At 42.7% G+C, this 119,754-nt stretch overlaps 1 long non-coding RNA gene across 1 annotated transcript; it reads left to right on the forward strand.

Annotated features, from left to right (window-relative positions):
- Positions 1-29,832: 29,832 nt before the first annotated feature.
- On the forward strand, positions 29,833-88,301 carry LOC126272818 (uncharacterized). Its single transcript, XR_007549269.1, has 3 exons — positions 29,833-29,875; positions 48,403-48,579; positions 88,111-88,301. It is a non-coding gene; the product is annotated as an uncharacterized LOC126272818 (long non-coding RNA).
- Positions 88,302-119,754: the final 31,453 nt, after the last annotated feature.

Raw genomic sequence — 119,754 nt, forward strand, 5'->3', positions numbered from 1 at the left:
CCCACGGCATTCTCCTTATGCAACTTGCTTGTTCTCAACAAGCAATAAGAATACAGTGCACCGAGATGTACGTTTCAGGATATCATTTTCAAATGGTACATGCAATCATCTAACCCAAAGAAATTGTAAACCACACTCAAACGTGGCCTTGGAAAAATTATGAATTACTGTGCTGGTGCTCCTTGATATAAAGATAGCTGAGTAAAACTGAACGTACTCAGACAGTTCTCTCTTTACTTAGTCTGACCATCACTAAAATGACACACAATTTTTTTTTTTTTAGCGCAAAGCAGTCTGGCTTTCAATAATCCCTACAAAAGAATGGCCCTGACTAGCAATAACCCCTACCTTTCATGAATCACTTACTTCACAAAAATATTCGTTACTCGAACTACTGCAATAAAGCGAGCGCCAATACTGCCAGCTAAATAAAAGATTCTACCTACCGACGGCACTAACTACTGATAGGCATAATTATCAAATGAAATATTTTGATAGAGAACAAACAATGTATTTACTTTAATACCTTTCAAAAGTCATGATATATGACATCCATCTTTACAAATTTCCTTTTTTCTGACGGACACACATCCAGATCGAAACTCTGGCATCTCGGTCTCCACATCCACCACATCTGGCCGCTCACCTCCAACTGCCCAACGCTACGCACTGTTCACATCCAACTGCCCAACACTACACAAGCGAATATTCCAACAATGAGTCCAAACAGCCACATACTGCACACACCACGGTCAGTGAATTTTCATACAAAGCGCTACGTGGAGTTACCATCATAAAAACCTAAACAGCCTACTTACAACAGTATCAACACATAGATTCTTTCAGATGGATAGAAGAAGAATTATTGCCCAATTACCATGAAAAACACTGCGAATGTCTTCACCCTGATGGACTGCTGCTGTATGAGCTTCCAGAAATTGTTTCATTTCAACCTGTGAGTATCAACGTGCAGAATCCAACACAGACTTTTCTTCCCCTTTCGCTTTAGTGACCTACATACACTGAAGCGCCAAAGAAACTGGTACAGGCATGCGTATTCAAATACAGAGATATGTAAACTGGCACAATACGGTGCTGCGGTCGGCAACGCCTGTCTAAGACAACGAGTATCTGGTGCAGTTGTTAGATCCGTTACTGCTGCTACAATGGCAGGTTAGCAGGGTTTAAGCGAGTCTGAACATGGTGTTATAGTCGGCTCACGAGCAATGGGACGTAGCATCGCCGAAGTAGCGATGAAGTGGAGATTTTCCCGTACCACCATCTCACCAGTGTACCGTGAATATCACGGACCAGATAAAATATCAAATCTCCATCGCTGCGCCCAGAAAAAAATCCTGTAAGAACGTGACGAACGACTGAAGAGAATCGTTCAACGTGGCAGAAGTGCAATCGTTCCCCAAACTGCTGCGGACTTCAATGTTGGGCCATCAGCATGAGTCAGCGTGCGAACCATACAACGAAACATCGTCGAGATGGGCTTTAGGAGCCGAAGGCCCAATCGAGTACCCAGCATGACTGCATGACACAAAGCTTTAAACCTAGCCTGGGCCCGTCAACACCGACATTGAATGGCTGGTTACATGTTTCTTTGTCAGAGGAGTCTCCTTTCAAATTGTATCGAGCGGATGGACGTGTACGGGTATGGAGACAACCTCATCAATCCATGGACCCTGTAATGGCTCTGTAATAGTATCGGGCATGTGCAGTTCAAGTGATGTGCGACCCTTGATAGACTAGAAACAACTCTGACAGGTGACACTTCCCTAAACATCGTGTCTGCTCAAATGCTTCCATTCATATCCACTGTGCATTCCGACGTATCTGGGCAATTCCAGTAGAACGATGCGACACCGCAAACTTCCAGAATTGCTACAGAGTGGCTCCAGGAACACTCTTCCGAGTTTAAACACTTCAGCTTGCCACCAAACTTCCCAGACCTGGACATTATTAAGCATATCTGGGTTGCCTTGCAACGTGCTGCCCAAAAGAGCTCTCCATCTCCTCGTACTCTTACGGATTTATGGACAGCCCTGCCGCATTCATAGTGTCAGTTTCCTCCAGCTCTACTTCAGGCACTAGTCGAATCCATGCCACCTCGCGTTGCGGCACTTCTGGGTGGTCGGAGGGACCCTACACGATATTAAGCAGGTATACCAGTTAGGTGCCGCAGCGATACAGATAGCCGTACCGTTGGTGCAACCACAACGGGAGGGTAACTGTCGAGAGGTTAGACAAACAAATGGTTCGTGAAGAGGGGGAGTAGCTTTTTCAGCAGTTAAAGGGGCAACAGTCTGGATGATTGACTGATCTGGCCTTGTAACATTAACACGAACGGCCTTGCTGTGCTGGCACTGCGAACGGCTGAAAGCAATGGGAGACTACATCCATAATTTTTACCGAGGGCATGCACCTTTACTGTAAGTTAAAATGATGATGGCGTCCTCTTGGGCAAAATATTCCGGAGGTAAAATGGTCCCTCTTTCAAACCTCCGGGCGGGGACTACTCAGGTGGACGTCGTTATCAGGAGAAAGAAAACTGCCGTTCTACGGATCGGAGCGTAGAATGTCAGATCCCTTAAGCGGACAGTTAGGTTAGAAAATGTAAATAGCGAAATGGATAGGTTAAAGTTAGACATAGCGGGAATTAGTGAAGTTCGGTGGCAGGTGGAACAAGACTTTTGGTCAGGTGAATACAGGTTTATAAATACAAAATCAAATAGAGGTAATGCAGGAGTAGGTTTAATAATTAATTAAAAAAATAGGAGTGCAGATAAGCTACTACAAACAGCATACTAAACGCATTATTATACCCAAGATAGACACGAAACCCACGCCTACCACTGTAGTACAACTTTATATGCCAACTAGCTCCGCAGATGATGATGAGATTGAAGGAATGTATGATGCGATAAAAGAAATTACTCAGATAGTTAAGGGAGACGAAAAATTAATAGTCACGGGGGACTGGAATGCGACTGTAGGAAAAGGATGAGAAGGAAACGTAGTAGGTGAATATGGATTGGGGCTAAGAAATGAAAGAGGAAGCCGCCTGGTAGAATTTTACATAGAGCATAACTTAATCATAGCTAACACTTGGTTCAAGAATCATGAAAGAAGGTTGTATACATGGAAGAACCCTGGAGATACTAGAAGGTTTCAGATAGATTGTATAATGGTAAGACAGAGATTTAGGAACCAGGTTTTAAATTGTAAGATATTTTCAGGGGAAGATGTGGACTCTGATTACAATTTATTGGTTGTGAACTGTAGATTAAAACTGAAGAAGCTGCGAAAAGGTAGGAAATTAAGGAGATAGGACCTGGATAAACTGAAAGAGAACAGCTTGCATGAATATCAAGAGATCAGATGGAAGACCAGTTCTAATAAAGAAGGGAAAGCAGAAAGGTGGAAGGATATATAGAGGGTCTATACAAGGGTGATGTTCTTGAGGGCATTATTATGAAAATAGAAGAGAACGTAGATGAAGATGAAAATAGGATATGATACTGCGTGAGGAATTTGACAGAGCACTGAAAGACCTAAGTAAAAAAGAGGAGTAGACGAAATTCCAATAAAACTATTGATAGCCTCGGGAAAACCAGCCATGACAAAACTCTACCATCTGGTGAGCAAGATGTATGAGACAGGCGAAATACCCTCAGACTTCAAGAAAAATATAATTATCCCAATTCCAAAGAAAGCAGGTATCGACAGGTGTGAAAATTATCGAACTATCAGTTTAGTAAGTCATGGCTGCATAATACTACCACGAATTCCTTACAGACGAATGGAAAAACAGGTACAAGCTGACCTCGGGGAAGATCAGTTTGGATTCTGTAGAAATGTTGGAACACGAGAGGCAATACGGACCCTACGACTTACCTTAGAAGACAGATTAACGAAAGCCAAACCCACGTTTCTAGCTTTTGTAGACTTAGAGAAACATTTTGACAATGTTGACTGGAATACTCTCTTTCAAATTCTGAAGATGGCAGGGGTAAAATATAGGGTTCGAAAGACTATTTACAATTTGTAGAGAAACGAGAATGCAGTTGTAAGAGTCGAGGGGCATGAAAGGGAAGCAGTGGTTGAGAAGGGAGTAAGACAGGGTTGCAGCTTATTCTCAATGTTATTCAGTCAGCATATTGAACAAGCAGTAAAGGAAACAAAAGAAAAATTCGGAGTAGGAATTAAAATCCATGGAGAAGAAATAAAAACTTCGACGTTTGCCGATGACACTGAATTCTGTGAGAGGTAGCACAGGACCTAGAAGAGCAGTTGAATGGGATGAACAGCGTCTTGAAAGAGAATAATGGAATGTAGTCCTATTAAATCTGGTGATACTGAGGGAATTAGATTAGGGGATGAGACACTTAAAGTATTAGATGAGTTTTGCTGTTTGGGATGCTAAATAACTGATGATGGTCCAAGTAGAGAGGATATAAAATGTAGGCTTGCAATGGCAAGGAAAGCGTTTCTGAAGAAGAGAGGTTAGTTAACATTGAGTATATACACTCCTGGAAATTGAAATAAGAACACCGTGAATTCATTGTCCCAGGAAGGGGAAACTTTATTGACACATTCCTGTGGTCAGATACATCACATGATCACACTGACAGAACCACAGGCACATAGACACAGGCAACAGAGCATGCACAATGTCGGCACTAGTACAGTGTATATCCACCTTTCGCAGCAATGCAGGCTGCTATTCTCCCATGGAGACGATCGTAGAGATGCTGGATGTAGTCCTGTGGAACGGCTTGCCATGCCATTTCCACCTGGCGCCTCAGTTGGACCAGCGTTAGTGCTGGACGTGTGGACCGCGTGAGATGACGCTTCATCCAGTCCCAAACATGCTCAATGGGGGATAGATCCGGAGATCTTGCTGACCAGGGTAGTTGACTTACACCTTCTAGAGCACGTTGGGTGGCACGGGATACATGCGGACGTGCATTGTCCTTTTGGAACAGCAAGTTCCCTGGCCGGTCTAGGAATGGTAGAACGATGGGTTCGATGACGGTTTGGATGTACTGTGCACTATTCAGTGTCCCCTCGACGATCACCAGAGGTGTACGGCCACTGTAGGAGATCGCTCCCCACACCATGATGCCGGGTGTTGGCCCTGTGTGCCTCGGTCGTATGCAGTCCTGATTGTGGCGCTCATCTGCACGGCGCCAAACACGCATACGACCATCATTGGCACCAAGGCAGAAGCGACTCTCATCGCTGAAGACGACACGTCTCCATTCGTCCCTCCATTCACGCCTGTCGCGACACCACTGGAGGCGGGCTGCACGATGTTGGGGCGTGAGCGGAAGACGGCCTAACGGTGTGCGGGACCGTAGCCCAGCTTCATGGAGACGGTTGCGAATGGTCCTCGCCGACACCCCAGGAGCAACAGTGTCCCTAATTTGCTGTGAAGTGGCGGTGCGGTCCCCTACGGCACTGCGTAGGATCCTACGGTCTTGGCGTGCATCCGTGCGTCGCTGCGGTCCGGTTGACGTTCCATGTTAACGCCAAATTTCGACTCACATCCTGCATTGATTTCTGCAGCCATTTCACGCAGTGTTGCTTTTCCGTTAGCCCTAACTACGGAAACGCCGCTGCTCTCGGTAATTGAGTCAACGCTGTCGGCCACTGTCTTGTCCGTTATGAGATATGATGCCTGAGGTTTGATGTTCTTGGCACACTCTTTACACTGTGGATCAGGGGATATTGAATCGATTTACGAATTGGCATATCCCATATGTGTCTAGCTCCAACAACCATTCGTCGTTCAAAGTTCGTTAATACCCACCTTGCGGCCATAATCACATCGTACAGTTTTTCACATGAATCGTCAGAGTACAAATGACAGTGCCACCAATACACTGCCCTTTTATCCCTTGTGTACACGATACTACCGCCATCTGTATGTATGCAGATCGCTATCCCAAGACTTGGCACCTCAGTGCATATTTCAGACAGGTACATAGAAAAACTACTGCTCTAATTTGTAAGAAAAACATTATGAAACATTATTTCACCCTTATGACCCAAGATGCGTGTTTCCAGGAGCCAATACATAACCTTTTTTCTTGGCAGTAATCGGTTCCATGTGAACCAGGAAGCAAGCACAAGATACAGATGCAAACACAGATCTGTCTTCCCTGTCCACCAACCACAGTCCGAACATATACCCAAGTAGCAATTGCTTATTTCACTTTTAGAGTGCTAGCATCAAGCATGAAACACACATTCAGTGTGGTGACAGCAGCAGAAGCATCAGCACTTGTAGACACCGTTGTTTGCCTACTGCACTGATGGTATGCACCTTAGTCATTATCGGTGCATTCTTTTTTCCCGAACAAGGACATAAACTATTGAATTTTATATTGCAGATGAAAGCTTACCATTGCCACTCTGTAATGGTGATACCATGGAGAAGTTTATGGAGTTTATTGCCAACGATTATGAGTAAACGCACATATCGTTATGTATTGACGCACTCTCTCTTTCCAAGCATTAATCCCCACTTGCGGGGTCTGCTGTTATGGTTAAACGAATGTGGCATGTTAATTTTAAGGGGCAGCGGGATGCCCGTCCTGTCGCCAACCTGTACCGCCCAGGATGGAATCAGTGCACCCCAGCAGTCTGCATCGAGTAGAAGCCACGGGATAGTGCAAACGTGTTGCAAATGTCTGCGAGTCGTGTAACTAAGGTGGAACATGGGGACCAGCCTAGTATTCACCTAGCAGGATGTGGAAAACGCCTAAAAACCACAACCAGGCTGGCTGTGACACTGGCCCTCGTCAGTAGCCTGCCAGGCGGATTCGATCTGGGGTCGGCGCGCCTGCCTGAGTCCAGGAAGCAGCGCGTTAGCGCTCTCGGCTACTCTGACGAGCCTTTATGTACATACACTGACTGAAAGAAAATCGCAACACCAAGGAGGAGTTATGCGACAGAAACGAAAGTTGTTTGGCGTGTGTGTACATCTTAAAGATGATGTCTATTCAAATTTCCCACCAGTCGCAATAGAGAGGCACTAGTAACGCCACTATGAGAATAAAAAGGAGACGAGGTACTGGCAGACGTAAAGCTGTGGGTACCGGGCGTGAGTCGTGCTTCGGTAGCTCAGTTGGTAGAGCACTTGCCCGCGAAAGGCAAAGGTCCCGAGTTCGAGTCTCGGTCGGGCACACAGTTTTAATCTGCCAGGAAGTTTCAATAAAAATAAAGTTTGCTTTAAATATACGCTGTAACGGTCGTGACCATTTGGACTTGGTGAGTTGATGTCAGTCAAGAATGTCTTTAAGGGCGACAGAAATGCCAGTACTAACACATCACTGAGTTTGAACGAGGTCATCTGATAGTGTTACAAGAATCTGGATGTTCCTTTTGCGATATAGCAGAAAGACTTGGCAGGAATGTAGCCACTATATATTATTGCTGGTGGCGGTGGTCACGGGAATGTCCAAGTTCTGGACAGGCACGTGGCACTACCAAGGGGGTAGACCATTGGGTTTAGCATATGGCTCTGATGCATCGTACTGCACCTGCAGTTGCAATTTCAGCGGCAGTTGGCACCACTGTGACACAATGAACTGTTACAAATCGGTTACTTCAAGGACAGGTCCGAGCCAGGTGCCAAGAAGTGTGCATTCCACTGACCCTGAACCACCAACATCTGCGACTTCAGTGGTGTCGAGCGAGAGCTCATTGTAGAGCAGGGTGGAGGTCAGTTGTGTTCCCTGATGAAAACTGGTTCTACCTCAGTGTCAGTGACGGCTGTGTGTTGGTTAGAGTCGGCCGCGGTGGTCTCGCGGTTCTAGGCGCGCAGTCCGAAACCGTGCGACTGCTACGGTCGCAGGTTCGAATCCTGCCTCGGGCATGGTTAGTTAGGTTTAAGTAGTTCTAAGTTCTAGGGGACTGAAGACCACAGCTGTTAAGTCCCATAATGCTCAGAGCCATTTGAACCATTTTTGTTGGTTAGAAGAAGCCCATTTGAGGTCCTGCAACCAACCTGTCTGCATGCCACACACACTGGACCTTCACCTAGAGTTATGATCTGGGATATGATGTCGTATGAGAACAGGAGCAGTCCCATGGTTATCCTATGCATCCTCACTGCAAATTTGTACTTCAGTGTGTCGGTCTGACCTTTTGTGCAGCCTTTAATGAACACCAATTCAAGGGATATTCTCCAACGGGATAACTGTCACACACAAACTGCCGTTGCAACTCAACATTGCTCTACAGAATGTCGACATATTGCCTTGGCCCGCTGGATTACCGGATATATCTGTAATTGAGTATATACACTCCTGGAAATGGAAAAAAGAACACATTGACACAGGTGTGTCAGATCCACCATACTTGCTCCGGACACTGCGAGAGGGCTGTACAAGCAATGATCACACGCACGGCACAACGGACACACCAGGAACCGCTGTGTTGGCCGTCGAATGGCGCTAGCTGCGCAGCATTTGTGCACCGCCGCCGTCAGTGTCAGCCAGTTTGCCGTGGCATACGGAGCTCCATCGCAGTCTTTAACCCTAGCATTACCAACGGAGGGGGCCTCGTAGGCCCACTGACTCAGTTTTTCTATGTTGTATCCACACCCTTTGATATATGAACTTGAAAGCAAAGGTAATTGTTCGTTATTGAATGTACTATTGAGTCATTACAGAATTTCGGAATAAAAATGTAATTAAAATTCATTTACTTGATTTAATTCTCTGTGGGCCTTAGAAGCCCTCCCGTTGGTAATAGCAAGGAAAGATTTACGAGGTTGAGTCTTTCGTTTCAAATTCTTACCATGAAACGAATTTTGGCATTGTTGCCTTCAGACATATTATTATGAAGCGGACCATTGTTATTTTCAGTGTTTCTGCTGCTGTTGAACCAGCAACATGAGTAGACAACGTTTACATGATAGTTCCATTGAAAGAGTGCTAGAAGAAGTTTTGAACGAATCAGATTTAGAGGAAAGTGAAGTGGATGATGATGTGGATGAAATTAGAACTGATTCATCGTCTGAGAATGAAGATGAGGTTGAAGCCAATCCACCAGATGATAATGATACGGAATGTGATAAATTCATTGCAAAAAGTGGACGAGAGTATATTACGAAGCCATCTCGACAATAGCGGCGTTCTGTACAAAATATAGTGCGAGAAAGAATGGGGCTAGGACAACAAGGAAGAATTGCGTCTCCGAAAGAGGCTAAAGAGCTCTTTTTTACACCTCAAATTATGAATCTAATAAAACTACACTCAAATGAAGAGGCTTCTCGACTAGGTATTCAGCACACAGATGAAGATGAGTTATTTTGTTATATGGGACTCTTGCTAATCATGGGTTCAAATCATGACAATAAGATACCTGTCCAAGATTTATGGTCTTTGCTTCAGGGCCGACAAGTGTACTATGGATCAATGAGTCGGACCCGATTTTTCGAATTGACTAAAATATTGAGGTTTGATGATAAGAACACAAGAGAAATTCGTCGCCAGACTGACAAGTTTGCTCCAATGAGGGAAATTTTTGAAAGCTTCAATTCTTCACTTCCATTGTATTTCATTCCTGGTCTACATACAACAGTGGATGAGATGTTGTCTTTGTTCCATGGTCGCTGTCCATTCAAAGTGTTCCTAAAAGAAAAACCTGGAAAATACGGCAATCTAATTCAAATGCTGTCGGATTCTGAGACTAGATATGTGATCAGCATGGACATCTATACAGGCAAGTCAGGAAATACACAGCATTCAAATTGACCGATGGAAATTGTAAAGAGACTAATAAAACCTATTGAAAAATCAGGCCGTAATGTTACCACAGATCGGTACTATACTTCAGTGGAGCTTGCTGAGACTCTATGGAATGATTTTCACCTCACACTTGTTGGCACCTTACAGTCTAACAGACGACACATACCTGAAGAGCTGAAGACTACAACTGGCCTCAGTTTACACTCTTCCATCTTTGCTTATACTGACCCTCAGACACAGAGGCCACCAGTTACTCTTGCATCAACGCTAGTCCGCGAGAAGCCAAAGCGACTGCTGTTGATGCTTTCAACTTATCACTTAGAAGGGGTGTTGAATGAAGACTCAAAAAAGACTAACATAAATCTTTTTTATAATTCTACAAAGGGAGGCGTGGACACCATAGACCAGATGGCAAGACACTACAGCACAAAGAGAGGAACAAGAAGATGGCCTTTGTCCCTCTTCTACACACTCATTGACATAGCAGCAATAAATGCATATTCACTCTTCCTCCTCAACTTTCCGAATTGGAAAAAGAATTTGCTAAACCGCAGAAGGGTTTTTATCACTAACTTAGGTCTCGAACTAATAAGATCTCAAGTAGATAAACGGGCACAAAATTTGTATGGACTTCAGAAGCCATAATAATGGCAATGGAAAGCATCACACAACGGAAGCTCAGCTGCTCTGTAGAACCATCATCCTCAACAGCAGAACCAGGAACACGCGGACGGTGCCACCTATGCTGCCTAGAAGCTGCATCTAAAAAGATCAAGTACAACAAGCTGGGAAAGTCAACTGTTACCTGCTCTCAGTGCCACAAACACGTCTGTGGGAAACACTGCAGGAAGACAGTGTTGTGTGAAAAATGCGTTGCAGAATGAGACAGTAAATTTTGTTTGCTTCATGTAGTTTATCGAATTAAAAAAGTCGTTTTTATAAGAAAACACTATTTTGAAACATTACTCCAAAAAATATATAAACTGAATCTCGTGATTTGTTCATTTTATTCCTATTATAATAACATCTTTTATTATCCAGTATACAAAAACAATGTCTAAGCATTTTGAATTGTTATTAGAGGTATCAGAAATAAATAAACTTGATTTATGATAAAATAAATTGTGGTGTTCTTTATGGGCCTTTGAGCCCCCCCCCCCGTTGGTATTACATGTAACAAAAAATACGTTGGTAATGCTAGGATTAACACTGGTAGCATGCCGCGACAGCGTGGACGTGAACCGTATGTGCAGTTGACGGACTTTGAGCGAGGGCGTATAGTGGGCATGCGGGAGGCCGGGTGGACGTACCGCCGAATTGCTCAACACGTGGGGCGTGAGGTCTCCACAGTACATCGATGTTGTCGCCAGTGGTCGGTGGAAGGTGCACGTGCCCGTCGACCTGGGACCGGACTGCAGCGACGTACGGATGCACGCCAAGACCGTAGGATCCTACGCAGTGCCGTAGGGGACCGCACCGCCACTTCCCAGCAAATTAGGGACACTGTTGCTCCTGGGGTATCGGCGAGGACCATTCGCAACCGTCTCCATGAAGCTGGGCTACGGTCCCTCACACCGTTAGGCCGTCTTCCGCTCACGCCCCAACATCGTGCAGCCCGTCTCCAGTGGTGTCGCGACAGGCGTGAATGGAGGGACGAATGGAGACGTGTCGTCTTCAGCGATGAGAGTCGCTTCTGCCTTGGTGCCAATGATGGTCGTATGCGTGTTTGGCGCCGTGCAGATGAGCGCCACAATCAGGACTGCATACGACCGAGGCACACAGGGCCAACACCCGGCATCATGGTGTGGGGAGCGATCTCCTACACTGGCCGTACACCTCTGGTGATCGTCGAGAGGACACTGAATACTGCACGGTACATCCAAACCGTCATCGAACCCATCGTTCTACCATTCCTAGACCGGCAAGGGAAGTTGCTGTTCCAACAGGACAATGCACGTCTGCATGTATCCCGTGCCACCCAACGTGCTCTAGAAGGTGTAAGTCAACTACCCTGGCCAGCAAGATCTCCGGATCTGTACCCCATTGAGCATGTTTGGGACTGGATGAAGCGTCGTCTCACGCGGTCTGCACGTCCAGCACGAACGCTGGTCCAACTGAGGCGCCAGGTGGAAATGGCATGGCAAGCCGTTCCACAGGACTACATCCAGCATCTCTACGATCGTCTCCATGGGAGAACAGCAGCTTGCATTGCTGCGAAAGGTGGATATACACTGTACTAGTGCCGACATTGTGCATGCTCTGGTGCCTGTGTCTATGTGCCTGTGGTTCTGTCAGTGTGATCATGTGATGTATCTGACCCCAGGAATGTGTCAATAAAGTTTCCCCTTCCTGGGACAATGAATTCACGGTGTTCTTATTTCAATTTCCAGGAGTGTATGACACTCTACTGGATGACTACTCCATCATCATCCACAAACAGATTAAATGTCCATGTACTGACATACCAAGTGTAACAGGCGTGGAACTCCGTCCTATAAATTATCATCCTGCACCTGTGTAACACAGCGCACACACGTTTTCATACTTGCTTTCAACATTCGGGTAGTTACACAGGTTATTAATGTATCAGCATTTCACATTTGCAATGTCTTATTTCACACTGACATTAACTATTCATCTTGCAATGTTAATCACGTAAATACGTCACCTAAACAAATGTATTCGCGATATTTAATAACCTTAAATTAAATGTTTTTTGTTGTTGCCATTTTTCCTATTATTATATTTGTATTTAGAGTTTAAATTGGTTATATGACGTTTTATTGCTTTTCATTTTGGCATTATCAAATGAAAACATTATCATTGCATTGTCCAGTGCAGATGAGCCAACTATAGAAGGTCAAATTGATATGTAAGATGTATCTGCGTATGCGTGTGTATTTTTTACTTGTATGTTCTTTTCTTGTGTAGGACATTTCAACTGATTAGGCTGCATGGAAGTGCGTGGGCTGGTTATACTTGAAAGCAGCACAGAGTGTTTATCAAATGAGGTCGCAACTGTCGATAACGAGGACGAGTGAATACATATGTGTGTCAGTTCATGTTAAAAGTGTCCTTACAATTTATGTATGCAAACATCGTTGATGATCTATTAGTTTTTTGTTGTTTCTAGGAGACTTACACAAAGTAATTGAGCCGTTCAAGTAAGTCCACGCTGCAGCTGCTGCTTGCAATGAGACAGCTAGCACTGTGTAGTATTAGCTGTCGACTACGAGGACAAACAGATACACATGTGTTTCATGTCACATGGAAAGTGTTTCTACAATGTACATGTGCCTATAACACTTAACTTAGATGACATAGACGAAATAATTGAGTAGTGTAAGCACCTGTATTTCAAGGTCACCTGTAATGACATGATGTCATTCTCCATCCAGAGTTCTTAGGGAATGGATCCGATTGTCAGTGAGCAGATAAGTAAGTGTTTGATTCACATAGGAGGAGGTACTAATAAAAATAATTCACACTTGAATTCTTGTTAAATGTTCATGTTTCTAGTGAGTTTGGATGATGAGGTACAGAGATCGGAATGGTTTGGGGATATGGTTAACGACTTACACCGTTATAATGTTGTTCCAATGCAATCCTCCACTCAATTTCCTTGTGAATGACATTTACCGAGTAAATAGAAGTTAATTCATATTAAAAGAGTTAATAATTCACACCTGCATACAGTGTTTATTGTTTATAACATGTTTTTTGTTATAGGAAGCTTAGCTGCTGGTGATAATGTTGATGATGATGTACTACAATTTTAGCCACTTGACAATGATATGAAATCCATATGGGACACTACAGATGCAATGAATTGCTAGGCAAATGCATGAAATCATTATTTACTCTTGCATATTTCTATCAAGTTTCTCTCCAAATCTTCACGTGATACTTACCAACGTCATCACTATCTTTTCACTCCAGACACGGTGGGGTGATCTGGAGGTGGGCTTTCATCAACACCACGCCAGCATCCAGCACCATCACACTCACTGTGAACTCCACAACGTCGGCCAAAGCCTCAACAGCTTCCAGGACTGTCTCCACACTTACTTCAGCCCTCAATCTGCTCCGCCGCTAGTTCTACAAATAACTAACTGTCTACCAGCACCAACTCTCCAGCCTGTCCTACTAATAAATCAGTGATATCTCAAGGTGTCTCAGTCACTGAGTAGTTTGAAACTTTTAGTTCGAGTGTCATCCTGGCGCATTTTTCTGACATGTTGGAAAAGGGGTTTCGTAAGGCCCTCAGCTGTAAACTCCATTTGTACATTCACTTGTTTGTCCGCGATCCAATATAAGGCACGACCTCCTACATCATTCTTCCAAAGAATATATTTGCTATACAGGGTTGTACCAATGTTCAAAATCGCAAAGATTAATTATGTTTCGTTCGTCACTAACAGTTCGTGAGAGAACTTGCACGAAAGGTGCACAATGTCCAACTACATACAGTGTAGGTAATAATATTTATGGATATTATAACTTAGTGGCATCGATTTCCCTGTTAAACTGTAGAATGTGTCGAAAATTGAGAAGCAGATCCGGATTTTTCAGTTCACTTTTATGGCCTGAAGGAGGAAGAAGAAGGAGAAAGCAAGGCAGCACATGAGCACGACGTTCCGAATTAGAACGAGGTAAAGCATAAAATCGAAGCATAAAGTCGTCGGACCCCTCCACTTTTCTCAAGTAGCCCATCAGCTTCCCAAAGATGTTGTTGTTGTTGTTGTTGTTGTCTTCAGTCCCGAGACTGGTTTGATGCAGCTCTCCACGCTCATCTATCCTGTGCAAGCTCCTTCATCTCCCAGTACCTACTGCAACCTACATCCTTCTGAATCTGCTCAGTGTATACATCTCTTGGTCTCCCTCTACGATTTTTACCCTCCAATGCTAAATTTGTGATCCCTTGATGCCTCAGGACATGTCCTATCAACCGATCCCTTCTTCTAGTCAAGTTGTGCCACAAACTTCTCTTATCCCCAATCCTATTCAATACTTCCTCATTAGTTACGTGATCTACCCACCTAATCTTCAACATTCTTCTGTAGCACCACATTTCGAAAGCTTCTATTCTCTTCTTGTCCAAACTATTTATTGTCCATGTTTCACTTCCATACATGGCTACACTCCATACAAATACTTTCAGAAACGGCTTCCTGACACCTAAATCTATACCCGATGTTAACAAATGTCTCTTCTTCAGAAACGCTTTCCTTGCCATTGCCAGTCTACATTTTATATCCTCTCTACTTTGACCATCATCAGAATTTCTCTCTATGAGAATCCATACCTCATTTACTTCACTCCTAGTCGAGTAAAATTTATTATGATGAGCATTGTTTGTCCTTGATGCCTCAACTTGTTTTCTATGAACGGGTATTTATCAAAGCATTTGGCAGATTGTACCACACAGGAAAAGTTAAATGCGGATTGCAAGGTAGAGAACTTCTTGAAGTTTAAAAACGCACACCATCAGGAATATTGTCCTTTTGTCATATATTTACTGATTTCGAGCAACTCCTCACTCCTACGATGCACTGTGAGGGTGACGCACTGCCTCCCATAGTACCTTCATATAGTGGCACACCAGGTTCTATGCACATATAACTCAAATCTTGATCATATTGGTTCATATATCGCGGATAATCCTATAAGATGTTTCCTCTCTGAGATCTAACAACTTGCAGGTTGTATTGATGAGATTTATCACACCAACATTCACATGACGAAATCATGGGAGAATGATACATTCTACAGGAAAGCAGTTCGCTATCGTATCAGTGGGCAGCCGTTAGATAGAAAAGTGGAAACTCACGTACCGGCCACTGTCACCTAACAAGGAAATTCCATTATGTAGCGCACAATACTCGCGGCCTGAAATACCAGACCCAATGACACATACCTGCTTTCTTCCACAATTTGATCTACTATGGTACTCGCTTCCGTACTGAGAACTTGAGTGATTTCAGTTTGGAAAATAGCAAGGTCCTACCTGAGAATGACGAAAGGCACATCTCATTCTCGAATCACCAAAAACAATATGCTCCACTTCTTAGACTCTCTCCGATAACGCATGCATAACTTCAGAAACTTGCTGAAACAATGCATCATGAAGATATGCACCTCACTCGAGCTGCAAAACCCAAATTTTCAGCTTGTGATGAAGAAGAGGGTCTTCCAATGCAATATGTGGATTCGAAGGAGGGACTCAATGAAACCACATTGCCGACATAACATCGTTCACCAGTAAAGTCATAATCAACGCCATAACGGATATGGAGGAAATGCAGAAAATGTTTAAGAAACTAACATCTCTGATTTATGGGAGTATGCAGAGCTAAATAAAGACGCTGATGTACCTTACTTGCGGATATTTTCGACAAATATCCAGAGTGGATGCACAACTACTTAGATGCTGGATTCTGTCATCTGCAATATCACTCCAGGGCTTTCGTGGGTCGCCATGTTAAAAAGACACGTGTCAACAATTGACCGATCTCGACATTCTACTCCTTTTCAAACACAATTTGCATGGGCATGCTGATGCAAATAACCCGTGAATGTGTGAGATGGTCGATACATCCGACGATTTGAGTTGGATCCTATAATTGGACATAAATAACTTATACAGGCATGCTATGCATCACCGTTGATTGAAGGGTTCCAATGGCTATCCTGTGAAGAAATCGACAGATTAGATGAATTTTCTTATGTGGCTGCTGATTCTGGTGAAAGTTATGTCTTGGAGACAGAACTGCATATTCTGATAACTTCCACGACACACACCAAAATCTACCAGTATTATTCGATTGTACAACGCTTGTGATTACAATTCAAATTATATAACGTTGGTTCAGACATACATTGCATCCATACCACACATGTTGTTAATTTAGGCTGTAAGCCAATTTCCTTTATATTTTAGAGATAATTATAGTATAAATAGTAGTTCTTCGCAGACTGGTTGTTCTCTGGTCATGCTAATAATGTTTGTTAGTTAGTGAGTGAGCTTTGTTGACACAAGAACTTCAAATGGTTCAAATGGCTCTGAGCACTATGGGACTTAACATCTATGGTCATCAGTCCCCTAGAACTTAGAACTACGTAAACCTAACTAACCTAAGGACGTCACACAACACCCACAGAAGAACTTCAGTGCTTAGACAAAACACTAAAGTTTACTATAATACTGGCAAATTAGAAACTAAGTGGAGAGCCAACATTATCAAAAAATTAATTTTGATCTGAGGAATATGCATCTCGAAACATATTTTCTCTAAGCAGTAAGTACTGATATCGATATTATTTGTAAAACTGCATCTGCAACTGAGAGGCTTAAAATGCGACATGTACTGAAATCGTTTTGTGCAGGAATTGAGGCGTCTGAGTCAACGTATTTTGTCCTGCATCGATTGGGGTAGCTCAATTACATCAAAAACTTCGTTTGTGAGGGTGAGAAGGACGATTAATGTTTAATGCCCCGTCGACAATGTGGTTAGTAAAGAGGGAGTGCAAATGTTACAGTGCTTTCGTATCACATTTGGTGGTGTTAGGTATCTCATAGCAGTAGTCTCCTACGAAACACACTATACCACTCTGAATAAAAGGGCGTTCTGTTTATCAATAAACGTTAGTGAAGATAGTCAAGATCTCAAAAACAATACCCGAAAGTGAAACTTCGAGCTATATGTTCGAATCTGAGTAAATACACACATCAAAAAAACTCCTGAACATAGACGTTGACTGTGGATATTGTATCACAAACACAGTTCCTTTGACTGTACAGAGATGTCACTAAACGCACCCAAAGATGTAAACAACCATGCATGCGCAGCGCCAATTGGACGGCGGGGGTCCGACAGCCGATCAGTTCCAGTCATTCCTCCAGGAAGGAGGAACACGGCTCGTGTTGTCTGTAGTTCAACCATGCCTAGACGGTCAATAACGAGGTTCGATCGCGCCCGATTTGTTACTTTGTGCCAGGAAGGGCTCTCAACAAGGGAAGTGTCCAGGCGTCTCGGAGTGAACCAAAGCGATGTTTGGACGTGGAGGAGATACAGAGAGAGAGGAACTGTCGATGACATGCCTCGCTCAGGCCGCCCAAGGGCTACTACTGCAGTGGATGACCGCTATCTACGGATTATGGCTCGGAGGAACCCTGTCAGCAACACCACCATGTTGAATAATGCTTTTCGTGCAGCCACAGGACGTCGTGTTACGACTCAAACAGTGTGCATGATGCGGAACTTCACTCCCAAGCTCCATGGCGAGGTCCATCTTCGCAATCATGACACCATGCAGTGCAGTACAGATGGAGCCAACAACATGCCACATGGACCGCTCAGGATTAGCATCACGTTCTCTCCTCCAATGAGTGTCGCATATGCCTTCAGATGGTTCAAATGGTTCTGAGCACTATGGGACTTAACTTCTGAGGTCATCAGTCCCTTAGAACTTAGAACTACTTAAACCTAACTAACCTAAGGGCATCACACATATCCATGCCGGAGGCAGGATTCGAACCTGCGGCCGTAGCGGTCGAGCCGTTCCAGACTGTAGCGGCTAGAACCGCTTGGCCACCTAGGCCGGCCATATGCCTTCAACCAGACAATCGTTGGAGGCGTGTCTGAAGGCAACCCGGTCAAACGCCTTAGACACACTCTCCAGCGAGTGCAGCTAGGTGGGGGTTACCTGCTGTTTTGGGGTGGCATTATGTGGGGCCGACGTACGCCGCCGGTGGTCATGGAAGATGCCATAACGGCTGTACGATGCGTAAATCCCATCCTCCGACCGATAGTACCGATAGTACTAGGCTGTCAATTCAACTTTTCCGAAATTCCTTCACCAGGGAAGACGAATGGAATATTCCAGAATTTGAAACGCGAACAGCTGCTAGCATGGGTTTCTTAGAAGTAGATACCTTAGGGGTTGCGAAGCAACTCAAATCACATGATACGGGCAAGTCTTCAGGTCCAGATTGTATACCGATTAGCTTCCTTTCAGATTACGCTGATACAATAGCTCCCTACTTATCAATCATATACAACCGCTCTCTCACCGATAGTTCTTTTCCTACAGATTGGAAAATTGCGCAGGTCGCACCAGTGTTCAAGAAGGGTAGTAGGAGTAATCCATTTAACTACAGACTTATATCACTGACGTCGGTTTGCAGTAGCGTTTTGGAGCATATACTGTATTCAAACATTCTGAATCACATCGAAGGAAACGATCTATTGATACGTAATCAGCATGGTTTCAGAAAACATCGCTCTTGTGCAACACAGCTAGCTCTTTATTCGCACGAAGTAATGGCCGCTAAGGACAGGGGATCTCAAGTTGATTCCGTATTTCTAGGTTTCCGGAAAGCTTTTGACACCGTTCCTCACAAGCGACTTCTAATCAAGCTGCGGGCCTATGGGGTATCGTCTAAGATGTGCGACTGGATTCGTGATTTCCTGTCGGAAAGGTCGCAGTTCGTAGTAATAGATGGCAAATCATCGAGTAAAACTGAAATGACATCAGGTGTTCCCCAGGGAAGCGTCCTGGGACCTCTGCTGTTCCTGATCTATATAAATGACCTGGGTGACAATCTGAGCAGTTCTCTTAGGTTGTTCGCAGATGATGCTATAATTTACCATCTAGTAAAGTCATCCGAAGACCAGTATCAGTTGCAAAGCGATTTGGAAAAGATTACTGTATGGTGTGGCAGGTGGCAGTTGACGCTAAATAACGAAAAGTGTGAGGTGATCCACATTAGTTCCAAAAGAAATCCGTTGGAATTTGATTACTCGATAAATAGTACAATTCTTAAGGCTGTCAATTCAACTAAGTATCTGGGTGTTAAAATTACGAACAACTTCAGTTTGGAAGGAGCACACAGATAATATTGTCAGGAAGGCGAGCCAAAGGTTGCGTTTCATTGGCAGGACACTTAGAAGATGCAACAAGTCCACTAAAGAGACAGCTTACACTACACTCGTTCGTCCTCTGTTAGAATATTGCTACGCGGTGTGGGATCCTTACGAGGTGGGATTGACGGAGGACATCGAAACGGTGCAAAAAATGGCAGCTCGTTTTGTATTATCACCTTATAGGGGAGAGAATGTGGCAGATATGATACACGAGTTGGGATGGAAGTCATTACAGCATAGACGTTTTTCGTCGCGGCGAGACCTTTTTACGAAATTTCAGTCACCAACTTTCTCTTCCGAATGCGAAAATATTTTGTTGAGCCCAACCTACATAGGTAGTAATGATCATCGAAATAAAATACGAGAAATCAGGGCTCGAACAGAAAGGCGTAGGTGTTCGTTTTTCCCGCGCGCTGTTAGGGAGTGGAATGGTAGAGAGATAGTATGATTGTGGTTCGATGAACCCTCTCCCAAGCACTTAAATGTGAATTGCAGAGTAGTCATGTAGGTGTAGATGTAGATGTAGTGCAATCATATCGGCAACATATTGGTGAGGCATTCGTCTTCATGGACGACAATTCGTGCCCCCATCGAGCACATCTTGTGAATGACTTCCTTCACGATAACGACATCGCTCGGCTAGAGTGGCCAGCATGTTCTCCACACATGAACCCTATCGAACATGCCTGGAATAGATTATGGGCGACGTGACCCACCAGCCACTCTGAGAGATCTAAGCCGAATCGCCGTTGAGGAATGGGACAATCTCTACCAACAGTGCGTTGATGAACTTGTAGATAGTATGCCACGATGAATACAGGGATGCATCAGTGCAAACGACGTGCTACTGGGTATTTGAGGTACCGGTGTGTTCAGCAATCTGGTCCACCAAATCTGAAGGTCTCGCTATGTGGTGTTACAACATGCAATGTGTGGTTTTCATGAGCAATAAAAAGGGTGGAAATAATGTTGATCTCTATTTCAATTTTGTGTGCATGTCCCTGAACTCTCGGAACCGAGTTGATGCAAAACTTTTTTGGATGTATATATATATGTAGAAGAAATAATAAATTTCTTGTAATTGCATATAGACTGGAGAAGTGAACCCATCCAACATATTCGACTGGAATCCAGCTCTTTTATCCAATGACACACCGCCTTTCAGCGATGTTTTGTTCTGACACATTACGAATTTTGGGTACAAAGTTCCGAGCTTTTTAGCTCTAATGTTTCAGTTATGTGATTGCAAGGTGGTAACCGTGACCCCCCACAATGAGTGCAACACATCACTCGCCCACCTTACATTTTTAATGCACTTAGCAAATGGTTTTGCGGAATAATTCTCAATATTTCTACATCTTCACACAGAAGTAACCAAGCGGGGTAAGAGGTGATGAAATGTCGCATTTCACACAAATAGTAACTTTTGCAACAGATGAAAATGATTCAGTTAGCTTCAGTTTCTGTGAGCGAGCCGCAACGTGCTCTGCGCGATGAAACGGGGGAACCGCCGAGTCGGACCGGTTTATAGTGGACTCCACGGACGGCCCGAGAGAAAGCCAGCGGACACGCCGCCTTCGGCGGGCGGCAGCCTTTGTACAGGACGGGGGTGGGGGTGGCGCCCTCGTCCCCCACACAAGCTGTGCTTTCTCCACTACGTGGAAAGCTGGCCCAGACTCAGGTTTTTGCGACCAATGCGCCGATTAACACAAAAGACGGTCTGGCACCGCTATGGGCCATGTTGGCGAGATGCTCTCCTTGTTAGCCCCTCACACACCTGCTCTTGACTTGGGACTCTGCAGAGACATTCCGATAGTTCCGTTAGCGACGCACAATCCTCGAAAAGGTTTCAACGTAAAACGCATCCCAAAAGCCACCTATTGGCTGAACTTGTGTGACGTGGGGCGTTGATTCCCGCTCACACAATGTTTGGAGGGAAGACTGGGGATCGTCGGAAATTTTGTTGCAGGAAGATGATTCGGCAGACGCTGGTGCACAGTGGGAGACACTGAGGCTACCCTCGATCTCAGAGAAAAGGATTCGTGTTCTGACAGCTATAGCGAGCAATCGTACTACTGTGTTTTATCCGCTGCGGAGGTAGCAGTTTTACCTAGGAGCACGTTATTTACCGCGATCGTGCATCGTCACAGTTGCAGCTCCGTAGGTCATCTACATAGCAGTCCATCGAGCGGCAGTCGACGGCAACACCAGGTACAGCTGCAGTTTTTGCTGGTAAATATACACAACACCGGGAAACTTTGATCAGCATTGCTCCATCTTGCTAGAACGATAGAACTCGCGACATTTGATTACCAGTTCGTATCATTCGTGATCGCTACTTTACGTCATTTGTTTTTATAGACTTGTGACGGAATACACATAGAATTTCGTGCAGAACATCTGGACAGAGAGAATGCCAGCCGTCACATAAGCTATTTAAAGGTTACTGTGTAGGTTTTAACTGTTCTCTTCTTACCACTTAGGGAAAACTTCTAATTACAATCTAATTGTTTTGTCTCTACTGAACTGAAAAAATTCAATAAGTGTTCTAGTCCTCACAGCACTTATCTGTTCAGATAATCATCAATTTTGGGAAGTTATAAAAAAAGGTAATGATTTACATAATCTTATATGAGGAAACGGGTCACACTCAAATTAGTTGCATAGCAGGGTGAACATAACAATGTCAGATAGCGTGTTGTGCAATTAAATATGCTCCTCTCTTGGGTTAATTCTTTGAATTTCAAGTCTAAATTGCAATCATTTTCATAGTAAATTGTAACTTTCTTGTGACAACTTGGTGGCCAGTTTCAATGAGTACAAATATTTTAATATCCTCATGCAAAAGTTTTTAATAGATTTATAATAGTTTTTAAAGACCTTAAAATAATTTTAGAAAATTATCACATCAGTGGATGTCACAGTGTTGTTACTCCTTCTTGATTTATTGTTATACATATGTTCACCTGAAAACGTGGCTTTTGTGCTATTAAACAGTTAGTGATATAAAAATAAAGGATTAAATACAGCTGAAGCGGTTTATTATTGTCCAAGATGAATATCCGAGACGTATGTAGAATATCTGAATTACAAACAATCTTGGTTTCAACTCATTCTTATATTAACAATTCTTTTCACATTCGCGGGGCATAGTTAAATTATGTACAAGGATAACAAAAGAAGCAAAAATTAGGATATGCTTCACGCTTGCACGATTCTAAACGCGAGTAAGGAATACTTACCGACTTTAAAATTTTTCTTTCACAACGTATTAAAAACCATAAAAAGTCTCTGTGTTAGACTGAAGCACGCGTCGAATCAGACGAACGCGCAGAGATCTAGTCAGAAACAATTAATGTAACATCGTGTTACCACCGGATAGAATGCTAAATAAATACTCAAACTGAACGAGACACACCTTAATAAAGTCGTATTAGCAAGCCTAACTGGTGGAGTGGTGGGACCACATCTTCTTTTTCTTCTTCTTCTTTTCAGGAACCACAGGTCCTGTAGACCTCGCACTGCGTAAACGATCTGCTTCCATCTTCTTCTGTCTCTCGCTGTCTCTCTCCATCATGCGAGGATTCCCAACGCTTCGACGTCCTTCTCTATATCATCTCCACTGTGTGCGAGTTCGGCCCATGGTCTTGTTGCTTGGAGAGTGCCCTTAAATGCCTTCTTAACAATTCTGTTGTTTTCCATTCTAGCCGCATGTCCAGCCCATTGCAGTCTCCTACTTTTTAATTTCTGGATGACAGCAGGTTGCTTCATTAACTGATAAATTTCAGCACTCTTTCGAAATCTCGAGATGACATTCTCCATCATAGGTCCCCAGATTTTTCTCATCACTTTTCTTTCGAAAACTTTGTTTTCCTCCTTCTTACTTGATAAGTGTCCAGCTTTCCCAACCACACAGTGGTTCTGAGCAGATGATGCTGTTATCTATCTTTATCTTTGTGGTGACTGACAAAGCTTTACTTTTGAGTGGGCTGCTTAGAGCGAACAGACATCTTGATCCTGGAGCTATTCTGTCATTTATATCCAGTGTTATGGAGCGCGATCCGAGGTATTTAAACTGATTAACATTTCTGAATCTAGTATGGTAGTCAATTTCAAAGTGTGGATTTGGGTTTATGATTCGACTTATTACCATATCCTAATTCCTCCTGGTTTATCAAAAGTCCTGTTTTGCTGGCACTGTGCCCGAGAGTTGTCCTTCAGCTCTTCTTCTGTTTCACTGAGTAAGACGATGCCAGGAGTTTTACTTCACTTTGGTCGAATCGAAGGTTATTGTACATAAGTAAATTACTCTCTCGGACCACTTTCCAAATCAAGGTTGAAGAGAACAGATGAAAGAGCATCTCCTTGTCGTAAACCTGATTTGATTGGAATGTTGGGAGATGTGGATTCTGTGAACTCCGCTCCTGCCTGTGAGCAATCTACGCACAGTTGTATCATCCTAATGGTTTCATTGGGTACACTAAATTCTCGTAGTTTGTTCTGGAGGTTACTTCTGTGGATGCTGTCATAGGATCCCAGGAAATCAATGAACAGACATTGAATGTTTTTGTTAAATTTCCAGTATTTCTCAGAGATCTGCCGTAATGTAAACATATTGTTACTTGTGGAACGGTTTGGTCGAAATCCAGCTTGGTACTCTTGAATAATGTTTTCCTCTAAGGCTTAGTTTTGTCAAGAGTAATCATTGACAATACTTTGTATGTTATGATCAGTAGGCTGATTCCTCTGTAATTTCCACATTCCATTTTGTTTCCTTTCTTGTTTACGCGACAAAATATTGCAGTTTTCCAGTCTTCATGTAGTGTTTAAGTTTTCCAGAACATTGTGATAAGGTTATAAATGTCTTTGTGTAATTTGTTTCCATCCTCTTTTAACATCTCTGCTGATATCTGTCCTTCGCCGGCAGCCTTGTTGTTTTTCAGCTTTTGAACAGCGTGTGCCGCTTCCTGTGCTGTAATGCTGTATTCGTCAGTATTACTGCTGTTACTCTCGATCACTATTTAGTTGAAGGTTATGTGAGAGTCAGTGCAATTTAACATTTCTGAGAAATGCTCTGTCCATCTTCCTAGAATATCTTCCAATTGCAGTAGCACTTTTTAATTTTCAGTTTTTATGAATATGTTTTCGCTTTGATAGCCTCTCTTACAGTTCTTTGCATACTCCTCTATTCCTGTTTTCCACGTCTATAGATTCCAAGAGGCCAGTTAGATATTTCCATTTCTCTGTTTCTAGAACCTTAGCTGTCTCAATGTGCTGAAAGTTTCTCTCCCGTCCTCACTTTCCACATCATGCTGCTTCAGCATCCTGGCTTCTTTCCTCTTTTCTGCTGCTCTCCGACATAGTTCGTTGAAACATTTCCGTTCCTTCAGTGTTTTTGCTTGGCCAATGTTTTCTTTGCTCCATTTTTTTCTTTGTTATTATTTTAATACCTTACAAAATATAGGCTGGCAGCGGCCTATCTGCACCGCTGTTTGGCCACAGAATAACAGATAGAACAGCATGGAGACAGAAAACCAGACATACATGAATGGTAAAAACAGGAGACATACGTAAGAAATGACATGAGGTCGTTTGCGGAAGGCATTGGCTGTACAAGTAAGTTCATCGGTGCAAATGGTTCAAATGGCTCTGAGCACTATGGGACTTAACATCTATGGTCATCAGTCCCCTAGAACTTAGAACTACTTAAACCTAACTTACCTAAGGAATCACACAACACCCAGTCATCACGAGGCAGAGAAAATCCCTGACCCCGCCGGGAATAGAACCCATCAGTGCAAACAAACGTAGACAAATAGTTTCACATACGAACAGAGGAGCACACTGAAGAAGAAACACTGACACACATAGGTGAAGAGAACACTGTCGCACATTGGTCGTGATCTTCGGCACATTGAACACACTGATGAGATGGGGGGGGGGGGTGCTGCCATTGGGTGCAGGCGACAGGCAAGGGGGAAGGACGGAGGGAAGTAGCCAATGAGAGAGAGGAATGGAGAAGGGAGGGGAGTGGGTATGGTTATGTAGGGAAGCCCAGGGAGAGGAGAGAGGGAATGGGAAACTGTGAGTGAGGAGTGGGAGGGAGAAAGGTGGGGGAGGAGGGAGAGAGGGAGCCCTCGAGGAAAAGGGGAAGGAAAAGAAGGGGAGGATTAGATCTGATAGAAGGGGTATATGGAAGGAACGAGGACATCATCAGGGAGTCGGCGGAAGCCATCTCTGGCAAGGGCGTGCAGAGTGTGACGATGGAGAACAGGTGGGACGCAAGACTACAGGAGCGGCAGTGGGTTGGGGCGGGAGAGGATGGGAGAGACAAGCAGGTGGGGAGGATCAATCTTGCGGAAGGTGTAGAGGATCCGTTTCCGTTCGAGGAAAAGGAGGAGCTGTTGGAAAGGAATGACATCATACTTTGCTGCATCTGTTACTACTGTCTTTACCCTTTCCCAAGCCTTCTCAACACTACTTTCCTCGTCAACTTCTTGCAATGCTGTAAACCGGTTATTAATTTGTTTCACGTAAGTTTCTTTAACAGACAATTCCTTCATAATGGTTGGACCAGAAATAAGTGTACACATTTAAACACAACACACAGTGCTGCCGCCATAACTTCACGACAAGAGCATATTTAACATTCACGAAAGAGATCTGAAAATGATTGATTCTATATTATGAAACTGAGTGATTACAATTAATCAGACCGTCGCTGGCCATAAAGGAGCCTTTAAATTACTCAGAGCAGATAAATAAATAACATCAGTTGCAACTACTAAATAAAACCGTAAGATATCACGGATGGGAGTCTTTAGAATAACTGAGGATAAAACAAATTCCTAAAACAGCAAGCCCTGATCGCCTTTAAAAGTATAATGTCTAGAAACGAATCATTTAAAGGAGGATTTTACTAAAACCTAAATTGAACTCATTAGAAGAGAATAATGAAATTTATGTAGAAATTTTAAAACTGGCGTCATTGAATCATAACAACCTTGGTCCTTACTACTGAACTGATAGTTCAGCTGTTGTCCGAGGACCAAACACGCACGCTTAAAGATTTTGAACTCTTCCAATAAACCAAGCTTTTTGCCTTTCCGAATACAATTGAAGATACAGAGATAATTAGGTGTGGGTGGCTGGTGCCCTGCAGTCTTCCTGTCTTCAGCAAAAGTAGCGTGCTGATTTATTTGACCTTTTTTGGTTATCAAATGCTCGCTAAATCTCGTTCTAAACGTTCTTGCATTTTGATCAATATAGAATTTACGGCAGAGATTGCAATCCAATTTGGAAAGCCCATAAGGAGGCGTATCAACCTTTAGTAAGCCGTTCATTATGCCCATAAAAGTTGTGAACTTCATAATGCGGTGAAAAAGTTACACGAACGTCGAGATGTTTGAAGAGCTGAGCTAACTGATACGATAATTTATCCACAAACTGAAGCTTAATACATCTGGAGTAATTTAAAGATACCTTTATGAGCGACTGTGTTCTGGCTGTCTCCGCTTAGTTTAATTATAGAGGATCAACCATTCTTAAATGTTTTTTGGAAACTTTACGTATGCTGACTTGGCACATAACTCGTTCGAGCGCCGCCTACGCGCATCCTCTTGCGACATTGTAGGCAAGCCTCATTCGATTGCTCGCCTTTGTACCGGCTGCACGCTCCCGCCGTGAAGTTACGGCGGCAGGTCTGTGTATTACGTTTAAATGTGTACACTTATTTGTGAATATGGTACTACCACTGCACCGTTCTGGTCTGTTGGTGCGAGTTTACTAAGGTATGTCTCGTCCAAGTCGATTATTTATTTAGCGTTCTACTCCACGGTTGTGAACATTATAATAGTAGTTCTTAACTAGGTCTCTGTGGGTTCATCTTATTCGATGCATGCTTCAGTCTAGCACAGATCAGATTTATGGTTCTTTAATACGTTGTAAAAGCAAAATTCTAAGGTTAGTAACAATTTTTTATTCACATTTTCAATCGTTCAACATAGGTCCATACCCAATGTTTTGTTTTGTCATCCATTTTGGTAACCTGGAGAGGTCCCACGAAGTCGAAACATGCTGTTAATAAAATAATGAGTTGCAACCAAGTCTGTTCATAATTCAGAAGTGCGAGGGAGAGTTGGAAAATAAGTTTCCCTTGTCGACTGTGGGCGGAGTTGGGTGATATGGGCGAAAGACGACATGGCGCACGTGCAAGACACCGATCGATACACCATTGGGTAGAGGTCGACCGCGGTCAAGCAGATGGCGCTGTCGCAGTGCCTGCGCAAAGCGGAGGCCAGACGCTCAGTCTATTCCCGGAGCTATGGAGAGAAGGTGCGTGTTGGAGTCGTGGTCAAAGGCGGAAGTGAGAGCTGTTATCCGACATGAATCGGCACGTGGAGTATCAGGCACAGAAATTCATAATCGCCTTGTTGAGGTGTATGGGTCAGGTGTGATGTCGAGGCAAATGGTGCGGAGATGGTGCCAGCAATTCATTGACGGACGTCAGCAAGAGCAGGACATACCGAGACCTGGACGGACGCGCACGGCCATTACAGATGCAAATACGAGGAAGGTGGATGACATGATTAAAGCGAACCGGCGTATCACCATCGATGGAGTAGCGGCAGAACTTGGAATCGGACATGAGCGAGCTCACAAGATCAACCACGACATTCTTCGATACAGGACGGTGTCAGCACGATCGGTGCCCCGCCAGCTGACCCCGACACACAACGCATGGCGTTCAGCATGGAACAGCTCGCGCGTTATCATGAATCTTGAAATGACCTGTTTCGGATTGTGACGAGGGATGAAACGTGGGTCCGCCATCACACGCCCGAATCGAAGGCCACATCCATGGAGTGGAAACATCCGTCATCACCTGTCCGAAAGAAGTTCAAAAGCAGGTAAAGTGCTACTCACTGTTTTCTGGGATGCCAAAGGAGTTTGGCTGCTGAACTTTCTAGAGGGTTCAACCATCAATGCTGCACGATACTGTGCCACTCTGTCGAAATTGAAAGAGGTGATTCGGAAAAAGCGCACTGGCCTTCCCAGATCTGGCGTTCTGCTGTTGGGTGAGAATGTGAGACCACACACGGCGACGGCAGCGCAGAACCATATTTCATCTCTTGGTTGGGAGCGCCTACACCATCCGCCTTACAGTCCGGATCTCGCACCAAGTGACATCTATGTGTTTCCTGCTGTGAAGAAGACTCTTGGCGGAAGGCGGTTTGGCAGTAATGCTGACGTCAAACAAGCCGTTCAACGCTTCTTCCGTATGCAACGCCCAGATATATTCCTGGAAGGCTTTTTGAAGCTTATATAGCGGTATGACGAATGTCTCAATGTACTTGGAAATTATGTAGAAAAATAAAGATATGTCTTATCTTTAATGTCTCATTCTCTTTTTTTCCCTTCTCACACCACTCCTACCGTGTTACTCTTATGCACCTTTGGTGTACTGATGAGAATCGTATTATGCTTTTAGATGCACGATGGAAACAGCTAATTTTCTGCAGTTGTCCAAGGTAGGAGCAACATGTCAGAACAAGGAACTTCTTCTTTAGTAGCCAGGAGTAGAGGGAGACAACAAGAGGTCAAAACACCACGGTACTGAACAGAACAGTATCGTACGACGACTAAGCAGAATAACGTCGTAGCCGGCCTGTGTGGCCGAGCGGTTCTAGGCGCTTCAGTCGGGAACCGCGCCTCCGCTACGATCGCATGGATGTGTGTGATGTCCTTAGCTTAATTAGGTTTAAGTAGTTCTAAGTTCTAGGGGACTGATGATCTCAGATGTTAAGTCCCATAGTGCTCAGAGCCATTTCAACCAACAACGTTGTAGGGGCGAGCCCGATCAAATTCTGAGTTTATTTTGACAAGCATAGCCATGTACTGCGATCTTTTTTACGCCTTTGCTCACATCAGTGCCCTTAGCGGGTTCAAGGCAGCCTAGAGCAACACCATAAACATTACTCAGCAATCAGCAGTTTAAATACGTGACCCTGGCTGCAACAAGCGACTGTGTACCAAGCTGTTGCACAAACAGCAAAGTGGAACGTGAGCGTCCTCTCGACGAAGAGGCGCTATCAGCCGAGCGTCTGATATATAAGGTGTCCTCTTCCAGCCTTGTATTCCTGCTGCAGCTACAGGTGATAGCCTCGTCATATACTTTGGGTGAGTCTAGAAGATCCTATTTACTCTAGTGTTCAAATGCGTTACTGAGACGTTCAACATATAGCTTACTCTTACATTGGTACCGAACTAATTTGTACAGGGATTAGAAAAAATATCACTAACACTATGGTGTGAGTATGTCTTTTCTGGATTTCTTCTTTGACTTATCTGTAACATACTGAGTTGTCCTTTGCTTTCCCTTTTGTACTACATTTTGCCCAAACATGTTTAGGGGCGCCATAACGACTGCACTCTTTGTGGTATTGTGCTGATCTGCCAACATGTCAGACGTTAGGGACTTTCAGAGAAGGCAAATGGTACGTTTTTGTTTAGATGTGTTACTTAACAACTGTGGGAATGCATTAAGAGCACCCTTAGCTCCCGTAACTAGTATCACAGTAGCACATCGAGTTCCTGGAAACACAACGTCTAATAATCCCGGCAGTGGAAGAAGAGCCAAAACTGCTGATTAATACAGGAGCAGAAATACAGCCCCTTTGGATGCTGAGTTTACTATGAGTCTAGAGAAAACACGATAATTAATTTCTCTAACGGTCAGTAAGTATTAGCTTTTTACTCTCGTGTTGATGTTGTTGTGGTCTTCAGTCCAGAGACTGGTTTGACGCAGCTCCCCATGCTACTCTATCCTGTGCAAGCTGCTTCATCTACCAGTACCTACTGCAACCTACATCCTTCTGAATCTGTTTAGTGTATTCATCTATTGGTCTTCCTCTACCATTTTTACCTCTACGCTGCCCTCCAATACTAAACTGGTGATCCCTTGATGCCTCAGAATATGTCCTACCAAGCGATCCCTTCTTCTAGTCACGCTGTGCCACAAATTTCTCTTCTTCCCAATTCTATTCAATACCTCCTCATTAGTTATGTGATCTACCCATCCAGTCTTCAGCATTCTTCTGTAGCACCACATTTCGAAAGCTTATATTCTCTTTTTGTCTAAACTATTTATCGTCCACGTTTCACTTCCATACATGGGTACACTTCATACAAATACTTACAGAAACGACTTCCTGACACTTAAATCTATACTCGATGTTAACAAATTTCTCTTCTTCAGAAACGCTTTGCTTGCCATTGCCAGTCTACATTTTATATCCTCTCTACTTCGACCAACATCAGTTATTTTGCTCCCCAAAGAGCAAAACTCCATTACTACGTTAAGTGTCTTATTTCCTAATCCAATTCCCTCAGCATCATCTGACGTAATTCAACCACATTCAATTATCCTCGTTTTGCTTTTGTTGATGTTCATCTTATATCCTCCTTTCAAGACCCTCTCCATTCCGTTCAACTGCTCTTCCAAGTCCTTTGCTGTCTGACAGATTACCATGTCATCGGCGAACCTCAAAGTTTTTATTTCTTCTCCATGGATTTTAATACCTACACCGAATTTTTTTTTTGTTGCCTTTACTGCTTGCTCAATATACAGATTGAATAATATCGGAGATAGGCTACAACCCTGTCTCACTCCCTTTCCAACCACTGCTTCCCTTTCATATCCCTCGACTCTTATAACTGCCATCTGGTTTCTGTACAAATTGTAAACAGCCTTTCGCTCCCTGTTTTTTACCCCTGCCACCTTCAGTATTTGAAAGACATTATTCCGGTCAACATTGTCAAAAGCTTTCTCTAAGGCTACAAATGCTAGAAACGTAGGTTTGTGTTTTCTTAAACTATTTTCTACGATAAGTCGTAGGGTCAGTATCGCCTCACGTGTTCCAACATTTCTACGGAATCCAAACTGTCCTTTTTTGGAGCCGTGGCTTATTAAACTGATAGTTCGGTAATTCTCACCTCTGTCAACACCTGCTTTCTTTGGGAACGTGATTATTATATTCTTCTTGAAGTCTGAGGGTATTTCGCCTGACTCATACATCTGACTCACCAGATGGTAGAGTTTTGTCAGAGCTGGCTCTCCCAAGGCTATCAGTAGTTCTTATGGAATGTTGTCTACTCCCGGGTCCTTGTTTCGACTTAGGTCTTTCAGGGCTCTGTGAAACTCTTCATTCAGTATCACATCTCCCATTTCATCCTCTTCCATTTCAATAACATTGTCCTCAACAACATCGCCCTCGTATGGACACTCTGTATACTCCTTCCACCTTTCTGTTTTCCCTTCTTTGCTTAGAACTGGGTCTGCATCTGAGCTCTTGATTTTCGTGCAAGTGGTTTTCTTTTCTTCAAAGGTCCCTTTCGTTTTCTGTAGGTAGTATCTATCTTACCTCTTGGCACCTATATAATTGATAAACTGACTGAGGTAAAAGGGAGAACACGAAGATTCAAAAAATTAACAATTGTATTACATTGTCAGCTGAACGCAGATTAAGTTTTTCTCATACTTTTATAAATATAAATTGACTGATATACTACGAAAATTACAAAAATACGAGCTTTTACTCACATACGGCACCATCATGATAAATTTATTGAATGTTAATCTGGCAATGGAGCCAAGTCCGGAGATAGAAACTGTAGAGGAAGACAGTATGCGAGTTCAGCTGGAAATAGGTTGTCCACAAAAGAAGAGACTTGTACAGGATAGACTAGCTTGGAGAGCTGTATCAGACCAGTCTCCTGGCTGAAGACCACAACAAAAACAACAATAGCAGCAGCAACCAAGGCCAGTTTACCTCGAGGCTTTACATTATCAGCTGAATTATGTTTGCCACATCAACACGACTGGTCAATTTCAGCCTTGTAGGTCATTTCAGAGCTTTGATTTTGTACTTTCGAACGATCGTGACATCCGGTGTGCTTGTTAATTAGTTATTACTATATGTGGCGATTTTGCTCAGTTTGGATGCAAAGTGACACTCATGACGTTCCTTCATATTACCGTATTACCGTATTACTGTCAACACTTGAAAATAGCCTACTCGGCCGAGACTAGCCAGCCGCTTTCAAGTAACAAAGAGTAACCTGCAGAAAACAGCAACAGACTTGCAGGAAGCAGTGACTGCTTTTATAGATCCCAGCGCTGTGTTATAGCCGCAGAAAAAACTTGGATGCTTCAAAGAATTTGAAAAAAGTGGTTCTTAACAGAAGGAACTGATAGGAACAAGATTGAATAACTCTATGTTCGAGCAATGAGATAGTTGCAAAAATGTTGTTGACAGCTGCTGTGACAATGGTGTAGTAGCGGTAGAGAGCTGGATAGATTGCAGAGAAGACCTGCCAGGAACGTTCCGATAGTGAATCTCTCTGCCAGAGTAGGGAACACACCTGTGCACAATGTAATAGGGCGAAAAATGGTGAGCAGTTTTAAATTTAAACGGACGATCACTAACAGATTTTTGCAGTTTCAATGACTGAAGGAACATCAAAATACACTCAGAGATGTGCATCAATACTTGTAATAGAATCTTGTAGTCATAGAACTCTCAATGACCGCACAGTAACAAAAATGAAAGTAGTCAAATTACCACGTGATGCAAAAGTGTGCATTGAAAATGATGTTTACACAATCCATTTTTCATTAGTTATAAAAATAGCAATGAATAAGAAATTGCTGAAAATTAATGAAAGCAACGAAGCAGTGAAACCTACATCAAAAGAAAGTTATGAAGTAGGATAGTGCGGGAAACCAGATCAACTTTTCCTTAACGGTGAAGTACGAGAAACCAGATCAACGTTAGCTTGACAGTGAATTAGAAAATTTCTAATCGCGTGCCAACATTCAAATGGCATGGCGGAACATTACAAACAGCGTAACAGTAGTAGCTCTAGTGTAAGTAGCAGTGGAATTTTGCGAGACGTCGGGTGCAGAGGTGTAAAGTTCACCTAATTTCAAAAGAAACTTTATGAGACTACCGATACACATTTCTTCCCCTTGAGCTGCCAAAAAGTGGCTCTGAGTACTATGGGACTTAACTGCTGCGGTCATCCGTCCCCTAGAACTTAGAACTACTTAAACCTAACTAACCTAAGAACATCACACACATCCATGCTCGAGGCAGGATTCGAACCTGCGACCGTAGCAGTCGCGGACTGAGCGCCTAGAACCGCTCGGCAACCGTGGCCGGCTTGAGCTGCCACTTTTCTTATCATGCAATAGATAAAAATTAATGCAGGAAAACTATTTAGCCCTGTTAGTGGACTGACAGCGTTTGCCCCCTTACACCTGGTCAGTGATAACAGAATCGAGGCGCACGGCCTGCAGTCTTTCTCCAACGATTCTACAGAAACGATTCGCCAAAAAAGTTTCATTTTTATCTTACTTATAGCTTCAAATAATGTGCCTATCTTTTCGTTAAATCATGCTTGTTATGATATCTGAATGTTAGACACTGCGCGAAATTCGAAAAAGTTTGCAATGAAAAATAGGGGTCACTATGATTTTCAACTTGGTGCATATTACATAATATGTTGCTGCATGTGAAATTTAGCTAATATACTGAATTTTTCTTTAGATTGGATGGAAGTCTCTGTTTGTCACCAATCTCGAGAAAGTTAATCTGATATAGCACACTCATTTGCGATCGCGCCGAACCACCGATAAACCCAAAGTCAAATATCCACAAGATCCCTCATATTTCATAAACGGTTTAAGACTTGGTAACGAGATTTTGGTAAATGATAGCACACACAGAGGAGAGTATTTTGCCATATGTTTATTATGCAAAACTTCAGATTTTTTCGATGAAAGAATGTAAGCGAAATCAAGAGCTGGTGAAACGAGAAATGCCATCAGGTTTGGAACAAGATAAGTAAAGACATTACACGTTTATTTTTGTACTGAGGATGTCCCTTTTTCATAAGCTACTGACATTAATTTCCTGAGTTCTTCACTTAATAAACCACCGTTTCCGAATTCTCTTGCAACGGCATCTGCACAAAATGTTAGAAAAGTGACTCTGTTTAAGCTTCGCTGTTGTTTAGCATAAGAAGCAAATTTCAGCATGGGAGCAAGAGAATGTGTAGGTTTTACTCAAAATTCACAACTCATGACACTTCTGTGAAAGTTGCAAATGGTTAAAAACCTGGGCGAAAATATATCGCTGCTTTTGTTGCCTTTTCAGCAGAGTCGTTTTTAGATACTAACCGAAACAGAGGTGACAGTAGATATTTTTGAATGATCACCATGCAAGCAAGTGTGGGAGTGGAAGGGCTCCACTTAATACTTCCCCTAGAGCACCTGCCTGCAACCACCACCACCACTACCGCTAAACTCAAGCGTGCTCTACCAACTGCGCATTTACTGGCCATCTTATTCTGCGCAGACTCTACAAAAGCGTGCTCGTGGGAGGGTCGTGAGGGAAGGCCTTTGTCGGCGACTCGCTATTCGCAGTGTCGGGTCCTTCCACGCACTCACTACCTGACATGCCGTACCATCGTCAGTGCTCTGCTGCCCACAGAGCCACCACAGGCACCCACGGCCAAAAATATAGAAAAGAAACCAGTGCCACCACCCAAGTAATTTATCAGAACAAAGCAAATTACAGCTCTCATCATCCGATCACATGTTATCGCTTGACCTTACACAAACCACTTCCACGAAAAACATTTCGAGTGGATGTCAAATTGAAAAAAAAAGAAAAAAAAGTCATGCCCGTGACGGTTTGGCGGCTATCAGAGCAATATAAAAAAGATTACTTACACTATGGAGTAATGATATTGCAAATATTATCAAAGGAAAAAATAAGTTTTTTAAAAACACTCACAAAATGCAAAATATGTACTCTTCTATAAAAGACAAGCATCGATAGCCAGGAGATAAGGTCAGCAAACAAAAATACAATGATTAATAGAAATTACATAAAACAAAATTATCATTTCATACAGGAGAACGACGGTCATATACTGAGAGACTTGAATGAGTTGAAAATGTTTATTCCAATGCTGGAAAAGGAGTGTTTACAGTTTTTCACAAATATGTGTCCGCAAGAATCTATATTTGTAAACGGCTAAAACGGCCACCTAAACACATTTGCAATTTGCCTGTCTAATGGCTGTCAGGGCCCAACAAATATTTCATTTTCAGTATTTCGTCTTCTTACTGACCACATTTAAATGTTTCAAATGCTGTCTTAAGCCACTCATTAACAAGTATAATCTAGCGTTAGTGGTCGGGTATTTACGTAAGGTACTGTTTGTATCACTTGTGCCACTGCAGCTCACAGTACACACATTGCCCAGACATATTCATTCTGTGTATGAGGCTGAGAGTACTTAACGACTTCCAATAAACTTTACACGTAATTCCGGACCTTATTGAAATTGTTTCTCGCTGCCACCTCCACAAAGTAAAGAAATAAAGAAAGTACCACTTACTACATTTCACTGCTCATGCACTAAAACTTAAGTATCAGGCATGACGTTTTAATTTATTGCTTACTTATTGCGAAATCTATTCGCTATAGAATTTTCAGACAATTTCGGCATAGACCACTGAATGTATCTGCAAAACTACATATATCATTGTGACACACACGAGTAATGTACATTATTTTATTAACAGTATTCAATCTTCAGTCACAGTTATTTAATTTTTTTAATTGGTGTTCAACCCATTTTGGAGCTGTTACAACCTTTTAAAGGGCTATATAGGTATAACAGGTGTTAAACAGCTTATAGTAACAGAACGACATCGTTGTTAGTATTAATGAGAATGTGGAATGACATGGGAATGATAGTCTATTTATGTTTGAGTAAGTGATAAGAGAAATTTTGTTCATTCTTTCTAGTGAAGCCATTTGATTAACTGTCAATCATTACTGAAAGCAGAAAGTAATCTGTTGTAGTGCTGTTTGTCTTTTTACTTAGCGTCACAGTGGGTTCGAAAATTTATTGTCTATGTATTTCTAGTATATCTAATATATGCAGTTTTCTACCTGAATGTTATCTATGGCACGTTTTGAATCCTCTGTTGATGTCTGGAGGGCTGTGTGTCTTGTGACAAAGATGAGTTGCCATTGCAGATTTATGACATACATTTAGTGGTAAAGTTGATATTTTTTCATTTTTATATTGTGTGGCACACTTTCTGTCTATCACACTTGGATAAAAAACTGGAACAGTCTAGGCATGTGAAATTTAATCACCTGATTGCTTATATTTGCCACGTTTATTGTGACTGTGAGGTAGGATGATTTATTTTATTATTGTCTCAATAACCCATTTTAATGCCATGCCTTTTAAATACATTGGCAGTTTTATAAAAAAGCTAATGAATGGAATATCTGTTGGCAATGAGTTTCACTCCACTTCTATTTTCTATCTTTTTTCTATTATTAAACAGGGCATCAGTAGTCGATGATGAATATCCATTACTAGTGGCCATTTGTTTGATTAATACAGTTTAATGACCAAGATCAAGTTGCGCCAATGGGACGTTCACTGCCCTATTAATCATACTTTCTATGCACCTAGTTTTGTGTAGTGGAATGGAAGGAGCTTATGTGCATAGTGTTATCTGTAGGTGTTTTCTTTCTTTTTGTGGTGAAGCTGTGTTTAAGAAATTTAATGTCTTGCCTATCTCATGCTCAGTGGTGAATTTGGTGTTGAGATGGAAATGGCTGAAAGGTTATACAATTGTTCTACTTCAGTTTTACTGCAAAGAAAAAGTATAACCATGTCAGCTCTGCGGCTGTAAAGCTTAATTATTTTCGTAACTAATATATAATTTGAACAAAGAAACTACTTTTATAAATGATCAGTATAAATGTCAGATAACAAGCGAGAGAAAGTTGATGCCATGTTCAGCCCCTCTGGCTGTTCATAAAATATTTATATTTCAACATAAGGTCATGGAGGCCCATAAGCTCTTATTTAATTTTGTTAATGATGTCTAATATTGGTTTTACTTGGACACTGGCACACACCTTTACAATATTAAAAGATCGCAGTGTACCTACACTGTGTATCTTAGTGAATTCTCTGTTGTTCATTATGGATCTGTTGTTTACAAAGGTGTACGTGTTTTTTAGGATGTCGATCAGTTTCTTGTTTGACTGGTATGCTGGGCTTTTTCTAGACTTTACTGCAGTTCTAATTGGGACACCTTCTTAATGTACTTTAGGTTAGGCTCTTAAAAGCACTTGAAGACCAAACCAACAGAATGTCATATTTAATAAAAGAAAAATAGCTAGTAACATCGGTCAAAAATTGAAAGAAAATAAGGCCATAACTCTTAGAGCTGATAATGGCGATGTTATAATGAAGGTGGATGAATTTGTACAAAAAACAGAAGACTTTTGTGGCAAAAGCGACATTTGTGAAATTAAGAACCATCTCGAACAATGTTTCCAAGGATAGATCAAAGAACAATGGACAACAGCAATTTCTTCTTCACAGTTCAAGACCATAAAACATTATATGTGGGTAGAGGTCGTTCTTAGCAACCGGAATAAAATAATAATTGGATCCTTTTACCGACCTGCAAACTCAGATGATACAGCTGTTGAAAGGTTCAAAAAAAACTTGCACCTAATTTCAAACACGTACCCGATTATACAATTATAGTTGGTGGTGACTTCAGTTTACCCTCTAGATGTTGGCGAAAATACGTGTTTAAATCTGGAGATTCGCATCTGAAATTGTGCTAAATGCGTTCTCAGAAAATTATTTCGAGCGGTTAGCTCATGAGCCCTCTCGAATAGTAAACGGTTCTGAAAAGACACTTTACCTCTTAGCAACAAATAATCTCGAGCTAATAACTGATACGAGGATTAGTGAACACAGGGTTATCGTAGTGAGACTGAATATTGCATCTGGAAAATCCTCCAAAAACAAACGAAAAATATACCTGTTAAAAAAAAAAACAGATAAAAATTCACATAACGCCTTCCCGAGAAACAATCTCAACTCCTTTCAAATTAACAGTGTGCCGGAAAGTGTAGATCAGATGTTCCTTGAATTGAAATAAATAGTATCGACATAAGTTGATAGATTTATGCCAAATAAATTAACAAACAACGGAGCTGATTCCCTTGATACACAAAACGGGTCTGAATGCAGCTGCAGAAACAACGAAAAAAACATGCCAAGTTAAACTAACGCAAAATCTCCAAGACTGGTGATCTTTTACAGAAGCTCGAAATCTAGCGCGGCCTTCAATGCGAGATGACTATAATAAATTCGACAAAGAAGCTTTCTTTCGAAACCTGGCAGAAAACCTAAAGAGATTCTGATCGTACGTAAAGTATTCTAGTGGCGAGACACAATCAGTGCCTTGACTGCGCGACAGCAACGGTTATAGTATCGATGACAGTGCTACTTAAGGATTTTTACCAAACACAGCCTTCCGAAATTGCTTCACCAAAGAAGACAAAGTAGATGTTCCAGATTTCACATGAGTCAATTAGAATTATATATCCTAGGAGTAGTAAAGCAGCTTATGTCACTTAGTAAAAGAAAGTCTCCCGGTCGAGACTGTATACCAATTAGGTTCCTTTCAAGGTATGCTGATGCAATATCTCCGTACGTAGCAATCATATTCAACCGCTCACTCGACGCAAGATCTGTATCCAGGGACTGGAAAGCTCCACAGGTCACACCAGTATTCGAGAAAGGCGTTAGGAGTAATCCACAAAATTACAGGCCCATATATTGTGTCTGAGCAGTACGAATTACCTCGAAGAGAGCGGTCTATTGACACACAGTCAACATGGATTTAGAAAACATCATTGGAGAAACACAAGTACCTCTTTAATCATGCGAAGTGACTGTAATGAAATGGCGTGCTTATGGAATATCGTCTCCGTCATGTGATTGGATTCGTGATTTCCTGTCACAGAGGTCACAATTCGTCTTAACTGACGGAAAGTAAACCAGAAACGGTTTCTGATGTTAACCGAGGTAGTTCTAACGGATTTGGAGCGGCCGTCATTAAAAGAAAAGTGTTTCTATTTGGGCGGAATCTTCTCACGATATTTGTCACCAACTTTATCCTCCGAATACGAAAATATTTTGTTGATGCAAACCTACATAGTGAGAAAGGTTCACCATAATAAAATAACGGAAATCAGAGCTCGCACAGAAAGATGTAGGCGTTCGTCTTCCCTGCGCGCTGTTCGAGATTGGAATAATAGAGAATTATTGTGAAGGTGGTTCGAAGAACCCTCTGCCAGACACTTAAGTGTGATTTGCAGAGTATTGTAGATGTAGAGGTAGACTTGTGTAGCTCTAGCGATAGAAGTCTGAACAACGAAACTAACGTGGCGCGCAAGTTAGAGTTGTCAACTTGTGTAGAGCAGCCTAGTGTTGTTCGATATTTGTGGACCTTAGGGCATTAACAGAGTGTACTTCACAGGTACATGGGTGCTGTGTGTGGAGACGACTGTATGGGCCGTAGCAATGTCATCAGGTAGTGTGAATTCTTATAAGAGGGCCGTATGAACTTAGTGATACGCCACGCTCTGGGCGGTCGGTAGCAGCTGCACCCCCGCAGGATGTCGTAGCCATTAAGGCAGCAACTTTGAACGACTGGCATATGCAACTGCGAACCTTATGGTAGCAGTTCAACATTTCCTTTGATGCGGTGTCCGATATTGTTGATGATACGTTGAAATTTCGTAAAGTTAGTGCTCGCTGGGTGACTAAGAAGCTGTCAGACAATCACAAGGGCCAGCGAATGATGACAAGCTTGGATCACTTGACGCTTTACGCTGCACAAGGGCAGGAATCGTCACTGGTGATGAGTTGTGGGGGTACCAATTTACCTCCGAAACCAAGAAGACTACTATGGAACTGTAGGCGCCCCGGTGGTCCCTGTCGCCTACGGTGGACTGGATGGCTGAGCGGTGACCACTCCAGCTATCAGGATGCTAGGAAATGGCTGTAGAAGCGTCAGAAACGCCAAAGAAACATTATTAACTCATAACATCTTTATTCCTGCCGAGTACAATGTGGCTGGGTGATATCAACGACCTTCCCCGAGTCTTCGCTGACTCGTAGTGATGACACCAGCTCCGGGCCGCACCAGTCATGCTAGCGCAGAGCCGCGTGCTGTGACGTAGCGGACGAATGCCCTTCGGCCTCGCGTGGCTGGCGGCGCCCAGCTGGGCGGCGGCTCTGCTGCAGCCAGCAAGCTGCTGCGCGTGGATAGCTCCGGGTTGGAGTCCCGGCGCTGTCGGCACGAGAAGCGTAGTGCGGAGTGTACTCTATCCCACCCCGTCTTCTTCCCTGCTCCTCCTGGTGGCTCGTCCGCGGTGGACGAGCGGAACGGGCTGCAGTCCCCCAGCGTCGTCAGCTCACCCGTTTGTGACGGCGGATGCACAGGGCCTACGCCCCGCACGATCTCGACGACAGCTCACGGATGTGGTCCGCATTGGCGGCGAGCGAGTCTGCGCGATGTCTGCTAATCCTGGGTTGATGATTGACAGCGGCAGCAGAGAGGACCAGAGCTGGTACTGCCCCTCATATCTGCTGCTAGATGGGCCGCCCTTACTGCAACATCTCCTTAATAAAGATTAACATGTCGATCAGCGAGCTGAGCGCTACGCAGCGACCCAGTACACATCTAACTGCAAGTCTAACTGCGAGTGCCTTGCTGCTATCAAAGCTGGCGTATTTAAAGGAAGCACGAGCGACGTCCTGACGTCATGCTCGTTCGTAATGACTGCATTCGTTCCACTTACACGGCTGACTCATCTGTCGTAATCATCCCTTAGGTGTTCTTGCGACAGAGTTACGTGTTGTTGCGCCAGACATACGCGAAGTTGTGAACTGCAGTACAGCTGACGCTATACCTCTGTCTTGCACTCTACGAAAGTCTCCGTCTAACACAAACCCGCGTGCTAAGCAATCCTCTCTCGCCTGATGCGTGACGACAAATTCCATATATGTGCAATCCCCTTAGCTCTTGCCTAACCTACTGTCTCTGGCTCTCGGCATAGGCAACGAAACTTCGACAATATTCGACGTTTCCAACTCTTTACTATTCCGCGACACTACAGAATGCAAACATGCCGGTCCCCAGTACGAAAAAAAAACAAAAAAATTAAAAGTGGCTCACTCTGCTAGGAAATTACTCGAAGACAGCATTCTGGGATATGTATGCTGTCTTACTGGTGGACTTTGCTGAACACAGGACTACTGTGAATGCAGCAGCCTACACTAAACTTAGGTTATGTGCGTCATGCCTTTCGTTACAAATGCCACATTAGTGGTGACGCTGACAAACGTCTTGATGACAAAGCTGGGTGTCATGTTGCTGCTCCTGTTTGTTAGACAATCGCCAAATTTGGGTGGGAGATGCTTCAGCAAACACCGTACAGTCCGGATCTTGAACCGTCTGGCTTTCATTTGTTTGGTTTTCCATGAAGAAATTCTTCGTCAGCCAACGCTTTGCGATAGATGCGGAAGTTAAATCAACAGTCCTCAGGTGGATACACACTAACCAAATGGACTCCTACGAACGGGTCATATTGAAACTGGTACCACGTTGGGAGAAATGCGTTGAGAACTTTGGTGACTATGTAGAGAAGCAGGTAAGAGATTTTTTAGTTCATTTGTGATTTTGTTTGTTTTTTTACCTAATCAACTTTTTGGTACTAAAATTATTGTGCGTTACTTTCCTAGGTTACCTCCTACTAGAGGCATTAGAAATACACAGACAACATATTTTCAAATCCACTGAGATGCTAAATGAAAAGACAGATATTTTCTGCTGTAGAAATGACTGTCTCTTAATATAATAGCCTCAGAAGAAAGAATGGATACAGTTTCTTTAATGCTATACTTAATCATAAATAAACCATAAATTTCCATGACATTCCACCAGCTCTGGTCTATTTCTGTCTGTTTCTTTTCTCTCTCTCTCTCTCTCTCTCTCTCTCTCTCTCTCTCTCTCTCTCTCTCTCTCTCTCTCTCTCCCTCTCTTTCTCACTCTCTCTCTTCCCCCTCTGTCTATCCCTCTCTCTCTCTCTCTCTCTCTCTCTCTCTCTCTGGTGATTCTCCCCCCATTTGCATGCACAAATGAAATAACATGAAGTTATAACTGCGTTACAAAATCAAGAAGTATAAATGACACACTTAGCTATAGAATCAGTTAATTTTAACGAGTGTTTTGAGAGTATTTTGAAGCACTCTTTATGTTAATAGCCATATTCAATCTCGTATTGACTATGTTATATTGTAAAATTGTTAACAAAATCCAAGCCATTTTTTATTCTTTTATTTTATTTCGTCAACCTATGTAAATGGCAATAACACGAAATTCAATACTCCAGCACATTACCGTAACACAGGTTAAGTATACGTCATTTGTGTCATGTAGTACTGTCATATACATGCTATACCGTTCAAAACGTGGAAGCTCTTCACCGACGCAGAAACTGAATGTTACGTGTCCCAATGCAGGTTACTGTGTTGCAATCCCTTAATTCTCTCGTATCTCTGCTTTTCTCTCATTAATCCCACGTGACACTGTTCTCTCGTTATAACTATCAATTACATCGTTCTGTTATTGTTAGGTGAAAAGCTGGAGCAGATGTAACGCCCATTACGTCTATATAGTCCTTGAAAATGGATTTGTACTTCGAACCGCATTGAACAGCAATCAGCAAATAAAAACATTGTGACTGAAGAGGGAATATTATTAATAAAGACATCCCCAACATAAACGTTACAGCTACGGACAATCCGCGATTAATAGTCATTAACAACATAAGATAAAAGGTTCAGGATATGTAGGTGAGTAATGCGGGACTGACAGAACCCAAATAGTTTGGGTTTTGCGCCTTCAGCCATAAAGATTTTACATGTTTATCGTCAAACGTGTAACACACTAAGTCATTTGCAAAGGAATAAGATATTTTAAATTGTTTTATGCATGGAGTTGCGGTTTTATAAACAATCGAGGGTTGGAGGAGGGGAGGGGTGGTGGGGGGAGGGGGTAACTGGTGAAGATCTAACAGGAGTAGGGGAACTAACAAACATAGAGAATTATGTAGATCGAATAACAGTTGAGTAACAGATAAAGACCAGGCTGTAATGACTTAAATTTTGAGCTGCTTAAGTATGCTTTAACCCTTCTGGCTTCATGAATAATGTACTCAAGAGATTGACTGTAAAAAGGGTGTACTCAGCATTTAAGAATGATGTAAAGCGAAAAATGCAAATGCAGCAGAACAGGTTTGTTACGTGTGAACTAAAGAGCCAAAGAAACTGGTAAACCTGCCTAATATTGTGTAGTGAGCCTGCGAGCACGCAGAAGTGCCTCAACATGATGTGGCAAGGATTCGACTAGTGTCTGAAGTAGTGCTGGAGGGAAATGACACTATGAAGCCTGAAGGGCTGTCCATAAATTTAAAGAGTACGAGGTGCCGGAGATCAATTATGTTCAAGTCTGGGAAGTTTGGTAGCCAACGGAAGTGTTTAAACTCAGAAGAGTGTTCCCGGAGCAACTCTGTACCAATACTGGACGTGTGGGTGTCTGTCGCTTTGTCCAGCTGGAATAACCCAAGTCCGTCGGAATGCACAATGGGCATGGATGGATAACCAGACAGGTTGCTTACGCACACGTGAACTGTCAGAGTCGTATCTAGACGTATCAAGCGTCCCACATCACTCCAACTGCACACGCCCCGCAGCATTACAGAGCCTCCACCAGCCTGAACGATCCCATGCTGACACGCAGGGTCCATGGACTCATGAGTTTGTCCCTGTACCTGTACACGTCCACTCGCTCGACTCAATTTGAAACGAGACTCTCCGACTACACAACATGTTTCAAGTCATCAACAGTCCAACATCGGTGTTGATGGGCCCAGGCGAGGCATAAAACTTGGGTCGTGCAGTCATCAAGAGTACACGAGCGGGCCTTCGGATCCGAAAGCCCATATCGATGATGTTTCGTTGAATGATTCGCACCCTGACACTTGTTGATGGATCATCACTGAAATCTGCAGCAATTTGAGGAAGGGTTGCAGCAGGGCCTTTTCCTGGACGCAGCGATGTCGGAGATTTGATGTTTTACCGTGTTCTTGATATTCACGGTACACTAGTGAAGTGGTCGTACGGCAAAATTTCCACTTCATCGTTACCTCGGATATTGCTGTGTCCAATCGCTCGTGCGCCGACTTTAACACCACGTTCAAACTCACTTAAATGTTGATAATCTGCCATTGTAGCAGCAGTAACCGATCTATTAACTGCTCCAAACACTTGTTGTCTTACATGTATCTGTATTTGAATACGCATTCCTACACTAGTTTCTTTGGCGCTTCAGTGTATATGCCAAGACAGGTATAATAGGGGAAGCTTTCTTAAATTATGCTAAAAAAGGCTTCCGCGTACATAGATCGTGGTCGGATTGCCAAAAGTGGGCAGAGAATTCAATCTGCGCTTTTACATACCCACAAGATACGAGAAAAAAAAGTAGAAAAAGCTGTTATTAGTTCCTCAAACGCTGTCTGACAAGTGGAAGAGCATGGAGATAAGTTCACTTGAAATTCAGGGTGGTTAAATTAGAAATGGATATTTATTTTGAAAATGTTTTCGACAGAGTAACGACGGTAGAGCTAGTCGGCGTCTTGTTGGGAAAAAGAAATTCCCGCAACAGTTAATACAAAAGAGGTTGCTCACTGGCAAGCCGCACGACTCGCATTCGGAAGAAACAGTGATTCAAGTATCTGTCCTGTCATCCCGTTTTAGATTTTGCGTAGTTTCCCTAAACGACATAAGGGAAATATGGGGAAGATTCACTTGAGATGGGCTTGGTTGATATCCTTCCGCAATCAGAACTTGTACTGCATTCCTAAAATTTCTCCTTTCCAACGTTCTGTAAGAGCAAAATCTGAACATCTCTACAACAAATTCCATGGTGATGACACTAGGAGGAAGTGATCCAATCTGGCCCAAGATAGTTACTAACAACAACAAGAAATAGATCAAGTTCTAGTGTCTGTATTGCAACATTTCCTACAAATCACATGTCATTATAAAGCTACAAAAATTTCACACCCTGTGTGGCACAATCAAGATGAACTTTTGAAACACCAGACACTCCTAAAAAGCCACACAGTAACGTCAGTGCCATCAATGCTTTTTGGAGGTAAATTTTTGACACGAAATGTAGCGACCAGGAGACTAGAAAGCACAGATGGAATTTCATAGAGGCGTGATGGCTTAAGCTTCGAAGGAATGTACTATGGCATGATCTCTTGTCATTAGTGTATTCATGCATGCTACGACAGTCAGCCTCAAATATCTGCAGACACTGACGTGCTGCGTCTGTGGGTGTAAACTGCATGGTATATCTTCACAAGGCGAGCGAGCTTTGAGAGGCACTACGCCAATAAGAATGCTGGACTGTATATTTCGGTTTGGAACCGTAGTGGCCATTCCAGCTGGTGTGCCGACTGGACGCGCCAATTTGGCTCTTAGAGACATTTTGTCTTGTGACAATGAAATGGGGCCGGCCGATGTCGCCGAGCGGTTATGGCGCTTCAGTCCGGAACGGCGCTGCTGCTACGGTCGCAGGTTCGAATCCTGCCTCGGGAATGGATGTGTGTGATGTCCTTAGGTTAGTTAGGTTTAAGTAGTTCTAAGTTCTAAGGGACTGATGACCTCAGAAGTTAAGTCCCATAGTGCTTAGAGTCATTTGAACCAATGAAATGGGCACATTGAACCGACTTCGTTCTGCATTATGGTAAGACTGTGCTGGATTTGCACATTTGCATTGGATGTACGTGACTGTCAATTACGTGATCTTCCAGATCATGGAGAGTCAGGTTTCGTTCCACAATACATCTGCTGTACTATCTGACGTGGAAAATGTAAGATCTTTATTCGCGCTCTCGCCTCCTTCAGAAAACATGAGGATCAAAATCCGTTTCTCATTTAATCATCTTATATTTCAATTGTCTCCATACTCTACGACTTTTAAGGTGCCGTTTCTCGAACTAACAACAGTACTTTCTAATTTTATTTTGACTATATATCTGGTGGGTATTGAAAGCGCATGTCTGTTGAATTGTCTTCACCCATCAAGTATGTTACCCTGCCCTTGAATATTGATCCTAGTATTACGTATGAATACAATTGGTATTTTCCGAATTTATTATCATCTTACCTCACCTCTGTTCAATGAATACATACCTGCACATGTGACCGAGCGAGGTGGCGCAGTGGTTATTACACTGGACTCGCATTCAGGAGGACGACGGTTCAATCTCGCGTCCGGCCATCCTGATTTAGGTTTTCCGTGATTTCCCTAAATCGCTCCAGGCAAATGCCGGGATGGTTCCTTTGAAAGGGCACGGCCGACTTCCGTCCCTAATCCGATGAGACCGATGTCCTCGTTGTTTGGTCTGTTCCCCCAAACAATCCAATCCAATCCTGCACATGTGTTCATGCAAGAATTACATTCTGGAAACGTACATTATTCCTTTCTAATTGAATTTAAATCTTGAGTGTAGTGGTCTATTTTAAGCGGTCATCATAACTATATTATGTAATAACTTCAGCTACATAGGTAAGTCTATATTGCTGTGGTAGCTGAAAGCACTTAGCTGCGGAGACTGTGTCGCTGGGGTAATTTCTGCTATCACACAGGCTCAGAGTTTTGCAGATTATTAGGTAGTGTACGGCGCAAATGGCAAATACATTTTGTCTACAGATTGTGTCTTTGAGATACAGTTTCCTTAGATATACATTAACTAGATGTCTGAGTCCTATGTCTTCAACAATGTGGATTGTGATATCCGTTCTGTCTTTGTTAACTCTGTTTCCGTTGTGCTTTACGAAAGTCCTTGTCACTGTGGAACTTTAGTTACAACAATCAGGTTGTGTTTAGTTCCATACGAGTCACATTTAACGTAAAGGGGTAACATTTAAAGACATAAAACCGGAGATGTAATCTCATATAAACCCCCAGGTTAAAATAACTAAAGGAAGGCAGATTTAACCTCACTAGATTGAAAAGGGAAGACAAGAGATCAGTAGAGAACTAAAGATATTCAAGCTTAACTAAGAGAACTTTTCCTACCGTATTTTGCAGCTGTGTGTTACGGTCCGTTGTTTATTTCCGTGAAGCCAGTTCGATGGTTTCCTGATTCGAATGCAATAATCTCGTGTTAAAAACACCGCGCGCGCGCCTGTGTGTGTGTGTGTGTGTGTGTGTGTGTGTGTTGTGTGTGTGTGCGTGAGTGAGCATGTATATGTGTGTAGCTGGGATACATGAGAGCTGTGTGTGTGTGTGTGTGTTGTGTGTGTGTGCGTGAGTGAGCATGTATATGTGTGTAGCTGGGATACATGAGAGCTTAGTCTCTTTTCTACAAAGGGGGCGGGGGGTTGCGAGGGAAGGGTTGGAAAATACTTAGTGTAAGTTTCAACCACAACATATGATTTACTTGAAGGACATTTCTTACGTATGTACTTCTAGCTAAGCGACACGTTATCACGAATATATTTAACTACATAAAATTAATACCATGTGAATCGTCTTTGTCTTCAGTTATCTTGCTAAGACGATTTCTCATTTTTATTTTCTGTGAATATTCTTCGTATTAGATGCTAAATTAAATATTCGACACAAAGAAAGTAAAGGATGTCATCTTTTGCAGTTCCGACCTCCTTCTGACATGGCCATCTTCACGAAATGCTTTCTTCTACTGCTGGTAGTTTCCATTGTCGCTGCAAATGATTCGTGTGACTCGTCATCATCATCATCATCGTCGTCGTCGTCGTCGTCGTCGTCGTCATCAGAGGAGAAAAAAGATTGGAAAGTAACGAAGAAACAGGTAATGAAAATTGAGGTAGAACTTTATTTGATACGTACTCTACTTTTACATGCTAATGTTTGTGAAAATGCCAACCTCGACCAAGATTCGTGATTTTATAATACAGATGAGATACGTACCAATCAAAAAAGTACCTAGAATCACCCAACGGTACGTATTGTCTGAGTTAAAGAACTTCATACGGTATGAAGTCTCAACATGGAAACGCAATGGCACGGGATCAAAGAGAACTTGCACTACTGCACATTTATTCTCCTAAGTAACGTTGCGTATTCCTCGTATCAAGAGACTGGAAATTGTCCTGATAAGAGGACCACACCCTGCCTATCTACCCCATTTTAATTGAGGCAAGTATTTGGCCCATTTCTGAAAAAAAACTATTTGATGCAGGACCTTAATATTTTTACTGTATGTTGCATGATGCTAATAGAGTCAACTGTACTAAAATCTACTTTATCCATTTTATATTTTTAAGGAATACTTTTTTAAATTTCTGAACAAAAAATATTAAGTTTTTTCTGCAGAAAATATTTTTTTGTGATCTTCTTAAAGGGAGAATATTAATGAATGTAGTATCAAAGGTGGCTTTTTATGTTATGTGGAGTCTCTGAAAATTTCATTCATTTATTTATGATAGTTTTGATATAATGCAGCACACGTACTGAAAATTTTAGTTTCCGGGAAATTGACTTTAAAGAAAAAAACTTTTGAAATTTGTTACTTATAGTTAATTAAAACTGTCCTGCTGCATATGATAACCCTTCTTTGGCCTCTAGCCGGTCTTCCAGCTACTTTTTCACCTTCCTGGATGTTTGTCTTGCTTTCTTTGCCATATCAGATGCAGACCTGTCTGCATCGGCTATCCTCATTTTATCACAATGTTGCAGCCCATTGATCATATTTTCACCAGGATTAATTCCCAGCATTTTCAGTACCCAACACTTTCCAGTATTACCACAGCTGAATGTAATAACAGCATCATGAACTCCTAGTTTCATTGTATGCATACCGACAAATACAGTTATTGCTGTTGAAACATTCATTTGGGTTCTGTGTCTGCCCATGCAGACATTTACTTAGAAGGTCTGGATGAGCCAAGTGAAAATAGTTGTAATTGTTGTGATAACAGCAGCAGGAAGAGAATGCTGGTGAGAATAAGGTTCTCCAGTTGCCTCAGCCCTGTTGTATTTGCACCATGAATTTTCTCCTGAAGGACACAATCCATGACATGGCTTATCATCAGCAGAGGACTTATGGAAGAATATGGCCCAAACATCTCTTTTCATTGCCTCAAGATTTTATTTATTTCTCCTAATTGCCTGCCCATAGTATACCTGCATAGTATTTCACTTTTAGTTAATCGACCCTGTCTGGTCAACAGTTTTCCATCTTCTAATTTTTTTCCTGTCATATCAACAGTTAGTTTTCTCAGCCTTGTTCCCAAACGTTTTTGAAAATGGACTACACATTGTTTGGCCAATAATGGCATCTCCATATGGCTTAGAGTTCACCACATTGTTGTATGCCTTACTGTCACCATCGCCCAAATATTTGGTGTACCGTACGCCTCTTGTTTCTACGGAGTGATGAAATATTTGTTCTACTCCATGAACTTCCATACCACCACTTGTTCCTCTAAAATTAGGCAGACAGTTGTGTTCTTTATGTTCATTGACCTTACAACATTTGCAATATTTAGACATTATCTCCACATCTAACACTTTACCCGTGTCTACACTCATGGCAGTCACTACTACATTCAGAGAAGTACGTCCTCTTTTCTGCCAAATTCCATCAAGTCCAACTGCAATATCCAAACATCCATCATTTTCTTCCACTGCTAATGTACAATGTAAGGGATATAAAGATCTAAAATATGTGCAGAAAAGTGGGTGACAAACAAGTGGGGGTGGCACATAAACACACGTGGTAGGAAAATGCTCAAACTTTTTTCACCAAAATCCTTTTCAGAGTACTTAAATAAAACCTTAATCTATCGAAATATGATCAAAACCGAAAATCAATTTATTTCGACCTAAACCATGGTGTGGTCTCCTCAAGATGTAGCAAGCACAGCAGGCTGGAGTGACTGTAAAACCACTCTCGTTTGATGATGGATGGTCAGATCTCCCCTCGATTTTTACTCGGTGGGACTGCATGTGAATTGCTCAAAGGATGTTTCGCACCACGTTCATGTCTAAGAAGGTGTGTGTACTTGGATGCAAAGTGAGCAGGTAATAAAAGGGTAAGCCTTACGCTGAAGTGACAGAAGTCACGCGATGCCTTCTAACATCCCGTCGGTCCTCCTATTGCCTGGAGTAATGCAACAACTCGACGTGGCATGGACTCAACAAGCCGTTAGAATTCATCTGTAGAAATACTGAGCCACGCTGCCTCTATAGCCATCTATAAATGCGAAACTGTTGCCGTTCCAGGATTCTGTACACGAAATGGCCTCTTGATTATGTGCCATAAATGTTCGATGAGATTCATGTCAGGCTACCTGGGTTGCTGAATCATTCGCTTGAACTATCCAACCCCGAACAATTGTGGCTCGGTGATATGACACATTGTCATCCATAAAAATTCCTTTCTTTGTATGGGAACGTGAAGCCGAAACATACCCAGTTCCAGTCAATGGTCGGTTCTGTTGGACCAGAGCACCCAGTCTAATCGATGTTAACAAGGACCACACCATTATGGAGCAACCACCAGCTTGCACAGCGCCTTGTTGACAACCTGGGTCCATGACTTCATGATGTCTGTGCCACACTCGAACCTCAGTCCTTACCAAATGAATCGAGATTCACCTAACCAGGTCTCGGTTTTCGAGTCGTCTAGGGTACAACCGATATGGTGTAGAGCCCAGGAGAGGCCTTGCAGGCGATGTCGTGCTGTTAGCAAAAGCACTCCCGTCGGTCTTCTAGTGCCATAGACCATTAACGCCAAACTTCGACGCACTGTCCTAAGGCCGTGACCTACGTGAGCGACAGAAGCAAGCGACAGTGAGCGACTTCTGAATACACGACACTCCAGCCACAAGCAGCAGCATCGGGAGAAAAGCTTGAGTGTCCTGCATGCTTGCGACCATGTCGCGCTGCAAGATGGCTGCTTAGAGCCAACCCGCTGTTTCTATAAAACGGCGTCCCTAACCTGTAGAATACTGTAGCTGGAGAGTAAGGTTACAGAATTATGTTTACTTAAGAAAATAAAGCGAAAAGGAATGCCGTGTATGAAATTTACAAAGGGAGGACTCTCCATGGAGAATTTCATAAATATCATCAAGTACGAAGGGCACCAGACAAATTCTTCCACTACATTTGAATGAACAGTGGAGCATTCGACTATCTCATCAATAAATTAAATACTAATGCTTTTTTATATGATCAAGAACTTTTAACAGCTAATAAATGCAGCGGAATGACTATTACATGACTAACTACGCCAAATGCAAACATAAGTACACAGATTGATACCAATGGCCAATAGCTAGTTGGGATGTAGTGGTAGTGTATACGGTTCGACATTACGTGTTAGGTAAGGGTCGTGGGATTGAATCCAGACCGTTCTTATATTTTTACTGACTCGATTAAAATTTTATATACTATGTTTAATGTATGCTGTTTACAGTGCATAACTAAGTATATTTTTAAGGTCTTGCCAAAGAACTTGGTCTTCTCACCTATCCCAGTATGTGACACACATTTAATTCATAATAAATTACAATGAACCATGAAATTTTACAGATATTTGATGTTGCGAACGTAATTCATTAGCAGTCAATGTTAAGGCCAAGCGTTTCAATTACTCTAAATCGTCTGTAAAATTGAAGCTTACAAAACCTTTGAAAAGAAAGTCAAACGTTTTGTATAATGATTTGTCTAAATATATGAAATAAAAAATATTAGAGAAACGTTTGGAGCACCTCATTTTCTGTTCATGGTTTCGAGCATCATTCAAAGTCACGTAGAACGTTTCTCTGATCTACTTATTTCTTTTACGCAAATTATTTCATAAAACATATGACTGATTTCTTTCATTTTTTAATTTCAAGTTTTATTCGGAAAGCGCGATCTTACTGACTCATCGTTTGCCTTTCTAACGTACTTGATTCGAAGAAAGCCTTTTTGACACTTAAATGCCGCACCAATGTATCTTTTTATGTGCAAAATAGCTAGATCTTGAACAGATGACATTTTTGACACTTCATTTACATAGCTTCGCAGCAGCTTTTCCTGAAACATTTCAAATTTTACTCAGCTTATTAATTAAGTTTTCGTTAATTACCCTGATTAATTTCAAGCAGTTAAATATTTTCATTCCAATCTAGACCTCACGCTGGTCACTTTGATACCCCGTTTACCTATTTCTCTCCCTTTATTTGGCTATGAAAATTCAGACAAAACCTCATGGTGTAATTTATAGGAAGTCTTGTTTTCGCTATGCTCACGCGTTTACAAAAATGTATCGAGTGTTAATCATGAGATAAAATATCGTATCTGCATGCTGTCACTTCCAAAATTCGTCGTTTCGATATCTTGAACATTTTATGAGATACGACCACTTGATCCCCGTTCGCGGATATAACAACCAATATCTCAAGAATGAAAAGAGATATCATACCGGTCTCAACTTTAATTACAATTTAGATATATTGGTTACATTTCATACGCAATAATGTATGGCCTTAAATGAACTATACGGAAAGTCTACACAATGTGACTTTACCTCTGCAAATTCTTAAAATTTTCGTGCAGCCATGTACTCAATTTTTTGCAGCACAGTCACTATAACGAACAACGAAAATAAATTCAGATCTTTACCGTCTAAAGATATCAAGCTACAGGTTGCGGAAGAATAAAAATTTTTCACTGAATAGTTTTCTTAAAATTACGTAATTAATTAATTAATTAATTAAATTAAGTAAAATTAAGTAATTCATAGCTGCCGTCGTGTCCGCTCCACTGATTTGCCGAGAAGACACGTGGCTGTCGCTATCTGTCGCTCGTGCTGCAGCGACAAGATTCAGACACGTTTGAATTCAAACGTCGCCAGCTGCAGCGGGAAACAGGCAGCGACACAGATTTCGCACACGTATGACACTTCCGTAACTACACCTGCGGTTGCGTTTTGTCACCTGAAGCTGTCACACACTGTCGCTCGCTTCTGTCGCTCACATAGAACACAGTTAACGGATACGTTCGTCGTACGTTCCACATTGATTTCTGCATTTATTTCATGCATTGTTCCTTGTCTGTTAGCGCTGACAACTCTACGCAGACGCCGTTGTACTCGATCGTTAAGTGAAGGCCGTCGGCCACTGCGCTCTGTCCATGGTAAGAGGTTATGTCTGAAATTTTGAACTCTCGGCGCGCTCTTGACTCTGTGGATTTCCGAATATCGAATTCCCTAATGATTTCAGAAATGGAATGTCCCATGTGCCTAGCTCCAAATACCATTCCGCGTTCAAAGCATGTTAATTCTCGTCGAGTGGCCATAATCATGTAGGGAACCTTTGGCAAGACTCATCTGAGTACAAACGACAGATCCACCACTGCACTGTCCTTTTACACCTTGTGTATGCAATACTACCACCATCTCTATATGTGTACTTCGCTATCCCATGTCCTTGGTCACCTCACTGTATGCATATAAATAAAATAAATGTGGAAAAAAACAAAACAATTACACAAATAAGGGCAGTCTGTTCAAACGTGCAGATCTATAAAATCAATTTTAGCTGTTGAGTAACAGTCAATACAATGCAACAGCGCCAAAAAGTATTGTATATCTGTTTTGTCTACATCTACCTCTACATATGTCCTCCGCTAGCCACCAGGCGGTGTGTAGCGGAGGGCACTATTCGAGCCAAAGTAATATTCGCTCCCCTCCCCCTCCTCCCGCCCTGTCTGTTCCACTCACGGATCGCGCGAGGGAAAAACGACTTAACGCCTCTGTACGAGTTCTAATTTCCCTTATATCTGCATGGTGATGACTGCGCCATTTTAAAGTTGGTGGTAATAGTATATGCTCTACATCCTCGGCGAGTACCAGTCACGAATCTTGCCGCTCTTCTTTGGACCTTCTCAGTCTCTTGAATCAGACCCAACCGGTAAGTGTCCCATACAGACGAACAATACTCTAACACTGGACGAACTAAAGTATTGTAAGCAATTTCCTTTATTCAAGGACTGCATAGCTTCAGGATTCTACCAATAAACCGCAATCTAGAGTTCGCCTTACTCGTTACTTGTGAAATCTGATCATTCCATTCGAGATCATTTCGATTAGGCACCCCAGATATTCCACGGGTGTTACCGCTTCCAAAAACCGGGCATTTATTTTGTACTCGTACATTAATGGGGATTTTCGCTTTGTTATACGCAGTAGGTTACACTTACTCTTATTGAGAGATAATTGCCAGTCATTACACCACCCATTTTTTCTGCAAATCCTCATTGATTTGTTCACAACTTTCGTGTGATACTATTTTCCTGTATACTATAGCATCATCGGCAAACAGGCTATTGCCGCTGTTAATACCATCAACCAGATCGTTTATATAAATCGTAAAAAGCAGCGGACCTATTACGCTGCCTTCGGGCACGCCTGAAGTTACACTTGTTTCTGTTGAAGTCTCCCCATTCAGAACGATATACTGCTATCTGTCTGTCAGAAAACATCCTATCCAACCGCATATGTCATCGGGTAGACCGTAAGCGCGCACTTTTTGGAGCAAGCGACACTGCGGAACTCAGTCGAACGCCTTTCGAAAGTCGAGGAATATGGCATCAACCTGGGAGCCGGTATCTAGAACCTGTTGTATATCATGCACAAAGAGGGCCAGCTGTGTCACGCATGATCGCTGTTGAAACGTCCCCTTGGAAAAATTATACAAGACTGTGATTAAACTGTCACACAATATTTTTAGCGCAACGCAATCTGACTTTCAAAAGTCCCTACAAAAGAATGGCCCTGTCTAACATTAACCTATACCTTTCACAAATCACTTACCTCACAAAAATCTTCGTTACTCAAGCTACTGCAATACAGCGAGCGCCACTACTGCCAGCTAAATAAAAGATTCGAACTACTGAAGGCACTAACTACTGATAGGCATAGTTAGCAAATGAAAGATTTTTTTAGAGAACAAACAGTGTATTTACCTTACTAGTGTTCAAAAGTCATAGTGTATATAGCAGTTCATGACATCCAGTCTTACAAATTTCAAAACTCCGCCATCTCTCTCCCCACATCCACCACTGCTGGCGGCTCACCTCCAACTGCGCAACGCTACGCGGTGTTAACAGCCAACTGCCCAACACTACAATGGCAGACAACAATGCAAACTAGCCACAGACTGTACACAGCAGAGCCAGTGATTTTCATACAGAGCGCTACATGGTGTTACCGTTAAAAAAACCTAAACAGCCTACTTACATAGCCCCCATGCTCCCCACAAAAAATTTTACAAATTGTTTTTGGCAGTGGCCAATACAGATTTGAAATTTTTTTTCATAATTACAATAAGAAAGAAATGAAATGCACACACTTGTCGATACAATGTTGCTCAAAAGCTAAAATTTTCTCACAGTCCGTAAAGACAGTCCTGATCGTTCATCACAGTAAAATTGCAGTGTTTTTCTCAAAGTCTGCGGAGTAAAAGAGAATGCACACGGAAGTCGTGGATTTCCATGCAGTCTTAAAGAAATAGTGTTGTCCTTCCAATAGAAAGAGTGCTGACTCTTGACAGGCTGACAGGTAATGGGCGACAACAGAGCAAACCCACAGCAGAGTCAGTCGAAGTTTTGAAGAATATTCGTAGGTAGGTCATCACAGAGCAGACCACTGTAGTCTTGTTAGAGATTACGGTATTGGTGGGCCACCAGATGTGCAGACCCACTGCAGTCCTTGTAGAAATAATGGTACTGGTGGGCCATCAAAGATGTAGTTCTTGTAGAGATGGCTAACAGCCATCTGTTGTGACTGTGCAGGTGCACAATCACCATCAAAGAGTCTTGCAGAGAATATCTCAAGTCCTTGAACCACCTCTTGTGCGCTCACAAAGTTTTTTTCTAATTGTCCTTAGAACCAGCAATGCTGTTAACCAGTCCCTAGCTGAATTAGTAACACACGTGTAAATACAATCAGTCCCTACTCCTCACATATTGTCCATATACTATGACCAACAGAAATGTGTGCAGTGAAATGTAACTTAATTTGAAGAACTGGTGTCTATACAATTATAAATTTACAACATAAGAATACAATTACAAAGATACAAAATACATCATTAAAGAACATAATAGTACAGATAATATTTGTAGTAATACAGGCTTTACAAAAGAATCAAAATAACATATACATCAGTGTTACAAGAATTATGACATAAGTACATACATAAAAGATCAGAATAACTTTTGAAACATCAACTTCACACATAAGCATTAAAACAAAACAGAAAAAATAATGTCTAAACATCTTTACGAAATAAATAACATATTACCAGAAAAATTCTACAACGCAACTCTCATCAGAAAACACATAAAGACAGGAAGAACACAAAATTCACATAGTGTAATAACGCAAAAATACAGGACAAGGTTTGTTTTCAGTATGACATTTGGTACTGCAGTCCAACCCAAAACTTCATTCCATAGATCTTTCGTCTTATTTCAACATTTGTTTCCACCAAAAAAATCCTATCCAAGCAGGCTTTCTGTATTTATATGTTCACATTTTTCTTACCTCATTATTTATTTTCCATTATCTTGCCTCATCATTTATTTCCAAGAAAATCCTACCTAAACCTGCTTTCTGTACTTTTTTTGTATAACTTCTCAATGCATTTCTTCCAATGCATCGCAACTCATTCTCTTACATAGTCTACTCCCTCTTAAGCTAACTTAAATCTACTGAGTTCAGATGCTAAACTAAGGGATGAGGTAATGCAGCAGCGCAAAACAATTAACACAAACAGCAATGACAAAAAAAATGGCAATTGGCAAAGCAAGCTACAGTAAATCTAAATTACCAACAATGCAACATTACAACTAATATGAACCAATGTGCAGCAACAACAAAAATAAATTAGTAGTAAAACTAGCTTAACAGAGTAATACAAAGTGGAATTTAGTAGCATTATGCCTGGCAAACAGCAGCAGCAAATGCAACAACTAATATCTAAACATGGCAAAGCTCAAGCAGAAAAAACAGTACAGTAAAAATGGCCATATTTAATACCTATGTCACATCTTAACACTAAGGTGATGCATCACGAGGACTTACTCTAGCAGATAAGTTACCAAATCGTAAAAAAATTATTTATGCAATTCCTGTGAAGGGAAATGTCTATTTATGTTCCCTCGTTTTCTTGGAAGTAGATCATGAAATTATTTTTTTTTACTGGATCAGAAGGCATAAAAGAACTATATTAGTACATCTATTAATTTTATTTTAACCAATGCTGCAGTGCAGCTAGAAACTAGATATTTAACAAAATAGAGCAAAGCAAGGCGTCAAACGTCATTCGCTAACAATAAGGCATTTCATAATGCAGTAAACAATCTTCCAACTAGAAAGACAATAGACATGAAATGTTTCTCATCATTTCATTTCAGTAAATATCATAAATTAAGAACTCTACAGTGTAATCATGTTTTCAAGTTTGAGGATGTCGTATTTACAATGCTTTCTACAAAGGAATGTAAATAGCGAGGATAATGGCCCTTTTTTTTTCTTCTCCGCCTGTGCTCTGAAAGGCACACACTAATGGCTCTTTTCCAGGCGTCTGTCGCGCAGCTGGGTGCCCACGACGCATTACGTGAAGGTGGTCACTTAACTTTCTTACCGAAATATTTACGACAGCAGTTTCTGCTACAGTGACAGTCTCATATAAAAATATTTCACAGGTCAAGAATTTGCGTTACAAATCTGTAGAAACAAAATCCTATTGATATAACAGTTTCCAAAAAAATTTTCGTCGGCATTGTAATACATTCAGTCATTTACATACATTTCATAACTCTTAAAGTACGATTCTTGGTTTCCAACAACCTTTTTCACAAACCAGAGTCCGTAACCACTACTCATTATTCCTTGCTTTATTACACATATACATATTCATAGACACTTCTTCAATATTTCATCATAATAAATACGTAGCATAATCAAATTCCTCATATAGCATCAGCTTATTGATCATAAACATACCGCAACAGCATAATACACATAGTCATCGTAATAATATCATAACACCTCAGTCAACTCTCAAAATCGTTGTAGCTTCCTCCAATAATTTCAAAACCTAAAAAAAATTCTCTGTTCATGTCATAAGTGTCATCTGCCTCAAACGTACTTTAAAAATCATGAACCCATACCAAATACATCATTCAAAGCTCTCATAGTATCACAATGGTTGTGAAAAATATGAACATTTCAAAAAGTACAGACAAAATACAATTTCATAAGTCTGAAGTTATCCAGCTGTGTAATTGAGTAAACTTCTATCACAGACGTAGTAAAAAAAAAAGGTTGTATCTCTCAGTTAAATGATCACATAGCTGTGTAATTTTGTGTTAGAGAAATATGGTACCGATGTTTAAAGTTGTATAAGCAAATACCATATTAGCTAGGGCTCCTTGTGCTTGCCAAACGCATGGTACACAAAGTAAACGTGTACCCCCCTGTGGATTAATGTAATTATATCCTCAGGTGTTACAGATTACAGCAATGGAATGAAATGTATCAGGGAAAACCTTTATATCATTGTAATTCAAAAATCTTTAAAAATAAATGTCTTAAGTATAAAATTAATCACTGAAATACGTGTACTGTAGCGCTAAACTGTGCGTCTTATTGTAATCTCTGTGGAAGTGTCGTAGTCAGCGTCCTCTGAAAGCTAAGTTCTGCAGAAGTCAATGTACTTACCTCATGGTAAATATCTTAGTTATTACGCTTATTGAAGTAGGCTGTTTAGGTTTTTTTTAATGGTAACACCATGTAGCGCTCTGTATGAAAATCACTGGCTGTTCTGAGTGCAGTCTGTGGCTAGTTTGCATTGTTGCCTGCATTGTAGTATTGGGCAGTTGGCTGTTAACAGCGCGTAGAGTTGCGCAGTTGGAGGTGAGCCCCCAGCAGTGGTGGATGTGGGGAGAGAGATGGCGGAGTTTTGAAATTCCTATCCAACCGCATATGTCATCGGGTAGACCGTAAGCGCGCACTTTTTGGAGCAAGCGACAGTGCGGAACTCAGTCGAACGCTTTTTGAAAGTCGAGGAATATGGCATCAACCTGGGAGCCGGTATCTAGATCCTGTTGTATATCATGCACAAAGAGGGCCAGCTGTGTCACGCATGATCGATGTTTCCTAAAACCGTGCTGATTTCTGCAGGTGAGCTTCTGAGAGTCTAGAAAGGTGATTATGTCTGAACACAAAGTATGTTCCATGATTTCACAACAAATCGACGTCAGTGAAATTGGCCGGTAATTATGTGCATCCGATTTTCTACCCTTTTTATAGATTGCTATGACCTGGGCCTTCTTCCAGTTCCGTGCAACTTTTCGCTGTTCCAATGATCTCTGATAGATGATGGATAAGAGTGGTACTATATTTGTAGCATAGTCAACATCAAATCTTACGGGGATACCGTCTGGGCCAGATGACTTCCTGGCGTTGAGGATCTTAATTGTTTTACAATGCCAGCGACACTAAACACTATGTCAGCCATCCTTGCGTTTGTTCGAAAATTGGAAGGAGGAATGGTGCTGCAGTCCTCTACCGTAAATGAGTTATTGAAAGCTAGGTTTATAATTTCGGCCTTCTGTTTATCATCATTCATTACATTACACGTACTGTCAGCAAGAGAAGGTATTGAATTATTTGTAGCGTTCATAGATTTTACGTACGACCAACATTTTTTGGAGTTATTTTTAGAATCTGCAGATAAAATATTACTTTCAAATTCGTTAAAAGAATCTCTCATTGACCTTTTGACAGCTGCTTTCATTTCGCATAATTTCTGTTTGTCAGCGGGGCAGTGACTACATTTAAAACGACTGTGCAAAATTCTCTGCTTTTTCAGCAACTTCCTAATATGTTTGTTGAACCAAGGTGGATCTTTTCCCTTCCCCATATTTTTGCTAGGCAAATATTTCTCTAGCACGTGGTGGACAATACCCTTAAAGTGCGACCAAAGATGCTCAATATATCTGTGTCCCGCGGTGAGCTGACTATGAAGATATTCATTAATGACACTTTTATTTGCTTCTCCAAATTCTACGCTGTTTCTTTGGGCTTTTTGCAACTTCCACTGACGTAGAAGCTATAACGAGATTATGATCGCTAATACCTTCTTCTAGAGTAACTTCCTCAGGTCTGTGTGTCACCAAGATATCTAATATTTACCCATCTCGAGTTGGTTGCTCAAGGTTGTATGATGATGAGAGCGCTTCTGCAATAACTTCACTCGAGTCTTTGCTTCTGCCCCCCGTGATAAACGTCTATTTCCTCAATCAGTGGACACCAGATTAAAATCTCCACCTATAACTAATGGATAATTTGGGTATTTATTCCCTATGTATTCAAGACTTTATCTGAAACTTTCTGCGACGTTTGTTGCAGATGCTGGTGGTCTATAAAAACGTCTTAATACAATGTTCACTTCTTGTCTGATTGACAGCTTTATCCAGACTATTTCGCAGTCCGACGCAGTATCTAAACTCAATTGCGCTTAAACAACTTTTAACTGCAATGGACACACCACCTACAATAGCATCCGTCCTATCCTTCCTAAACCTTGTCCAATCCGAATTCAAAATTTCACTGCTGTTTATGTCTGGTTTCAACCAGCTTTCGGTACCCAATACGATATTGGCATTACTACTGTTTATTTCGGAGAGTAACTCGAGGATCTTGCTACAGATACTTCAACAGTTTACTAACATGAGATTTAGCATATTTAAATCCTTTGGAATGAGGTGTTTAAGCCAACTAACAATTTTTACAGTTGGCACACTCACATCATTGTCATGAACTGGTAATTTTGCAGGCCAACGGTTTATTTTCCGTGGGGAGGAAACTAATAAAAAAAAAGACCATGTGCACGCCACAAGTACTGTGCTACCCATGTAGCTGCTTCCTGTGTGTAGTGCACCCCCTGATCTATCGTGGGGCGTCCTACTACCTTCCACCCCATAGCGTAGGTCGAGGAATCTACAACCATTTTCGTCACAGAGTCACAAAGTAATGCTGTTCACGTGACGGTTAAAATGTTGGTAGTCAAGACCACCCCAGTCTTCGACGGTGGCGCTCCTGATGCCTTGCAGTGTGTCTGGAGTGATCCTGTGACGATTGGCCTCAGGCGAGCCCTGCTGTGCTCACGTCAGCAGATACCGAAGGCCACTGAGTCTGGCTGATCGCTCACCTCATGGAGGAACATGTTCAAATGATGGGAACGGTGTGCTCGCACAGTATCGTCTTGAAAGACGAGAACATGGTCGACTTATAAACTGTACGACTGGGCATTCGCTTGGAGACTCTTGTCTTACTACCGCACAGCAGTCAAATTACTCTCGGCAGCGATGAGAGCCGTTTGTCAGCTATACCTGATACCTACCCGAAGTCCAAAAGTAACATAGACAAAATTTACGTTAAATCATTGGCTATAAACACGATACTGCACTGCCTCAAAGTGTAATAAATGTGTCCGATTTGGCAAGAGAAAAGTGTTCTTCATTTGTGAGCTACACTCCCTAATAAACTCAAATACCGGGTGGTTATAAATAAACTGACGGTGTTCCAAGTGCTGCAGTGCGGGATGTATACACCATGTTGTTGTCTTCAGTCCTGAGACTGGTTTGATGTAGCTCTCCATTCTACTCTATCCTGTGCAAGCTTCTTCGTCCCCCAGTACCTACTGCAACCTACATCCTTAGTGTATCCATCTCTTGGTCTCCCTCTACGATTTTTACCCTCCACGCTGCCCTCCAATACTAAATTGGTGATCGCTTGATGCCTCAGAACATGTCCTACCAACCGAACCCTTCTTCTGGTCAAGTTGTGCCACAAACTTCTCTTCTCCCCAATCTTATTCAATATTTCCTCATTAGTTATGTGATCTACACATCTAATCTTCAGCATTCTTCTGTAGCACCACATTTCGAAAGCTTCTATTCTCTTCTTGTCCAAACTATTTATCGTCCATGTTTCACTTCCATACATGGCTACACTCCATACCAATACTTTCAGAAATGACTTCCTGACCCTTAAATCTATACTCAACAAATTTCTCTTTTTCAGAAACGCTTTCCTTGCCATTGCCAGTCTACATTTTATATCCTCTCTACTTCGACCATCATCAGTTATTTTGCTCCCCAAATAGCAAAACTCCTTTACTACTTTAAGAGTCTCATTTCCTAATCTAATTCCCTCAGCATCACCAGACTTAATTCGACTACATTCCATTATTCTCGTTTTGCTTTTGTTAATGTTCATCTTATATTCTCCTTTCAAGACACTGTCCATTCCGTTCAACTGCTCTTCCAAGTCCTTTGCTGTCTCTGACAGAATTACAATGTCATCGGCGAACCTCAGTTTCTATTTCTTCTCCATGGATTTTAATACCTACTCCGAATTTTTCTTTTGTTTCCTTTACTGCTTGCTGAATATACAGATTGAATAACATCGGGGAGAGGCTGCAACCCTGTCTTACTCCCTTCCCAACCACTGCTTCCCTTTCATGTCCCTCGACTCTTACAACTGCCATCTGGTTTCTGTACAAATTGTAAATAGCCTTTCGCTCCCTGTATTTTACCCCTGCCACCTTTAGAATTTGAAAGAGAGAATTCCCGTCAACATTGTCAAAAGCTTTCTCTAAGTCTACAAATGCTAGAAACGTAGGTTTGTCTTTCCTTAATCTTTCTTCTAAGATAAGTCGTAAGGTCAGTATTGCCTCACGTGTTCCAGTATTTCTACGGAATCCAAACTGATCTTCCCCGAGGTCGGCTTCCACTAGTTTTTCCATTCGTCTGTAAAGAATTCGAGTTAGTATTTTGCAGCTGTGGCTTATTAAACTGATTGTTCGGTAATTTACACATCTGTCAACACCTGCTTTCTTTGGGATTGGAATTATTATATTCTTCTTGAAGTCTGAGGGTATTTCGCCTGTTTCATACATTTTGCTCACCAGATGGTACAGTTTTGTCAGGACTGGCTCTCCGAAGGCAGTCAGTAGTTCCAATGGAATGTTGTCTACTCCGGGGGCCTTGTTTCCACTCAGGTCTTTCAGTGCTCTGTCAAGCTCTTCACGCAGTATCGTATCTCCGATTTCATCTTCATCTACATCCTCTTCCATTTCCATAATATTGTCCTGAAGTACATCGCCCTTGTATAGACCCTCTATATACTCCTTCCACCTTTCTGCTTTCCCTTGTTTGCTTAGAACTGGGTTTCCATCTGAACTCTTGATATTCATACAGGTGGTTCTCTTTTCTCCAAAGGTCTACTTAATTTTCCTGTAGGCTGTATCTATCTGACCCCTAGTGAGATAAGCCTCTATATCCTTACATTTGTCCTCTAGCCAACCCTGCTTAGCCATTTTGCACTTCCTGTCGATGTCATTTTTGAGACGTCTGTATTCCTTTTTGCCTGCTTTATTTACTGCATTTTTATATTTTCTCCTTTCATCAATTAAATTCAATATTTCTTCTGTTACCCAAGGATTTCTACTAGCCCTCGTCTTTTTACCTACTTGATCCTATGCTGCCTTCACTACTTCATCCCTCAAAGCTACCCATTCTTCTTCTACTGTATCTCTTTCCCTTATTCCTGTCAATAGTTCCCTTATGCTCTCCCTGAAACTCTGTACAACTTCTGGTTCTTTCAGTTTATCCAGGTCCCATCTCCTTAAATTCCCACGTTTTTGCAGTTTCTTCACTTTTAATCTACAGTTCATAACCAATAGATTGTGGTCAGAGTCCACATCTGCCCCTGAAAATGTCTTACAATTTAAAACCTGGTTCCTAAATCTCTGTCTTACCATTATATAATCTATCTGATACCTTTTAGTATCTCCAGGGTTCTTCCATGTATACAACCTCCTTTCATGATTCTGAAACCAAGTGTTAGCTGTGATTAAGTTTTGCTCTGTGCAAAATTCTACCAGGCGGTTTCCTCTTTCATTTCTTAGTGCCAATCCATATTCACCTACTACGTTTCCATCTCTCCCTTTTCCTACACTTGAATTCCAATCACCCATGACTATTAAATTTTCGTCCCCCTTCACTATCTGAATAATTTCTTTTATTTCATCATACATTTCTTCTATTTCTTTGTCATCTGGAGAGCTAGTTGGTATATAAATTTGTACTACTGTAGTAGGTATGGGCTTCGTATCTATCTTGGCCACAATAATGCGTTCACTATGCTGTTTGTAGTAGCTTATCCGCATTCCTATTTTCCTATTCATTATTAAACCTACTTCTGCATTACCCCTATTTGATTTTGTGTTTATAACCCTGTAGTCACCAGATCAGAAGTCTTGTTCCTCCTGCCACCGAACTTCACTGATTCCCACTATATCTAACTTAAACCTATCCATTTCCCTTTTTAAATTTTCTAACCTACCTGCCCGATTAAGGGATCTGACATTCCACGCTCCGATCCGTAGAATGGCAGCTTTCTTTCTCCTGATAACGGCATCCTGTTGAGTAGTCCCCGCCCGGAGATCCGAATGGGGGACTATTTTACCTCCGGAATATTTTACCCAAGAGGACGCCATCATCATTTAATCATACAGTATTGCTGCATGCCCTCGGGAAAAATTACAGCCGTAGTTTCCCCTTGCTTTCAGCCGTTCGCAGTACCAGCACAGCAAGGTCGTTATGGTTATTGTTACAAGGCTAGATCAGTCAATCATCCAGACTGTTGCCCTTGCAACTACTGAAAAGGCTGCCGTCCCTCATCAGGAACCACATGTTTGTCTGGCCTCTCAACAGATACCCCTCCGTTGTGGTTGTACCTACGCTACGGCTATCTGTCACAGACGTAGTAAAAGAAAATGTTTGTATCTCTCAGTTAAATGATCACATAGCTGTGTAATTTTGTGTTAGAGAAATATGGTGCCCTTGCAACTACTGAAAAGGCTGCTGTCCCTCATCAGGAACCACAGGTTTGTCTGGCCTCTCAACAGATACCCCTCCGTTGTGGTTGTACCTGCGCTACGGCTATCTGTATCGCTGAGGCACGCAAGCCTCCCCACCAACGACAAGGTCCATGGCACTGTAAACAGTCATAACGTGGTTTGGGTGCAAGAAAAGGGAACGAACGATCAAATACATGATAATGGCAATTCTGGCACGTTTATTAAAAAATTCTTAAAAGTTAAACACGTCTTCAATATGGTCTCCAGACTCACCTATTCCCTACGATAAATGGTCGGTAGCTCCTCACAGCACATCCGATATAATCGGATAGATATGTCGTCGTAGGCTATCCTTCAGCTCAGGAAGAGTCGGGATGTGTCACTGATAGACACGGTCCTCAGACACACCCATACCCAGAAGTAAAATGGATTTAGATCAGAGGATCTGGAAGATCACGTATCTTGAAATTGTCTAGAGATGTTGAGATCGTTACCGAAGGTTTCTCGAAGCAAATCTTCTATCCGGCAAGCGGTATGTGGTGCCGCCCTGTCTTCCATGAAAACAGTGGTGTGGACTCAGTTGCGTTCTTGCAAAGCTGGAATCACGAGATGCACAAGGGGTCCTCACAACGTGTAGATGTCATTGCACAGACCCACGAGGTGTCATCTGCTCGAAGAAAAGCGGACGGAGAATGAAGTTTGTGAAAACACACCACATAGTCACATAAGCTGAGCGCTGTGAATGTTTGTGCACTACTTGTGGCAGAGTATAACCCCATATGCGACATTTCTATGGATCCACGGCACCATGCAGAGTAAAATGTGTCTCGTTCTTCCAAATAATATTCCACGTCCACATATAATCCATTTTCATGTTTGACCAAAAATGAAGGACAAACTCATGGCGTTATAGCCTATCTTGGGGCTTCATTTGGTGCGCATTATCAGCTTTGTGAGGATACCAGCGTACAATGCGCCAAAAACTCTTTTGAACTTTTGACCAGAGAGAGACAATTCCTGTCACACAGCACTGGCTGCAATATTTAAGGTATGTACTACATGGTCGGCTATAGCTACAGCAGCTTCAACAGCACCTGCCATGGGAATTGACTGCCTTCCTCTCTCTGCTGCATCACATAATTCAATTGTTTCTTCAGATTTCTTCATCACATCCCTTAACCCATTTATTAACAGTGGACCTCTTTGCAGCCGTTTCTGTAGGCGATATTCCAATGCAGCCCTGCTGTTGCTGCTGTTCCGATAAAATATCTTTACTGGCAGTGTACAGTCTTAGACAACCACTGTGTTTCGTACAGAAAACGTCAACCTTCTTAACCCTCTGCACCAATAATGACTTCACAAATGAAAGCAACATGCATCGCAAAGTGACAAATAGCATAGTGACGTCAAAAACATTTCTCATTCTGACTGCTTACAGCTCCACATTTTCACCTGGTGGCAGAAAGTTGAACTATTATTTTGCAGCATACTCCGTGAAAGCTCTGATTAGTGAACATGCCTATAATGTTTTAGCGTAGTGCGATGTTTGCAGCCCGCACTGCAGCACTCGGGACACCGTCAGTTTAATGATAACCACTCAGTATTTTGAACTCGTATGACAGAAGAAATAACTTTTTAATGAAAGCGACTCTGTCTCCACATGTCTCAACGTACTTATTTACGTCGTAGTACAAGAAACGATGTAAAGTTCTTACAGAAGATGATTGTAAGAGCTCGTGTGACGGAAGAAATAACTTTTTGATTACACCGACTTTGCCTCCACATGTCTCAACGTACGAATTTACATCGTTCTACAAGAAACGATGCAACGTTCTTATAGAATATGATGGTAGGAGCTGCTTCTTTATATAACACAACCCTTGAACCGACAACAATATAAGTGAAAGGAGTTTGTTTTATGAAGCAAATCTTAACATTCATCATCTTCGAGTTGAAGCTCTTTTTTCCTCAAAGAATTACTAGACAAGAGCTCTCACCCACCAGCCCCCCACCACAAATCCCGGCCCCCATTGAAAGATTCAGGAAAACCGCCAGGAACACCTTCAACTGTTCCACTGTCAGCGATCTTGTTTTTACACCTTCAACTATTCCACTGCCCGCCATGTTTGTTTTTGCAACTGGTAAACAGTCAAACAGTGACAGTGACAGTGACACTGGCAACCTAATATATCGTGTTTGACAGTGATGAAGATGAAAAATAAAAAGTAACTCAAAAACTTCAAATGGCTCTGAGCACTATGGGAGTTAACATCTGTGGTCATCAGTCCCCTAGAACTTAGAACTACTTAAACCTAACTAACCCAAGGATATCACATACATCCATGCCCGAGGCAGGATTCGAACCTGCGACCGTAGCAGTCGCGCGGTTCTGGACTCAGCGCCTAGAACCGCTCGGCCACCACGGCCGGCAAAAATCCTAACTGAAACATCATGTAACTAGACACACACACACACACACACACACACACACACACACACACACACACACACACACACAGAATTAATTAATTTCAGGCATAGAAATAACAATTTCAAATCGTAATTTTGGCTTAAACAATTTGTCTACTTTAAGGTGTGAGTGGTTGCAGATGACAAACTGTGGAGCAAAGCAGTCACTGTAAAAACACAACACACCAGAAAAACCACACCATGTCGTAAAAAGGTACGAATTCATTATGTATGTGTTTTTTCAAATATCTGAAATTACGATTTAAAAACTAATAGTTTCATGTATACAAACAGTAAAGAACATTCTTTATCGTTAACAGATGAGAAATAAAAGCCCACTGAAGATGCTGCAAGTGCAGTGAAACATGTTTGGGTTAAAAAACAAGGGTGGGTGTCGGTAACATAGGATAGCAAGATAATACATTTGCATAGACCAAATGTATGATAAATACAATATCATTTTGAGAAAGCAATACACATAAGATCACAAGTCATGGACGAATACGTGTGTTGGATTACACCTTCTAACATTCACTCTGTACATCATAGAATAAGAACGTTAAAAGTAAAGTTACTCACTGATGAGACTTGATCTTATGTGCCAGAGTAATTATGTGAAAGTTAATTTAATTTACAAATCGGTAAGTAAGAAACGTATGCTGATCACCATCTGTTCCGAGGAGATCAGAAGGGAAACAAAGGCATAACATTTTCCACAGTAAGTTCGGATGAAAATTTAGCCCAAAAAAGATGCACTTATATACAACCCCAAAGCACGCAAAGTTTCCAGTTACATGAATAAAAGGCAAATACGTATGTCTTGCTGGAATCCCACTATAGTGCTGAATGTTTCTGGTCGAATGTAATCATCTGAAATGCACAAGCCAAATGTCTAGATCACACCTGCTCTATGCACTTACAGGAATCACAGTCCAACCGAAAAATACGCACTGGCTAAAGCTTTAGCGTCTCCCCAGGAAACAGCATACAGAGTCCGCTAGATTCGGATAATTTCTGAGTTGATGAGTGACTCAAGTGTGATACGAAAGTGCGTGGTTATGAAAAGTGCTCGCCCTTCAGAAGCCCTCTTTCATCTGATTAATCCGCCTACACGCTGAGATAATGGCCTTGCATGCCTGAGCCATGCACCTCTGCCATCAGCAGGTGATCGCAGGCGACCGCTATGAGGTAGATCTCCAGCGTTTTGTTTCTCATGATAAGGGCTGAATGTCCAAACGGCATCGCTTTGGCTTGCGCTAATCCGATGGGCAACTTCCCGTGTTGACTACGTCTGTTGCCGTAATGTGACGTTGCGTGCATCGGCTCAGTTGAAAATGACCCTCTGAGGCACGGTAATATGCTGAACAGAGTGGACTAGCTGGATTCACCTACTCACGATTGGAGACACAACGTATTCTAATGAACACTGAAAACACAGGTTTACTTCCATTACACAGGTGGCTTTGTTGTTGTCGAGATAGTATTTAGAAAGAGATTTCCGACACACACACACACACACACACACACACACACACACACACTAAATCTGTACAAGTCATGAGGATGGTAAAAACTATTTTTCATAAGTTTTACTTCCACTCATTCGGTTGTGAAGATATTTGTAGTGTTTTCCAGTGATTATTTTATCCTTTTTATGGTAACACATAAGATGTATCTGGCCATAATGTTTCTCGCAAACGAAGCCAGCTCCACCTTACTTGTTGCAGACTAAAAAGCTTCCGTCGCATTGCTCTGAATGCTGTATTATTTCTGGTATCGAATGGCTTATCCTCGTCTCATCCAGAGCAATAACGTGGTGCAAACAAATCTTTCGGATTATTTATAAAATCGTTCGAATGTTACTTAGAAGTACGTTTAGACGTATGCTTTTGGTCAAAAGTCAAGAAACTTCGCAATTATCTTGTGCAAAGTTTCATCCATCATTCTTTCACTCGCTGAACCCCTTTTCAGAGCACAGGTAGCGTGAAATTATTTTTGTTTAATCCATGTGTGATAGCAGGTGTCAACTGAAAAAAGAAAGAATGTCATCACTTATTGGCTCAGCGTGCCCAACCACAAAGGTACTTTACCAATGAGAGGACTCAGACTTTGAGTGTAAGAACTACTGAAGCATCCATTCTGTTAACTGACTTCCATGTATTCCCACAGCTTCCAGAGCCCCACTTAATGAGTGGAAGTCTATTCAATGTAAAAAAAAATTGTAAAAATATATTGACCTAAAAACAATTACACCGTAAAAGCAAGTGCGATTATTGCCAGCAATACTTTAAAGTAACCGTTTGTTAATAAATTATTGGTAAGATTGTTCTGCCCAAACATCATGTCCCACCATTATCGGTGTATTACATTAATTATCTAAATTTATGTCGGGTCTGGCTTTCTAGTGAAAAAGCACGTTATCGGAAACTGGAAGGGTGCTGGATCGATTCCAAGCTGAATCACAGGAATTTACGACCGGCCTTCAATCTTATCTTCTCAACGATGTAGTGTTCAGTGACGACACGTGGTTCTGATTCCATCTTAAACTGTTTAAGTGGCGCGTGGGATTAGCCGAGCGGTCTAGGGCGCTGTAGTCATGGACTGTGTGGCTGGTCCCGGCGGAGGTTCGAGTTCTCCCTCGGGCATGGTTGTGTGTGTTTGTCCTTAGGATAATTTAGGTTAAGTAGTGTGTAAGCTTAGGGACTGATGACCTTAGCAGTTAAGTCCCATAAGATTTCACACACATTTGAACATTTTTGAACTGTAAGTCCCCTTTTCTGGTGCGATAACTGGAGTACGACTACGGACACGGAAAAGTCGCCGAAGTGCTGTCCAATTGAAAGACTTTCGCCCTGCCATTGAGCAATACGAAATTATTATTTAGTATTATTATGTAACGCAATTATTATTTTCTGTATAGAGAACGTTCATCCATTTAGTTCTTGCAGCGTTTTCTATGTCACTCATACCGAAATTCGTGACGTGCAACTCAGAGAGCAACATACAGTATTTGACAATAGAACACGATGTTATTAGACATAAACGTCACGAAACACAACGTTTATGATGGAGAGTCCTAGCATAAATACAGTAATATTTTCATGTCACTACAAGAGTACGACAAGGAGAAGACGGTCTTTCTTCCCCATTGCTCAATCTATTATTAGAAAATGTCATCCTGCCCCGAAAGAAAGAAGTAAGACGAATAACTGTTGGAAGACTAGATCAAACTGAAATTCAACTCTGTTGGCATCTTGAGGCGTCAGGTATTCTGCCGAATTTCAGCATCGTTCATGCTCGATATTTCGACAACGTGACTCGTTATCTTCATCAGATGCAACCTAAGACTACTTGTCGAGTAGTTTTCTTTTTTCTTCTTTTTTACTCATCTCATTTCTCCCTCTTATGGAGGAAGGCAGGCCTTTCTAGTGCATGCATACTCGCACGTCATCGGCCAATGTTTTAAGCTACCGTTTATCCTTTCTTGCGTCTTTATTATGAATGCAGTGTTGCTTGGAATGGTTATTTGGGGGAGGGAATATTTACTAATGTCTCCCAATTGGGAATGAGGAGGAACTGCAAGGAGCAGTCTGTTATTTGACTTACAGCTGTGGGGAAACCTCCGCAAAACCTGGCAAGAACTGTTGGATGTCTTCTCACCATCTGCTTAATATATATAATGACTTGCCATTCTGTCTTCACGAAGATGCAAAGCTGGCACTTTTTGCCGATGATACAAGTATACCTATCACACCCAACAGACATGAATTAACTGGTAAAATTGTAAACGATGTTTTTCGGAAAATCATTAAGTGGTTCTCTGCAAATGGGCTCTCACTAAGCTTTGACAAAACACAGAATATACAGTACCACACAGTAAATACACTCCTGGAAATGGAAAAAAGAACACATTGACACCGGTGTGTCAGACCCACCATACATGCTCCGGACACTGCGAGAGGGCTGTACAAACAATGATCACACGCACGGCACAGCGGACACACCAGGAACCGCGGTGTTGGCCGTCGAATGGCGCTAGCTGCGCAGCATTTGTGCACCGCCGCCGTCAGTGTCAACCAGTTTGCCGTGACATACGGAGCTCCATCGCAGTCTTTAACACTGGTAGCATGCCACGACAGCGTGGACGTGTACCGTGTGTGCAGTTGACGGACTTTGAGCGAGGGCGTATACTGGGCATGCGGGAGGCCGGGTGGACGTACCGCCGAATTGCTCAACACGTGGGGCGTGAGGTCTCCACAGTACATCGATGTTGTCGCCAGTGGTCGGCGGAAGGTGCACGTGCCCGTCGACCTGGGACTGGACCGCAGCGACGCACGGATGCACGCCAAGACCGTAGGATCCTACGCAGTGCCGTAGGCGACCGCACCGCCACTTCCCAGCAAATTAGGGACACTGTTGCTCCTGGGGTATCGGCGAGGACCATTCGCAACCGTCTCCATGAAGCTGGGCTACGGTCCCGCACACCGTTAGGCCGTCTTCCACTCACGCCCCAACATCGTGCAGCCCGCCTCCAGTGGTGTCGCGACAGGCGTGAATGGAGGGACGAATGGAGACGTGTCGTCTTCAGCGATGAGAGTCGTTTCTGCCTTGGTGCCAATGATGGTCGTATGCGTGTTTGGCGCCGTGCAGGTGAGCACCACAATCAGGACTGCATACGACCGAGGCACACAGGGCCAACACCCGGCATCATGGTGTGGGGAGCGATCTCCTACACTGGGCGTACACCTCAGGTGATCGTCGAGGGGACACTAAAGAGTGCACGGTACATCCAAACCGTCATCGAACCCATCGTTCTACCATTCCTAGACCGGCAAGGGAACTTGCTGTTCCAACAGGACAATGCACGTCGACATGTCTCCCGTGCCACCCAACGTGCTCTAGAAGGTGTAAGTCAGCTACCCTGGCCAGAAAGATCTCCGGATCTGTCCCCCATTGAGCATGTTTGAGACTGGATGAAGCGTCGTCTCACGCGGTCTGCACGTCCAGCACGAACGCTGGTCCAACTGAGGCGCCAGGTGGAAATGGCATGGCAAGACGTTCCACAGGACTACATCCAGCATCTCTACGATCGTCTCCATGGGAGAATAGCAGCCTGCATTGCTGCGAAAGGTGGATATACACTGTACTAGTGCCGACATTGTTCATGCTCTGTTGCCTGTGTCTATGTGCCTGTGGTTCTGTCAGTGTGATCATGTGATGTATCTGACCCCAGGAATGTGTCAATAAAGTTTCCCCTTCCTGGGACAATGAATTCACGGTGTTCTTATTTCAATTTCCAGGAGTGTAGAATGACATAAATATAGACTTTGATCAGGAATCGGTAGCTAAGGTAGAATATTCAAAATTTATAGGTGTATGCGTTGATGAGGGGTTGAACTGGAAAAAAAAAAAAACACATGACGATCTGCTGAAACGTTTGAGTTCAGCTACTTATGCTATTAGGGCCGTTGCAAATATTGGCGATATACATCTGAGTAAATTAGCTTACCATGCCTATTTTCATTCTCTGCTTTCGTATGGCATCATATTCTGGGGTAACTCATCACTTATTTAAAGAGCTAGAGATCTTCACTGTAGCCTCACAATATATATATTCACTTATAAAATTTGTTATTAACAATCCGAACGAATTCAAAAGTAATAGCAGTGTACATGGCTACAACACCAGGATGGTCTTCACTACTCAAGGTTAAATCTAACTTTGGCTCAGAAGGGGGTAAATTATGCTGCCTCAAAAGTCTTTGATCACTTACCTAATAGCATCGAAAGTCTGACAGATAGCCATATACCATTTAAAAGGAAATTAAAAGAATTTCTTAATGGCAACTCCTTCTACTCGTTAGATGAATTTTTGGATATTTCCACAACTCCCACAAAAGAAATTATTAATGCCATGTAACATTTTGTGTGGTGTAATATCTTGTATGGACACCTTTCATCAGCCCGACACGTTCCACATCATTACGAAGTGTCGTATTTATGATCTGTGGAACAAGTACTAATCTTATCTAATCTAATCTAGGATACGCTGTCTCGTCGACCACTCAGACTGTCCACGTGTTTGGACCTCTCCTGGATGGTCACCAGCCTGCTTCCGTCCCCAGACGGTCCCTCTTTGGTCTGGTGGGCCAGGCCGAGCTCTGGTGTTTCTTCAGTCCATTGTCCCTCTCCGCGCGCTGGCGTCCTGTTTTTAATCCGGTACGGTTCTACGTGCTCCTTCTGCGGCCGGCTCCCGCTAGAATCGCCCTGCGACAACCTGTTTTTGGTCCAGTGCGCCTGGTGCTCTGTCTCGGTTTCATTCCCCGTGCCCACATTCTGAGTTGTTCTTTGTGCGGAGTTCTACTGCTGCCCCCGTTAAGATTCCAGCAACTCCAGGGCAGGAACCAAGGCTCTATTGAGTTGGTGCCTGGTTTCACGATCCATGAGGTTTTCGTCATCTTTATCTTTACAGACTCTCTTGTAACTCTGTCCCAGTGTCTGGAGATCTCTGCCAAAACCTTCGTTTCACCATAGTTATGGAATGACTTAGTTCCAGACAGTGGTCGGCAATAGCTGATATAGTGGCATGTCTTAGTCGGTTGTGCCTCTGATGTTTTTTCAGTATGGTGTCCACTGACTTACTCGTTTCGCAATGTGTGACATGCCACATTGACAACATATATTATAAATTCGTGGTTTTTGTAATCTCAGATCATCTTTTACAGTTCCCTTCATGCTCTTATTTTGGTGGGTGCCCAGAACATACACTTGATGTTATGCTTCCTACGAATCCCGCTGATTTTGGCAGAAGGACATATACTCTGCAGTCTTTGCATCATCTTGTTGTTCTTGAGGACCATGTGGTGGAATGGCTGTCTGAAGGGCATTCTGAATTTGTCTGACAATGTAAAAATGGCTCTGAGCACTATGGGACTTAACATCTGAGGTCATCAGTCCCCTAGAACTTAGAACTACTTAAACCTAACTAACCTAAGGACATCACACACATCCATGCCCGAGGCAGGATTCGAACCTGCGACCGTAGCGGTCGCGCGGTTCCAGACTGAAGCGCCTAGAACCGCTCGACCACACAGGCCGGCTGTCTGGCAATTTACTGTCACGCTATCTCGGTCTGACTAGGTGTATGCTCTGTAGAGCAATGTCTTCAGAACTCCATTGTCTGCCATGGATTGCAGCAACAAATCAGTGTGTATAGGTTTACGGTACATACTGTAGCCATATGCTCTTATTTTGACAAGTACTTCCTGAAATGACAGCTGGCCATCCTTTTCCAGCTTCATGCTTAATACTCGGCTGGACTGAATAAAGATATTCAAATGGCTCTGAGTACTATGGGACTTAACATCTGTTGTCATCAGTCCCCTAGAACTTAGAACTACTTACACCTAACTAACCTAAGGACATCACACACATCCATGCCCGAGGCAGGATTCGAACCTGCGACCGTAGGCCGGCTAACAAAGATATTCCAAAAACTCTTGATCCCCTTCATATCATGAAGATGTATAACAAATGCATCACCCCAATGCTTGAAGAAGCAAATGGGTTTGTATCTAGATGTCTCTAATGACTCCTCTTCAGATCTTTCCACGAAGATATTGTCAACCACTGGAGACTGAGGACTGACCATCTCTGATTGTAATACTGGTCTGCATGCAGAAAATAAGTCGAGGTCGGTAAATACCTGAACGGGTCCAACAGAGCATGTCAAATTTTTCTTCAATCAGTACCAATGAGTCTTCCAATGGCACCCTGGCGAACAGGGATAAAACATCAAAACTGACCATTATTCAGATTCTGTAATATGTAGTTGCTTGAGACGTTGGAAGGTATCCTCCGAATTGTGTATGTGGTGAATACGCTTCCCTACATATTGGAACAGCCGTTTCTTCAAGAACTTGGCTGTTGGGTACGTTGATTCACCAGTGTTGCTGACAGCTGACGCCCTCTCTATGTGCTTTTGAGAGCCTGTGTAGTCCAAGAGTAGCTGGTGTACTAGGTCGTAGTTGTTTGATGAACTTGTGAGGCATATTGATATCGTTCTACAGAGCCCTGTTCTTCTTGTCCACTTTGTCCATAGGGTCACATTTCAAAATCTGTATGCAGGTTCCTTCAGAAGTTGACACACTTCCTAATCTTAGTTAGTCTGCTGAAAAACGATTGTGGGGTTCCCTTTGTCTGCTTGCAAAGCCACAATGCGATATCCTTTCCAGAGCTCCTTTAGTGCAACCTCTCACCACTTGAGATTTTTCATTTTGGAGGGCTTGTTTTGGTGAGCGTTCTACAGGTCTCCCAGCGAATTTCTTCTGCCACATTGGGTGGAAGTCTGTAGGTTACTTACTCCACTGCAGTGATAAAACCTGAAATGATCAGCTGTCTAGGAGTCGTTGCGAAGTTGAAACGCTGATGAGTACTTTCAAATTGGTGTTACCAAAAGTCTGCAGCTTGTGGCCGTGCGGTAGCGTTCTCGCTTCCCGCACCCGGGTTCCTGGGTTAAATTCCCGGCGAGGTCAGGGTTTTTCTCTGCCTCGTGATGAGTGGGTGTTGTGTGATGTCCTTAGGTTAGTTAGGTTTAAGTAGTTCTAAGTTATAGGGGACTGATGACCATAGATGTTAAGTCCCATAGTGCTCAGAGCCATTTGAACCATTTTTTGTTACGAAAATGCTTGCCACTCAGATTGCACTCGCACTGTAATTAACCTATCAGCTGTGCTTTCTCATTCACGCAGTCTAACTTCACACACTGGCACACTGAGGTATTCTCATAGGGACCAAGTGACAATGTCTACGCTGTCGCATTCTTCACCTGATAAGGAGTCTGCTTCCTTGTTACCACATCTAACGTGTTGCACATATCGTGAATCCTCTTTCTCAAGATTTCCATGCTCGTCCAACGTTTTATCTTCTTCGTCAGGAGTAAGCATCATTTTAACTCCAGTTAATGTGATGCTTAATCCTGGCGGAAACAAGTACTGCGTCTCTATCTCAGCTCCAAAAGTGAATGCGAAGCTGACCAAGATACTTCAGAATTTGACAAATTTGTTGCTTCACACGTGGATTGTAGCGAAAACAAATAAATAAATAACTGAAACAAAATTAAAGATTATCTGGTAAAGCATATTCAGCGACGAGTCCTCCAAATGTCATGGAAGGATGAAGCATGTGGATTCTGTTCTACTAGAGTTATCAAGGACTGATTTATCATTTTCTTCCTCTTCTTCATTTCCTGTTTTAGGTCATTTATAGTCTGTTACTATCCTATTTTTTTCTCTGTCTTCCTGGATCCCATTTTCCATTTTGTTTGTATTTATTCATACTAGCAGTCTTTTGGGAACTATTCTTCGTAGGTTATCACTACATCGTTTCATAGTTTCCTTCAACTTTTCGTTTATACTTCATAAGATTAGTCTGGTTTTTTTTATATCAGTAAGTCTGATTCTGCCTGTTCTATTACATCGTTGGTCATCTTAGAAGCCTCATCTCCATTCTCTTGTTATGCATCTTGTTTGCTGCACATGAATCACTTACAAAACTGTAATCAAGTATTTGTTATAAAGCAAATCAAAAAACCCCTGTTATTTCCCACATATGTGAAGAAGAAAGAGATGAATATGAAAGACTTCTGTGCAAAGAAAAGTATGAAGGGAGCTGTTATGTCTGCCACAGACGGCCCCTGCAAAGCAGACTACACTCAAGACACCCCTGTGTATCATACACTCCTGGAAATGGAAAAAAGAACACATTGACACCGGTGTGTCAGACCCACCATACTTGCTCCGGACACTGCGAGAGGGCTGTACAAGCAATGATCACACGCACGGCACAACGGACACACCAGGAACCGCGGTGTTGACCGTCGAATAGCGCTAGCTGCGCAGCATCTGTGCAGCGCCGCCGTCAGTGTCAGCCAGTTTGCCGTGGCATAAGGAGCTCCATCGCAGTCTTTAACACTGGTAGCATGCCGCGACAGCGTGGACGTGAACCGTATGTGCAGTTGACGGACTTTGAGCGAGGGCGTATACTGGGCATGCGGGAGGCCGGGTGGACGTACCGCCAAATTGCTCAACACGTGGGGCGTGAGGTCTCCACAGTACATCGATGTTGTCACCAGTGGTCGGCGGAAGGTGCACGTGCCCGTCGACCTGGGACCGAACCGCAGCGACGCACGGATGCACGCCAAGACCGTAGGATCCTACGCAGTGCCGTAGGGGACCACACCGCCACTTCCCAGCAAATTAGGGACACTGTTGCTCCTGGGGTATCGGCGAGGACCATTCGCAACCGTCTCCATGAAGCTGGGCTACGGTCCCGCACACCGTTAGGCCGTCTTCCGCTCACGCCCCAACATCGTGCAGCCCGCCTCCAGTGGTGTCGCGACAGGCGTGAATGGAGGGACGAATGGAGACGTGTCGTCTTCAGCGATGAGAGTTGCTTCTGCCTTGGTGCCAATGATGGTCGTATGCGTGTTTGGCGCCGTGCAGGTGAGCGCCACAATCAGGACTGCATACGACCGAGGCACACAGGGCCAACACCCGGCATCATGATGTGGGGAGCGATCTCCTACACTGGCCGTACACCTCTGGTGATCGTCGAGGGGACACTGAATAGTACATGGTACATCCAAACCGTCATCGAACCCATCGTTCTACCATTCCTAGACCGGCAAGGGAACTTGCTGTTCCAACAGGACAATGCACGTCCGCATGTATCCCGTGCCACCCAACGTGCTCTAGAAGGTGTAAGTCAACTACCCTGGCCAGCAAGACCTCCGGATCTGTCCCCCATTGAGCATGTTTGGGACTGGATGAAGCGTCGTCTCACGCGGTCTGCACGTCCAGCACGAACGCTGGTCCAACTGAGGCGCCAGGTGGAAATGGCATGGCAAGCCGTTCCACAGGACTACATCCAGCATCTCTACGATCGTCTCCATGGGAGAATAGCAGCATGCATTGCTGCGAAAGGTGGATATACACTGTACTAGTGCCGAGATTGTGCATGCTTTGTTGCCTGTGTCTATGTGCCTGTGGTTCTGTCAGTGTGATCATGTGATGTATCTGACCCCAGGAATGTGTCAATAAAGTTTCCCCTTCCTGGGACAATGAATTCACGGTGTTCTTATTTCAATTTCCAGGAGTGTATAACATACACAAGTACTTGCAGGCGCAATCAAGAGGAAAACAATTCTTCAAAACAAACAGAACTTGCTAGAGACTAATGAGAACCTTTTTCTGCAGAGGTCGCCTCACAGATACAGGGAAAGTTGGAGTACTCCGCCGGCCTCCGCCGGCTTCATAAGGCCAGTGCAGCAGCAGTACAGCCAGCTGCTCGCCAAGCTAGGACCAGCTCCCACAGACGTCACCGACACTCTTGATGAATGGTCGTCTACATGTTATTTGTTTATGTGTGTATATAGTGATTGTTTGAGAAGTGTAGTTCAGTTTCAATAAACGACATTATACCGAGTATTCTACAATACTGAGAATTCTAAAGGAGCGATCACTGAGTACAGCCGGAAAAGAGTGGGCTAGCTGTATAAGAGAGCTTACTGGGAAATTCCGACTTGTCAGTGCCAGGCCAGTACAGTATCGGACGAGAGGAATGCACTCTCCAATTACATGTAATTTGACGGTACACGGACAGAGAGAGAAAGAAGCTCTCAACCCAGCTGCAGTTTGTGGTGGTAGGCCTTCAAGTGATCAGGTGAATTGCGTATGGAAGGACATAATGGCTTCAGACGTTTATGCATTTCCAGTACAGACCTTACGAGGGGCCCTTATTGACTGTCCACTTCGAATATTTTCACACCTTCAGGATTTGAAGGTCAAGGCCTGAAAACCGATTTCCGAAAATAATAACACTCTACTCTTGGAAAAAAAATCTTTATCAATTCGCCTTTGAAAACGCTGAGGTGGCCGGAGTGGCCGAGCGGTTCTAGGCGGTACAGTCTGGAACCGCGCGACCGCTACGGTCGCAGGTTCGAATCCTGCCTCGGGCATGGATGTGTGTGATGTCCTTAGGTTAGTTAGATTTAAGTACTTCTAAATTCTAGAGGACTGATAATCTCAGCAGTTAAGTCCCATAGTGCTCAGAGCCATTTGAACCAAAACGCCGAGGTTACGAGCGCGACAAAAAAGATGAAGCATCTAGAAAACACGGTAAGATGTCAGTTTAACTTCTGTACAGGTAAATACATCAATAGGTAGTACGTAAATAGTTAGATAGAACAAATGGCAGAATGAATTGGTGTTGTTCGTTTTTATGGTTCTTACCAGACCTGTTACTGGTATATAAGTGGTGTGAATAGCGTCAAATGATGAGTGGTATCTGTGAAGAATACGGCGATGCCGTGCATTCGTGTGAAAAAGCGTTATGAGCACCTGTCAGGATTTGATTAAGTGGGGCCTCATTACTGTTCACCATTTGCCTGGCTAGTCGAATCGTTCGATGTCACCACCACCTAAAGAGAAGGCCGCGGTACGCTCAGTATTACGTCACCCGAGCGGGCCAAGCTTGTAGCATTACATGTCAGCTTCATGGTGAAACTCCCATCATTTCGTTAATGGTAACAGTTATTGAGGTATTTCCTGTACAAGCGACAAATCTGAAAACTTGACAATGAAGAATAATGCTCGCTACGATTTTGCGTTTGGTGCCTACCGAAGTGTAGAAGTATGATACCGTAATTTCCCTGCAGATGGTGCCAGCCGTCAGTGTAGGGCCCATGAGACCGCGTCTGCCGCGCCATCTGCTTCCTGTAACGGCTGACGACGAATGTCAACACACAGTAACCCAAGTTCCATACATCGGTATCTGTTTCAAACCCATAAACACGTCGAGTTTTGTGCCTACAAACTACGATTTGCGCACAGCATTGGTTTTCTGTTATCATTTGAAGAAAACTGATGCAGAATCGCATGGAATGTTTTCCGACGCTTTTAGCAAACATTGTCTTGGGAAAACACAGTGTTTCGAGTGGTTCAAACAATTCAAAACTGGTGATTTTGACGTGAGGAACGACGAACGCGGGAAACCACCGAAAACGTTCGAAGACAACAATTTGCAAGCCTTTTTGGATGAATATGACACTCAAACTCAACAGGAAATCACAGAACAATTGAATGTTACGCAGAAAGCCGTTTCTCTTCGTTTGGAAGCTATAGGAAATGTGCAGAAAGTGGGAAAATGGGTTCTGCATGAACTGAGTGAAAGACAGTAAACAAATCGAAAGACCACTTGTGAAATGCTGCTCACCAGATACGAAAGGAAGTCGTTTGTCCATAGAATAGCGACAGGTGATGAAAAATGGAAATTTTTGAGAATTCTAAGAGTCGTAAATCATGGGTGAATCCAAGCAAACCATCAATATCCATTGCCAGACTAAATCGCTTTGGGAAGAAGACAATACTCTGTGTTTGGTGGGATCAGAAGGGTTTCATCTATTATCAGCTGCCAAAACCTGGTGATAGCGTTAACACAGTTAGCTACCAGTAGAAAATGATCGATGTAAATCGAGCATTACGTGAGAAACAACCGGATTATGGAAAAAGACAAAACAATCGAAATATGGAAAGAGGCAACACAAAGTAATATTGCTCCATGATAACGCCGCATCACACACAGCAAAACGGGTCAGGGAAAAGATCGAGGCGTTCAGTCGGGAAATACGAATTCTAGGGCATGGGGCTTATTCTCCAGACTGGGCTCCGTGCGATTATTTGCATCACTGGAACACGCTCTCACCGCACAACGCTTCAGTTAGCATGAAAATGTACGAAAATGGCTCGATGACTGGTTAGCTTCAAAAGTGCTTTTTTTTCTTTTTGCGTGGCATTCATAGCCTGCCGGAGGGTTGTGAGAAACGTATAAATAGCAATGGAGACTATTTTGAATAAAATGCACATACACAATGGCGTTGATTACATCGCAGTATTCCCATTACATCCCGAGATATTGAGACGCGAAGTTGACGCTTGAAACACCCGACATGCCCTGCTAGCGCACGTCCTGAGGCTTAGGCGTGAACCCCATGCTGCCCGTAATCGCGATGTGATTGACATGTGTAATCACACCTCCATACTTATCAAGAAGTCCGAAACGAATAATACGATCTGCTGCCATCAACTCTCATAAGCACATAATGGTTTCCCTCTTGCACGTTTTACGTGTCTACGTACACAATATGGACCAGTACCGATCGGTGTACTCCCGTCAGGTTGTCTTATTTATCCTGCACACCCAAAATAAGGTTTATCTAATACGTTATATGACCCATTGTGCCTGTCGCGCAGGGCCTGGCTCTACCTAGTCAAGTGTGCAACGTAGTTCCCACTACTGCCACAGTTACCACTTCGCCTTGTTTATGATTTGCGACCCATGCAAACTCCTGTACTCCACCACCCTCCGAGCATTCCGTTTGTTGTTGCTTTGGCGTGCAGTACACAGCTTGCCAGTGTAGCCGTGCATCAAAGTAATCTAGTGACGGCACGGAGGTAGTACACATTGTGAATAAACATTGTGTTGTGCAACTTATACTGTATAGTATAATGTACACACATGAAGATATGGTAGAAATGCTGCTGATCTATGGAGAATGTACGTTGACGGGAAATACGTTATGAGATTGCTTGTTTGTTAATAGTACTGTTACCGAACATTATGATTATTAAGTTAATATGTCTGTTTTCTACCCTATTCTACATACCTGAACTGTACCCTGTTGTAGGTGGACGAAATGCTGTTCAGGCAGAACGATTGTACAGAAGACGATTCCCTGACAAGCCATCGCCTTCGCGCCGGATGTTTGGTCGTCTCACATTTCGTCTACGTGAAATGGGAAGCTTAAATCTAAGACCTCGACATCGTCCTAGAACACTCACAGATGAACGTGCTGAAGATGCTGTGCTCGCTACCATAGCTATGAATCCTCAAATCATCACACGTCAAATTGAACGAGAAGTTGGTGTGTCGAAATCAAGCGCACAGCGTATTCTTAAACGTCATAAATTATTTCATCCTTACCATGTCCATTTACACCAGGATCTTCATGGAAATGACTTCCGCAATAGGGTAACATTTTGTCGGTGGGCTCAGTAAAAACTTCTGACTAATCCAAATTTTTTTGCTGATGTTCTCTTTGCCGACGAGGCATCATTCTCCAACAAAGGAATTGTCAGTATGAGGAATATGCATTATTGGTCCGCAGACAATCCAAAATGGCTCCGTCGGGTAGAGCATCAACGTCCGTGGAAAGTTAATGTTTGGTGTGGGATTATTGGAGATACCATTATCGGACCTTTTTTTATAAATCGCATCCAAAATGGCAGACAATACTTCAGATTCATACGGCACAATCTTCCTGTTCTCTTGGACACCGTACCTCTGAACCGGAGAATGGTCATGTGGTATCAGCATGACGTATGCCCTGCACATAACGCCTTACGAGCACGACGGCTCCTGAACCGTAAGTTCCCTGGTAGGTGGATTGGACAAGATGGCCTAGTTAGGTGGCCTGCCCGATCTCCGGACCTTACACCGCTGGATTATTTTCTTTGGGGAGCAGTGAAGGATGCTGTTTACCAACATGAACCAACAACACCAGAGGACATGAAGCAACGCATTATTGATGCTTGTACAGCTATCAAAGAGGAAACAGTAGCACGAAGTAGGGCATCCTTCATCCGCAGAGTGACCCTATGTATGCAAGCCAATGGGCATCAGTTTGAGCATGATAAGTGAACGCTATGTTTAGTATGTAGTGCTGGTATCATAGTGGAAGTTTCTACAAAGGGACATTTTACCCAGTGATGTTAAGAAACATTTGTTTGAAACAATTTGTCATTTAACGCATTTGATAAACATAACATTGATAGTTATGTGATAATAAAACTAATTGGTTAAACACGTTTACATTCATCTTCTATGTCCTACCTGAACTTCCCAAATCAAAACCTAAACAACGGTAAAACATTTAGTCCACTTGCTCGTTTCACTAAAACCATCAACATGAATTTCACTATTACGAGTGAATGATTAACTGTCACTTGCGCTAGATCTACAGTAAAGTAAAGTTTTAACGTTGAAAGGCATTGCCTTTTTAGTAACGGATTAACGATAAGCGAAGTTAACTTTGTGACTAACGTTGCGGTACACAGATATGTTGCAGAACCGCATCACCCCTAGCCTATGGGATAAATACCTGCTGGAATGTACGACGTTAATGCAGGATGGCAGCAGACCGTATTATTCGTTTCGGACCTCTTGGTAAGTACGGAAGTGTGGTTACGCATGTCAATCACATCGCGATTAACGGGCAGCATGGGGTTCACGCCTGAGCCTCAGGATGTGTGCTAACAGCGCATATCGGGTGTTTCTAGCGTCAATTTCACGTCTTAATATCTCGGGATGTAATGGGAATATTGCGACGCAATCAACGCCATTGTGTATGTGCTTTGTTATGCTACGTATTGCTGAAGAAAAAATATAGGAGGTCCATTTAAAAAAAAAAACATAAGTTTGTGTTAAAAAACACATATGCTTTCGTTTTAGAATGTTTCCAAATATGTACATTGATGGGCCCCAGGCCTACATTGATAACGGTGAAAGTCGTTTTCCAATAGCTGTTATTGTTCCAGAGATATTTTGGGTGGACAAGATAGCTGGGACACCCTGTATATATAGGGTGAGTCGCGTAAGCCCGCATCTCGTGGTCGTGCGGTAACGTTCTCATCTTCGCTCGCCCGGGTTCCCGGATTCGATTCCCGGCGGGGTCAGGGATTTTCTCTGCCTCGTGATGGCTGGGTGTTGTGTGATGCCCTTAGGTTAGTTAGGTTTAAGTAGTTCTTAGATCTATGGGACTGATGACCATAGATGTTAAGTCCCATAGTGCTCAGAGCCGTTTGAACAATTTTTCGAGTCGCGTAAGACGTAACACCCCCATTATTCCGTGGGAGATTGCACGAATCGACAAGCGATGTTCGGCGTATCATAGCCGACTATGGGGCACATACTTTGGTACATGCACAATAATCACAACGTTTATTTTGACCAAGATAATGAGGCAAGTACATGTTTTTTAAATGGGACGCTACACACTTTTTTTACCATCATTCGAACGCTCTGGAAAAGACACGTATAGTGATGTAACGCATGCTGCTATTGTAATTGAAACTTCACTTAAAAGACGCTGGGAAATATTGCACCATTGAAGGTCGAGACAGTCGGAAGCGGCTGCAGATTGTAAACACGCCTCGAGTGACCCTTAGGCCGAGTTTCCGTGCTCTATCAAAGCCTTCTAGATACAAAGCCTACGCACAGCGGCCATATTGGCACGTGGCGTCACAAACTGTTGGCCATCTTATCTTCAGTCGGCAGTCCTGTTGGCGTGTATGTTGTGTTGAAAGTGTGTGACACGTGAAAGTGATATATATTTCATACAGTATTCGCCTACCGTTCTTCGAAGTATGGGATACAAGTGTTGCGTTCCCTTTTGCCAGGGAAATTATAAATCCCAAAAAGGCATGAAAGTGCACATGTCTCGATTTCCCAAATGTGTGAACTTGAGAAATCGCTGGATTGCAGCTATTCCCAGACGGTAATTTGCGTCTACGCATCATTCAAGGGTAAATAAATGACAAAAAATTTAAAGCGAGCTATTTGTTTCCATTGCACCACATTTGCCAATTGTTTTTAAAAGCAGTTATGTATCATGTGCCAGTATAATTTGTTTCTTAATTCTGGACCATTGCTGCGAGGTTAATACGAAGCTGGCTGTGAAATGTCTCTCATATTTGCAACTATTGCCACAAAGAATATTTATAGTAACCTTGTGTGGCTCGAAAATGTTTAGTATTCCTTATCATTCCTACCAGATTATTGACTTTCTAGTACTTTTATTTGGAAGAGCTACAGAATGTTTTCGTTCAGTTTTACATATACAGCTATTCGGAAATAATTTCAATTTGAGGAAACTACCTTAGAAAATTGCTTTAATTAATTCAGTGTTCGACAGATTAAGCAGTATAGAAAGCAGAATTTCGAGGTAAGTGCATTGTCATTAAATTAACAGCACTCTGTGACACGAATTTCATTCAAGGATATAGGAGAAACAATCTTTTGATGTTTAAGGTTCTAAAATTCTGGAGAAACAGGGAAATAAAATATTTTTTCGGTTTTTTTTATTTACTAAACATTATGTCAGGAGGTGCTCCATTTCGTCGAATGATTTGAGTTTCGTGTGAGGTCAGCAAGCTTTGAAGTGGAGAGGAAAATTTACGAAAATAACAGGGGAAACAAATTCTTAAATTCCGTAGGAGCTCCAGCTGTTATTTTTTTTAAACCGAAAACGTCTGCTTGTTGATGAAATTGCCGATTTTTTACTGCAAAACAACGTAGCTCCTGAGGTACAAAGACAGAATTTAAAATTACAATTTGTATTCAAGCCTAGAAACTCGCATTTAAGGCAAATCGTCAAAATAATTTTACATCTTGAAATAACATAGGGCAGTTTTGTTCAGTTACTTTACGCAATGATATAAATTTCCATACTTTCATTACAAGGCCACGTAGAAGAGGAAAGCACGAGAATCCCTATGCGGTCTCAGCTGTAAAGCTCGTATAGCTGGAGAGGGCTTAACAGGAGGATTTCGATACAGACCCGGCCATCAGTATGTGACGTCACAAGTGTGCGCGCAAGCCTGTAGCCTAGGTGGTGTTATCTCTGTGCGGCATGCACGGCCTACGCTACGTACGTAAATACTCATCCGCCCTCTTTTGCGCAAAGTGTGAATCACAATAGCAGCATGCGTTACATCACTATACGCGTCGTTTCCAGAGCGTTCGAATGGTGGTAAAAAAAGTATAGCGTCCCATTTAAAAAACATGTGCTTGCCTCATTATGTCGGTCAATATAAACGTTGTGATTATTGTGCATGTACCAACGTATGTGTCCCATACTCCGCTATGATTCGCCGAAAACCGCATGCCGATACGTGCAATCACCCCTGGAATAAAGGGGGTGTTACGTCTACGCGGCTCACCATATATATATATATATATATATATATATATATAAAGTCAGTATAAATTTGAAAACTGAATAAATCACGGAATAATGTAGATAGAGAGGTAAAAGTTGACACACATGCTTGGAATGACATGGCGTTTTATTAGAACCAAAAAAATACAAACGTTCACAAAATGTTCGACAGATGGCGCTTCATCTTATGAGAATAGCAATAATTAGCGTAACATAGTAAGACGAAGCAAAGATGATGTTCTTTACAGGAAATGCTCAATATGTACACCATCATTCCTCAACAATAGCTGTAGTCGAGGAATAATGTTGTGAACAGCACTGTAAAGCATGTCCAGAGTTATGGTGAGGCATTGGCGCCGGATGCTGTCTTTCAGAATCCCAAGAGATGTCAGTCGATCACGATACACTTGCGACTTCAGGTAACCCCAAAGCCAATAATCGCACAGACTGAGGTCTGGAGACCTGGGAGGCCAAGCGTGACGAAAGTGGAGGCTGAGCACACGATCATCACCAAACGACGCGCATCTGTCAGACATTTTGTGAACTTTGTTTTTTTTTGTTCTAATAAAAAAAAACATGTCATTCCAAGCATGTGTGTCAATTTTTACCTCTGTATCAACATTATTCCGTGGTTCATTAAGTTTTCAAATGTATACTGACTTTTTGATCACCTGCGTGCGTGTGTGTGTGTTTGTGTGTAATAGACCAAATAATACTTAGAGTGTCTGTTTTACGCACAGCAACAGCAAGTACAGGATATATCAAATTTCTGTGTGTTTACAAGATATAAGCATGTGAGTTGTCCTTGTATAGAACGACTCTGTACACGTTTACTTGACCCTATTATAAATTATTGTTTCTGTTGCAGTGCCATGACCCCTGTGACAAGGATCACAATCCATGCAAGGAAGGAGAACACTGTGTTCCATGGAAAGTTCAATGTTTCAAGGCTCCGTGCTGCGATGTGCCAGTTTGCGAAAAAGTCATTGATCCGGCGCACCTGAACGTAGGAGTGAATAAATCAGACGCCCATCTCTCTGTTCAATAAATCATTCGTGTACCATATGTGAGAGTGCTTTCTTTTTCTTACCTGTCCTGCATCTACATAAACTGATATTTTGTAGAGCCGAGGTTTTGAGCTGGAATCAATCTGTTTGTTGCAAATGAAATCACCACGCTCTCTGTCTTGAGCCCTGTACTGCTCAGACGGCATCTGTAGCGTACTCTGTACGTGCAATGTCGTACTTTACGGATTCAGGTTGTAGGCCCGACGGTGACTCGAATCTCGTCCATACAAACACCTGCAAAGGTACCCAAACGCCACATAGATGACGTCAGAGCATGCATCTACTAGCGCCTCAATCCATACCACATAGATACTGACCACCACACCTGGCTGGACTGGCATTGCTAAAAGAATTGCTATATGACGGAGAATGACACAGCCGCAGCTTATGCTCTGCTTCGCAAAGGAAGCTATTCCCTCGCAGTATGTTGTACGCTTTTATCAGAGTTCCTGGCAGATTAAACAGTTTATCTGTAGTCTCATACCTTCCAATAACTATAATTATCAATTGGTTGGCAACACCTGTAACCAATGTATATTGCCAGTACTAACTTACAAAAATGGAACATGGATGGTAAGGCAAAACAGTTGAAAAATGAAGAGCTGCACAACGAACATTGAAAACACGCGCGTTAGACACAACAAGAAGGGCATTGAAAGCAAACAAACTAATAAGGTAAAACACAGAAGTTGGCGAAATTTGAAAGTTTTCTAAAATAAATCTGCTCAATTTTATCTAATGTAACTTAACGTTGTGAAAGCTCTCTTAACTTTAATCACGAATTTGATCCAATGCATATAGTTACTTCTTGCTCTAGGTCGTACTGGAAATCACAGAACGTTGTGAAATTATACGTTGAAAAACTCTAAATTTTAACAAAACATTAATATCTGAAACTTACGCCCTGCAGTTGTGATGTCTTGCAAGTTTGGCCCGTTATACGAACATCTCCACAATCTAAATAAACTAGAAGAGGTGAAGGAAAGAAACTGCATTTATAGTAACTGAAACCTTACAACTTTCCCTTTTATGAAACATTGATGGCATTTATCATTTTTTTGACAATTGCGTCCTTTAGATGGCGCCCTCCTGTTCGAATACATTCGAGAAATCTGCTGTTGAGATTCCTCATTGACCGCTGCAACATCTCAGCTGGGATGCTTTGAATTGCATCCCGAATTATCTGTTTCAACTAATCCGGGGTTCTTGGTCGAGTCGTGTAGACTTTGCTCTTTAGGTAGCCCCAAAAGGAAAAATCACAAACGGATAAATCTGGCGATCTACGAGGCCAGGGAATGTTATCGAATCGTGAGAGCACACGGTTGCCAAACAATTCTCGCAGATATGCCACTGATTGCCGTGCAGTGTGTGATGTCGTTCCGTCCTGTTGAAACCAGGCTTCTTGAACGTTTAGAAAGTTATTCAGTGCAGGTGTAACGATCGGCAGTGACAGTTATTGTGTTTCCCAGTTCATTTGCGAAAAAATACGGCCCGATAATCGCATGTGATGGAACACCACACCATACTGTCACTTTACTAGCCTGTAAAGGATGCTTATGAACGTCATTAGGATTTGTGTTTACCTAGGGACGGTAGTTCACATAATCTATGAGATGAAAATGTCCCTTATCTGACATCCACAACTTGTTTAGAATTTCATCGTCGTCGTTTATTTTTGTTATTATTTGTCGACAGAATCCTAATCGTAACCAGTAATCGTTGTCCTTCAGTTGTTGCACCATCTGTAGTTTGTACGGATCAAAATTTAAATCAAGATGAAGAATTCTGCGAACACTCTCCCAGGACATTCAAACCACGGCTGCTTGCTTACGAATTGAACGCCATGGGCTCTGTAAGACAGACTCGCGTACAACATCGATGTTCGCTGGAGAACGCGCACTTCTTGGTCGTCCTGTTGGTTTCTTCTTGCGAGCAGATTCAGTCTCTTCCGTTATTAACCCAACATTTTATCGAATGTTCCGACGGAACGGCATAAGGACGTTCTAAATTATATTAACGTCAAAACTCTCTCTCCGCCGCTACCAAACTATCATTGTTTTTATAAAAAAATTTATGGCTAACGCACGCTGATTTCCGTTCCATTGATGCATGGTTGCTGAAATTGCGGACGCTTTACTCGAGAACTGTCTCAGAGCCGCAGTGCTGCCACCTGCCCATGCCGTCACTATTCATTTCAAACATTCCCCTGCCCGCATCTCGTGGTCGTGCGGTAGCGTTCTCGCTTCCCACGCCCGGGTTCCCGGGTTCGATTCCTGGCGGGGTCAGGGATTTTCTCTGCCTCGTGATGGCTGGGTGTTGTGTGATGTCCTTAGGTTAGTTAGGTTTAAGTTGTTCTAAGTTCTAGGGGACTGATGACCATAGATGTTAAGTCCCATAGTGCTCAGAGCCATTTGAACCAAACATTCCCGTTATTCTGTGTCTCAACAGCTGTCTTCTGCAGGGATATTTTCCTACGACATGGATAGAGTAGTTCCAATACCCAAGCCAGGTAAAGACGTAGCAGAACCCAACAGTTACCGGCCAATTAGCCTTTTGCCGACCCTCGGCAAGGTGCTCGAGAGAGTGCCGTTGAAGAGGCTCCATTACACGCTTACAGCGCATGACGTTATACGACCAGAACAACTTGGTTTCAAGGACAAGTTATCTGCCGAACTTCAACTTCTGCAGATCACCGAACGGATACAAGAAGGATACAACAAGCAGCACTTCACGATTGGTGTCTCCCTTGACATCGAAAAAGCTTACGATAAGGTGTGGCGGCCCAGCCTTATCGTCAAACTGCATCGCACTACCCTTATTGTGGATTGTTACATTGCACTCAAAGACAGCTTTCTGCAGGACAGGAAACTGTATGTCCGAGTCGACGATAAAAACTCCGAAATAAAACTGATCTCCGCAGGAATTCCGCAGGGCTCTGCCATTTCGCATCTACTTTTCAACTTATATATAAATGACATCCCAACAGTCCCCCTTGTTTCGGCGAGTTTTTATGCGGACGATACGGCCTTTCTGACAACTGGACGACACTTGGACCAGCTAATCGCTAGGATGCAACGGCAACTTGCTGTAATGGAACGCTGTACGCTGCACAATAAGATAACGATCAACCCGACGAAGACGGCAGCCGTTATGTTCACACGGAGGAAACCAGTTCTGAACGACAGACTCCAAATAGCTGATCAATTAATCCCATGGTCGCCGTGAGTGAAGTACATCGGTGTCTACCTTGACAAAAATTACTCTTTACGCAGCATACTGACGACAAGAAGACGGCAGCCCAGAAGATGGCCAGGTCATTGATTCCGTTCCTGAAGAGCAAGAACCTCAACCCTAAGACTAAACTCCACTTGTATAAGGCAACGGTGGAACCCACAATGTTATATGGCTCCACCTCGTGGGGAACTGCGTGCGTCTCCAACTACAACGAACTCCAAGCGCTGCGAAGCATTTGCTACCGATGGATCACAGGAGCTCCATGGTGGACAAGAAACGTCGACATCCGCACCGCACCCCACGAGACCACTATACGAGAGAAGGTCCATGACAAGGCTCTACGAGTTTTTGACAAGATCGATGCCCTTAGGGACGAAGTTCGACAATTAGAATCTGTAGGAACGGTAAACCCTGCAAGATGGCACAAGTATCGAGTACCGAAGTCAATAACGTTTCACCCCCCCCCCCCCCCCCCCACACACAGGCAATCTGTCATAACACGAGGAAGCAGTCACACATAACAGCCTAGACACATTTCACCCTCCGCAGGAGATAGACATCACCAAAGACAGCAGGCTAAAGGACCCATTGAGCGCCCAAGCCTAGCTAAATAAAATGTTTTCCTTTTATCCTTACATCCCGTCCTAGAAGAATAAGTCATCAAGGATGATCTCTTCAGCCCACACTACACAGGAATAAAAAAAATTATTCTGTGTCACCTTGTATTATGCATAGCAGATACTCTCTGCGCAAGCGTCGTGCATTACAGGGAGTCATGTAGCGAAAACTTAAACGCTGAAAGAAAACAAGGACCCACATCCACCAGTATGTGTAATGTAAGCATCCCAATATGTTGAAGAACGGCGGGATTCTGGCAATTGGAACGATAGAGCGGTAAGTAAGGAAAATTAGATTAGGGATATGCGGATATATCACTAATTATTTTGGCTTATTAGTAAAATGAAAAGAATAGCAAAGGTGATGGAGGTTTAAGCCAATAGCGAAAGCTCGAAATGGGTGACCAAGTGTTACTAAGTTACAATCATCACGAAGATATACATCAGTCGTGATAGCAAAAGAAATGAGAAAACGCATGAAGCAAAAAATGTAAAACTTTATAAAGACGGAACACGAGAAACAAGGAAGTTCATATGGGACTGAATGAGCAATGAAGCATCAGTCACAAATTACGGTGCATGGTTCAAATGGCTCTGAGCACTATGGGACTTAACTGCTGAGGTCGTCAGTCCCCTAGAACTTAGAACTAGTTAAACCTAACTAACCTAAGGACATCACACACATCGACGCCCGAGGCAGTATTCGAACCTGCGACCGTAGCAGTCGCGCGGCTCCGAACTGAGCGCCTAGAAGCGCGAGACCACCGCGGCCGGCTCTCCTACAGCGTACAACGCCAGACCACACTCGAGTGTTCGCCCATCTCCAACAATACGATGCCTTGGGTCCATTGTCATCGATCATCTTACATATAATTCCGAACTGGCCCCATCCGATTTTCATCAGTTTCCAAAACTTAAAGAACATCTTCGAAGGCTTATCCGAAAACAGTGTCAAACAGTCTATAGTCACGGTATCAACAAACGTGGCTCTCGTTTGGAGAAATGTGTTCGTCACCAGGGTGACTATGTTGATAACTAAATATGTTGACATGAAAAATAAAGATGTAGAATGTCAATAGCTTTTGTATTATTTAGCAAGCTTTAACAGTTGTGACATAAAAAATTCGGAGGCATTCTTTTCACCACGTCCTCATACTTCAAAATTCACAGTTATGTTTCTACCAAACTGTAATCTTAGTTTTTCTCTCTAATTCGCATAAGGGAAAATGATACTTACGGAGGATAGTGGGCCGACAAGTGAGGCGCTATCTCCGCAGTATAGCCTCTCGTGGCTGCAAGTTCGTATCTCAGGAAAAAACAACATTTGCACTTTCACGTTATAAGAGAGATTGTCGGAAGACCTCATGCAGTACGCGTGATAATAATGCAAGTTTTCGAAGCCAACTCAAAAATGCACAGGATGACACAGCTAGTGGCCTCGGGATGGCTAATCCTTACGCAACGGCCAGAGGCAGTGTGTCCGCTGCTCACAACGAGTTTACCTGTGGAGTGGCGAGCGGAAGCTGACGTCACTTTCACGGCTGACAGACAAAACAGAAACGCGTCGTTCGTTTCGGCTCAGGCCCCTAACACATCGCAGCTCTACAAAGATTGATTGTGAGAGAAGTATAATATAATTACTTATCTGTTCTATCTGGTTACGGGCAACGGCCTAGCCGCAGTGGACACACCGGTATCTGGGATCACCGGAGTTAAGCGCTGTCGGGCGTGGTCGGCACTTGGATGGGAGACTATCCAGGCCGCCATGCGCTGTTGCCATTTTTCGGGGTGCACTCAGCCTCGTGATGACAATTGAGGAGCCACTCGACCGCACTGTAGCGGCTTCGGTCAAGAATACCATCATAGCGACCGGGAGAGCGGTGTGATAACCCCACGCCCCTCTTATCCGCATCCTCCCCTGAAGATGACACGGCGGTCGGATGGTCCCGGTAGGCCACGAGTGGCCTGAAGACGGAGTGCTATCTGGTTACGGATAAAATGAAATGCACGAGTAAATGATTCTGTTCTACATTAAAATTAAGATGGTAATGGATAAATTGTCATGAAGAAGCAGTTTCGTAAATAAATAATTTCAAAATGCGCATTTTGTGTCTCAGTTGGTTGTATTGTCAGATAGACACAGAACTATCACACTACAACATGATACGTGTTTCATTGATAACTTAACATTACGTTAGCCTGTCTTTCACAAAGAGGCACACTTGTTGACACGCTGGTATTGATGGTGTATTCCCCAGCGCAGCTCTTCGGCCTGGGCCATAGAGGATAAATAACTATGGCGTGAGCATCCGGGAATTCTGTCCACAGCCTCTGGTGCAATTCAAGTCACATGATTCTGGGACAGTGAAATTTAGCCCGTATTGCGCTTAGCGTATTTTGAGTCTTGCTACTTCACCCTTCAGTAGTACCGTGAAACTTTTAATACATGCGTTTTACAGGCATATTAACAATTTGATGCCAGGAACTAAAGTTGGCTGAAAGGTGTGAGAGCAATGTTATTGTGCTCTTTCGCTGCAGTATAATACCTCATATTCCACTTTACTTAGGTTTTTTCGGAAACGGGATAAGTAACAGTCAACAGTACTTTTTTTGTTTCCTATTGCTCTTATTCACATTGTCGAATCTCTGTTCGGATTAGGTACGTAGACGACACCGAAGTCTCACGAAAGAACAAAGTGTTTGGAACTACGCAATTTTTATAATAAATGCGGTACGCGATTTGCACCCCGTGCTTGTCCTTTATTGTTATCAGTTTTTATTTATTTATCTTCCTGCTTTTTATAGACAAGTAAAATATCTATAACACTATTTTGGCATCTCATCAGAAAAGTGTAACGATACACAACGCATGAAAAAATAAAAAATGCAAAATCAGTGTTCGAATTTTGGAGTAATGAAAGAAATGACAGCCAGAATTTTTCCAGGTTTTGTATTGGACTGATTCATATTGTTGAATCTATTCTAATTAATTACGTTACAATAACACATGACAGGAAACTGTCTTATGCAGAAATACTTAGATACACACACATACACACACGGGGTTGAGAACTGCATAAACTGGAGGAAATTAATCAGACTGCCATGAACAAATATTATTACATATGAAAATAGCACCAACATGAATACATTAACTGGCAGTTTACTCAAATACACTTGCAAGTTTATCCAGCAATTGTTTTGTAAATACATGGCCATAAAATCGCAGATATTATCTCTACAATACAGAACTTAATAATACCGTGTCTCGACCTTTTTCAACATATAAAGCACCTCATATCAATATAATATTTTCATTTATACATTAGTTGTACATACCTATGAAAAGTAACTGCTCCTTCTTTCGACACTTATCTATACATCTGTATCATGAAATCACTGCACCATAGCTATTATTAAAACTCAAACACGCAGAAAGGTTTATAAGACAAGTCGAATACGAGTTAATATTCAAGTTTCACTATTACCATAAATTGTGGACTAGCTGCGTCGTCCCAAAATCACGCGATTATCCCGGTTTGATGTTGGAAACATGCGCAGTAGGCTAACCTCACTCAGTAGATACACGTACCGTATTCTTTGATTTGGGCAGACGCGTTACACGTCTCGCGTGAAGCTCTTTGGTTTTCCAGCCGCCAGCTGGACGGTTTGCTGCAAATTTTTGTACTGAGCTTAGCGTGGCATTGGCACCGAGCTGCTCGTGAGTTACTTCTTCTCCTGCTTCTACTCTACGTTCTACTCGGTCAAGTGGTGCTGTGCCGCACCATGCTGCTCCCAACTGTTGGTGAGATCGCTACAGGCTGGTGGGTTAAGCAATCGACAGAACTGATTCACTTGCCGACATGAGCTGTAATTTACACATACAAAATTGCCATCCATGATCATACTAGCCACTAATCACCCCTCTGACCCACAAGGGAAACTCCCCATCGCAACCCCCTCACATTTAGTGGTAAGACGGTCCAATGGACAGCCTATCAAAAGCGGAACACAGATCAAGCATGAAAACAGTAAGAAGGTGTACTGAACTGCGAGAAAAAAGCGAAATAGTCAACAGTCCAAGCTGAACAAGTGCAACATTGAGAGCAGAAGAGAAGCGACATCGATGCTGGAAATGCGAATTTAGCTGCCGGATTGCTCTCAGAACTATTTTTCGATTCGTGTAAACGCTCTGCTACATTTCCGTCACTATGGCGTTGTGAGGTTGTTACTTGCCTTATTTTTTAATGTTCATTATTTGAACGAAGTAGCTTTGTACCGAGCGTAGGAAAAGAAGCGTTGTACTGTCCAGGGAGTTACTCATTTCCTTTGTTTACATTAAGAGTATTGCGTTTTACCTTTATTAGACGGAAATAAATGCACAGATGCTAATATATTTTCTAAGTTAGTGTTATAAAAATGGTTGGCAACAGCCCTACATTCTTCCTCGCTGGCTTATTGTAAACTGCTACTACCGCTGTCTCTATTAGAAGCAAGGGCCGTCGTTCACGGTCGTTTGCTGTTAACAGAGCAATCGCCATTTCTCCGTACAGAAATAGGCATTTGTCTTTACACTTGTCTTTATTCATCGAAGTTTTATAGCCATTCCAACGCCTCAAAAATGTTTGACAGAAATAACGTTCAATTAGTAATCAATTTTCCCTTTTTTCCACAACGCGTGTGATCTAGGCGGGCTTAATACTACAGTGTGGTACTCGTAAACCGGCAGGGATACGATTTTTAAACATCTCTTTTTGAGCATTCTCCTCCTTTAGATTTGATACACATTCATAACAAAATCAAACGCTTTCTTTATAAAGAAAAAAGTTATTATCGGCCAAACAAAAGAGAGGACTTTATCAGGTTGGCAGCACCATTGGGATAATAATCTTGTGTAGCTTCTCACTTCGGAAAAAGAATTCATAGGCAAAAACAAAGCAGTTAGAATTACGTGTGGAGATGAAACACTTACATGTTATAGGCATCTGCTTAAATAATTGGGAATACTAACCACGGCCTTGAGGTACATTTATTCACTCGTAAAATTTTTTGCCAGCAGTCCACTGCAATTTGAGAGTTAGAGAGATGTTCACTGACAAATAATGGAACGAAAACCGATTGGCAGTTCCCATTGGTGAAACTAAATTTGGCACAGGAAGGAGAGAAAAACTCGGCAATAAAACTCTTTCATAATCTGATTACTGAAATAGTTTTCTGACAGACAGAACAATTGTTTTCAAATGTACATTAAAAATATATCAACTTAATTCCTGTGCCATAGAGCAATTCTTGAATAGATGTAGTTAATCAGTTATAAGCGTGTGAAGGGCCAACACTAAGCCATATATATATATATATATATATATATATATATATATATATATATATATATATATATATATATTACTCAAGTTGTTGGAAGTCCCCCACAGGAATATTCAGCCATGCTGCCACTACAACCAACCATAATTGACAAAATGTTGCCGGTGCTAGATTTTGGGCACGAACTGACCTCTCTGTTACGTCCCATAAATGTTCGATGTGATTCATGTCGAGCGATCTGGGTGACCAAATCGTTGGCTCGAATTGTCCAGAATGTTCTTCAATCCAATCGCAAACAACTTCGGCCAGGTGGTATAGCGAAACGTCATCCATAAATATTCCATCGTTGTTTGGGAACATGAAGTTCATAAATATCTGCAAATGGTTTCTGGGTAGCCGGGCATAGGCATTTCAGTCAATGATCGGTTCATGTGTACCACTGCGTTGCTCGTAGTGAGAGGTAATGCGTCAAATGTAGTATTCTCGGCACACCCTTGATGCTGTGGATCTCGGAATATTCCCTAACGATTTCCGAAATGAAATGCCCTATACGTCTAGCTACCATTCCACGTTCAAAATCTGTTAATTCTCGTCGTGCGGTCTTAATCACGTAGGAAACCTATTCACATGAACCATTTGAGTACAAATGACACTGCCATTTTATACCTTGAGTATGCGATACTACCGCCATCTGCATACTTGCACATCGCTATCCAGCGACATTTGTCACCTGAGTGTGTACAGTTAATATGATTTACGAAACATAATACTAGCAATCTTACTTATTTGGTGTCTGCTGTGAAACCACGTATTTTAAAAATACTGTAACTCACATTTTTTCTGTAATCAGTCGTGCTTGTATTAATTGTATCCATACTTAGCTTTGTAAGATGGCAAGAACTATGTCCCTTACATGAAGTTATTAAAGATCACCTAACTCACGTTGAGCGAACAGTAGGAGTGAACAAAAATGACTGACAAAGCACAATATTGTAGAGGGTATAGTATGACGTGTGGAAAAATTAATGTCAGGTGATGGTTTTAAAGTAATTCACACGACATGAAAACTTTGTGGAAACAAGTCGATTTACTGGAGGCTAGTTTATTCCAGGGAAGTATACAGAGTTGACCATGGCTGGCTGGGGAGCGGCGAAGGGAAGCAACAACAGGCAGCTTAGGGCAGCTCAAGCTCTGAGAAAGCAGTAATGGAGCACGGCCTCCACCTGCCTTAAGATGAGTGACAGTGAGTGGGTGGTTGACCCCATGCTGGTGTACCAGGAAGCAGACAGAGAACTTGTATGCCTGTTGATAAATGTCTGTCATCCCATTTCCAGTGGATCGGTCATCAGAGGTTAAAATATGCGTGTTCGTGACTATAGTAACTTCACGCTGAATTCACGGTCCGAAGAGTCTGAAGTAAATCAGGTGAAGAGCGACAGAATGAAATATGCTGGCCTCCGATGGGAACATAGGACCAAGGAATCTGAAGTACTCTCCTGGGAGTCAGAATTCCGGAAAAATTGGTGTTGTGCAGACGCTAACCTTGATGGGTGGCCTGGGAGGAGCTAAATAGCAGAAGTTGAGAGGAAGGGAAATTTTGTGGGAATTTGTTCACTTCCCAGAGCAGGCATTGGTCAGCGCTGGGAAGCGACACATAATTAACACGACTTGCGCTGCAATTGGCGTAAGTGATTTTGCTGGAGGGGAAACCGAGGCGAACAGCGGATTGGGAGAAGTCTCCGTAGAGGTCTTCCGTTCCCAGCTTGCCTAGAGTGCGGACGTGGCGTTCTTTACTGAGCTTGCCTGAGAGAGAGTGAGCATCTCTGCAGTTTAGGAATTAGCAAACGAAACGATTGAGGTTGGAGATAGAAAGTTTTCGTCCAGCTATGTACTGAGCAATTATAGTTAGAAGTGAATAGACGAGCGCAGCCTTGCAGCACCACAAGGTCAGCCAACATCCACATAACGACGCCGCCTCGCCACGCTGAATTCGGTGATATTGCACCCGCTCCGGCCACTGATTAATTTGTTGGATCACGTCGGCAAAGTTTCGACGAGGGTTTCATGGGCCATGTGTTGTAGAATTCTTCTCGCACTTCGCATTACGCCTGGGTCAGTCGATAGGAATTACTTTTGATTTATCGCACTTTACTCCACGCAAACGCAATTTATTACCACTGCCTGTTAGGAGAGTCATGTAATGTGATGATTGAAGGTCGTGAGTTAAAATAAATCTGTGCTAAACGACTGCATCTGTTTTCAATCAAGTAGTTGAAATCCCAAGTCAATTTCTTAATTAATCTTATGTTCAACATTTGCATCTGGTGTTCAATAGCTGAATATAACATCAATGTGCACCCCTTTTTAATTCAAAGGGATCAATTCTGAATCAATTAATGTCAACACGGCCACTGCAATTCAATCAGGAGTCACAGGGCCTTATTACTTTCTTTGCGTTATCCGACATTGCGGCAGTTTTGCACTCTCTGTTGATCTGTTAGTCAATTACCTGGGGTGAACACACACCAAAACCAGATAAGTGACGTGTGGGGTGTTACAGCTTTAAATATCTCATGAAAATAATAATTAGTGAATTTATTGTCGATAAACAAAAGACTAAAGTCACAAATTTTAAATTGATAATAATAATAATAATAATAAGATAATAACCGATCGATTACTGCCACTGGGAGGGGGGGGGGGGGGTTGTACGTCTGTGAGATACTACAACACGGTATTCCAACTTTTTGTAAGACGGACAGTACCATCACTTTTATCAGTGATTACTGGACTTAGTAATGTGACGTTATGTTGACGTTACATCAAGCGTGAACACGCCAGTATATGACGGTGGCGTTCCGTTAAGGACCAGTGTAATTTCACCTATGTTATTGGGTCGGTATGTGAAATGTTCAAAAGTTGCTTCTAATGTTGTTTTCCTTTACTTATTTGTAGTGCAGTTAGAAACGTCTTCATTTGCCAACATCGCAAATTAAACGGAAAAACATTACTGAGGTGTTCATTGAACTTTATAAACTGAAAACTGCTTACAGAAACTAAAGAAAAACCAGCGAAAACCACAATCAAGGAAATCGCGAAGATGACTATATAAACTTGGTGAAAAAAGTGAACTTCAAATAACGTTTATTCTTCAGTCGAAGTCATTGCTACAACTGAACCCGTATAACTCTCAGGTATACCGCAGGATGTATGTGCGCCACATCTGCCTCTCTGAAACAGCCTTCTCTCTCTCCTCCCCCATTCTTTTGACTGTGATCCGAACAAGAATTACAGAATCACAGTGTTCTTGATCAACACTGATTTTAAGTACCAACATAGTCGAGATGTGATGAATAGTGAAGGCAGGCGACGTAACACATAGATTTCTCACAGAAATGGAAACAACAAATAAACAGAAGTGAACTATGTTACACAACAAAGAAATTTAAGGGTCAAAACTTCCAAAACGCCAAGCAGCTTGAAAAACGTTAAAACGTATGTTCTGACAGAGCGCAGAGGAACTGTGATTGTGAAACTGTTGTGTTCATTTGTTGCAGTTTATGTGACAAGCTATATTGTTTTCATTACTCGGACAAGCAGGCACATCTGACTCAGTCACCAGGCGTACAAATTGGCGACTTCGTTTCGGCTGCTAATACTTTTGCAGAAACATCTTTCATTTTAGGTCCCTTCGTTACACCTCGTTGTTGCAAACGGACGATACACCATGACACAGACACAAATTTGAATACAGCGGACAGCGAAAAAACTAAAATACAGAAAAAAAGGCGCGAGGGAGTTTTGACCACGGCTTGCCCACTTTGGAGTTCAATACCATAACCATTTAACCACGATGGCGTCGCTCCTCTTCTGGTCTCAATCCAACCAAAAACGATAGGCGAAATCGTTTTACAAAGAACCTAAACTGGGAGCTTCATGTAAACATAACGTGTATCTAGCAGCCGGCATAGTGTGTGATACCTTGAAAATTTGTCAGCTGGGGAGCAGAGTCTTCACAAGTCAGGGAATATAGTTGGGTTGGCACTCCGGGTTTCTACAAACCGTTCAAAATTTGCGAGAAGAGAATTTCTTTCCTTTAGGAGGAAAAAGGAGTACACCTAGACAGCTCCATAACGCCAGTCCGCCATCTATGCTAAAGTAGAAGACGAAAATGTCGCAATATAATCCACTGTTAAGGTAAGTTAATCTGTCATTAGGGTTCACGTGCAGAATCGGTATTTAAGTTGAACACATGAATTCATTAATGCAACATTGATAAAATAGTTGTCCATTTAGATAGTGGCTCTTGACATCACTTAATATATATTATTTACGTGCCAGCACTCAGCTGAAATGCACATTCACAGGGACTTTGCACAAAATACTTGGGAGCGATGATGACAGTACTGTGTGTCACACAGGTCTAATTGGCGCCTGTTGTTCGTTTTCCTCTCGTTGGTTAGAAAGTGGTTCACTTAGCAGCCGTTAGTATCCTGCAAGGACTCTGTTCTCACGGTTCTTGGCGTGCGTGACTCATTTGAGCTTCTGCTGACAGCCACCCAGCAGTTATGGCTTTGGAAGCGCAACCAGTTCCCTGCTTCTGCTACCATCCACTCTGTCTCATACGCCAACAATTCATCATTGTAACTTTCTACAGTAAAAGGAAGGTAAGCGGAAATAATACAGTACCGAGATCGTATTTGATATAGCAGAAGACTACAACACCAAATACACTGAAGAGCAACAAAAAATAAAAATAAGAAAATAAAGAAAAATAAATAAATTACCAAACTGGTACGCCTGCCTAATATCGTGTGGGGCCCTCGCGACCACCCAGAACTGCCGCAACACACCGAGACACGGACTCGACTAATGCCTGAAGTAGTGCTGCAGGGAACTGACACCGTGAAACCTGCAGGGTTCTCCATATATTCGTAAGAGTAAGAGGTGCTGGAGATCTCTTCTGAACAACACGTTCCAAGGCATCTCAGATACGCTAAATGATGTTCATGTCTGGGGTGTTTGGTGGTCAGAGGAAGTGTTTATACTCAGAAGAGTGTTCCTGGACCCACTCTGTAGTAATTCTGGACGCATAGAGCATCGCATTGTCCTGCTGGATTGCCGAAGTGCGTCGGAATTCACAAATGACATGAATGGATGCAGGTGACCATATAGGATGCTCACGTAGGTGTCACATTTCAGAGTCTTATCTAGACGTATCATGGGTCCCATATCACTCCAACTGCACACGACCCACACCACTAAAGAACCTCCACCAGCTTTAACAGTCCCCTGCTGACATGTGGGATCCATGGATTCATGAGGTTGTCTCCATACCTGTACACTTCCATACGCTCGATACAGTTTGAAACGAGACTCGTCCGACCAGGCAACCTGTTTCCAGGCATCAACAGTCCAATGTCTGGGTTGATGGGGCCAGGCCAGGCGTAAAGCTTCGTGTCGTGAAGTCATCAAGGGTACACGAATGGGTCTTCGGCTCCGAAACGCCATATTTATTTATTTATTTATTGTTCCGTGGGACCAAATTAAGAAGTCTCCATGGTCATGGAACGGGCCAATACATGAAATTATAACACGATATTAGAAACAGATAAAATGAAATATAAAAAGTCGTAAGTTTAAATAAACTCAACAATGTAAAACTGGAATTTGCTTAATTTTTCAGCTCTTACAGGGGCTCCTCGACAGAAATAGAAGGAGTGAGCCATGAGGAAATTTTCAGTTTAGACTTAAAAGAGTTTGGGCTACTGCTAAGATTTTTGAGTTCTTGTGGTAGCTTATTGAATATGGATGCAGCAGAATACTGCACTACTTTCTGCACAAGAGTCAAGGAAGTGCATTCCACATGCAGATTGGATTTCTGCCTAGTATTAACTGAGGGAAAGCTGCTATAGGCTAATATTGCTAACAACAAACGACATTAAATAACATATATACTGTGAGGGAAATGTCAGAATTCCCAGACTATTGAATAAGGGTCGACAAGAGGTTCTCGAACGTACACCACATATAGCTCGAACAGCCCGTTTTTGAGCCAAAAATATCTTTTTTGAATCAGAAGAATTACCCCAAAAAATAATGCCATATGACATATGCGTATGAAAATATGCGAAGTAGACTACTTTTCGTGTTGAAGTGTCAATTATTTCAGATACTGTTCTAATGGTAAATAAAGCAGCATTTAGTTTCTGAACAAGATCCTGAACATGGGCTTTTCACAACAGCTTATTACCTATCCGAACGCCTAGGAACTTGAACTATTCCGTCTCGCTTATAATATGCCCATTCTGTCTGATCAAAATATCGGTTCTAGTTGAATTGTGAGTTGTGTAAAAAGTGAGTCTTACTGTGATTTAGCATCAAATTGTTTTCCACAAGTCATGAAATTATTTCATGAAATACGTTATTTGATACTGTTTCAATATTACACACAAGATCCTTCACTATCAAGCTGGTGTCATCAGGAAACAGAAATATTTTTGAATCACCTGTAATACTAGAAGGCATATCATTTATATAAATAAGAAACAGCAGTGGCCCCAGCACCGACCCTTGGGGAACGCCCCACCTAACAGTGCCCCATTGGGACTGAACATCACTACCACTCTCAATATTGCGGAGAATTACCCTCTGCTTTCTGTTCTTAAAGTAAGAGGCGAACCAATTGTAAGCCACTCCCCTTACTCCATAATGGTCCAACATCTGCAGTAATATTTTGTGGTCAACACCGTCAAAGGGCTTCGTTAAATCAAAGAAAACACCTAGCGTTCGCAACCTTTTATTTAATCCGTCCAAAACCTCATAGAGAAAAGAGAATATAGCATTTTCAGTTGCTAAACCATTTCTAAAACCAAACTGAACATTTGACAGCAAATTATGTGAATTTAAATGCTCCACTAACCTTGTATATGCAACCTTCTCGATAACTTTAGCAAACACCGATGACATAGAAATAGGTCTATAATTGTCAACATTATCCTTGTCTCCCTTTTTATAAAGTGGCTTCACTACCGAGTACTTTAATAGGTCAGGAAACCGACCACTTCTAAAGGAAAAGTTACAGATATGGCTAAGTACTGGGCTAACATGCATACATACAACAATACTTCAGTATTCAGCTAGATACCCCGTCATATCCATGAGAGTTCTTGGTCTTTAGTGATTTAATTATTAACTCAATCTCCCTCTTGTCAGTATCATGGAGGAGCATTTCAGGTAACAGTCTCGGAACACTTTTTTCTAAGAGCGCTACATGATTCCCTGTTGGGACTAGGTTTCTATTTAGTTCACCTGCTATATTCAGAAAGTGATTATTAAATACTGTACATTTATGCGACTTATCAGTAACACGGACATTCCCACTACGCAGTGATTCTATATCCTCGACCTGTCTCTGCAGACCAGCCACTTCCTTTACGACTGATCATATGGTTTTAATTTTACCCTGAGACTTAGCTATTCTATCTGCATATCGATGATGTTTCATTGAATGGTTCGCTCGCTGACACTTGTTGATGGCCCAACACTGAAATCTACAACAATTTGCGGAAGGGTTGCACTTCTGTCACGTTGAAAGATTCTCTTCATTCGTCGTTGGTCCCGTTCTTGCAGGATCTTTTCGCGGCCGCAGCGATGTCGGAGATCTGATGTTTTGCCGGATTCCTGACATTCCCGGTACGCTCGCGAACTGGTCGTACTGTAAAATTTCCACTTAATCGCTACTTCGGTGCTGCTGTATCCCAGCGCTCATGCGCCGACTATAACACCACGTTCAAACTCATTTAAATCTTGATAAAATACCATTGTAGCAGCAGTAACCGCTCTAACAAATGCGCCAGACAATTATTGTCTTACATAGGCGTTGACGACCGCAGAGGCGTATTCTGCCTGGCTACATATCTTTGTCCTTAAATACGCATGCCTATTCAAGTTTCTTTGGCGCTTCAGTGTATTTGGACGCATTCTGGAGGAGCTGCACGTGTGAAACATAGCCTCCTTTTCTGGAACACAAAATATTGCAAACAAGATATGCTCGCGAGCAGGCAGATTCCGTCTTCCTTGATTTGCGAAAGCCGTTCGGTACTGTACTTCATCCTCGATTCCTAACCAAGGTGCCCGCATACGGATCTTCTTCGGTAAGTATGTGATTTCCTCGAGGAATATTTGGCTAATAGAACCCGGAACTGCATGACAAAAGTTCTACAGAAATGAAATTAACACAGAATGTACCGCAAGGAATCGTAACAGTACCTTTCATGTTGTCAATGTGCTTCAACAGTTTACCAGATAGGATCAGCAAAGTTATAAGACTGTTCGCTGGCTATGCTATTGTGTACAGAAAAGTAACGCTGTTGAATGATCGTAAGATATTACAGAAAAACGTGGACAAAATTTCCGCCTCGTGTAACAAACGGCAGCTCTTTTTAAATGCAGAGAAATGTAAGATAGAACCTACAAGACGAAAAAAAAAAAAAAACAGATAGTATCTGATTGCAAGATTAGTGGCGAACACTTCTCAGCATGTCGTATTATATATCATTAAGGATAATATAAAGGTAGTAACAGGAAATGGGACGGTCACGTAATATCACTGTTAGGAGTAACGAACGGAAGATTTAGATTTGTTGGAAGTGTTCTGTGAAAATTGGCACAGGGGGTCTCCATCATTGGGTAATTACCCCCTAAGGGGTAAAATGAAATTTTCTAATAAGTACCAGGAGGTAAGGTACGATCATTTTTGATTCAGGTAAACGCATTATATAAAAAATCATTACTACATCAGACTAAAATATCCATTATTAGTCATCACAATCAGCCATTTCACACCCGCTGCTGGATACGGCCTCTTCTAGACATTTCATGTCTTACGATCTTTAGCAATAAGTATCCATCATGTTTCTTCATTATTTCTAGTGACTACTTCGAATGTTTTGTTAGGTAGTCGCCTCAGTGTTTTGTCATCTTTTGGAAACCAGCGGTGAACTTATTGGTCCATCCCATGCATCTTCATTTCACTTTCAATATTGTCTGTTTCCTAGGTCATTTGTTTGTTTACCTCTCTCCCAATCATCTTTGTCAATGTTGTCACATTTTACGCTCATATCGGAATGTCATCAAGTCAAAACTGGTGACAGTCACTGGTCTTTCAGACACAACAGAACCTACGTTTTGACAACACTATTTAGTTTACGAAAAGCTCATAAAGCCATTTTTACTTTCCGTTTATTTCATTTCTGTGGTTTCACCTGCAATCAGTTGTAAATTCTATTACCGACTACTCTCCTGAATTGCAAAATCGACAAGAAATTGCCCTGTATATAGTATGGGAGAAACAAAACAGGCTCGAAAAATATTGTTTGCATCTTAAGACCCAACTTATAAGGGGTAGTCACATGAAAAAGAGACAGATGGAGATGAATTAAGTAAGCTGTTTATTCTTTCAAAAATAATTGTCGTAACTGTTAATCACTCTGAAACAAGACGGTCGGTGTCTTCGTGTCAAAAATGTTTACAGTTGCCTACGAATGCATTATTGTCCCCAAATGTGCACATCTCCGTTCGAAGCAAATCAACGGACACGGATTTCTTTCTTCAAGGCACCAACAATATGGAAATCGCTCGAGGAGAGATCGGGACTTTATGGAGATTGTGTAAGAACGGCCCACACGTTGCCAAGGCTCTGTCGACTGCGCTAGCGATGATTCGCTACACACCCTCCATATAGTCCCGATCTCTCACCTAGCGATTTCCATATTTTTAGAGCCCTGAAGAAAAGCGCTGATGGCCGTCGATTTGCTTCGGACGAAGAGGTGCACGATCACGGTTCCGTAGGCAACCGCGAACAAGCTTCCCTGAAGATAGATGTTGACCGTCTTGTCTCAGAGTTGGGTAAATGTATTAACACTTGTGGTGATTACTTTCGGAATAATAAACAGTTTACTTACTTCTTTCCATGTGCGTCATTTTCTTCTGACTGTCCGTTATGCATCACCTGCAACTCAGGTAAGTGGTATAAGTTGGGGTGCCTGTCCTAAGGAAGATGAAATATTTTCTGGGTCTGTTGTGATTTGCCTATCCTGTATAAAGCCATTCTCAGTCACCGAAGAGAATATTTTCAAACAGTGAAATTCGAGCCTTAGTACAATGCATTGGACTCCTCGACGACATCGCACTGAAAATAGGTTTTCGGTAAAACAAAACAACCAACATTTTGGTGAAAGGTTGTTGGACAATATCCATTATCGTTGGATTAAACTTTAAGAATAGCAGTCCAATTCGTTATCAATTGAAGATGTGGCGGAAGATTTTCGAGTCTGGCAGCTATGAAACCAGTCTTAAGGAATAACAAGAAATCCAACAGTGGCTTACAGTGTATATTGAAGCAACCAAATTGAATATAAAAACTATTCCTAGGAATGAACAGTACCAACTGTGTCGTTTACTCAAAGTATCGTCGTTACATCTTCGTAAAGAAACGCAGGAAGGCTTAATCAACATGTCCTATTCATACAGTAAGGTACAACGCGGCTGTCTGCCACGGGAAGGACCCGGCTTCGATTCCCGCCACTGCTAGAGAGTTTTCAACGGTGGGATTCTTCTGCCAGAATCGATTGTTCAAAACCTAGATATTTAAATTCTTCCATGATTGCAAAAAGAGTCTCAATCGCATTTGTGAAATATTAATGTTATTAGAGCTTATGGTGAGTAGACCATCAGGAGACAACATTTAAAGCAGTAGCGATGAGGACTTCGAGATAATTCTGAATGTGCTCTGCAGAGATCTAGCAGAGTACTCCGATGAGGCGATAATTCATCATTCAATGTAACTTTAACACGGGACGGCTTCCTTCTTTCCACGAGAAACTAACGAACTGCGCAGCATTGTTCACAATGTCTGCTCTCGACGCTGTAGCACTGGAGCACGTACGGAACCGTCAGCCTCGATCGTTTGACTGTTGACAGACGCATCATTGTGTCGGCTTCCAATCTATAAGGGACAGTCAAATGACAACGCAACAGATGGAAAAAAAATGTTTGTAAACTGTTCGTTGTTTCAGAAGTACACTGAAAAGCCAATGAAACCGGTACACCTGCCTAAAATTGTGTAGGGCTCCTCGAGCACCCAGAAGTGCCGCAACACGACGTGGCATGGACTCTGATGTAGTGCCGGGGGGAACTGATACCATTAACTTGCAGGGCTATCCATAGATCAGTAAGAGTACGAGCGGGTGCAGATCTCTTGTGAACAGCACTTTGCAAGGCTTCCCAGATACGCTCAACAATCATCATGTCTGCGGAGTCTGATAGACAGTGGAAGGTTTTAAACTCAGAAGTGTGTTTCTCGAGCCACTCTGAAACAAATCTGGACGTGTGGGGTGTCGCATTGTCCTGCTGAAATTGCCCAAGTGCGTCGGAATGCTCAATGGCTGTGAATGGATGCAGGTGATCACATAGAATGCTTACGTACGTGTCACATGTCAGTGTAGTATTTAGACATGTCAAAGGTCCCATATCACACCGGCTGTACAAGCTCCATATCATTACGGAGCCTCCACCAGCTTGATGGTTCAAATGGCTCTGAGCACTATGGGACAACATCTGTGGTCAGCAGTCCCCTAGAACTTAGAACTACTTAAACCTAACTAACATAAGGACATCACACACATCCATGCCCGAGGCAGGATTCGAACCTGCGACCGTAGCAGTCCCGCGGTTCCAGACTGAGCGCCTGGAACCGCTAGACCACCGCGGCCAGCTCCACCAGCTTGAAGAGTACGCTGCTGACATGCAGGATCCATGGATTCATGAGATTGTCTCCATACCCGTACACTTCTATAACCTCGATACAATCTGAAACGAGACTCGTTCGACCAGGCAACATGTTTCCAGTCATCAACAGTCCAGTGTCGGTGCTGACGGGCCCAGGTGAGGCGCAAAGCTTTGCATCGTGCGGCTCCTAAAGCCCGTATCGATGATGTTTCGTTGAAAGGTTCGCACGCTGACACTTGCAGATGGCCATCGTTGAAATCTGCAGAAATTTGTGGAAGAGTTTCATTTCTGTCACGTTGAACGATTTTCATCAGTTGTCTTTGGTTCCGTTCTTGCAGGATCTTTTTCCGGTCGCAGCAATGTAAGAGATTTGATGTTTTACCGAATTCCCGATATTCACGGTACGCTCGTGAAATGGTCGTACTGGGAAGTCTCCACTTAATCGCCACCTCGGAGATGCTGGGACCCATCGCTCGTGCGCCGACTGTAACACCAATTTCAAATTCACTTAAATCTTGATAACGTGCCATTGTAGCAGCAATAACAGATATAACAAGTGCGCCCGTTTATACATCTCTGTATTTGAATACGCATGCCTATACCACTTTCTTTGGGACTTCAGTATATATTCATCCCATTGTGAGTGAAGTCGGTAATTGCCTCCCTGGAAAAATGTTTGCGGTGCCATATGAGGCCTCTTCATCAGGATTCGAAAATATGGAAAGAGCATGGTGAGCGATTGGGGCTGTATAGAAGGTGTGTAAGGGCTTCCTAGCGGAACATTTGCAGCTTAATCGAAATAACAGGCACGCCGGCTCCGGAAAAGTTTCGATGATCTTTTTCTTCGACTATAAGGACCCACTGCTCAATGCTTTGTGGAACACGGCGCCACGATTAACGCACAGTGGTATGTAGAGGCTTTGCAAAAACTGAAGCGCCATCAAGCCAAAACCTCCAAGAAAATTCACAGACGGCATTACCTGTTGCAGGATGATACCCGCCCACACGTTGCCAAGGTTGTTTCGAGTACACTGAAGAAGTTTCGCTGGGAAGCCCTTACACATCTTCCCTGTAGTCCCGATCTCTCCCCTTGCGATTTTCATATTTTTGGAGAACTGAAGAAAGACGCTTGTGACCGTAGGTTTGCTTCGGCAGAAGAGCTGTGCGCCTGGATACAGTCAAGGTTCTGTGTGCAAACGCAAACATTTTTCCACGAAAGCACTGACCATCCTGTCTCACGAGGGTATAAAAATATTAACAGTTACGGCAATGACCTTTAAATGAATGAATATTTTACTTAGTTTTTTTTTATCTGTCTCATTTATATTTGATTGCCCCTTATAAATTAGACACCTGATATTAGGGTTTTAAGTGGATTTATGAAAAGAAAAATATAACAGCTGTGAAACACAGCAACAGAGCTAGCATTTAGATCTGTCGTCTTTTCCGTAAGTATCACCATTAGGCGAACTGTGGCATTCCGCATGCGCCATTGTTAAGAGAAAATGATTAATCGAAAATTCCCCTGAAAGTTGCGAATGGTCGTATCTTGAAACTGTGCAAAGAAAATTGTTAACGTAATTACGGTAAGGCCTCTGCGTCTCTTTGACAGTCACCAAAAAATTTTGGAAAAAGCCATTTTCTTTCAAATATTACCGCGTATGTTGCTGCTTTTCAACTAACATGGGACTTAGAGCGAGGTGCAATCGCAATTGCACTTGAGTTGTGGTTTGTATGAATATGTTTGAGGTGTTAATTAGTAAAATGTGTAACCTAAATGTCTCCGCCAATTTCACTGTAAGCAACGAAGATGCACACAGTGGATCATGCCTAACATGATACCGTGACTTTAGTAATTGTTGTCATCGTGAACAATGTCCATGTAGCTAATGTAGTTATTTGCAGGGTACGCTATGGTCGACACACGCTGACGAAATGGCGTATGCGCCATCTGGAGGAACCAGTCAGACATTACGCGTAACAGCAAGGAAACCAGTGTAAAAGTGACCCCCTCCTGTGGTGCAGCAACCTCGGCAGTTAATCAGTCCGTTTATGGTGTTATCGACTTCGTAGCGCGTCATGTTAATCTCACTGTCAACGTAGTGCTGTGATAACAAATCCTGCAAATATAGTGAGCATGATTGTTACCCATTACAAACACGAAATGAGATCCACAGAAATTACGGTAAAGGAGAGAAATGGAGCTTAATACATAGTTAATATGATATATGAAACAGAGGCAACCTATGGTAATGGTATACATCACGAAAATACTGTACACTATACTGAAGTACACGAATCCGGAGAAGAGGACATGTCTGACTGAAAAACTTGTGGATGATCCAGAACCTGATGATGACGAACAGTTGTTACGAAGTGATGGAAGCCAATCGTCTGCTTATCTGCAAAGCTCACCGAAGAGGAAGAAGTGGGGAGGCAGATCTTTTGAAAAGGCAAAGGGGATAATTACATTGCAGGTTCAGGGAAAACTAAAAGTTTAAGCTTCAATGCAGTACGCAAAAGATGTAGTGTGGTGCAAGACATTCATTATCAACGATATTTACGTCACGTGGCAGAGAAAAGGGAGGAAGGCCAGAGCTGAAAACTTCACGTGCTTGCTGATTATGTAGCTGAAATATTCAGGTTGGTAAGATGTGCTAATGTTCATGACAGGGAAATTCGTGTTTGGGGTTTGGCAAAGACCCGAGAAATAGGTCTGACTCGATTCCCTGGATCTATCCATGGATGGGTTGCGAGGTTTAAACGAAGACAAATTTTGGTTCACGCACAATAACAAAATGTGTAACCATTAAAGGCTGACATACAGGTGGTGAACGAGTGAATAATGTGAAGAGTTTCGCAAGAAGGTAATGTCCTTAATGAACACCGTGGAACGCATTCAGATTTATAATACTGATGAAAGTCATATACAGAATAAATTTCACTCATTGCGAACCCTGTCTTTCAAGGGAGAGAAGTTAGTAAGAAGTTCGGTACGGAGTGATCATGCAACAAGTCCCCCTTACACCATCCAACCCCTTACGTCGGGCAGCGGATACCTGTTTCCAAAGACGCTGGTAATTTACCGGGAAGGAGAGGCCAGTTTCGAGTGCGAACAGTGCAACACATGCTGAAACAGCAAAATCTGATTCAGTTTGTCTCAAAGTCCCTTCTAGCCACGAAACAAATCCTGACGGAATTCTGTCGAGATGTCTACTTCCTATATGCAGCGAATAAGTCCCTTCTTCTGGTTGATTCGCTCCGTACGTATCGTGACAGGACTCATATCGGTGCTATCCGACCGCAAAACATGGTGCATATAGTCAAGGCCATTCCTGCTTCGTGCACACGTTTCATTCAGCTATTTGATGCGCTGTTCTCCCGACACTCTAGAGCACTGCTTAAACGGACGTATCATAGTGTCTGTAACCACTATTAGTTCGAACCTTAGTCAAGGGATTCAATTCCGTTGCTGATGTGTATTCTACAAAAACAGTTGTGTTCTTCAGTCTTCGCAGCCTTTGTTTGGTTAAAAAAAAATGGTCCAGATGGCTCTGAGCACTATGGGACTTAACTTCTGAGGTCATCAGTCCCCTAGAACTTAGAACTACTTAAACCTAACTAACCCCTGGACATCACACACATCCATGCCCGAGGTAGGATTCGAAACTGCGACATTAGTGGTCGCGCGGTTTCAGACTGAAGCGCCTAGAACCGCTCGACCACTCCGGCCGGCTTTGTTTGGTTCTTCTGGACTGTAGTTGGATGTCATGACTGAGCAGAGACGTTTCAAATACAGCCGGAACGTATATTTGAAGTTCAAATGAGTGTATGTTGGAAGGCTGTTTTATACAGGCACTCATGAGGCTCTCCTAAATTCGGTTCTTGCCATTTTATTATACTCTATGGCCATGTTCATCCTCGTAATCTTTTGCCAAGAGCTACCAATAGCCCAATTTTTGAACTCGATGACTAAACACGCACATGACTGTCAACTGCAGTGTAATTGTCGATGGTGAGCCGGCCAGAGTGGCCAAGGGTTCTAGGCGCTACAGTCTGGAACGCAGTCTGGAACCGCGTGACCGCTACGGTCACAGTTTCGAATCCTGCCTCGGACATGGATGTGTGTGATGTCCTTAGGTTAGTTAGGTTTAAGTAGTTCTAAGTTCTCGGGGACTGATGACCTCAGAAGTTCCATAGTGCTCAGAGCCATTTGAACCATTTGTCGATGGTGAATATTCGTATTTGTAAAGTAGAGGTTAAACTCTTACATGCAATTGCGATCGCAACTTGCCCTAACTCCCGTTTAAGATGTAATATTCATACACAATATACGCGAGGTAGAACACACCGATGTTCGGCATGCGATGTAAACAGGACATGGACTCAGAATTAGGGGCCAATCGTTATGAGATGGATAACGGTTATTTTCGTTGCATCGCTGCATTCTATTGTGCCCAGAACTCACAGTTATCCCCTCAGCTACCACTTAAAAAATATTGTAGTCCTGCCTTTCGACGACAAATAGCTACGCTTGTGCACGTTCATATCTTTGCTGTCTATCGAAGAACGTCCCGCTGCTTGTTGTCTTCGAATGCCTCGCTGTCATCTTACAAGTCATTTGTACGAAGCAGACACGTGCGACTGAAACACACAGATTTTCCTCCAAATATTTTGCAGGCACTGAAAGGATTTTATTTAATGTCATGATTTCGAAGTAATTTAGGAGCGAAATGTCATGGCAAGGTGCAAGTTCAACATGGTTTTCATTTCTCACTGTTTATGGAATCACAATAATTAAATAAAGGAGCAAAATATTTTACTTTTGAAGAGACGGCAGATAGAGAGCGTCAGAAAGTGTACACAGACTTTGTCATCGTTATGTCTAGAAAACAAGAAAAGCTTAACTCTTTGTGGTTCTCTGCAGAGCTAGCAACACTAGCCTCGAGCTTCGCCGCCTGCATTGTCCGCCCAGATGCAATTCCGAGTACCGTTCCTCACGAGACTCTCTGACCTACGAACCTCGTTAATTGCCTTAATGAGCGCAGATACGATGGGAGCAACTAGCCAGGAAGGGCACTGGGAGACTTACAGTGCCGATACGTACGAATTCACTGACCTAACATGAACTTAGGCCAAGGTTTCACTTGCTTCGATAAATATCGCCTCAAGCTGTTGTGTTTGTCGATACTGCTTTAGCCTTCAGAATATTTTGTTTACATCCGTAATACAAATGGATAGTACTTTTTTAAAATTTAAGTCCGTGATAGCTCTATTATAGTCATCTCACATGGATATGAAACGCATTTAAATCGGCATAGTAATATGCTTTTTGGTTACTGGCCACGGTAGTTGTAGCTCTTGAGAAAACTGGTCTAATACAGGGCTCGGTGGATGGACTCAGAAAATAAAGGAAACAAGAGTTACAAACAAAACACCTTTATGGGCTTGACCGTTAGTTAAAACACGTTTCCGACAGGGGTTGTACAGCTGCAGGAATCACTCGAAGCACCGTGGTTGCTGGGTATCCACATCATTACAGATGAGACCTGGTGCTACTAGGACGATCAGGAGAGCTAGCGACAGTCAGTACCATTGTGTCTACGTCTTCCCCACCTCCCTAGGGCAGAAATTCGCGATGGATCAAGACAGTACTTTCGAAAAAGGCGAACAACGTCATCATAATCTAGAATTTAGCCAGCCGACTTTTTTTTATATCATCGGCAGTCGCTTGCTAGCACCAGGTCTCGTCTACTGTAATGAAGCGAATATTCAACGAAGTGTGATCATGGTGCTTCTAGAGGTTCCACAAGAAGCGTTTGCTGAGGATTTCCAATACTGTCGATGTAACAAGTGTGTTGAAGCTAACGATGATTACTCTGAAGGCCGGGAAAGGTATTTTGCTTGTAACTCTTGTTTCCTTTCTTTTCTGAGACCATTCACCGAACTTCAAACTCATCTTGTAATATACACGTTCAGATACAACACACAATAAGCGTGACCATTCTGCTGCTCCTCTTCAGCCATAAAGTGAGAGTAATTGCCGAATGTGATAAATTATTTGTGTATGGAGAAATTGGGATAATAAAGAAAATAAATACAAAATGGGTACCATTAATGTCGAACATTTACTGAAAATCGGTATGCACATTTTTCTTTGTGCGCAATTGCATGTCCAGTTACTTTTCTTCCCAAACCTTTGAATCATTTTTTGTCGAATGTTTCAAAGCAGTTTATGTGTTTCTGTGTCACTGCACACTTATCACATTACATAAAAGGAAGTCTATTACATACAGACAGTTCGCATAGCTCTCTCACGTCTTTAGATGGTAGATCACCACTCGATGCACCTTTACATGCGCTAGAGGTATATGTGCTGCAGACCCTTTTGTCTCCTTCGCTTGGAATTGATGCTTCAGTCCGTTACTTGGCTTCTTGCCCATGTCCAGGAGATGATAGAACAATCTTACGTATTATTCCTTCCTTGTAAGACCTAGCGAGGCGGTGCAATCGTCAGTACTCGGGCCTCACATTCGGTAGGACGGTGTTTCAAATCCCCATCTGTCCATGTAAATTCTGATTTTCTGTGATTCGCCTAAATCGCTTAAGTTGAATGTTGGGGTTGTTCCTTTACATAATGTTTGCCCGATTTCCTTTCCCATCTTTCGCCATTCTGAGCTTGTGCTCCGTCTCCAATGATCTCACTGTCGACGGGACTTTAAATCTAATCTTCCTTGCGTTCTTCGCCTTACCAGAAGCATTTTGTGTCTGTACGCAATGTTGTCAAGAAGAGTGAAAAAGGTATATTCAAGCGTGGAAACGGTTGTATAATACGAAAAAAAAGTCACATGAACAACAGGATCAGCATCAACCAGACGCTCTTGTCCGTCAGGTCCCCTACTAGCGTGCCTCAACATTAAGACAGTCCCCATCAACGATAACAGCCCCATCATCGAGCTTACAAACATATGTCGATTACAAGATTTTTGCAACTAAACAGTCCATTTTTTTATTTTTGGTCATAATTTGCCTTGCAGTTATTGAAGACAGACATACAGCTGCCGAAACAGTAAACCACTCAATGCAATTTTGTCATATGAGGACATGGTTGGAGACAAGCTCTTTGTATGTATCTAAACATGTGGCCCGATGTAGAAATCTTCTCAGTGACAAATCTAAAGTGTTCAGTGAGGACAATATACGTGTGCAACAATAAGAATGGAGTGGGAATGTATTCACATCTGTTGGACGAATGTTATGAAATCAAACACTCCAAACCGACATTTCACGACAATTAATCTGTAAAAAACACACCACATGTTATAAGGAAAGCGTGTAAACCGTCTGACGATGAACCACAACGTTTCTTTACCGGTACAGATACCTTTGAATAAAGGAACTGAAAGTAAATTTGTGGCTGGTTGCTGTCCCAACACCATCAAGTAAACCACTCATACTTATCACTGGCATTATCGTATGTGGATGTGTCATTGCATTCATTGATTCGGCAACCGACTCCGTCTTTTTCACCCCGAAATGATAAAGTGCGGTGTGCACGCAGTTCTTTCACAAAACCTGACTGACCAGCGTTATAAACAGCAGTTGCTGGGATAACAGCAAGTTTAGTCTTTACGTCAGCTATGAATTTCTTTATAGCATTATCAATGGCAGCTCCTCCACACATTTACGTGCGTAAACTTGATAATTTTTCGACTTCCTATTCTGTACGATTTCTTGAACCTGCGTAGCCAGATCGACGAACCCTGGAAATTAGCAATGTTCATGTCAGATGCAATTCGGAGGGCCCAGTCTCGTAGATCTCCATCGGTAACGGTGCATAGCCTCTCACGAGCAGCTCAAAATCTTTCGAACAGTTTTTCACTCAGATTGTTTCAGGTTTCCGTCTGGCGCATATTTCTTACTTCATGTAATTCATCCTTCCATTTGCACAGTTTAAGCTCCGATTTTACGAAACGAAATCGCCTTTGCACACTGCGCAACTTCAAGCGTTTTTTCTCTTCTTCGTTTAACCGATAACTCATTGCCTTTTCTTTGTTGCTGAAAGCTGTTGCAGTACGTGTTCTTTTAGACTAAGAAGATATTCTTCTTCAGACCTGTTACTGGCACAACTGATGTTGTCCGAACGACAATCCATGGAATCGTTGCAGTTATATCCTGTTTCTTCTAACGTATCCACCATTTCAAACGAAATGTCGATATCATTAGAACGAATGTCAAGGAAATCAACTAACAAATGACACATACACTCCTGGAAATGGAAAAAAGAACACATTGACACTGGTGTGTCAGATCCACCATACTTGCTCCGGACACTGCGAGAGAGCTCTACAAGCAATGATCACACGCACGGCACAGCGGACACACCAGGAACCGCGGTGTTGGCCGTCGAATGGCGCTAGCTGCGCAGCATTTGTGCACCGCCGCCGTCAGTGTCAGCCAGTTTGCAGTGGCATACGGAGCTCCATCGCACTCTTTAACACTGGTAGCATGCCGCGACAGCGTGGACGTGAACCGTATGTGCAGTTGACGGACTTTGAGCGAGGGCGTATAGTGGGCATGCGGGAGGCCGGGTGGACGTACCGCCGAATTGCTCAACACGTGGGGCCTGAGGTCTCCACAGTACATCGATGTTGTCGCCAGTGGTCGGCGGAAGGTGCACGTGACCGTCGACCTGGGACCAGACCGCAGCGACTCACGGATGCACGCCAAGACCGTAGGATCCTACGCAGTGCCGTAGGGGACCGCACAACCACTTCCCAGCAAATTAGGGACACTGTTGCTCCTGGGGTATCGGCGAGGACCATTCGCAACCGATCCATGAAGCTGGGCTACGGTCCAGCACACCGTTAGGCCGTTTTCCGCTCACGCCCCAACATCGTGCAGCCCGCCTCCAGTGGTGTCGCGACAGGCGTGAATGGAGGGACGAATGGAGACGTGTCGTCTTCAGCGATGAGAGTCGCTTCTGCCTTGGTGCCAATGTTGGTCGTATGAGTGTTTGGCGCCGTGCAGGTGAGCGCCACAATCAGGACTGCATACGACCGAGGAACACAGGGCCAACACCCGGCATCATGGTGTGGGGAGCGATCTCCTACACTGGCCGTACACCTCTGATGATCGTCGAGGGGACATTGAATAGTGCACGGTACATCCAAACCGTCATCGAACCCATCGTTCTACCATTCCTAGACCGGCAAGGGAACTTGCTGTTCCAACAGGACAATGCACGTCCGCATGTATCCCGTGCCACCCAACGTGCTCTAGAAGATGTAAGTCAACTACCCTGGCCAGCAAGATCTCCGGATCTGTCCCCCATTGAGCATGTTTGGGACTGGATGAAGCGTCGTCTCACGCGGTCTGCACGTCCAGCACGAACGCTGGTCCAACTGAGGCGCCAGGTGGAAATGGCATGGCAAGCCGTTCCACAGGACTACATCCAGCATCTCTACGATCGTCTCCATGGGAGAATAGCAGCCTGCATTGCTGCGAAAGATGGATATCCACTGTACTAGTGCCGACATTGTGCATGCTCTGTTGCCTGTGTCTATGTGCCTGTGGTTCTGTCAGTGTGATCATGTGATGTATCTGATCCCAGGACTGTGTCAATAAAGTTTCCCCTTCCTGGGACAATGAATTCACGGTGTTCTTATTTCAATTTCCAGGAGTGTATGTACATCCTCAAAAGAAGTAGGCAATTCCGGATGGAAACTACGTTCTTCATATTTCATCATTGCTACACTGAGAACGCTAATTGAATTCCACATTTCTGCGAAACTGGAAGAAAAAAAGGTTTTATTAGGAGGATGCCTTACGAAAGCACAATAAATATTAATTCAGCTTTATCGGTATTCTCAATAATTACCAATAGTGTTAAAAGCAACTGATAATTTGTAGTAGATGTTACTTGATTGGCTAATACAAGAGAATAGTGAATGTGTACTGTACTATCAACGAACGGTAACATGAAACGTACTTTACAAATTACGATCGGGTTGTGTCGTGTTTCCTGTTTGTAAATGTACCGCCGACCTCGGTTGTGTGCCTAGTTCCGCATACACAGTTATTACAGCGCCAGTACGGGTGTACATTTCTACCGCCGCTTGGTGCTCCACGAATTTGACGATTTTCAACTGGTTTATTTTTATTTTTTTAATACTTGCAGTGCCTCTTAGCAGCTAAAATTTTGACAGTGCATTCCTTTCGTTTTCTTTTTCCTTTGTAAAAAATCTCAGGGTAGGTTTCGACATGTCTTATTGGACCATTCACTTGTAAGTGCAGAAGAGTGTGGCGTATGAGGAACTGGTCGATCATTGTGCCCTCTTTTTAACTCCCAGTCCACAGTTATAGAGCTAACTGGATTGCCGGTTGCACTTTGGAATCGTGGGTGATTCCTTAAGCTGGTTTGATGCGACTTTGTACAACTAGCCTAAGCAATGCTCGACGGTCGCTGCCCGTCGGTATATG

The sequence above is a fragment of the Schistocerca gregaria genome, chromosome 5 (assembly GCF_023897955.1).
Source record: "Schistocerca gregaria isolate iqSchGreg1 chromosome 5, iqSchGreg1.2, whole genome shotgun sequence".
Taxonomy (NCBI): Eukaryota; Metazoa; Arthropoda; class Insecta; order Orthoptera; family Acrididae; genus Schistocerca; species Schistocerca gregaria.